Genomic DNA, 121,896 nt, shown 5'->3' on the forward strand with positions numbered 1-121,896 from the left:
CTGGCGGGCTCTACACGTGGAGTGTGTGAACACGCCCGAGCCCATCCCTACTATATAGTATAGTTGGTGTGTACAGTAGTCGGTGCTCTGGCTAATTAAGCTCACAAAAGATCCATAGAAAAGTACAGGCCAGCAACTCGACAGCTTCTCCACAGAAAATATTTATTTAAGCATTACAGCAATAACATCCTCCAAAAATGCTGACGCGTTTCGGCCTTAAGCCCTCATCAAAAGCAACTTCTATGGAGAAGCTGTTGAGTTCCTGGCCTGTACAACGGAGCTCAGGAGTCTCCATAGAAAGCGGCTTTCCATGGGGGAGGGGAACCTGTTCAAGAGGAGGGGGCCTGGAGCGCCGGCGGGGGCCACCCTGAGAAGAAGAGGATCGGGGCCGCTGTGTGCAAAACCACTGCACACAGCAGGTAAGTATAGGCACTCTATGCATTAAGGTAAAAAACCTCCTGTGCTGCAGTTGCCCCCCCCCCCCCCGAGCCCCCCCTTTTACTTACCTCAACCCGCTCTTTCCCAGGACGAGCACAGCAGCTCCATCCGCTATCTCGGGTCCTGATTGGATAGATTGGTAGCAGTGCAGCCATTGGCTCCCACTGCTGTCAATGAAATCCAATGATGTGGGGGGCGGGGCCGAGTCCTGCTGTCTGTGTCAATGGACGCAGCAGCAGGGATCAGGAGGGAGTTGGAGAAGGAGTTCCTGTTGGAGACTGCAACCCTTGTGAGGGGGATTCCTTGCCCAAGGACGGGTAAAGTCTGGCCACCTACAAGAGTTTAGTCTTGAAGAGGAGGCCAAGAAATCTAGGGGCTTGGAAGGAATCAAGCTTGGAGGTACTGTGCGTAAATTAAAGGCGCTATACAAGTACCTTAAAAAATAATATTATTAATAATATTATATTATTATTATTATTATTATTATCAGATGAACTGTCATGATCAGCTCTCGAAAGCTGTGCGCCAACTATCCAATTATCGTACGATCTAGGGTTGTCCCGATACCGATACTAGTATCAGGACCGACACCAAGCATTTGCATGAATACTTATACTTGCACAAATGCTCCCGATGCCTGATCCGATACCTGGGAAAGGCGATGTTTCATCAGGATTAGGTGACCCGGCGCAATTAGCAGGTGGAACGACGGAAGCGATGCTCCATGTCGACGTCAGCGTTTGGACATCCCGACGCCCACCTTGGTACACCCTGCACTCGGCCGCAGTAGGCCAGCAGCAGAAATCTTGTTACACCCAGCCCATAGAGTTGGGGCTGGGTGTAACAAGATGGCCACTGCTGCTTTTATGTGGCTGAGTGCAAGGAGTACCAAGATGGGCGTCGCAGGCAGCATTTCCTTTCATGGCATTTCAGTGCCTGCCCATCGGTGCCCAATGCCTGTAAGTGCTGCCTATCAGTGCCATCTATCAGTGCCCAATGCCCATAAGTGCCCCTATCAGTGCCAGCCACCTGTCAGTTCTATCTATCATTGCCAGCCACCTATCAATGCCATCTATCAGTGCCAGCCACCTATCAATGCCATCAGTGCCAGCCACCTGTCAGTGCCATCTATCAGTGCTCAATGCCCATAAGTGCTGGCCACCTGTCAGTGCCTTCTATCAGTGCCAACCACCTGCCAGTTCCAGCAGTGCCAGCCACCTATCAATGCCATCTATCAGTGCCAGTCACCTGTCAGTGCTCAATGCCCATAAGTGCCCATCAGTGCCAGCCACCTATCAGTGCCAGCCATCTGTCAGTGCTCAATGCCCATAAGTGCCCCTATCAGTGCCAGCCACCTGTCAGTTCCATCTATTGGTGCCAGCCGCCTATCAATGCCATCTATCAGTGCCACCCATCAGTGCCGGCCACCTGTCAGTGCCAGCCACCTGTCATTTCCATCCATCAGTGCCAGCCACCTGTCAGTTCCATCTATCAGTGCCAGCCACCTGTCAGTTCCATCCATCAGTGCCAGCCACCTGTCAGTTCCATCCATCAGTGCCAGCCACCTGTCAGTTCCATCTATCAGTGCCAGCCACCTATCAATGCCATCTATCAGTGCCAGCCACCTATCAATGCCATCTATCATTGCCAACCTTTTGTCAGTTCCAGCCATCAGCCAGTGCCACCTAATCTGTATTGTGCTCTGAAAACTGTCATGACATTAAAAGAAAAGTCTTGGTAATCGGGATCAGCGAGTACTTGAAAAGAAGTATCAGTACTTGTACTCGGTCTTAAAAAAAATAAAAAATTGGTATCGGGACAACCCTAGTACGATCGCTGCGAAAAGCGGTATTTTTTTTTTCGTAGAATTTTCGGATCGAGTGAACGGCCCATAAAGGCTTTAGAAATGCTTTCCCTTGGCGATGATGATCTGTGAACTAGGAGCGCACACAGGTGCACACGCCTGGCTCGGTGATGGAACGGGGTGACATTCTAGCGGCACACACCCGTGTTGGGTCAGGACATGGACAGGCCTGCTGTGGGGGAGGGGGGGGGGGGCACAATAACAAAACCAACCAGGGAGAGTCTCTAGAATCAAATGATTTGTTTTTAATGGGAAATCCAAATCAGGTGCAATCCCAGGGACTGAGCCACCCAGCCAGGGACTGTCACCAGGAACCAGAAGCCTCAGGAAGTGGTCAGTATATAGAGAGACAGATGATGTATACATACCATATGTGGAATAGTAAATAACCCCCCACCAATACTAATCACCCAGGAAGATCTACACCCCCCACATAGGAGCCCCCCTCCCCCCTCCACATCTTACCTGCTCCACTCTCAGCTGAACTGCCTGAAAACTTCACTTCCTGGTCTCGGACACATCAGCTCTGAGCCAGACAAGCTCAGCCAAACCCGATCGCTGGGCACGGCGATGGACAGGCACAATCCACCAATTACAGGCCGCTGTCAGTGTCAAAGCGTCCAATCTGAAAGGGTTGACACTCCCCCTAGCCCCGCGTCTGCCAAGCTTGAGTGAAGGTTGATCTGTTATCGTGACAGAGCGTCTCGGCCAATGGCATTGCAGGAAAGCGTGAAAGGGGGGGGCGGAGACGAGTCCTGCGGAATGCGCGTTCTGGCTGCCTTGTGAAGCGGCGCGGCCATGTTGACTCAGGGAGTGGGTAATGCGGAGGGGGGGGAGACTGATATGAGGGCGGAAGTGATGGCAGTGTTTACGGTGTTTCGTCAGATTAGGCGACCCGTCATAATGTGCAACGGAAGTGACGTTTAGTCACCGCCATCTTGCTACACTCTGCACTCCTTTACAGGATACACTGAGAAGAGGGAAAGCGGGCATGTTGTTACACCCACCGAAGTTTTGAATATGACACTTATTTCTAACAGTAAAGTGAGTTTATATAGTGAAACATAGTACATAGAAACATAGTTGAATTTTAAAAGCAGCGAACTTCTGTCAGATTAGCAAACCTATGAGATCAACAGGCTTACCACTGCTTTTTAAAATTCAACATCTACCGAGTCAGACAGAGTTCTAACTGTATTTTAATATATAAACTCACTGTACTGTTACAAAATAAGTGTAAAATGCAAAACTCTGGTGGGTGTAACAACATGTCCGCTTCCCCCCCCCCTCTCACTGTATCCTTACTGTGGGCGAGTGCGGGTTGTAGCAAGATGGCGACGACGTAACGTCACTTTTGTTACACATTCTGACGGGTCTCCAAATCTGGTGAAATGCAGCTGTTTCGTCAGATTCGGCGACCCGTCAGAATGTGTAACAGAAGTGACGTTACGTCTTTGCCATCTTGCTACACCCCGCACTCGCCCACAGTAAGGATAGAGTGTGGGAAGGGGGCAAGCAGACATCTTGTTCAAAAGAGAGCACTATTTGTGGGGGAAAAAAGGACATCAATTTTGTTTGTGTGCAACGTCGCACGCCCGCGCAATTGTCAGTTAAAGCGATGCAGTGCCAAATCGCAAAAAGTGCTCTGGTCAGGAAGGGGTTAAAATCTTCTGGGGCTGAAGCGGTTAAACCTTTACCGCGACCTATTGAAGGAAATAACTTAAACCCTGATATCATTTCCGCCCCCATACTACACTCGTCGTTGTTTCATCAGGTTTGGCGACCCGTCAGAATGTGTAACGGAAGTGACTTTTCGTCGCCACCATCTTGCTACACCCCACACTCCTCCACAGTAAGGATACACTGAGAAGGGGAAAGGGGACATCTTGGTACACCCACCGGAGGTTTGCATTTTACACGTATTTTTACTTTTTATTATTTCACTATATAACCTCAGTTTACAGTTAAAAATACGTGTAAAATTGCAAAACTCTGGTGGGTGTAACAAGATGTCTGCTTTCCTACTTCTCAGTGTATCCTTATTGTGTGGAGGAATGGGGGGTGTAGCAACATGGTGGCGACGAAACATCACTTCCATTATACATTCTAATGGGTCGCCAAATCTGTTGAAACAACGGCGAGCGTAGTATGAGGGCGGAAGTGATGTCAGGGTTTAAGTTATTTCCTTCAATAGGTCACAGTAAAGGTTTAACCACTTCAGCCCCGGAAGATTTTACCCCCTTCCTGACCAGAGCACTATTTGCGATTCGGCACTGCGTCGCTTTAACTAACAAATGTGCGGTCGTGCGAAGTTGCACCCAAACACAATTGATGTCCTTTTTCCCCCCCACAAATAGAGCTTTCTTTTGGTGGTACTTGATCACCTCTGCAGTTTTTATTTTTTTGCACTATAAACAAAAAAAGAGCGACTATTTTGAAAAAAACGCATTATTGTTTACTTTTTGCTATAATAAATATCGCTCAAAAATATATAAAAAACAAATTTTTACCTCAGTTTAGGCCGATATGTATTCTTCTACATATTTTTGGTAAAAAAAAATCGCAATAAGCGTATATTGATTGGTTTGCGCAAAAGTTATAGCGTCTACAAAATAGGAGGTTGTTTTATGGCCTTTTTATTATTATTTTTTTTTATTAGTAATGGCAGCAATCTGCGATTTTTATCAGAACTGCGACATTATGTTGGACACATCGGACACTTTTGACACCATTTTGGGACCTTTGGCAATTATACAGCGATCAATGCTATAAAAATGCACTGATTACTGTGTAAATGATACTGGCAGGGAAGGGGTTAAACACTAGGGGGGCAATGAAGTGGGTAAGTGCGTCATAGGGAGTGATTCTAATTGTGATGGGGATGGGCTTCCACTCACATGACAGAGATCACTGCTCCTGATGACACAAAGCAGTGATCTCTGTCATGTCACAGGCCAGAACGGGGGAAATGCCTTATTTATATAGGCATCTCCCTGTTCTGCGGCTCCATGACACGAGAGATGGGCATGGTCACGCTGTACGCGGCGGGCGCGCGCACCCGCTAGCTCCGCCATTTAACCACTTCAGCTCCGGACCAATAAACACCTTAAGGACCAGAGGTCTTTTTGCAATTTCGCACTGCGCTGCTTTAACTGGTAATTGCGCGGTCATGCAATATTGCACCCAAACGAAATTTGCGTCCTTTTCTTCCCACAAATAGAGCTTTCTTTTGATGGTATTTGATTGCCTCTGCGATTTTTTTTTTTTGCGATATAAATGGAAAAAGAGCGAAAATTTTGAAAAAAAAAGATATTTTCTTCTTTTTGTTATAAGAAAAATCGAATAAACTAAATTTTAGTCATACATTGAGGGCAAAATTTATTCAGCCACATGTCTTTAGTAAAAAAAATGTCAATAAGCGTATATTTTTTGGTTTGCGCAAAAGTTATAGCGTCTACAAACTAGAGTACATTTTCTGGAATTTACACAGCTTTTAATTTATGACTGCCGATCTCATTTCTTGAGGTGCTAAAATGGCAGGGCAGTACAAATCCCCCCCAAATGACCCCATTTTGGAAAGTAGACACCCCAAGGAAATTGCTGATGGGTATGTTGAGCCCATTGAATATTTATTTTTTTTGTCCTAAGGGATTGAATAATGACAAAAAAAAAAATAAAAAATTTTTTTTACAAAAAGTTGTCACTAAATGATATATTGCTCACACATGCCATGGTTATATGTGAAATGACACCCCAAAATACATTCTGCTGCTTCTCCCGAGTACGGGGATACCACATGTGTGGGACTTTTTGGGAGTCTAGTCGCGCACGGCACCCCGAAAACCAATCACCACCTTCAGGATTTCTAAGGGTGCAAATTTTTGATTTAACTCCTCACTACCTATCACAGTTTCGAAGGCCATAAAATGCCAAAATAGCACAAAACCCCCCCAAATGACCCCATTTTGGAAAGTAGACACCCCAAGCTATTTACTGAGAGGCATGTTGAGTCCATGGAATATTTTATATTTTGCCAAAAGTTGCGGGAATATTACAAACTTTTTTTTTTTTGCACAAAGTTGTCACTAAATGATATATTGCTCACACATGCTATGGGCAGAAGTCAAATTACACCCCAAAATAAATTCTGCTGCTTCTCCCGAGTACGGGGATACCACATGTGGGGGACTTTTTGGGAGCCTAGTTAACTAGCTACCTAGCGACACTAGCGACACTGATGCAGCGTTCAGAAAAATTATCGCTTAGTGACACTGGCAAAAGGGGGTGAAAGGGTTAACTAGCGGAAATCAGGGGGTTAAAACCATTATTGGGTAGTATATCGGGGTACCTAGCGCTATAAAAACCTGGCGGTGAACCTAAAAAAATAACTAGCTACCTAGCGACTGTAGCGACACTAATGCAGCGATCAGAAAAACGATCGCTTAGTGACACTGGCAAAAGGGGGTGAAAGGGTTAACTAGCGGCAATCAGGGGGTTAAAAACATTATTGGGTAGTATATCGGGGTACCTAGCGATATAAAAACCTGGCGGTGAACCTAAAAAAATAACTAGCTACCTAGCGACACATGCAGCGATCAGAAAAATGATCGCTTAGTGACACTGGCAAAAGGGGGTGAAAGGGTTAACTAGCGGCAATCAGGGGGTTAAAAACATTATTGGGTAGTATATCGGGGTACCTAGCTCTATAAAAACCTGGTGGTGAACCTAAAAAAATAACTAGCTACCTAGCGACTGTAGCGACACTAATGCAGCGATCAGAAAAACGATCGCTTAGTGACACTGGCAAAAGGGGGTGAAAGGGTTAACTAGCGGCAATCAGGGGGTTAAAAACATTATTGGGTAGTATATCGGGGTACCTAGCGATATAAAAACCTGGCGGTGAACCTAAAAAAATAACTAGCTACCTAGCGACACTAGCGACACATGCAGCGATCAGAAAAATGATCGCTTAGTGACACTGGCAAAAGGGGGTGAAAGGGTTAACTCTAGGGGCAATCAGGGGGTTAAATCTTTATTGGGGGGTGATAGGGGGCTACCCTGGACCTAACACTAACTGTCCTGACAGTTTTTACTGTCACAACTGACACTGAATGCATTGATCAGTAAAGAAATGATCAATGCAATCAGTGACACTGTGACTGGGGGGGGAGGGGGGGCGGGGGGGGGATCGGGGGGCGATCGGGGGGGGGATCGGGGGGGTTTGTGTGCCTGTGTGTACCTACATGTCAGTGTAGTGTTCGTGCAGACTTACTTTTACTCTTCTCCTCGTAGTCCGGTCAAAAAGACCGCCCCGAGGAGAATGACATCACTTCCTCCTTCCTGTGTAAACAATACACAGGGGAGGAAGCTTCTCATTGGCCAGGAGCGATCCAGAGGGGGTGGCCGAAAACGAACGGCCATCCCCTCATCACGGAGCGCTCCTGGACCGAATCGGACCGCCGTAACCAGCGGGAGGGGGTCCGATGGGACCCCCCACCCGCTGGAAGGCAATCACGTAGATGTACGTGATTATGCCTGCCTGTGCCATTGTGCTGACGTACAATGGCAATACGGCGGTCCTCAAGTGGTTAAAGGGGGCGTACAGGTACGCCCATTTGCCCACCGCTGCCACTGTGCCGACGTATATTGGCGTGCGGAGGTCGGCAAGTGGTTAAGCAGAGCTCCCAACTGTTCCTGATCTGGAACAAAGTCCCTCTGTCCCTCTTTCCTCCTCATTTGTCCCTCATTTTGGTCTGATCTATATAGTTGTATATAAAATGCACTATTTATTTTTCAAGAAATGCTTACCAGTGCTAAACCTTGAACCCTTAATGGTTTTTAGTTTAATTCTGACATTTCTCTCCTACATGTAAAAATCATCATTTTTTTTTTTGCTAGAAAATTGCACAGAACCCCCAAACATTATATGTTTTTTTTTACAGTTAGGGGGAAAGCACTGCGCTACAGTTTAGTATATGTGGAAGAAGGCCACAACAGCCAGAAACAGCAGCCAACACCAAAAACAAACAAAGTTCAACAAACAAAATAATAAAAACAGTGTAGCGCTTCAATGATAAATGTGGTCAGCATAAATTATAAAAATCAAGACAAAGATCATATAAATATGAATGCCTAAAGGAAAGTCCAACATTGGCCGCACATTCCACTATGTAGCAGGCATGAGGGTAACCGAACCGTCACAGAGGAGGGAAGTTGGGCTAGGCGAGTGTGTTCATATAAATCTGCTTGACTGAAAACATCAGGAAAAAGTGGATAAAATACTTCTTACCGACTTAGTTGGACTCATACAGTCGTATGACAGTTGAGTCTAGAAGGCTTTAGGTCACAATCTGGGACCAAGGAGTACAAAGAGGGAAGTCTGTTGAGCTGATGGATGAGCTCCAAACAATTGTAGGCTCTATGATGGATCCTTTCAAATGGAGCTTCAAAGTTGTTGGTAGTCAAGCTCAGACGTGGTCCGTTGTACTGATGCTCCAATCTCACCGGAATGGGGAGGGAGATGTTGTAGAGGTTTAAGCCGGAGAAACGGGAAAAAGGAAAAAAGAAAAAAGGCTCCACATGGTGTAGGTCAGACGGTATAAAAAGGGTTGGTTTATTGAAGTCAAAAAATAATTAATGACTTGGTGATCACATAAAAAGTCTAAAATAGAAAGTAAAAGCAATGTAGGGTGCCAACAGCTCGCCCAACGCGTTTCGACATATGTGTCTTCTACAGGGGCATGCCCCTGTAGAAGACACATATGTCGAAACGCGTTGGGCGAGCTGTTGGCACCCTACATTGCTTTTACTTTCTATTTTAGACTTTTTATGTGATCACCAAGTCATTAATTATTTTTTGACTTCAATAAACCAACCCTTTTTATACCGTCTGACCTACACCATGTGGAGCCTTTTTTCTTTTTTCCTTTTTCCCGTTTCTCCGGCTTAAACCTCTACAACATCTCCCTCCCCATTCCGGTGAGATTGGAGCATCAGTACAACGGACCACGTCTGAGCTTGACTACCAACAACTTTGAAGCTCCATTTGAAAGGATCCATCATAGAGCCTACAATTGTTTGGAGCTCATCCATCAGCTCAACAGACTTCCCTCTTTGTACTCCTTGGTCCCAGATTGTGACCTAAAGCCTTCTAGACTCAACTGTCATACGACTGTATGAGTCCAACTAAGTCGGTAAGAAGTATTTTATCCACTTTTTCCTGATGTTTTCAGTCAAGCAGATTTATATGAACACACTCGCCTAGCCCAACTTCCCTCCTCTGTGACGGTTCGGTTACCCTCATGCCTGCTACATAGTGGAATGTGCGGCCAATGTTGGACTTTCCTTTAGGCATTCATATTTATATGATCTTTGTCTTGATTTTTATAATTTATGCTGACCACATTTATCATTGAAGCGCTACACTGTTTTTATTATTATGTTTTTTTTTAGCAGAGACCCTAGGGAATAAAATGGTGGTCGCTGCAACTTTTTATCTCGCATTTGCACAGCAATTTTTCAAACGCGTTTTTTTTTTTGAAAAAAAAAAAAGTTTCATGCATAAAAAAAAACAAAAAAAAAACAGTTAAGTTAGCCCAATTACTTTGTATATTGTGAAAGATGACGTTACGCCAAGTTAATTGATACCTAACATTTCACACTTCAAAATTGCACACGCTCATGGAATGGCGCCAAACTTCGGTACTTGAAAATCTCCATAGGAAACGCTTTAAATTTTTTTTTTACTGGTTACCAGTTTTGAGTTACAGTGGAAATCTAGCACTACAATTATTGCTCTCGCTCGAATGTTTGTGGCGATACCTAGCATGGGTGGTTTTAACGCCGTTTACATATGTGGGTGTGATTTACGTATGCGTTCGCTTCTGCGAGCAGGGACAGGGGAGCTTTAACCCTTTGCCCCTCCCATGAACTTCCTTTAAATCGTGCCTTTGCACTACCTGTTTGCCAGAGTATTGTGCTCTCTCCAGCCAATTTATTGCTCTTGTCACGCCTGCTGCTGTCTATATCTTCATTACCACTCTACCAATCTTTGGCTTGATCCTTGGCTACGCTTCTGCTTGATCTCAGCCTGAAGCCATTTGATACTGACCTTTGGCTTGTTTACTGACTATGCATTTGCGTGATCCCTACCTATTATATATGCCACTGGACCCCAGCTTGCTCACTTCCTGGTGGGGCGATCCTGAGTACCGCCAACCACAGCAAAGCCCATCTCCACCATCAACAGCTCTGGTGAATATGGGTTAGTACTTAGAGCATTGAACCTGAGGTGAGCTCATGTTGTCAGCCAAGGTGACCTGCTTGTATACCTAATCTGCTGGTCGGTGAGGGTCTCTCTATTGCTATAGCTACCGATCTCCAAGCCTGACCCCTGAACAAGTCACCCTGTTCCTTCTTGCTTCAAACTGGCACCAGATTGCAGTCTTCAAGATTGTCACCCCAAAAGAGGGCTGGAACAAAAAAGGCTACAAGACTGTTCACACAGCTGCAGAAAAAAGAGTGGTCAGGTCAGGCAGGGGCAGGTGACAGCCAAGTAGTAATCAGCTCCAGACAGGGGTCCTAGCCGACGGCAAGCAAGGGAGTAGTCAGGTTATTCTGGGTTGGCAACAAACAGGCAACTAGTAGGCAGGTATTATAATGTTTCAACTCTCATGAATCAGGTCAATCTTGGTTGGCAACACAAAGGCACTTCCTGGTGGGGCAATCCTGAGGATCGAAATCCACAGCAAAACCCATCTCCACCATCAGGAGCTCTGGTTAGTACTTGGGCTCAACTCCGGTTCAATGCTCTATATCATCGGCCAAGGTGACCTACTTGTATACCTAATCTGCTGGTCGGTGGGGATCTCTCTATTGCAAGCAAGGGAGTAGTCAAGTTATTCTGGGTCAGCAACAAACAGGCAACTAGCAGGCAGGTATTATAATGTTTCATCTCTCAGGAATCAGGTCAATCTTGGTTGGCAACACAAAGGCAACTGGTAGATACTGTTAAGTATTATAGCACTTTAGCTCTCAGGTAGGTGGTGATAAGATACAGCACTAAACACTTCAATGGCTGATGCATAAATTCACTTCTGGTCAGAGGGCACATCCAGTAGACATGTGCGATTAGTTTCGTACAAATCGAAAATTCGTACGAATTTCCGGAAGTTCGTACATTCATACGAGTCCGAAATACAAATTTTTATGCATACGAATTTTGTATGAAATACGAAATTTTGCTTACGAACTTTGGATCCAAATTCCATCACAACAGAATCGGACAGATTGTTCGTTAACTACGATTATTCATTATGATAAAGTTAAAAAAAAAAAAAAACAGGAATCTCAGCACAGCACAGGGATGGTGGGAGCCCCTCATAATGATAAATTCATAAAGTTTACAAATCTAATGAAAATTCATATTTCGTACGAATCTGAATTGAATTTCGGGCACGAATTACGAATTAATTTTAATACGAAATGGAAGTAAACAAAAACAAATTTTTTGACAGCGCACATGTCTAATAGGCAGAGCCCTGTCCTGTGTGTTTTCAGAAGATCGTCAGGTGCCAGCGGTGATCTATTGGCCGGCACCAGCTGATCGACATATGCTATGTTTAATCACAGCACGGCCAGGTCACTGGTAGTGCGTGCGCGTGCCCCCTACCCAGAATTGCCAGGTACCTATACTAGGTATGTGATCTGCCACAGCATCGTATATCTAGCTTATACAGCCGGCAAGCATTTATACCGTCCTGTTGGGTCCCAAGCCCAACTCTTTAAAAGCCATGGTTTCCATGCACTGCAATGATGGTGGCCAAAAAAACAGAAAGAGATGTATGCAGTTTGGAATAAATGTCTTCATAATATTAGGCTAAGGCTTTGATATGTATCCACCCAATGGGGTGCTAAATAAATGATTTAATTGGCCCTGCTCACTGTGCTGAGATGATGAAAAATCCTCATATTTTTGGGATAGGTAAAGATAAATATAACATTTGAATCCCAGGTACTTCCTGGCAACCAAGAGCCTAGGAATCAGACATATCACGTGAGAATGATGTCATCTGGCTTTCTCCTCCTCCTGAGGAAGCCTGTACTGATGAAGTGTAGCGACTGGCATTCCTGACCTCTCCCTTTAAAAATACAAGTTCCCTGGTTGTCATACTGATCCAGTGTTTTCAGTACCTTCTGAGCCACTGCCCTCAAACAAGTACTGATTAGATGCTTTGACTTCCCTTCCGACTTTCATTATTTGCATGCTATTTTCGAGTCAGTGTCTCAGAAAGTACTGAAGTTAGAAAAAAACTAGCAGGTTTAGTAGGAGGTCATTAATGTAGCCAACCCCTGGGTCCTCTCAGTACAAGTTTTTTTTTTTTTTTTTTAAATAACATACATATACTTACCTCCACTGTGCAGTTTGTTTTGCACAGAGTGGCCCCGATCCTCGTCTTCTGGGGTCCCCCAACGGCACTCGAGGCTCCTCCCTGCATTTGTAAACCCCCTAGGAGAAGCACTCTCCCGGGGGGTTACCTTGCGGGCGCGCTCCCGAGTCCAGCATTTGTGTCCATAGAATCAGAATGCTGGTCTCGGTCCCACCCCCTGTATCATTGATTGACAGAAGTGGGAACCAATGGCTGCGCTGCTTCTCAATCTATCCAATCAAGAGCTGAGAACTCCGAGCAGAGAGGTAGAGTGCATCTAATGGCCAATTGTGCTCTCTCCAGCCAATTTATTGCTCTTGTCACACCTGCTGCTGTCTGTATCTTCGCTACCACTCTACCGATCTTTGGCTTGTTCCTTGACTATGCTTCTGCTTGAACCCAGCCTGCAACCATTTGTTACTGACCTTTGGCTTGTTTACTGACTATGGCATTTGCTTGATCCCTACCTATTATATATGCTACTGGACCCCGGCTTGCTCACCTCCTGGTGGGGCAATCCTGAGGACCGCAACCCGCAGAAAAACCCATCTCCACCATCAGGAGCTCTGGTGAATACTGGTTAGTACTTAGAGCAGTGATAGCGAACCATGGCACCCCAGTTTTTTTGGAACTACATTTCCCATGATGCTCATGCACTCTGCAGTGTAGTTGAGCATCATGGCAAATGTAGGTCCAAAACATCTGGGGTGCCAAGGTTCGCCATCACTGACTTGATGAACCTGAGCCCATGTCATCGGCCAAGGTGACCTGCTTTTATACCTAATCTGCTGGTCTGTGGGGGTCTCTCTATTTCTATAGCTACTGGTCTCCAGGCATAGGATGCATTGAGGTGAAAAAACAAATAAAAATTCATAAGGTCCCGTTCCCGCTACGTGATTTTCAAAGATTCTCATGCCATTCTGCGCATAGGGCCAGCTTATTCACTTTGTTTTTGGCCAGAAAGAAGCTCCTGCTCCTTTTCTTGTAAGCTTCATGCTATTTTTAAAGGCACGGTTTGTATCGACTGCCCCACTGATCCTGTTGCAAGATAATCTCAGATTCTGCTCGCGATTCCAAACTGCGTAGTGTGGATACAGCTGAAATTTTGCATCTCTGACTTCCTCCATTACAATGTTTCATGATGTTTGCCTTCTTTTTTTCTGCTGCTGGATTATAAGCAGAATAGAGAAAGCTAACAGCTAAATTATTAAGTACAGTGAACACCAGCCAGTCATATGCAATGCTGTCTCTGAGGACCACTACGATCATAAACGGGCCTACAAAGAACATTTTCATGTTTAAAACACTGATTATCAATAACCAGTATCATAGAAAGCTCACACACAGTGAAAAAAAGTGATTTACATGACTCTGTACACTATCCTGAAATGAGGAATAATCCTCTTATTTTCAGGCTATGTGATAGAATAAGTACTGTGAATAGCTTCTGTTTTAACCACTTGCTTACTGGGCACTTAAACCCCCCTCCTGCCCAGACCAATTTTCAGCTTTCGGCGCTGACGCACTTTAAATGACAATTGCGCGGGCATACAACACTGTACCCAAATGAAATTTTTATAATTTTTTTCCCACAAATTGAGCTTTCTTTTGGTGGTATTTAATCACAGCTGGGAGTTTTATTTTTTGCTAAACAAACAAAAAAAGATGGAAAATTTTGAAAAAAAATAAAATCATGTTTCATAGTTTGTTATACAATTTTGCAAACTGGTAATTTTTCTCCTTCATTGATATGTGCTGATGAGGCTGCACTGGTGGGCACTGATAGGTTGAACTGATAGGCACAGATAAGGCGGCACTGATGGCCACTGATGGGTGGCACTGATGGTTGGCACAGATGGGCACTGATAGGTACCACTGATAGATGGCACTGATGTGCAGCGCTATTGTTGAGGCACTGATAGGTGGCACTGTAGGCACTGATGGGTGGCACTGTGGGCACTGGTAGACAGCACTGTTGCCTACTGCTAGGGGGCACAGGTGGGCACTAAGGGTCTGCAGAAGCTCGCCGGGATCGGGGCTAATGCCCAGATCATGGCCACCAGTCAGCGCGATGAGAAAAAATAGGCGATTACCGGCTCTGTTTACATCACGTTATCAGATGTCATTGGCTGGCAGCTGATCACGTGGTAAGGGGTTCAATCTGTAATTCAGTGAGTCTGATCACAGAGCGTGCCGCGTGTGCCCTGCAGGGGGCACGCAGGCCGTTCGGGCAAAGCAGGTCCGCGCTGTAGCCGTCATTCGGTTATAGCGCGGATCTGTAGTGGTTAAGAAAGCTTCATTTGGAGGGTTTTTTGATTGCTTTAGTTCCTTCTCTCCGCAATTTGTATGGTTATACAGTCTTGTAATATTTATCTTCACATTGTTCCATTCTTCTCAAGCGTTCATAATATTTCAGGCTGTGGAGCCATTCTTTGTGCCTTGTTTAATTTTAGGCTATGTCTGCTGTAATTCAAATTGTAGAAGGAATACAAGTAGGTCTAGTTCTCTATAAAAGTCTACATAATTGTAGGTGGAAACCTCCACAGAAGAATAACCCTGTCATTTCTGGCAGCCATGCTGAATTATTACAAGTTGATAAACCAGTTCTTTTTTGTTATTTTTAAATATCAAATTGCTTTCCTCAAGTTATTATTACAGTCATCAGGAAAACATGTGTCACTTAACCGATTGTTAAAGATAAACACGCAGCAGTGTATATACAGGCTGACCTACCGTTATGCCAGCAGATTGCAAAAGCACTTCCTTTTAGTGACAGTCTTATTGATAAATGCTGAAATGACAGCACATCCATGCTCACTACTGAAGCCATGTCACAGGAGTTCTTATAAGAGGCGATTCAGTTCGCATTGTGCGCTATACAAGTATTTCATTCATTCGTTCATTCATAAGCCCTTGTACACACGGTCAGACATTCCGATGGAAAATGTCTGATCGGACCGTGTTGTCGGATAATCCGACTGTGTGTGGGCTCCATCGGACATTTTCTGTCGGAATGTCTGACCAACAAAGTTTGAGAGCTGGATATAAAATTTTTCCGACAACGTGATCCGATCGGACTTTGTCCGATCGTTTGTAGAGAATTCCGATCGGAACAAAGTGCCACGCATGCTCAGATCAAATTCCTAGACCAAAGCTATTGGCTACTAGCCTGATCGTAGTCCCGTCGTAACGAAATAACGTCATCACGTTCTGAACGATTGGATTTTCCGACAACTTTGTCCGACCGTGTGTATGCAACACCAGTTTCAGACAAAATCTGACTGATTGTGTTGTCGGAATGTCCAACCGTGTGTACAAGGGCTTACAGGTAGAAGACGTGCCCATCTTAGACTCTCTTAGAATGACTGTTAGATGGCCTCCTTTATATTGAGACCCCACTGTAAACTTTCTTGGCTCAGTCCCCAAGATAACCATTGCAAAATCTATACCTTGTGTTTGAATCCATTAGTATTAAATTAAACAATAAATGTATGTGTGTGCGTGTATATACCGTATATACTCGAGTATAAGCCGAGATTTTCAGCCTCTTTTTTGAGGCTGAAAGTGCCCCCTCGGCTTATACTCGAGTCACCGCTGTCTGACTGCTCGATCAGCGTATCGAGCAGACAGACGGCGGACATTAAAATTCAAAAGCCGCGCCTCCTTCTCCGCCTCCGCCTGTGATAGGCGGAACACTGAATTTCCCAGCAGTCAGTGTTCCGCCTATCACGGACATCCGTTCATTCTCATACTACGGACGAGTATGAGAGGATGTCCGTGATAGGCGGAACACAGGCTGCTGGGAAATTGAGTGTTCCGCCTATCACAGGCGGAGGACGGAGGCGCAGCTTTTGAATCGTAGAATGGCCGCCGAGAAGAGCGGCGATCCATCGGCACGACACGGGACGGAGGAGGCACGGGACAGAGGAGGCACGGGACAGAGGAGGCACGGGACAGAGGAGGCTCGGGACGACGGCGGCTCGGGACGGAGGCTTGGGACACAGGTAGGCTGGACACACACACAAGGCTGCACGGACACACACACACACACACACACACACACACACACACACAGGGATGGATGGATGGATGGATGGATACACACACACACACACACACACACACAGGGATGGATGGATGGATGAATACACACACACACACACACACACACACACACACACAGGGATGGATGGATACACACACAGGGATGGATGGACGGACACACAGGGATGGATGGACGGACACACACACAGGGATGGATGGACACACAGGGATGGACAGCCATGTCTCACCCTCGGCTTATACACGAGTCAATAAGTTTTCCAGTTTTTTGGGGGTAAATTGGGGGCCTCGGCTTATATTCGGGTCGGCCTATACTCGAGTATATACGGTATATATTGTGACAGAGCGAGGCTCTGTCCCTGTGAAATTGGAGGAAAGAGGGATCTCCAACCCTGTGTCCAGGTCTTGGTGATAACGAGCAGGGTGTGTGCCCAGCTGCAGACAGGCCATATAATGAAGGGCTGTTGGTGTAGGATGGTGGAGTGGAGTAGCTTGCTGCTGTGCATGTCCAAAGAGCCAAAAGCTGTGTGTGTTGAAGGGTTGAAGCTGTGTGCATCCAAGGAGCCTGAGGCCGCGTACACACGGGCGGATTGTCTGTCCAACTTAGTCCGCTGAACCGTGTTTCAGCGGACAATCCGCTCGTGTGTGGGCTTCAGCGGACTTTTTCAGCGGACTGTCTGACGAACAAAGTCTTACGGAATTTCCGTAATTTTGTCCGTTCAAACTTGGTTTTGTCCGTCCAAACTTGGTTTCAGCGGACAGTCCGCTCGTGTGTAGGCAAGTTGGACGGACTAAGTATGGCGCATGCTCAGAAAGGATTTACACGGCTGAAGGTTGCATTGCAGTGTATTGGACGTCGTTTTTCTAGTCCCGTCGTACGTGCTGTACACGTCATCACGCACGCTTTCAGCGGACTGTCTGCTCATCGTGTGTGGTCAAGTCCGTTCATTCAAATTTTGAACGGACTGTCTGTCGGATTGTCTGACGAACTTAGTTGGGCAGACAATCCGCCCGTGTGTACGCGGCCTTAGACTGTGTTTATCCAAGCAGCTCGTTTGAGGGGCAAGTACTTATAGCAGCACTACTGCTGAAGAGTAGCCAGGTGGGCTAGCATTTTCATTTGGATTGTGTGTATTGAATTTAAGCTTGGACCCCTGCGTGGGATTCCTGGATGGACTATTATTTTGTTTTTCCTTTTAATAAACGTGGGCTACCAGGCCCTAGAACCCCCAGAAAGCGAATCCCAGGATTACTGTGACAAACTGTCAGATTTTTTCATCGATAAAGTCAAAACCATCAGGGAAACAATTTGTCAGAAGAAAACATCCGACCTCAGCCAGCAAATACATAAAGAGGATGTCCGCACCAACATACCGCAACCGCCAAAATTTTCACTATCCCCAATTACCGTAGACACCGCAAAAAACATCATTAATAAACTGCGTGACAGTACCTCACCTATTGACATCATCCCCACAAAACTACTGAAAGAATGCTCCGACATCGTGGCTCCAACCATAACCCACCTCATAAACCGATCATTCCACGAAGGGATTGTTCCCAGCATCCTCAAACAAGGCATCGTCAAACCTCTACTCAAGAAACCAAACCTGGACCCTCAGGATCCAAACAACCGTAGGCCAATTACAAGCCTCAACACCATTTCTAAGATCATGGAGAAAGCTGTAGTACATCAGCTACAACTTCACCTGGATACTCACAAACTCCTGGACCCGCTGCAATCAGGCTTCCGCCTGGGTCATGGAACAGAAACAGCTCTCCTCAAGATTTGGGATGACGCCCTCGAAGCGGCAGATGACGGAGAGCCGTGTCTCCTCGTACTGCTAGACCTAAGTGCAGCGTTTGATACAGTAGATCACAATACTCTACTCGTCCGCCTCACAGAAGTAGCCGGAGTCCAAGACATAGATCTCCATTGGTTCGCGTCCTTCCTAGGAAATCGGTCACAGACAGTGAAACTAGGAAAATTCCTCTCCGAAACTCGGGCAGTCACCTGCGGAGTCCCTCAAGGCTCTCCGTTGTCACCCGTTCTCTTCAACATTTACATTCGCCCACTCCTTCAAATCATCAGATGCTCAGATCTCTGCTTCCACTCTTACGCTGACGACACGCAACTTTATTTCCGGATCAATGGGAAAAAAGATCACCAACAACAACTTGAAAACTGCCTCAAATCAATAGAGGACTGGATGACCACCAACTCCCTCCAGCTGAACCAATCAAAGACAGAGCTTCTTATCTTACACCCAAATCATAAGCCCGCAACCAAAACCTCCTGGTCTCCACCAACCGTCTTTGGGCAGACTATCTCCCCAAAGACCAAAGCGAAGAGTCTCGGGGTTATTTTAGACGCACAAATGTCAATGGATGCGCAAATAGGAGCAGTAGTCAGTCGATCTCACCATCTGCTGCGCATGCTTCGCAGACTCATCCCTTTTATCCCAAAGAATGACAAAGCAGTGGTAGTTGGAACAATCATTAATTCACGACTGGACTACGCAAACTCGCTTTACATAGGATTACCACAATATCAACTTGCGCGATTACAACTGATCCAAAACACGGCGGCAAGGCTGATAACAGGAAAAAACCCCTGGGAATCCATTTCTCCTTCACTGAGGAGCTTACATTGGCTAACCGTAAAAAATCGGATCACGTTCAAGACCCTTTGCCTCACCCACAAATGCGTGCATAGAGAAGCTCCGCAATACCTAATGGAGAAAATAAATCATTACACACCAAACCGCAGTCTTCGATCAGCCAACAAAAACCTCCTCCTCGTGCCCAAAGCCCGGTATAAATCCAAGGGGGATCGGAGATTCGCTGTCCAAGGGCCTCGGCTATGGAATGCTCTACCAATAAACATCCGCCTGGAAGAAAATCACCTGGCTTTTAGGAAAAAACTCAAGACCTTCCTCTTTTAGCAGATGATCAAAGCTCGCCACAGCGCCTAGAGGCGATTCAGTTCGCATTGTGCGCTATATAAGTATTTCATTCATTCATTCATTCATAAATGCCTGCCTGATGTGGACTGAAAAATGCCTCTAACCACTTGAGCTAAACACCCCAATGTTACTATATATATGTGTATGTATGTATGTATGTATGTATGTATGTGTGTGTGTGTATCTAGTTACATAGTTAGTCAGATTGAAAAATACAACCACAAAAAATAAATAATATCATACAATCCCATATACCCACAGTTGATCCCCAGAGAAAGGCAGAAAACCCCAGCAGAGCATGATCCAATTTACTAAAGCAGGGGAAAAAATTCCTTCCTGATCCCCCGAGAGGCAATTGGATTTTCCCCAGATCAACTGTACCTATAAATGTTAGTACCCAGTTATATTATGTGTGTGTGTGTGTGTGTGTGTGTGTGTGTGTATATATATATATATATATATATATATATATATATACACAGTGGGGCAAAAGAGTATTTAGTCTGCCACCAATTGTGCAAGTCCTCCCACTTAAAAAGATGAGAGGCCTGTAATTGTCTTCATGGGTATACCTCAGCTATAAGAGACAAAATGTGGAAACAAATCCAGACAATCACATCGTCTGTCTGATTTTTGAAAGAATTTATTTGCAAATTTTGGTGGGAAATAAGTATTTTGTAAATATCAAAAGTTCATCTCAATACTTTGTTATATATCCTTTGTTGGCAATGACAGAGGTCAAATGTTTTCTGTAGGTCTTCACAAGGTTGTCACACAGTGTTGCTGGTATGTTGGCCCATTCCTCCATGAAGAGCTCCTCCAGAGTGGTGATGTTTTGGGGCTGTCGCTGGGCAACACGGACTGTCAACTCCCTCCAAAGGTTTTCTATGGGGTTGAGATCTAGAGACTGGCTAGGCCACTCCAGGACCTTGATATATATATATATATATACACACACACATATATATATATATATATATATATATATATATGTATATGTATGTATATGTATATGTATGTATATATATATATATATGTGTACGTACGGTGTGTGTGTGTGACTGTATATGTATGTACTGTGTGTGTGTGTGTGTGTGTGTGTGTATATTATCTACTTTCAGAAGATGGTGTAAAACGTATTCCTTGAACCTGATCACTTGAGTTTGGCAGCTGTCCAAAAAAAAGGGAGTAGTTGGCCAAGCCGTGTCACCCCACTGGGAAATCCATGTGTAATTGAACCAATAGGAGCACTAAACAAATGTCTTAAAAATCCAAATCTTTAAAAAAAAAAAAAAAATTGTGATGGTAAAGACGAAAGGGCAGCTGATGCATTTCAGGGGCCAGAAACAACCCCCATTTTGAGGGTCCCCTATGCTTTGGCTAATGAGAGGTACTCTATATGGAGACATCAGGGGTTTATTAGACCCTGAGTGTCTCCCCTGCCCTCCAAAGCAGCTATCAAAGCACACATAGTGCTTGATAAGTGCTTATTTGACTGTAATGCCCTGTACACGCGGTCGGACATTCCGACCACAAAATCCGTCAGATTTTTTCAGACGGATTTTGTTTGAAACTGTTGTTGCATACACACGGTCAGACAAAGCTGTCGGCAAATCCAATAGTTTGGAACATGGTGACGTTCGCTGTGTACGACGAGACTACGTAGAGGCTAATAGCCAATAGCTTTGGTTTCGTAATTTGATCTGAGCATGCGTGGCACTTTGTCCGTCGGAATTTTCTACAAACGATCTAAAAAGTCTGATCGGATTTTTTTGTCAGAAACTTTTAGCTCCCGCTCTCAAATTTTTTCTATCTGAATTTCCAATGGAAGAAGTCCAATAGAGCCCACACACGATCGGATTTTCCGACAATATGATTGGACCTTTTTTCCGCCGGAATTTCCGACTGTGTGTACAGGGCATTACAGATAGAAAGTGACAGCTTTGAAGCCAGAATTGACAAAAATGTTTTTTGCTTCCCGGCTGCATTTGTGACAGAGGAGATCGGGAAATATATGTTCCTCCATCTATTATGTGTGAAGGGGTCCCAGCAATATACCGCGGTCCCATGGGAGGTGGCAGAGCTACACCCAGGTCATGCTATCCATGAAGGTAAAAAAACTTCAGCCTTTACAACCACTTTAAATAAGTCTAGTGTAGACTGTACAACAAGGAATCCATTGGCCCAGCAGTTAGCGATCACTTTCTACTCTTCTGCTACTAATCACGTTTTTGTTTTTTCAAGTTTTTTTTTTTTGTTTATTTTTTAGTAGCACGATTGAATAACTGCAATTTTTCCATGTAGACTAGGCCTGGAATAGTTCTGTTATTGGAATGACACCACACAAAAATGCTGCAGTCATTATATTTATTACTCTAATGTAAACACACAATCAATTCATGTTTTAAACATCTCTTCAGTCTAACTTGTTAATATATTATGTATGGAAACAAGAGCATTCTGGAACAAGTCTGTTCAACACTACTGTTCAAGGTCCATATACGTAAGAGCAGGATATTAGTGCATAAAAATTATTCTTAGTTAACGAATCCTTTTCATTTAAACTGAAACATTAGCTGGCGGCCCTCCAGCTGTTGCGAAACTACAAGTCCCATCATGCCTCTGCCTGGGGGAGTCATGCTTGTAACGGTCAGCCTTGCAATGCCTCCTGGGACTTGCAGTTTCGCAACAGCTGGAGAGCCGCCAGTTTGAGACCCCCAAGCTAAACAATAAAAATGCAATCAAGAAGGGTACAAAATATAAACAGCACACTTGCCTTTTCTTATTATTTAGTACATTTTGAAAAATTGGCAATAAATGACATCATTGGTGATTGGAAATTGGTTACTCTGACATCAGTGCTGTCACATGAAGCAAGGGGGAGAGCCCTCACCCCTGCGCAGCTTCCAACTAAGATTGGCTTTAAGCCTAAACGGGGCTTTTTTTTTTTTTCCCCTGCCGAAAAACTGAATGGTTGAGTACCAAAGGGAAAGTAAGATTTCCACTTCACTGCACTGCAAAGCAATCTTGTTGCTAAGAAACTCAAATTCAAACAACCTTGTAAAAGGAGATTACTAATACTTAAGCTGGCCATAGATGGTTGGAATCTCGGCTGGTTCAGCAGGAACAGGCTGAGATTCGAATCATGTATGGGCAGGCGGATTGTACCCAAGTTGTTTGATTGATCAACTTGGGCACAACTAGCCTGTCGGTTTTGTCATGCGATTATTGCCATTGCCAAGCTACTGGCAATAATTACTGGTCGGGACGGCTCCCTGTGACCCCCTCGCCAGAAGAACACAATGGGGGTTGCTTACGAAAGGCAAATCCACTTTGCACTGCAAGTGCACTTGGAAGTGCAGTCGCTCTAAATCTAAGGGGTAGATCTGAAATGAGTGGAATGTCAGCTGATTTTATCATCCAATCATGTGCAAGCTAAAATGCTGTTTTTTATTTTCCTTGCATGTCCCCCTCGAATCTACAGCGACTTTACTTCCAAGTGCACTTTCAGTGCAAAGTGGGTTTGCCTTTTGTAAATAACCTCCAATGGCTCCGTGAGAGGGATTACCCCATCAACACTGACTGTGTTCTTTCCAATTTTGGAGATCCTGGTGTGCTGGTGGCACTTCGTTCTCATGAACAGACACGCACTGGATACCAGGTATGAACCCGCAGCCGTATATGTGTGAACCCGGCCTCAAGGTGCATATTTCCAAATCAGGAGCATTGGAGGTAATTGTATTTTTAAATTCATCCCACCCTCCAATGTATGAACTTTGTGCCTAAACTCGTAACTTAATAAAAAATTAAAGAGGGAAACCTAACATTTCTTTTTAGGGCTGAGGTGGAGAAACTGTTTCAGAAGAGCATTGAAATGGTAAAGTGATTTAAATGGGATCTTCTGGTTCGCTGAACTTCCTTTTCTTTGTTCCTGTAGAACCTTCTTGGCTACTGGAGACATCAAAAGGTTGGCTCTGTTAAAGAAAAGCATTGTAAACGGTGTAAGATATTATGTGGGACATGTGACATTATACAGCTGTGTTTGATGAGTAAATATTTACCCTATTCTTTTTTATTCTTTTTTTTTTCATTGCTATTTTTGTAACACGCCCAAATAAAATGAACACTGCTGACTGCATTTGGTGTCCCAATGTTAGCTTCAGCAATATTACTTACAGTATTTACTCTGCCCTGCTATTGTTTTAGAGAATACAGCATTGAGAACAATCCTCGCCTGGCCTGCTTGAACTGGATATTTGTTATGGGAATGGTTTGGTGGGCTTCGATGGCAAAATGCAGCTTTTTACAACTTTGCAAAGCATCTGCGACCATTCATATTTCACTGCAGGTGCATTTGTCCCACATTTCTATTCCTAAAGACTTGTATGGAGAGATAAGCAGTTCTTAAGTGAACAAAAGCCATCGACACTGGCTCTTATAGTGGTTCCCAGGGGCGTAACTATAGGGGTGCAGCAGTCGCGACCGCAACTGGTCCCTGTGCTGCAGGGGGCCCATGCAGCCCCCTCTACATATGGCCGGCAGCAGCATAGGCAGCTAGGGGTACCAGTGCACCATGCACACGGGTGGCTGGAGGTGGAGGGTGACTAGCAGAGCTCCATGCTCGACTATCGCACTGGCTGCTCTTTAGTTGTGCATTCCTCGCATGACCTGTGTCCTCAGCCGGCTCCTCAGAGTACCCCTCTCCTGCTCCATGCATTGCCGCTCAGTCCGATGTCTGTTCTCCCCAGCCAGAGTCCCGCCCCCCCTGAGTCCGGCCCATACTGCACTGCATACTTCTACCTGGTAAACAAACTTTAAGCACACAGATGCAGTGCAGCCCTATGAGAGCCTCCCGGAGGACACTGCAGGCTTGTTTGCCAGCCCCCCTCCTCCCCCATCATACACAGATGATGAAAGGTCTTTCTGGGAGATATGCTGATCACCCGTCCAGCACACTGGATGGAGCCCAGGCCAACATTGATGAGTGCGCGGCCAGCAGCTTGGTCATGGTGAGTGAGAGGACCCCATCCCCCACACACCATTACATACCCCCTCCATCTCCCCCTGGGGACAGGGGCCCCTTCTCACGTGGGGACAGGGACCCCCATCTCCCCTGGGGAGAGGGACCCCTTCTCACCTGGGGCCATTAACTTCATCTGCCCTGGAGTAAAGGACCTCATCTCTTCTGGGGACGGGGACCCCATCCTGCCTAGGGACAGTCCCCAATGGGGCACCTAAAAATAAAAATAAAAACTAATAAAAAAAAACTACTGATACCAGTGGTGGAACTACAGGGCTCACAAAGGTCATACCTGTGACCACGCCCTGGAGTTCCACCGCTGGACTTGGAGGGAAGGGCCCTGGCTGGGGTTCAGGGGGGCCCTTCATGGTTTCTTGCATTGGGGCCCTGAAGGTTCTAGTTACGCCACTGGTGGTTCCTTTCTAGGGTTGCCAACTTTTCTTCAAGTCAAACCCAAACATTTCAGCTTTGCAAAGCATGCGCGGGAGTGACGTCATCGCTGCTCCGGCCACTCACAGTGCCGGAGCAGCGACACCCGGAAGAAGATGGACGATTCGTGCTACAGGGGACATCGGTGACATAGTAGCCCATTATGTTTTACCTTTGCAGAGAGACAAAGAGGAAGTTAACCCATCAGGGTTTACTTCCTCTTTAATGGATATATTTCAATGAAAGTTGTTGTGCCTGGAGTTTAGCTTTAAAACAATAATAATAACAACAATACCTGTTTGCTAGCTTGTCTCTTCTTGCCTGCTCTGGAGTTACTGGCCTGGATTTTCTCACCCGGTGGTGGATTCTAAAAACAAACAAAATCAATAGCATCCAATGGATACCTGGAAGTAAAGTCTTTTATATACCAACAGACATGTGAATGTGATTAGTTAATAATCTTGTAATGTTTCAAAAAAAAAAAAAAAACTATGGAGGAGTTTTACCAAAACTAGAGAATGCATAATCTGGTGCAGCTCTGCAAAGAACCAATCAACCAAAATAAAAATAAGCTGCGCATTGTTAAAAAAATAGTTGTGGTGACATATAAAACATGAGTATAGATCAGAATAAAAAGAAATATAAACCCCCCAAGTGTCCAATTGCCTCTTATATGTCTCTGGAGAAAGAGAGTTCCTTAGTATAGCCAATCCGAACAACAATCTGTAGGAGAGTTTTTTCAACAGTTTTATCCATGGTGACATACGATCAAGACACCCAAGAAGAAGTGAGAGGGTAGGATAGGAAAGGTCCTCCGTCATCTGTGACGAAACGGCATAGGGAGGAGCGGCGTCCTGACGTCACCGAGTTAATGCAAAATCCCAGAAGTAATGCGCAGCTATCGAGAGCCGGCCTGACTATTTTTTGACACGCTATTTTATCTACGGCAAATTGTAAGTGCAATCTTGTCTTTTAAATAAACATTTTAGGGATTTACACTATGGAAGCATTTTTATCCTTACATGGGGACTAACAGACCGTTGGTACACACAGGGGCTATCCAGCGAGGAGGAACCTGAGATACTTGCTGCCAAGCACGGAGACCCGGGGGTAAGGAATTAACCACAGGCGTTTTTGATCTACCTAACAAGAGATCTATCTAGCTGGTAAGCGGCAGTGATTTTAAAGGTGGAGGACCTTTCCTATCCTACCCTCTCACTTCTTCTTGGGTGTCTTGATCATATGACATCGTGGATGAAACTGTTGAAAAAACCCTCCTACAGATTGTTGTTCTGGTTGGTTATGCTAAAGAACTCTCTTTCTCCAGAGACATATAAGAGCCAATTGGGGGTTTATATTTCTCTTTATTTTGATCTATACTCATGTTTTATATGACACCACAACTATTTTTATTTTTTTTAACAATACGCAGCTTATTTTTATTTTAGTTCATTGATTGTGTGTGTCTCACATAAAGTTGCAGCAGTTTATTTCATCACTGATATCATCTTGGTAATCATCACTGAGTGGTTTACAGATTTGACGTTAAAGAAACCAATCAGCTTCCAGGTTTTAGGGTACGTTTACACTGAACGCGGGTATGAAATTGTGCGAGTTTAGCTGAGTTTGGGGGCGATCTGCATCTATTGAAATTGCAAAATGTTTTGCAGGAACTACTTTTGGAAATCGGTGCGGCGGCACAAAGCCGGCGTCACACCGTGATTGCGACAGTGTCAGGAAAGTGTTTATTGATATACCTAAAAAGCTTTACAGTCCAAGACAATACAAAACAATAAAGAATGATGTAACCAACAAAAGTTGTGGCATTATTAACATAATCCACTCCAATTCTACGTTGACCCAGTATGACAGTGTAACCAATCCACGTAGACCGAGGCCAATTCATTCTACAGGCCCGTATAACACGACCTAAAAATAATACGATAATTGGATCGTTAGTACACAGCTTTTGAGAGCCAATCACGAAAATCCATCTGATATTTTCCGATCAGACAAGCAGGAAAAAGTTTCTCGTATGATACCATATCGTCTAATTTTCATTCAACCGCTTCAGCCCCGGAAGATTTTACCCACTTCCTGACCAGAGCACTTTTTGCGATTCGGCACTGCGTCAATTAAACTGACAATTGCGCAGTTGTGCGATGTTGCACCCAAACAAAATTGACATCCCTTTTTTCCCCCACAAATAGTGCTTTCTTTTGGTGGTATTTGATCACCTCTGCAGTTTTTATTTGTTGCGCTAAAAACAAAAAAAGAGCGACAATTTTGAAAAAAAATACAATATTTTTTACTTTTTGCTATAATTATCCGAAAAAAATCAAAAACAAAATTTCTTCATCAGTTTAGACCAATATGTATTCTTCTACATATTTTTTGTAAAAATAAATAAATAATCAAAATAAGCGTATATTGATTGGTTTGAGCAAAAGTTATAGCGTTTACAAAATAGAGAATAGATGAATAGATCTATGGCATTTATTTATTTATTTTTTACTAGTAATGGTGGTGATCAGTGATTTTTAGCGAGACTGCGACATTGCGGCAGACAGATCAGACACTTTTTTGGGACCAGTGATATTTACAGAGTGATCACTGCTATAAAAATGCACTGATTACTGTATAAATGACACTAGCAGGGAAGGGATTAGCACTAGTGGTGATAAATGTGTTCCCCAGGGAGTTGTTTCTAACTGTGGGGAGATGAGACTGACTGGAGGAGGAGAGAGATCGCTGTTCCTGATTACTAGGAACAGACAATCTGTCTCTACTCCCCTGTCAGAATGGAAATCTGTTTGTGTACATTGACAGATTCCTCGTTCTGGCTCTCTGTGGAGCGATCGCGGGTGGCCGGCGGACACTGAAGTCGCCGACCACGTGCATCGGCTCAGCCATGCCATGTGCACGCCCACTGTATCTATTGCACGAAGCAACGTACGGCTTCGGCAATTCATGCAATAGATCCAACCTGCCATTGTATAACTGCGGCGGCTGGTCTTAAAGTGGTTAAGGGAGCATGTTGTCACAGCCTGAAATGTTTCTTCCCATTGGTTACCAGTTAGCGGTCCAAAATCTCTCTCCCAGAGCGATGCCACCTTACTGGGGTGCCCTTTATGGAATTCTGACAATAACATAATATAGCACTGTGAAATTAAAGGGGTTGTAAAGGTAAATGTTTTTTCACCTTAATGCATTCTATGCATTAAGGTGAAAAAACATCTGACACTGCCGGCACTCCCAGTCCCCCAGTTTTACTTACCTGACCCCTCGAAAATCCCGCGCTCGCCCCCGCCGTCCTCTTCGCCGCTCAGCCTGGCCGCTGATTGGCTGGAGTGGATGGATTGAAAGCAGCGCAGCCATTGGCTCGCGCTGCTGTCAATCACATCCAATGACGCAGCGCGCCGGGGGGCGGGGCCTTGTGATACAGCGAGCGGCTATAGCCGCCGGCTGTATCACGGGAGCGCGCCCGCAGTGCTTCTCACCAATGCGAGGGAGCTCGCATTAACGTGAGAAGCACCTGCGGGAGGAAGCTGAGACAGCCGCCGAGGGACCCCAGAAGAGCAGGTTCGGGGCCACTCTGTGCAAAACGAGCTGCACAGTGGAGGTAAGTATGACATGTTTGTTATTTTAAAAAAATAAACATTTTTACTTTACAACCCCTTTAAACCTAGAGCAGGGATATGCAATTAGTGGACCTCCAGCTGTTGCAGAACTTCAAGTCCCATGAGGCATAGCAAGACTCTGACAGCAATAAGCATGACACCCAGAGGCAGAGTCATGATGGGACTTGTAGTTTTGCAACAGCTGGAGGTCCGCTAATTGCAGATCCCTGCTTTAGAGCTATCAGCCATTTGAATAAGGTTGAACAAGGTGACGTTAGAAGCTGATTGGCTACCATGCACAGCTGCACCATATTCTGAGTGCTCCACTTTTAGTAAATCCCCCCCTAAGTTTGACCCTTATAGCATCACATCTTCCCTTCCATGTTAAATACCCAAGCTGGTAGGCCTTTAAATATATTGTAGCTAAAAGATTCTGTTAGATGCAGAAATATTTTCTGTAAAGCTCATCATTTCCAGAGGAGACGCTATAACAGTCTGGCCAAAAGATACTACTGAGTACTTACAGTTCCCAATAAAGCTAGGATCTGCCAGTTATTATTCACTGCATACCTGTGTTTATCACGTATGAAAGGTCATCTTAACTCTACCTGGGTGTGCATGCATTGTTGTGAAGGACAGGAAGCAATGACAACGCCTTCTACATAATAAGACTTATGTTACTATAGCTCAGATGTACCAAGCAGGAAACAAAGTCAGGACAGTACTGGGACACAATGGAAGAAATGCAAATTAACAAGACAAACCTGCTTTCATGTCCAAGGCTATAAACTAAAACTGTCCATGCCTGGGCAGATCTTTGACCAGTTAGGAAAGGCACATATCAGCCCACCAAAACCATCAGCTGTCTAAAGTTAGGATGTTTTTATGATTTGAAGCATACACAGTGATACTGTAGAATGGGGGTCGGCTATCAATTGATTGTGATCTACCCATCCACCCCCAGCAACGTAATGGCACTCACATGTAGTTAAAACCTATGTACCTGCCATATGGATTAAAGCTGTCATTTGTAAGACAGCTTTAGTCCATATGACAGGTGCATATCATTTAACTATAGGTTAGTTGCCATTTTTCTCCCCACTTTTCTATTTATTTTACCCCTCGTGTCACTTTTATGTATTTTTTTGTTTGAAGTGTTTTGTGAACACCTCAACAGTAGCGTCTTCTGATGAGAAGGGTTGAAGAAAATCACCATGCAAGTTCACTGCAGTTAGCTAAAGAAGTAGAAAGCCAAACTGGGATGATTGTTTCCCGTGACACCATACGCCGCACGCTGCAAAGGAATGGCATGCATGGGTGTCGTCCACGAAAGAAGCCTTTCCTAAAGCTCATGCACAAAAAAGCCTGCCTAGATTTTGGCAGGGCCCATGCTGAAAAATAGGACTGCTGGGACTCTGTACTCTGGAGTGATAAATATTTTTGGAACTGATGGCTTCAAAACTGTATGGCGTTGCAAAGGTGAGGAGTACAAAGAAAATTGCATGGTGCCTACAGTGAAACATGGTGGTGGAAGTGTCCTTCTGTGGGGCTGCAGGGTGTCGGGGAGCTGAATTTCATTCATGGTATCGTGAATTCACAGATGTACTGCTCTTTATTGAGAGAAGATGCTACCATCACTCTTTGCCCTTGTCCGCTGTGCACTTTTCCAACATGACAGTGACCAAAACACACATCTAAGACCACTGTTGCATTTCTGAAGAAGAACAAGGTGAAAATGATTCAGTCAGCAAGCATGTCTCCTGATTGAACACAATCGAACACCTATGGGGAATTCTGAAGAGACAAGTTGAGTATCACTCTCCGTCCAGCATCCAGGCTCTAAAAGAGGTCATTCATGAAGAATGGAAAAAGATAGATGTTGCAATATGTTGCCAACTTGTTCATTCCATGCCTAGAAAACTTGGTCCTTACAAATTACACGGGAGGTCATACAAAATATTAGATTTAGTCATTCTTGTTGATCATATAGGGCTTTATATATATATATATATATATATATATATATATATATAACAGAAAATTTCAGTTAAAAGTAGTAAAAGTGGAGGAATCATCAAGGGGGACAACTGGGACTCTGCGAGTGTGTGTGTGTGTGTGTGTGTGTGTGTGTGTGTGTGTGTGGGGGGGGGGGGGCGCGAATGCAGACATGATACAGGAGATGGTCAGATACTGCAGACATGGTACAGGAGATCAATGCAGCCTCAACAGAGCCCATCAATGCAGCCTCACTGTGCCCCCATCTATACAGCCTCACTGTGCCCATCAATGCAGCCTCACTGTGCCCGTCAATGCAGCCTCACTGTGCCCATCAATGCAGCCTCACTGTGCCCATCAATGCAGCCTCACTGTGCTCATCATTGCCACCTTACCATGCCAATCATTTCCATCTCACCATGCCCATCATTGCCGCTTCACCGTGTCAATAAATGTAGCCTCACTTTGCCCATAATTGCCACCTTACCATGCCAATCAATGTAGCATCACTGTGCCCATCATTGCAGCATCACCGTGGCCATCATTGCAGCCTTACTGTGCCCATCATTGGCGCCTCACCATGCCCATCATTGCAGCCTTGCTGTGCCCATCATTGGCGCCTCACCATGCCAATCTTTGTCGCCTCACCATGCCCATCATTGCAGCCTTACTGTGCCCCTCATTGCCTTCTCACCATGCCAATCAATGTAGCCTCACCATGCCCATTATTGCAGCCTTGCTTTGCCCTTCATTGTCACCTTACCGTGCCAATCATTGCTATCTCACCATGACAATCAATGTAGCATCCCCGTGCCCATCATTGCCGCATCCCCGTGCCCATCATTGCAGCATCACCGCGGCCATAATTGCAGCGTTATTTTTCCCATCATTGGCGCCTCACCATGCCCATAATTGCAGCCTTACTATGCCTATCATTGGCGCCTCACCATGCCAATCATTGGCCCCTCACCATATCCATCATTGCAGCCTTACTGTGCCCCTCATAGCCGGCTCACCATGACAATCAATGCCGCCTCACCGTGCCCATCATTGCAGCCTCACTGTGCCCATCATTGCAGCCTCACCGTGCCAATCAATGTAGCCTCACCGTGCCCATCATTGTAACCTTACCATACCAATCATTGCCGTCTCACCGTGCCAATCAATGCAGCCTCACCATGCTCATCATTGCCGCCTCACCGTGCCAATCAATGTAGCCTCACCATGCTCATCATTGCAGCCTTACTTTGCCCATCATTGCCACCCTACCATGCCAACCATTGCCGCCTCACCTTACCAATCATTGTAGCATCACCATGCCCATCATTGCCGCATCAACATGCCAATCATTACAGCTTTACTGTGCCCATCATTGCTGTCTTACCATGCTAAACATTGCCGCCTCACAGTTAGTGCCAGGGGATTATGTACATCTCACGCTGTGTCACGGAGCTCAGTGTGAAAGGTTCAGTCTCGCTGTATCGCGTAGCTCAGTGTGAAGTCTCGCTGTGACAAAAGTCCCACCGCCCTCCTAGACCAGCTCGTGTGATAAACAGAACACTGCGTGTAACACACAAGCTGGTCTAGGAGGAGGGCGGGACTTTTGTCACAGCGAGACTTCACACTGAGCTCCGTGATACAGCAGCACTCTGCTTTGAGCTACGCTGCAGCCACAGTGTAGCTCAAAGCGGCCCCAGGGCAGGCAGCCTACCGGGAAATGTCTCAGTATCCCGGTAGGCCAGTCCGGCCCTGGGCTGAATGCAGGACTCGGCTCCACCCCCTAGCGCTTGCGTCATTGGATTTGATTGACAGCAGTGGGAGCCAATGGCTGCGCTGCTATCCAATCAAGAGCCGAAAACCCCAGGCAGAGAGACAACATGTCCCCGTGGGTCAAGTTTGAGGGTTCAGGTAAGTAAAACGGGGGGGGGGGGGAGGGGGGGTGAGGGCTGGGGGGGCGGTCACTGACAGGTATTTTTTCACCTTAATGCATAGGATGCATGCATTAAGGTGAAAAAACACGAAGATTTACAACCCCTTTAACCTTAATTTCATGTAAGGAGCTAATCAAATGTTCTATAGTACTCAGCTGTGTCAAATTTTGGAAATTGTGTTCATTGCAATAATGATTAAAATCTTACTTTTCAAAAAGGGGTGTACTAACTAGCACACTAGAATGTGTGTCCCCATAGCACACGGCTTTCTATGGGGGGCACATGCAGGAGAGGAAGAGTGGAAAGTGCCGCCAGGGGACTCCAGAAGAGGAGGTATTGGGCAGCTCTGTGCAATACCAAGCAAGTATAACATGTTTATTATTTTAATTTGAAAAAATATCCTTTACAACTGCTTTAAGATAAAATGTATACTATCAAAAGGGATAAATGATCAATTATCAGGTGATGAACACTATCTTGGCATTAATAGTGGAGGATACAGTATGATGTAAAAAATATCAATCAATGAAAGCTTCAGCTCCTGCTTACACAGCGCCAAAAAAATACTTGACCTGTACAACAAAATGTAGATTCTATAATCTTAATTATAATCTTAATATAAGATTATATATTAATTATATAATCTTAATAATAATAATCTTATAATTCTTTCCAATTAGAGCTTGTTTAACCAATCCTACGTGTCCGCCATCAGGGGAATAATGGGTCCTCCTGTCTGCATCCTGTTTCTATTATGAGGGTGAGCTGATCTCCTTATTTTCATTAAAATTTATGTATATTGTAAATTAACTTTTTTGATGATTTTGTGCTTCGTTTTTTGTATGATTTATTTAATGTTACATTTATTTCATAGATCATCCTCCTCCTGATGAAGCGGGCTCCCTGGCGAAACTAGTAGAGGGGAAACTCCGTGCACCTCCTTTTTCCTCTGAAATTTTCTCGGGATTGACCCGTTAGGAATTCATGAATTGTGGTGCACATTTGAGTGTATTTTAATGAACTCTTGTTTGTAATTGTTCTTTTTTGTCTTTATTAAATTGTATTTATTTTAATTAGTTTGTTAATTACCTAGTACTGGTATAGTCCAAATTTGTCGCCTTGTTGGTCAAAAGTGTTTGAGGGTCAGTGTGAGCAGCTGCCCGGGCATTTCTATACCAACCAACCCCTCTCCATTATGAACCCTGGATGATGGTACCTGTAATCTATTTCTAATTTCTGTTAACTTAGGCTATACTCACCTGTTGCTACTTAAAAACATCTTAGAAATGAATTTACCAAACACAACGGCATCGTTTATAGCAATTACAAATAATTGGAAATACTTTGCATTGATAATGTCTTAATATAGCTGGCTGAACAAACCTTTGCTGAAATGATCCGTCCACTTCTGGTTCTGCGCTCAGTGGTAATTGAGCTACTATTGGCAAGCTACAAGTTAAAAAAGGGATCAATTCAGAGTAAAAAAAAAAGAACAATGATAATTAAATTTACCTTAATTGTTATCTTTATTGTTCATTGATTTATATTTTAGGCAAAATGGACCTTATTAATTGTTTTTTTCCCAGGAGAAAAACAATACAGATTATATACTGAAGCATTCGATGCATTTACCTGTGCAGGTGTCCCCTTATTATAATTATACATCCAGCACCACTTACAGAGCCTCTTTAACCACTTGACCACTGGGCACTTAAACACCCTTAATAACCAGACCAATTTTCAGCTTTCGGTGCTCTCACATTTTGAATGACAATTACTCAGTCATGCAACACTGGACCTATATGAAATTTTTGTCCTTTTTTTCACACAAATAGAGCTTTCTTTTGGTGGTATTTAATCATTGCTGGGTTTTTTATTTTTTGTGCTATAAAAGAAAAAAGACTGAAAATTCTGTAAAAAAATTATTTTTTCTTTGTTTCTGTTTATAAAATTTAGCAGATTAGTAATTTTTTCTTCATACATTTTGGCCAAAATTTATACTACTACATATCTTTGGTAAAAATAAGTACAAATTGGTGGATATTATTTGGTCTTTGTGAAAGTTATAGAATCCACAAGCTATGGTGCCAATATCTGAAAATTGATCACACCTGAAGTACTGATGGCCTATTTCAATTCTTGAGACCCTAACATGCCAGAAAAGTACAAATACCCCCCAAATGACCCCTTTTTGGAAAGAAGACACTCCAAGGTTTTTTAATAAGAGGCATGATGGTTTTTTGAAGTTGTCATTTTTTCCCACAATTCTTTGCAAAATCAAGATTTTTTTTACTTTTTTTTTTTTCACAAAATTGTCATATTATCAGTTTATTTCTCACACACAGCATATGCATACCACAAATTACACCCCAAAACACATTCTGCTATTACTCCCGAGTACGACGATACCACATGTGTGAGACTTTTACACAGCGTGGCCACATACAGAGGCCCAACATGCAGGGAGCGCCATCAGGCGTTCTGGAGCACCCAGGACAATTCTGACATTTCTCTCCTACATGTAAAAATCATCATTTATTTGCTAGAAAATTACAGAGAACCCCAAAACATTATATATTTTTTTTAGCAAAGACCCTAGAGAATACAATGGTGGTCGTTACAACTTTTTATCTCACACGGTATTTGCGCAGCAATTTTTCGAACGCGTTTAAAAAAAAAAAAAACAGTTTTGTGCTTAAAAAAAAAAAAAACAGTTAAGTTAGCCCAATGTTTGCATAATGTGAAAGATGAAGTTATGCTGAGTAAATAGATACCTAACATGTCACTCTTCAAAATTGCACATGCTTGTGGAATGGCGCTAAAAGTCACTACTTAAAAATCCCCATAGGCGACGCTTTAAATTTTTTTACTGGTTACATGTTTTGAGTTACAGAGGAGGTCTAGGGCTAGAATTATTGCTCTCGCTCTAACGTTCACGGTGATACCTCACATGTGTGGTTTGAACACCATTTTCATATGTGGGAGGGACTTACATATGCGTTCGCTTCTGCATGTGAGCACATGGGGACAGGGGCACTTTAAATTATTTTATTTTTTTTATTGTTCATTTTACTTTATTTATTTTAGTTTGACTTTTTTCCCCAAAAATATTTTTTTTGATCACTTTTGTTCCTATTACAAGGAATGTAAACATCCCTTGTAATAGGAATATGGATGACAGGTCCTCTTTACAGTGAGATGTGGGGTCAATAAGACCCCACATCTCACCTCTAGGCTGGGAAGCCTGAAATAAAAATAAAAAAAGATTCTGGCTTTGATCGTATTGGCGAGTCAGTAGAAGCACCGGAGGGCGGCGTCTATGGCTGGGTATTGCAGGGTATCACCGAGTATGGCTGGGTATTGCAGGGTATCTTCGAGTATGGCTGGGTATGGCAATTTATGGCAGGGTATTGCAGAGTATTGCAGAGTATTGGCTGGGTATTGCAGAGTATTGGCTGGGTATTGCAGAGTATTGGCAGGTATTGCAGAGTATTGGCAGGGTATTGCAGAGTATTGGCAGGGTATTGCAGAGTATTGCCAGGGTATTGCAGAGTATTGCCAGGGTATTGCAGAGTATTGCCAGGGTATTGAGGGGTTAAATTCGGTGAGCAGCGATGTGGGAACTGCAGATGCAGCCACAGCGCTGCTGACACCGATCTCTTCCCCCTCCGCTGTACCGATCGGTACAGAGAGGGGAGGGAGGAACCAGCGTCATAACATGATGCCGGTTTGTTTACAAGTGATCACTCCGGCATTTGACGGAGCGATCACGTGGTAAACGCCCGCGATGAGCGGAATTCTGGGAGGCCGTTAATTAATGGCCCCTCAGAGTTAAACAACCGCCCTGAAGCCGTTAATTGTCTATGGGCCGGTTGTTAAGTGGTTAAAGTCTACTTACTCACTTATACTCATCTTCACAGCCCTTCCCAGTAGGGCTGTGGAAATTAAATATTAATTCCTCGATTAATCGATTCATTTTTTTAATCGATCAAAATTCTTTTGATCGGTACTCACCTCCCCGCCGGCTTCCGGGTCTTCAGGGAGTTCCGTCGGAGATCCGGTGACGTCACAGACATCGACGTCACTGGACTCCTCCCCCTTCCCCAACAGCCTCCTCAAATTATCCAGTCTAAACCCTTTATGGGAGCTTACACAGATGGAGTGCTGTCACCTGTACCTCGCATGACAGTGTTTGGCCCTGGCTTTAGGTTGTTAGGCCTGAGCATATCATCATTAGGAGATCACATGCTCCCCCATGCCAGCAGAATGATCCTTCCCTGCCACAATCCTTCCCTGCTGGCAGAACACAATGATCACTAGTTGGTGACTATAGCTGCTGGCAGTAATCATGTGCAAAAAAATCTGACAGGCTGGTTGAATTGAAGTCGATTGATGGATCAACTTCCGTACAACCAGCCTGCCAATAGATGGATCAAATCTCAGCCAGTCCCTGCGGAACCGGCTCATTTTTGATGCATCTATGGCTGGCTTAATAGGAGAAGTGACCTTTTAAAGTGAGCCTATCACTAGAATGATGCTTTGTGTAAATCAATACACTATTCCAAATCACAATAAAAAGGCACATCTTTCTTTCCATGTATTACTGATCCACAGTTTCCAGGCTAGACCACAATAGCTTTGGCTACTAATTACAGCACAGGCTAGGCTTTTCAATCAGAAGAGATCAGAGACTAGATACATTTTCCCCTCCTTATTTTAATATAAGCATTGAGCAGAATTCCTTATTACATAGTTACATAGTAGATGAGGTTGAAAAAAGACACAAGTCCAACCCATGTGTGTGATTATATGTCAGTATTACATTGTATATCCCTGTATGTTGTGGTAGTTCAAGTGCTTATCTAATAGTTTCTTGAAACTATCAATGCTCCCCGCTGAGACCACCGTTTGTGGAAGGGAATTCCACATCTTTGCTGCTCTTACAGTAAAGAACCCTCTATGTAGTTTAAGGTTAAACCTCTTTTCTTCTAATTTTAATGAGTGGCCACGAGTCTTGTTAAACTCCCTTCTGCGAAATAGTTTTATCCCTATTGTGGGGTCACCAGTACGTTATTTGTATATTGAAATCATATCCCCTCTCAAGTGTCTTCTCCAGAGAGAATAAGTTCAGTGCTCACAACCTTTCCTCATAACCAATATCCTCCACACCCTTTATTAGCTTTATTTCCCTTTGTAGTCGCTCCATTTCCAGTACATGCTTCCTGAGGACTGTTGCCCAGAACTGGACAGTATACTCCAGGTGCGGCCAGACCAGAGTCTTGTAGAGTGGGAGAATTATCGTTTTATCTCTGGAGTCGATCCCCTTTTTAATACATGCCAATATTCTGTTTGCTTTGTTAGCAGCAGCTTGGCATTGCATGCCATTGCTGAGCCTATCATCTACTAGGACCCCCAGGTCTTTTTCCATCCTAGATTTCCCCCAGAGGTTCTCCCCCCAGTGTATAGATTGCATTCATATTTTTGCTTTAGGTAGAACTATAGCCTCCCATTAAAAATATGTCCTGCAACACTTAATTATAATTGCTTCTGCACCTAAAGTTTTCTTTTAGTCCCCTTGCAAAGTCCCTCAAATGCCTCTTTATCTTGCAAGTAATGTCCACCTCATACAGCTTTCTGTGATGGTATGGCAATGAAGCTGCATAGCTTCTGAATTTAGAACATATTTTCCACCCTCACGTAGGCTGTGTCGGTGTCCTGTCGGATAGTGTCCCCCGTCGGATAGTGTCCGCTGTGTACTGCGCATGCGCTTTTCCGATTTTCCAAATCTCCTTTTGCTCCGTACTGTGCAAGCGCTGCGCCTGCGCATTACGGGGCGGACATTTTTCGATGGCCGGACTGTATATGTCACAACACCGGCTTCTACTACAGTGGGATAACAAAAATCAGGTGGTGTGGCTATCAGCTATGTCACTGCTAATTCATAAGCCTGTAGCTTGTCAATCAGCACCTGTCCACTCCTAGTCCTGCCCTCTGCTTTCTGGATGAGCAGCACTGCCTCTGCTGATGACACCATCCCACTGTAAGCTGCAGTCTCTGGGAAGAAGAGCGTGTGAGACACAAATGAAGTAGTATTTGTGTTAGGGAAGAATTTAAGGCTTATTTAGTTACATAAAAGCCTTTTGTAAATCAAAAGGTCAGACCTCACAGAGCTGACATTGCAGCTAAGGGTACAGTCTAATACAATCATCATCTCCTTGAAGAAGTTCTAAAGCCTAAGCATTTTTTATCCTACAACCAAGTGGTTGTAAAGTCAGAAGGTTTTTTATCTTAATGCGTATGCATTAAGATAAAAAAACCTTCTGTGTGTAGCAACCCCCCCCCCCCCCCAATACTTATCTGAGCCCCATTTCTGTCCAGCGACTTTCAGGAGTGCCTCGGCTGTTGGCTCCTGCTGCTCTCAATCAAAGTCAGTTAACCAACCAGGAAAGAGAGGGGGTAGCTTGGGTGCCCCTATAGCAATCTGCTTGCTGTGGCGGTCCTCCAACAGGAGGGAGGGGCCCGAGAAGAGGAGGAACTGGGCTGCTCTGTGCAAATCCACTGCAAAAGAGCAGGTAAGTATAACAGGTCTGTTATTTTTATAGAAAAAAAAACAAGACTCTACAATCACTTGAATGCCTTCCATGCATTAAGGGAAAAAAAAGACCCACTACCTGTTTCCACGCCCACTGTCACTACTTACCTGCCTCCCTGTACTGATCCAGCACTGGCCCCGACTGCATCACTGCTGTCACGGGACACACTGAGAGCAGGGGGAGCCATATGTTCCTGCTGCTGTCAGTAAAAACCTGTGAGGAGGGAGAGGGAATGGCCGAGCAGTGCTGTGAGTGTCTATTTGGAGCATGATCGCACAGGTGTCCCCTCAGCACATGGCTTGCAAAATGGACAGCGCCAGTGGGGAACTAGAGAAAGAACCGCTGCTCCAGGTGTATAAGATAGAGGTGTCCATATATGAAGCAGTGAAATCTATTCACTGTTTCATTCTCCGGCATTCTCAGAGATTGTTCTCCTCTATGTGCCAGTTTATGAAACGGAGTAGATCTCTTCACTGTTGGAGGAGTGAAGTGATCTACAAATGCTTCAAACACTGGAGAATGGCCCCTGATACTGGAATCTCGTGAGACTTTACGAGATGACAGTACCAGAAATTCACTGAAACACCGAGAGGTCTGTTTATTAAGCAGTGATAATTTATCACCGCTCAGTACACTGACAGACGGCCTGGTTAATGTTAATAAAATGAGTCCTCCTACATTATATATACATGTATACACACACACACATTATATAATATATATATATATATATATATATATATATATATATATATATATACATACACATAAATATGACAGGGGGACATGGTTACAGTGTTGGGGAGTCTGAACGAGGCATAAGTTAAAAATCTTCCTCTTTCCCCCTCAGATCCAACCAGATTCCCTCCCCAACCCCCCCCCCCCCCCCCACCACCACCACCGATGATCCACCTCTGAGCTGGAGAATCGGGGAGGAGAATTCTGACTCAGATCGCCAGTGAAGCGCTCAGATCGCAGCTTCATAAACTGCCCGTTACTGGGTCAGTCTATGAGGATTCTCTGTGTGCGGAGCTCATCAGTGGGAGAACATGTTCAAACACTTCTCCCCCCCCCCCCCCCCCCCATTATCTCTGTTTCATAAACCGTTTATGGGCTGTGATCAGCGGCGATCCTCGGGATCACCGCGGTTCACTGCTTCATAAACGGACACCAGACCTAGTTGGAGTATCTCATGGAGTGCCAGCCCCGTCCCGGCCTCTGTGGGAAACTTGGAAAGAAGAAAGAAATGGCTGCACATCCAGAACTTCTGATTGCCTTTTATATTTCATCTTGTGCTTAATCAATGATTAAGCACAAGATGTATGTGTGAAAAGCATCTACGTGACCACAGTTTGGTGTCTTTGGTTTTATCTTTATGAACAATAAAAGGCCATCAGAAGTTCCGGATGTGCAGCCATTTCTTTCTTCTTTCCAAGTTTCCCACGGAGGCGGGCCGTGGCTAGCACTCCATGAGATATTAAAACTAGTTCTATCTTATACACCTGGAGCAGCGGTTCTTTCTCTAGTTCCTTGCTGGCGCTGTCCATTTTGCAAGCCATGTGCTGGATGTGCAGCCATTTCTTTCTTCTTGCCAGCGGGGAGCTGCAGAGGAAAAGGTAGGCAACCACTCTGTGCAATACCATTGCATTAAATAAAATAAAAAAATTTGCCTTTACAATCACTTTAAAGAGGGCCTATACCAGTGATGGTGAACCTTGGCACCCCAGATGTTTTGGAACTACATTTCCCATGATGCTCAACTACACTGCAGAGTGCAAGAGCATCATGGGAAATGTAGTTCCAAAACATCTGGGGTGCCAAGGTTCACCATCACTGGCCTATACTGTGAAAGTCGAGCCTAAAAAAATAAAAAAATAAATAAATAAAAATCAAGAAGAGGTCAAAGAATTATTCACTAGTATAACCTGTAGGCTAGTCTTTTCTGCAAGAACCCACATATTATGGCTCTTTCTGAACCGTCTTTCTGTGTTGTGGCAGCTACTTTGGTTAGAGGTGCAGTGCTTTACTTCCTTATATTAGACCCACCCAGTGAATTGATCTGTGTGCTGCTGCTATGCAACCTAAATCATGTTTGCTGAATGATATACAGTCAGTACGTTCCCGCGTGTGATGTCCAAAGGTCCCACCTTGTTTAATTCACAGCTATTTCCATGGGATGTGGTAAGAACCAGTCACTGTAAATTGTAGATAAGCAACAGAGGTGGAAACCTTTGTCACATCAAAGGTCGGATATTCCAGGATGCATTTTACCGCCTCAATTGTCAGAAATGTAAGTACCGCTCATGAGGCTGTTCACGTGGAAAATACAAGTCCGAAAATACATGTGTCTTTATCCCTCTCCCTAAAAAAAAAAAAATCTACAGACATCTATTCATTTACCAACAAGCCTCTGTGCTTGTCATGAGTGCACATAAATACAACATGTTTTATAGAGCAGAGAATATTGTCGGACAGTACCTGCAAGGGCTGATTAATACAATGATCAGTTTTCATCATATCATCCTCTTGAGAACCGAGACTGAAATCTGAAAAATGAGATCAGCAATAATAAACATCACAATAACATCTGCAAGGAGACTCACTGGCTTCTGTTTTTTTTTCTGTTAGCCCTTGTACACACGGTCGGACATTCCGATGGACAATGTTCGATAGGACCGTATTGTCGGATAATCCGACTGTGTGTGGGCTCCATCGGACTGTTTTCATCGGAGTATCCGACGGACCAAGTTTTCCAGCTGGGCTATAAAATTTTCCGACAACATGATCCGATCGGACTTTGTCCGATCATGTGTAGAGAATTCCGATCGGACAAAGTGCCACGCATGCTCAGATCAAATCAGATCCTAGACCAAAGCTATTGGCTACTAGCCTGAACGTAGTCCCATCCTAACGAAATAAGGTCATCACGTTAAGTACGATCGGATTTTCTGACAACTTTGTCCGACCGTGTGTATGCAACAGTTTTGGACAAAATCCGTCGGACAAAATCCACCGTGTGTACAAGGGCTAAAAGAACAAAAACTGACAACTATTACCATAGAAAGGCCAGTGTTTGAATATATAGAGGTAATTTACAAAGAGGAAAATGACACACAATTATTTTACAGGTTAACCACTTGACCTCCTGAAAATTTTACCCCTTTCATGACCAGAGCATTTTTTGTTTTTTTAAACTGGGAATTTGCAACTCTGTACACAAATTACAATTTTTTTTCTCACAAATAGTTTTACTTTAGTGGTATTTGAACACCACTGTTTTTTTTTTATTTTTTTAATACAAAAAAAAAAAAAAAAGACAGACAATTTTGAAAGAAAAACAAGATTTTCTACTTTCTGTTAAAAAACACATAAAAAAAAAAAAAAAATCTAATTTCTTCATAAATTTAGGCCAATATGAATTCTGCTACACGTCTTTGGTAAATAAAAAAAAATCCCACTAATAAAAGAGGAGTATGTTTTTTTTTTTTTTCCTAAATTCATACTTATCTAGAATCAGAACGATCTGTTCCCCGCTGTCTCTGCACTGAGAACCGAGCCACCAAACACCACCGATGGCTCGGTTCTCACCGATCCCCGGGAGGAGAGCTGCTGCCTGTCAATCAGCATCTCTCCTCTCTGCTCCTCCACGCTCTTAGGAGCGCTGAGCTGTGGAGGGGCGGGGAGCGGCTCGCTGAGACGCTGAGACTTCCATCAGTCAAAGCAGCTGGTGGATTCAGACTTGGGAAGTCGGGATGACGCGGTGCCTCGACTGATTGCATTGACGTCAGCAGAGAGTGGACTTCAGACCACTCTGCGCTGAAAACGGGTCACAAAACAAACTGCACTCCTGAGACCCAGAGGAGAAGCCCAGACAAACAAACTCAGGCTGGACTTCTCCTGTCACCAGTTCCCTACCAGCTCACATTTATTTACTGGGGCAGAATGGCGAAACCCCGTACGGGTTTCATTTAGAGCTGACAGGGGGCGCGTGCGCCCACTGCATGGCGGGGGACCCAATGAATGTGGTCGTCAGTTGCAATCACGTGCACGAGCACCAGCATGGGGATTTGTGTGTGTAAACACACAAATCCTTGTGCTGTCAGAGGAGAGGACACATGTTGTTTGTTCCTGGTAAATAAGAACAGCGATATGTCTCCTCTCCTACTCAGTCCTATCCTATTAGAACACACTGAGGGAACACACATTTAACCCCTTGATCGCCCCCTAGTGTTAACCCCTTCCCCGCCAGTGTCATTTACACAGTAATCAGTGCATTTTTATAGCACTGATCGCTGTATAAATGTCAATGGTCCTAAAAATGTGTCAAAAGTGTCCGCTAAAAATCTGATCATCTCCATTACTAGTAAAAAAATAAAATAATAAAAATGCCATAAATCTATCCCCTATTTTGTAGACGCTATAACTTTTGCGCAAACCAATCAATATACGCTTATTGTGTTTTTTTATTTTTTTATAAAAAAAAATATGTAGAAAAATATATATTGGCCTAAACTGATGAAGAAAATAGTTTTTTTTAAAAACATTTTTGGGGATATTTATTATAGCAAAAAGTATAGTTTTTTTTCCCAAAATTTTCGCTCTTTTTTGTGTATAGCGCAAAAAAAATAAAATGCAGAGGTGATCAAATAACACTTGGTTTTACTGGGTAGAATACACATGCTCTCCAGAATATAGATCTTTCCTCGAACATGGAGTCTTAGCACGCTTACATTTTTTTTCTTGTCCCCAGATTATAATCATTTCATATACCAAAGTAGACATACCCCCCTTTTTTTTCTTCCCTCTTTCCCTTCTCTCCCTCCCTTTTTCTACCCTGATCTGTATTTCCTGCTATTCCCCCCTGACCATCTGCCTTACAAAGAAAGGACTGGACATTTCACTGGCTGTACATGTAGACGATCCCCAAAGTCCTGTAATCTACATCAACATCGTATACTCAGTCTGTGATATTTCGAAGACATACTGGGGGAAGTTTATTAAAATGTTTTGCAGAAGAACAATGAAAATAATAAAGCATGTGTAAGTCAACAGAATATTAGAACATACATGTAAAAAAGGATGGCATAATAGAGAATGCATGCAATAAAATAGTTATGGGTATTTACTAAAACTGGTGCACACAGAATCCAGTGCAGCTGTGCATAATAGCCCAGGTTCATACTGAGAGCGGGATTGAAATTTCATACCCGCATGTCAGCCCCGACTTCGGGGGCAATTTTAAAGACATCTGTGCGGGTTGCTGCACAGATGTCCATACAAATCACACCCCAAAGTTGACAAAAGTAGTACAGAAACTACGTTTGGGAATTGGTGTCGCACCGATTTGGACGATGCCATTGCTGGCAATAGGTGCTGATTTGATCGCTGCAATGTGAACCTAGGCTCAAACCTAGAAGCCGACCTGTTCTAATATTACGCATACACGTGCTTTATTTTTGTCACTGTCCTTCTGCAAAAAATTAAAATAAAGACTATTAAAAAAAAAAAGTTATTGTTGGGTAAGCCGTTGCATAACCAAACTTCAAAATTTGGCCTGGTCACAAAGGTTTCAGCTGCCCCTGGATCTAAATGGTTTAACTTTCCTGGCGGTAATCCCGAGTGTGGTTCGGGGTTAATTTTCAGTACCAAAAGCGATAACTCCGAGCCACACTTGGGATTACACTGTTGTGATACTTACCTTGTTCCTGCGATCCCCGATGTCCTCCCGATGTGTCCTCCGGCCGGCGTTCCCTGAGATTAGGCGGCCCGTCACATCTTGTAACGGAAGGGATGCTCAGTCGCCGCCATCTTGCTACACCTGTGGATCTGACAGAACACTGCTGCTTTTATAATTCAACATCGAAACAGTCTGATGGATTTAAAATTACTGTACTTCACTATATAAGCTCTGTTTACTGTTCCAAGCAAAACAATGTACCGCTTTGCCAGGGAGATTAAGCTAAGTGAACACTCACTTTACCAAGGAAGCAGTCTCTGTTTCTTTAGTAAATCCACATTAGCACTCTTATTCTCTATTGTATCTCTTTATACCAGTGGTTGTCAACCTGGGGGTTGGGACCCCCTCAGGGGTCAAATTATGATTTGCCAGGGGTCACCGTATACTGGGCAGTTCCTGAAACCCGCACCGCTCTCCCAGCCTTTTTGCAACCGCCAAGCAGGGCTGTCCCTGGAGCCTGTGGCCGCCCAGTTGGGCTGTTCCTGGAGCCTGTGGCTGCCCACTCAGCCTCTTCGCAGCCACCCATTCAGTTCACGGCATGGGGGGCAGAGACTAGAGGTCAGCTGACTGGTGAGGAATATGAAGTCAGAGGGACTGGAGGAGACCCTATCTCCTGATTTCGCCATGGGTGTCACTACTACAAGACACCACAAAGTCGTAGACACAGTGAGTACCACTACCTGTGATTATAGTTGCCATTAAAAGTCTACACTACAGTTCTCAGATGACCTTGCTCAAGATCACCTAAGTTGGCTGATCAGAACTCCCCCCAGCACTGCCACTGATCCCAACTCCCCATCAGCACTGCCACTCATCCCATCCCCCCCCACTCCCCAAGCCAAGGAGTAAGAGAAGGAATAAAAATAGAGAATACATGTAAGGGAGAGGAAAAGAGGGGGAGGAACAAAGAAAAAGGCAGAGAAAGAACAACAGAAAACAAGAAAGATGGCTAGAGAGAGGGATAGGGGAAAAAAAGAAATTAGGATAGAGAGGGGGGGAAAGGGAAAGAAAGGAGAACAAAGAGAAAGAGTGGTACATCCTAAAATGTACCATAAGGGGTTTTAATACTGTACGAGTGGAAGGGACTCAAGGAGCGCTAAATGTTCGTGGGTTTGGTGGCGCAAATTACTTGTCTTGCCTTGGGTGCTGACAACCCATGCTATGAAAATTTTACTGTTAGGGGTCCCCACAACTTGGGAAATTTTCTCAAGGGGGCATGGCATTAGGAAGGTTGAGTCAAAAAGCAAGCAACTCTGTTACAAATAGGGTTGCCTCCTGGGCTATATTTTACTGGTCCAGCCACTAAAATGAGGAAAGAGATGATCAGGCTGGTGGCATCTTTAGTTAGAGATAAAGAACAAATTTACAATGCACAAAGTGGGTCCAGGTTCAGCTTTGCTCTAATTTCACATGCCCTGTCTATGTCTTTACAAATAAGATACCCTTTGAAACAGGAGTGAGGAGATACAACTAGATTTACTAATAACAGTTTAGCAGGGAAAGCCCGTATTTCTAACCTGTGCTGCATTTCTTACCTTCCACACGCAAAGATGAAACGTCCTTCTTCAGTACATCAGCTTGGTAATCACGCAGCTGCTCATCCTTCATAAAGGTAAATAGAAAAGAGAGCCGTTTATTCTTCCTGCAACAGATTTCATTTCTGCCTATTGATTTTGCTTTTTTGTGTAGTAGAACGGAATGAGCTTCAGAAATCTAATTTCCAGACAGCACCAGGAAGATAATAACTAGGTTTCAGCATTTACGAGGTAAATCATAGAAATGCAGCTTTCAATAAATGTGCCACTCAGTTAAGATACAATGGATAAATTCAGTACATTATTAAACATAAGACTGCATAGAAAGGCTGAATAAATTAAATAAGCAGCAAAAAAAAAAAAAGGAATGGTAATTGTTCATCTTAGTGCAATGCAAGAATAAGTGAACAGCAGCATTTAGCATCAAGTTTATTGTTGTATAGATTATGCTCTTTTTATACTAAGAATAGATTATACCAGTAATACAACATTCATAATGTCTGAGGGATGTTCGCTTTTAATGATTTCCTTGCATAAAGTGCAGCTACAGCTTTATATTACCCACTTTCACCCAGTCTTCTAGCCATTCCATTCCTTGAAATCAGCCAAACCTAACTCCAACCAAAACTTTTTTCCCTACTTTCTGTCCCGCAGAAGTGACAGTTACAGAGTTTGGGACAAACCATATATCACTATCAGGGGTGCTTACAACGATTAGCGTTTATTTATATAAATATATATATATATATATACCGTATTTATCGGCGTATAACACGCACTTTTTTCCCATTAAAATCAGGGGAAAATCGCGGGTGCGTGTTATACGCCGATCCCCCACCATTTGGGCCGAAGGGGCCGAAGGGAAGGGCCGAAGGCGGCCGAAAGCAAACGAGAGCGGCCGAAGGCGGCAGAGAACTACCGAGCGCCACCGAGATACACAGGACATCTCGGTGGCACCATTTTTAAAAATAAAAGCTAAAAATACAACAGACAAGGCTGAAAATGACACAGACAAGGGGACAAGGCTGCATTGATGGACATGGCTGCAATAGTGGACAAGGCTGCATGACAAAGCTGCATATGACACTGACAAGGCTGCAATGATGGACAAGCTGCATGACAAGGCTGAAAATGACACTGACAAGGCTTCAGATGGACACTGATAAGGCTGCATTGATGGGCATTTAAATGTAAGTTTTTTTTTCCTTAAACTTCCCTCCTAAAAGTTTTTTTCCTTAAAATTCCCTCCTAAACTTGGGGTGTGTGTTATATGCCGGAGCGTGTTATACGCCGATAAATACGGTATATATATTGTAATGGACGCCGTGGCTGGGTCCTGGAAGGACGCTATATTTCCCCTCTGTTTGGGTTGTGCTCTCTTTAGGGAATGAAAATTGATTAACCCACCTGTTAGAGGAAGTGTCTTTAAAAGGCAAGACAGGAAGTTGTAGAGTGGTGTGGAGGAGTGGAGAACACATGGTGGATGGTGTTTGGCGTTTGTTTTGGGTTGCAGCAAATGAAGTGGACAGCAGTGTCCTGTTTGGAAGGCTCCTGGTAGGAGAAGCTACCTGCCATCAAGACCAAGCTCTGTTTCTGATAAGGACAGCTGTTCTGGACTTTGCAAGTCGGTGAGACTACAAATCTTTTTCCTTTTGTTTTTGGCTGCTGTAAAGCTATTTAAGTTAATAAACCCTTTGTTGTATGAAAAGCCTGTGTCCTGCGGTCTACCTGGTCCCCCGAACATTACAATATATATATATATATATATATATATATATATATATATATATATACCCTTTTCCCGAACGAAAAAAAACAAAACCCGCCACTGTAACTGCTTAAAGCTCAACTCCAAACTCCAAGCAAAACAAAAGCATTCCATGCAGTGGGGCTGTGCGTGCACTGCATGGGTACACTGCTCGTTTTGTCCAGGGGAGAGGAAAAAGCTGTATACTCACCTAGTCCTCCGCTCCCCCATTGAAGTAATTGGTACAATAAATATTATTCAAGGGTGGTTGCAGACTCCATCTATTTATTGCATATATGTAGTAACTTGTATGTATTAACTTGTCTATTCCCCTAGTTAGCTAATAAACACTGATCACATGCTACTGTTGATATCACTATAATACAAGATTAGCTATGAAACCAAGCACACAGCTTAATAAAACAAAGTCTTATTTATTTCCCAATAAAGTAGGAAAACGCTAACATGAAAATACTAAAGAAAGATATTACAAAGCATATAACACCAGAACATATAATGCAAGAATATCAGATACTTATCACAATGCTTCCCTCAAGGTTTTGTTTCGTCAGCTGGGCTCAGATGGCAAAAGAGGGATAGCCATGAGGCTCAGAACCATCAGGGAAGAGCCATTAGCAAAAAAGGGTAGAGAGAAGATGCTCTCTGACTCGTTCAGTCCTTTTATACTTCAATCATACACCATCCAGACCCAACCCCATTGCCATCCCATCTAGACTTTTGACAAATCACAGTACTTGTGGGGTAGCCCTCAATATATTATATTACTGTCCGCCCTGCTGTATTGGCCTCTAGGGGCAGCATTGTCCATGTCTATGTTTCTTGTTCAGTCTTCAATGCTTTTGATCTTTTGATCTTCTGTAGCAGGACATTCATTAATCATCTTATCAGCTACGGTCCCTTTCAAGCTTGCTTGCATCAGACGATCCGGATCCAAGTGCTGTTCAGCCTGGATGGAGGCCTGATATGCTACAAAGCTTTGATGTGCAACTTGTTACATTCATGACCCGGTATCAACCAGGAAGAACGCCAGACCTTTGCCCTTTAAAGCCATGGAACTGCAAGTATCAGCATTGCTGATCTTTGGGAATAGGAAAAAGATATGTAACGGATCTATGAGAGATCCAATTCAAACTCTGGATAATACCAAAACACTGTTACCAATAAACGCAGTAACATTGACAGAGAAACTCTAGAAATATGACATTAGACCATGTTGCCTTAAATACCCATGATCCAGCAGTGGAGTGTTCCTGACATTCCCGTGTCCAGAGTAGGTCTGTGGGCATGAGGACGTCAGGAGTACTCTACCACACAAGACCGCAGAGAGGCAGAAGCCACAGGGACCAGTCTTGTGCTGAGTATCAGAGGATTAGGTAAGTATATCTCCGTTCTCCTATCCCCTAGACAAAAACAAGTATTTGCCCCGTGTATGGGAAAACTTTTTTTTTTGCCCAGAGTTGGGCTTTAGAATGTATTTGCTAGATTAGGGGTTTAATTAGTTTGTCTGTTACTGAAAGTCTAATGGAGTTAGACTTAACAAGAAAGGGGGGAACTCTGATTCTTGATATCATAAAACTGCATGATGATCTGTTTAATTCACTCAGATGGTGGGAAAAAAAAGCCAGGGCACCTTTCTGAGGCCCATCTGAAACACCAGCTAAAACACAGACTTAAACAGCCCAAACCACATTCAAGCACTAGAGGGTCATTTCTTTTTGATGGACCAGTTAAGGTAAATTTCAAAGGCTATTTTAGGATTTATTTTTAAGTCCTGAGCTTCAACACCATCTTGTAGAGTAGAGAAATGAATGTCTCTATCAGGTTCAAACACCAGCTTCTGATATCAGAGAGAACCAGATTCAGATTCCACAGAGTGAAAGGGAATAGACATGGGGAAACCATATTGGAGATTTCCTGCACAAAAGTCTTAATTGAAGAGTGAGAGGCCAACAGTCTCTGAAACAGAATGTAAACTGTAGACACCTGATCTTTAGCGGTGCTGAGACCAAAACATTTGCCAAGACCCAACTGTAGGAAGAAGGTGGTTTTCTCCAATGCAGAAACTCCTTGAGTGAAAGCTCCTAGACTCACAAAAAGTGAAAAAAAAAAGTCTTCTACATTCAATTATAAATCATCCAGGAAGTGGATTTCCTAGCCTTAAGCATGGAGGGAATCATAGATCTAGAGGCTGCCCCTGTTCCTTAGAATCTGAGCTTCAATGGCCATGCCTTTCAAGTCAAGAACTGAGGAGCAGGATGTTGAATTGGCCCTTGGGACAATAAATATGGACATTCTGGCAGGACCCACAGTGCTCCACTAGAAGTTTTACTACACATGCCTGGGCCAATACTAGGCAATTAAGATCACTAGAATGCCCTCAATCATCATACTGCAAAGCAGATGAGGAAGGAGTTTCAGGGGAAGAAAGTCATAGTTCTAGATGTACTGATCCCAATAAACCACCAGTGCATCCACTGCTTCCACCAAGGGATCCCTGTACCTAGATACATATCTGTCCAGTTTTTTGTTGAATCTGGAGGCCAATAAGTCCAAATCCCTCACCTGTGACACAGATACTGAAATATCTCTGGATGTAGAGATCACCATCCTTGGGCTAGACACTGCCACCTGGGGAAATTTGTCTGCTAATTGTCTATGTCTGCAAGACTTGTTGTTCCTAACTGATGTATGCAAACAGCATGGCATTGTCCAACTGAATTTGGATTGGATGACAGTCCAATAGGTTGGTCAAACACAGAAGGTCCAACCAATTTGTCCAAAGCTCCAAGATGTTTATTAGGAGATGGGATTCCTCTGACAACTAAGTCCCCTGTACCGACAAGGTGCCAAGCACTTCCTCCCAGCTCAAGAGGCTAACGTACATCATGAAAATATCACAAAAGACTTAAAGTAGGACTTCCCTGGCTCCATTGCTATATTCTTGAGACACCAAGCCAGGGATAGCCTCATCCTTGACTTTGGCCTATCCAAAAAAAGTGAAAATGGAAAAAAAGAGAACACTACGAAGGAGGCTACATTCAGTCCCAATTCTCTCATGCAGAATCGAAAAGTCAGACAGCTTCTGGACTGAAAAGTTCCAGCTTCAGATCGGAGAGTCTGAAACTTTTTCTGAAGAAAGAATACTCTGGTTGTTCCCAGGAACAGATCCAGATATTCCAAGCAATGAGTCGGTTCCAGTAACAATGTCTATAGTGTCAGGACTCTCTGTATTATCAGGACAAGAGATGTATCTGACAGAGCCTTTGCCAACTGTTCCCATGACAGGAGGTCGTCCCACAATGATGACACAGCAAGGTCAACACAGGAGTCAGCACCTTGGCGAACACTGGAGGTGCATAGCAGAAGCCAAAGGGCAGAGCCATACATTCATATACTGAAGTGAATACACAACAAAGTGCAGAAAGATTTAGTGTGAAAATTAATACATGTAATTCCACAGAAGCCAGAAAGAATTTCTGGTGAAGGAAAGGGACGACAGATCTGGTATATTTCATCCGAAACATTTTGACCCAAATGTGAACATTCAGTACCTTGATGTTCAACGTTGGGCATCTGCATCCATTCGATTTGGGAACAGTGAACAGGTCAGAGTAAAACCCCTGGAACCGTTCTGCCGCAAGGCATGGGACAATGACACGCTGATCCAGAAGACTAGAGGGGGCCCGATCGAGATCTGTTAAAGTTTGGAAGTGAGATAACAGAAATGTAGAAATTAGAAAGTGCTGAAATGAAAAACGACACTTCTTTATGGGCAGAGAGGAAGATGACTTCACAGTGTGCTTCTTAGGTTTCTTCAACTGGGAAAGATGGGTGCTCCTGCCACCAGTAGCATCCTTAGTGATATTATTAGGATCCGGTCCTAGGAGGCTTTGTTCCTCAAGGCCATGCAGATCAAATGCCTCTTATAAAAGAGTTCCTCAGTCCAGCACATAAGCCAAAGTGCCTTACGCATTAAACTGAAGGCACATGCAAGATAAAAAGATGGGAGGCTTCCAGAAAACCCCAGTCAGAGTAATAGTTAAAAAAAGGGGATGCAAAGGAAAAGTATTTACAGCCTTAGGAACCCAATACAACCCAACGTATGGAGACAGGTGGACCTCTCCAGGATCCTAACAGGCTGACACGTTTCGAAAGGTATACTTTCTTGATAAGAGCTGAGGTAGAAGGTTAAACCTTTGATGAAGAAGGTATACCCTTCAAACCACATCAGCCAGTTAGGATCCCAGAGAGGTCTTCATGTCCTGTGGATACACATATACATATACACACACACACACTGATCAGTGACCATAACATGACCATCCACCTAATATTGAGTAAGTCCCTCTTTTGCCACCAAAGCAGCCCTGACACGTTAAGGCATGGACTCTACTAGACCTCTGCAGGTATGCTGTGATATCTTGCACTAAGCTGTCGGTAAAAGATTGCTGCCTCCACCGGCTTACCTTCTTTCCATAATGCATCCTTGTACCATCTCTTTCACAGGCAAGGGATGGACATGTACCTGACCATCCACATGATGTAAAAGTTTCTTGCACATGATGTAAAAGAAAACATGATTCATAAGAGCAGGCCAAATTCTTCCATTGCTTGGTCAATTTGTAGGCATTTTTGGCTGTGGACACAGGTTGGCATGGGCACCCTGACCGTTTTTTGGCTACGCAGCCTCATATGCAAGAAACTGTGATGCACTGTGTGTTCCAACAACTTTCTATCAGAACCAGCAATAATTTTTTCAGCAACTTGAGCTCAGGTAGCTCTTCTATTGAATCAGACGACACAGCCTGGCCTTCACAACCTGCATGCATCAATAGACCTTGGCCGCCTATGATCCTGTCCCTGCTTTGCTGGTTTTCCTTTCTTGGGCCACTTCTGTTAAGATCCTGACCACTGCAGACCTGGAAGTTTGGAGATGCTCCTTATGGACCTTGCTTTGTGCACTGGTCCAAATCATTTGGTGGAGGGGGATTATGGTGTGGGGTTGTTTTTCAGGGGTTGGGCTTGGCCCCTTAGTTCCAGTGAAGGGAACTCTTAAGGCAAGGGGCATACCAAGACATTTTGGGCAATTTCATGCTCCCAACTTTGTGGGAACAGTTTGGGGATGGCCCCTTCCTGTTCCAACAGGACTGCACACCATTGCACAAGCAAGGTCCGTAAAGACATGGATGAGCAAGTTTGGGGTGGAGGAACTTGACTGGCCTGCACAGAGAGTCCTGACTTCAACCCAATAGGACACCTTTCGGATTAATTAGAGCCAGGTCTTCTTGTTCATATCAGTGCCTGACCTCACAAATGCACTTCTGGAAGAATGGTCAAACAGTCCCATAGACACACTCCTAAACCTTGTGGACGGCCTTCCCAGAAGAGTTGAAGCTGTTATAGCTGCATAAGGTGGGCCAACTCACTATTAAACCCTACGGACTAAGACTGGGATTCCATTAAAATTAATTTAAAGGCAGGTGTCCCAATACTTTTAGTAATATAGTGTGAAAACTCATGTGTGGAGACCATGTAGTTTAGGTCCCCTAATGATATAAGTATCCAATGCTGTGGATCCCTCCCAATCCTGGTATTGTTTTTAAGTGACCAACCCTGCTGATCAAACAGATTTATGGATCTTACACTGAGAGTACAGTCAGGGAGCTGTGCTTCATCAATATCCAGCTTGATAGCTTGTGTAGGCGTTTTACTCTCTGACTCCTTCAATATGCTTTTTCCAACGTTCTCCATTCTTTCTTTTTCTGTTGTGACCCTGACTTTTAGAGCATGAAAAGGCGTGGCCACCTCACCAACACTTAGGTACATGGGTTCCCCTTCAAACAGCATGCCATCGCAGCTTCCTTCTTTGAAGCCTGGAGGCTGGTATTCCACAGGAGTAACTGCAATAAACAAAAAAAAGACAAAGATCAAACGTTGTATGTCTGAAAACAGTTGTCATGAAAACAATCAAGTGTATTTCCCACAGAAAAATAACATTTCATTTTGAAAAGAGTGGGGAAGAACATTTATATAATATTGAAAAAAAAAAATCACAATATGAACGTAGCGAGACATTGGAATGACATACTCCAAAAAGAGATGATTTGGTCATCCAAGCGGTGGAAAGAATTTTGACGCCAGTAGGAGGGGGAGATAAATGTAAAATGCTCTGTAGAAGAGAAGTCTATTGGATATTTTTTCTTAATGCTAGAAAGCCAGCGTCCATGAACTTCGAATGGGGCTTGTCCCATTTTTTATGAATGAATATTCGTATATGTAAATATAATTTACTATACGCAGATGTGTATAGTTGTAGAAAACATCAGTGTGGAGTATTATAAATAGTACAGCTTAGCTAGAAAGAATTGTATTCATTATAACATAATAGGTCTAGCCAAGTAAAAATGATTGAACATATGCATATACACACATTTCTTTGCAAAGTGATGGTGCAGGGGTGTATATTATTGTTATTATTTTTAGCTTGCTTTAAATTCAATTTGTTATACAGCAGAACCTTGGTTAACGAGTAACGCAGTTAACGAGCATTTTAACCGCATGCCAACCAGCTGCCGCAGTTATACTGCAGCAACATGGCTCGGCTGCGCGAATCGCCGTCATGGTACGTCGGTACCATAGACGGGCACTAAGGGGCGCAATGCGCGCCTCCAGAGAGCGCACGCACCCCTGAGCCGATGCGAGTGCCTGGCGGTCTCGATCACTGCCGGGCTCTCGCGATCGCTCAGGGCACATGGGGAATCCGGAACACAGTTTCCGGTTCTCTGATGGGAGAACTGACAGATCCTCTGTTCATACAGAGTATGAACAGAGGATCTGTTATCTTCCCTGCACAGTCCCCACCCCCCCTTCAGTTAGAACACAAACTAGGACACACGTAACTCCTTCACTGCCCTCTAGTGTTAACCCCTTCACTGCCAATGACGTTTTTACAGTAATCAGTGCATTTTTAATGGCACTGATCGATGTATTAATGCCAATGGTCCCAAAAACATGTCAAAATTGTCCGACGTGTCCGCCATAATGTTGCAGTCCTGATAAAAATCGCAGCCATTACTAGTAAAAAAAAAAAATTTTATAATAAAAATGCCATAAACTATCCCCTATTTTGTAGACGCAAAAAATTTTTTGGAAACCAATCAATATACGCTTATTGCGATTTTTTTTTAACCAAAAATATGTAGTAAAATGCATATCAGCCTAAACTGAGGGAAAAAATAATAATTTAATATGTTTTTTGGGGATATTACAGCAAAAAGTAAAAAATTAAGCGTTTCCAAAATTGTCGCTCTTTTTTTTTTATAGTGCAAGAAATAAAAACCGCAGAGGTGATCAAATACCACCAAAAGAAAGCTCTATTTGTGGTGAAAAAGGACGTTGATTTTGTTTGGGCACCACGTCGCATGACCGCGCAATTGTCAGTTAAAGCGACGCAGTACCGAATCGCAAAAAGTGCTCAAATGGTCCGGGGCTTCAGGCTGGTTTCACACCTATGCAGATTTAGTGCTTTTTGCCCTTTTCCAGATTTGCACTATAGTTCATTTAACACGGTTTCCTATGGAAACACGTTCTGCAGTGAAAATCTGCAAAAAGGCAAAAAGCACTAAAACTGCACAGGTGTGAATCCAGCCTTAGTGGACGAGCAACTTTTTTTTTTTTTTTTTTTTAATTCTGACTCGGTTTGCGAACCTTTCCGAGTTCAGCTGAGCTGTCCCCGAGTATTTCCGAGGCTCTCCACCTCTGGCCACATGCGGTATTGCATGTAATAGAAGTCAATACGTTTCCATTGACTTCTATGGGGAAACTCGCTTTGCTATGCGAGTGCTTTGGATTACAAGCGTTCTCCTGGAACGGATTATGCTCGTAATCCAAGGTTCCACTGTATATAAATCATTTAACTACATTATAATATTGGATAAAAAGTGGCTTTATGTTCTGACTGTGAGTGGTTCACTTAAACCAGCTGAGTTTAAACTTAGCCGATCGATTGATTATTCCTGCGCTATTTTTAATGTTTTGAACAAACTGAAATGTTTATATCGATATCATGCAATCTAGGCTAGTAACTCCTCAAACTTGCAAACAAATGCATCGATTTATGGTATAGTTTTATTTTTCATTTTTGTTTTTCGTTTTTTTTTTTAGACTATGTGGAATGTGTCTTTCATCCATATAAAAATCTTTTTTCAATCATGAAATTCATCATGAAGGTCTGATATGTCCATGCATAAAGGGTTAATATACTACTCATAGAGTTGTATCATCAGCTGCTTCATCAACCTAATTGAAGATGGATCTTTGCATGTGAATGAGGGCGTCAGCTTGCCCCCCGATTGGATCTTCATTTTTTGTATGTGTACACCATGTCATTTTATCTTTGCATTTGTTTTGATTAAGCACCAGTGAGAGTGGTGTGAAACGCGTTAGTAGTTTGCAATTTTGATTCATTTTTGTATAGACTGTATATTTAATAAAGGAAACTACTAGTTTTGGAGTGCGGCTATCTGGATCTTTATTTGCTTATATAGAGTGGGGAAGAGTTAGAAACCCTGTCAGGTTCTTACTGCAACCCAGTGCTCTGCTTATTGTCATGATGACAGCGGTTTCACAGACAGAAATTGAAAAAGAAAAATCTCCAACACCAACACAGACAAAAGCAAGGATGCTTTTTTTCAGTAGAGTGGAAGAAGGGACAAAAAAAATCCCCTATGTAATATAATATATTTAAGACAGGTTCTCTTTAACCACTAGCTGACCAGCGCACGACGATGTACGTCGGCACAATGGCATGGCTGGGCAAATGGGCGTACAGGTAAGTCCCCTTTAAATCGCGGCATTGTCGGCGCGTCTTCACCACCACATGCTCCGTGACCGTGGACTCGATGTCCACCAGGGGCCGCGATCGTGTCACGGAGATGCTTTTGTAAACAAGGCATTTCCCCCCGTTCTGCCTAGTGACATGACAGGGATCTACTGCTCTGTCATCGGGAGCAGTGATTGCTGTCATGTCAGTGGAAGCCCACCCCCCCTACAGTTAGAACACCTCCATAGGACACACTTAACCCCTTGATCGCCCCCTAGCGTTTAACCCCTTCCCTGCCAGTGTCATTTATACAGTAATCAGTGCATTTTTATAGCACTGATCGCTGTATAAATGCCAATGGTCCCAAAATGGTGTCAAAAGTATCCGATGTGTCCGCCATAATGTTGCAGTCATGATAAAAAACGAAAGATCACCGCCATTACTATTAAAAAAAAAAATAATAATAAAAAATCAGGATCAGGACTGCGACATTATGGCGGACACATCGGACACTTTTGACACCATTTTGGGACTACTGTCATTTATACAGCGATCAGTGCTATAAAAATGCATTGATTACTGTGTAAATGACACTGGCAGGGAAGGGGTTAAACACTAGGGGGCGATCTGGGGGTTAAGTGTGTCCTATGGAGTGATTCTAACTGTGGGGGAGATGGGCTTCCACTGATACCACAGCAATCACTGCTCCCAATGACAGTAGATCTCTGCATCTCCCTGTTCTTCCACTCCATGACACGATCGCGGCCCCCGGCAGACATCGAGTCACAATGCCGCGTCTTAAAGGGGACGTACCTGTACTCCTATTTGTCCAGCCCTGCCATTGTGCCAATGTAAATCGTCGCGTGCTGGTCGGCTAGTGGTTAAATCAATCTTATGAATTTTTATCAAATTTATTTTATTAAAATGCTTTTGGAGTCTATCTAAAGATAGTTTTCTATTTAAGATACATTAATAATTTAGTTTATTCAGCATGAAATGGAGCTTAGTTGTGTAGCATGAGGCTGTATATTCTGCAATATTAAAAATGTTGGTAAACTCATTCAATGAATCCAAGCTCTGCAAGCTGAGATGACATGCACTGCATTGATGCATTCACACAATTGCACAGTAATCATGAGATAAAACAAAGTTCAGGAATATTCCTTTATCCCATTGTTTTGCAAATCCATGTACACTACAAACTGTATGATTGAATCAGTTCTGATATCGCTGTTTTACTACCCTGACAGCTTATTATTCTAAATAGGAAACCTACATTTTGTTTGCAAATGTTAAAGATTGTAACTACCAGCAAGAAGGAGTCCTTACATTCAAAGAGCACCTGTCATTTCAGATACATCATGACAGTGCCTGTTAGCGGGCATCCATTCACTTGCTGCCGCCATGTCCCTCACATTGTTGTGTCATTGCCGCATCCCCAGCCATCCCATTAAAGTGAATGGGACTGTCGGTGAGCCAACAGCGGGTCAGAGAAGGAGCCAACAGCAGGTCAGAGGCGGAGCCAACAGAGGGTCAGGGGAGGAGCCAACAATGGGTCAGAGAAGGAGCCAACAGCAGATCAGATGAGGAGCCAACAGAGGGTCAGAGGAGGAGCCAACACAGGGTCAGAGGAGGAGCCAACAGAGGGTCAGAGGAGGAGCTAACAGCAGGTCAGAGACGGAGCAACAAAGGGTCAGGGGAGGAGCCAACAATGGGTCAGAGGAGGAGCCAACAGCAGGTCAGAGGAGGAGCCAACAGAGGGTCAGAGGAGGAGCCAACACAGGGTCAGAGGAGGAGCCAACAGAGGGTCAGAGGAGGAGCTAACAGCAGGTCAGAGACGGAGCCAACAAAGGGTCAGGGGAGGAGCCAACAATGGGTCAGAGGAGGAGCCAACAGCAGGTCAGATGAGGAGCCAACAGAGGGTCAGAGGAGGAGCCAACACAGGGTCAGAGGAGGAGCCAACAGGGGGTCAGAGGAGGAGCTAACAGCAGGTCAGAGGCGGAGCCAACAGAGGGTCAGGGGAGGAGCCAACAATGGGTCAGAGGAGGAGACAGCAGCAGGTCAGAGGAGGAGCCAACAGAGGGTCAGAGGAGGAGCCAACAGAGGGTCAGAGGAGGAGCCAACAGAGGGTCAGAGGAGGAGCCAACAGAGGGTCAGAGGAGGAGCCGCTGCGGGACAGAGATGACAGTTGCTATTTAAAAACGATGAATTCAATCAAATCCACCCTGCTAGGACTTCTCTCAGCTTATTATGGGATGTGGTGATTGTGGAGGCCATTGGAGTACAGGGACCTCATTGTCCAGTGGTGAGATGATTGGAGCTTTGTGACATGGTGCATTATCCTGCTGGAAGGAGCCATCAGAAGATGGGTACACTGTAGTCATAAAGGGATGGACATTTAAATGATGCTCAAGTCTTACTAAAGGGCCTAAAATGTGCCAAGAAAATACCCCCCGCACCATTACACCACCACCAGCCTGAACCGTTGGTACAAGACAGGATGGATCCATGCTTTCATGTTGTTTATGCCAATTTATGACCCTACCATCTGAATGCTGCAGCTGAAATTAAGACTCATCAGACCAGGCAACATTTCTCCAATCTTCAATTTTCCAGTTTTGGTGATCCTGTGTGAATTGTAGCCTCCGTTTCCTGTTCTTAGTTGACAGGAGTGGCATCCGGTGTGGTCCTCTGCTGCTGTAGCCCATCTGCTCTGATCTCAACACGGCCTTTTCCTCCACACAACTGCCACTCACTGGATATTTTCTCTTTTTCGGACCATTCTCTGTAAACCCGAGAGATGGTTGTTTGTGAAAAACCCAGTAGATCATGTCAGGGCTGGGCTCAGCCCTTCCTTCTCAGAGCTGGCCGCTCAGCTGTCGGCTAATTGCCAGCTTCTATCTCTCCACAGTTACTCAGCTGTTGATGATATCCTGCTTGTCAGTCCTGCCTACTTAAGCCGTCCGGCCCAGAGGATCTCTGCCTTTGCCTTGGTCAACATCACAAGTAACTATCTCCTGCATTCCTGTTTAAAGACTGGCTTTGCTGACATCCCTTCTGGCTCCAGACCCTGCTTGCTGTTCCACTACATTGATTCCTGACTTCTGGCTTGGCTGACTATTAGGGGTGCAACGAATCAAAAAACTCACAGATCGGATCGTTCCTCGAGTCACGAGTCGGATCATTTTTTGGATCAGAAAATAATTGAATTTGCAAAAACCTGTGAAAATTCCACCACCATAAAGTCCCCACTGTAATATCCACATCATCTCCCCCACTGCAATATTGGCTGAGTATGGCTGGGTATCGCCGAACATGGCTGGGTATTACCGAGTAATTCAGAGTATGGCTGGGTATGGCAGGGTATTGGCAGAGTAATGCAGAGTATTGGCAGAGTATGGCAGGGTGTTGCAAAGTATTGGCAGGGTATGGCAGAGTATTGGCAGGGTATTGCAGAGTATTACAGAGTATTGGCAGGGTATGGCAGAGTATTGGCAGGGTATGGCAGAGTATTGGCAGGGTATGGCAGAGTATTGGCAGGGTATGGAGGGATGGCTGTGACTGCAATTGTCACAGAGCAGTGCTGTGGGCACTACAGATCCAGCCCACATCGCTGCTGCCATCCGATCTCTCCCCTCAACTGTACAGATCAGTACACAGAGGGGAGCGAGGAACTGTAATGACATGACGCCGGTTTGTTTACGAGTGATCGCTCCATCACTTGACGTTGCGATCACATTGTAAACGGCTGGGTGTACAAAGATGGGTGCCGCTTCGGAGCTAGGCCGAAGCCGCGGCCTTTCCTAAGGCCGCGGATCACGGCGCGTGCCGTTCCGAACAGGGTGACCCATTTGGATCGCAGATCGGTGACGATCCGTTGCACCCCTACTGACTATCCTTCCCGGTTACTGAACTTTGGCTATGTTTTGACTACGTTACTTCAGCAAGACGTCTTCACCACATCTAGATGCCTAAATGCATTGAGTTGCTGCCATGTGATTGGATGAATAGTAATTTGTGTTACCAAGCAATTGAACGGGTGTACCTAATAAAGTGACCGGTGAATGTATATATAAAAACATACACGCAAGTTGACATTTGGAAAATATGAAAACATGCTACAGATCCCATTTTTGGGAATGAATATGTCACTGTAGGCTGTTAACACTTCATATCAGTAAATACTGTATATCTAACATATTGAATGATTTCATACAAGTTGAACTGCAGTCATCAACATACCTTCATCGTAATAAAACAGCTTCATGGTTAAACAGACATCATTTGGCAGGGGGCCCAGATTCTGCATAAGGACATAGAGTTTACGGATGAGCAGGACACTGGCTTTCTTCACATCTGAGCTGGCAGATATAGAACTTCCTTTGCCGCTGCAAATGAAAAATTGTGGATTAATCTAAGGAAGACGGGAAACTACTGAAAAGACGTGCCGAGAGATTGCTAAAATACATCATTCACAACTTAACCACATAAGGACCGAACCTCTTTCTGAGATTTGTTGTTTACAAGTTAAAAACAGTTTTTTTTTTCTAGAAAATTACTTAGAACCCCCAAACATTATAATTTTTTTTTTAACAACCTAGAGAGTAAGATGGCGGTCATTGCAATACTTTCTGTCACACCGTATTCGCGCAGTGGTCTTTTTTTTTTGGAAAAAATACACGTTTTTTAATTAAAAAATAAGACAACAGTAAAGTTAGCCCAATTTCTTTTTTATATTGTGAAAGATAATGTTACGCCAAGTAAATTGATACCCAACATGTCACTCTTCAAAACTGCGCCCGCTCGCGGAATGGCGTCAAAGATTTACCCTTAAAAATCTCCATAGGCGATGTTTAAAAAAATTGTACAGGTTGCATGTTTTGAGATGCAGAGATTGACGATACCGATTGCCGATCACGGCGATACCTCACATGTGTGGCTTGAACACCGTTTTCATATGCGGGTGATACTCACGTATGTGTTCGCTTCTGCACGCGAGCTCGGCAAGACGGAGCATTTTAATTTTTTTTATTTTTCTATTTATTTTTACACTGTTCTTTTAAAAAAAAATTGTGTTACTTTTATTCCTATTACAAGGAATGTAAACATCCCTTGTAATAGAAAAAAAGCACGACAGGACCTCTTTGATGTGAGATCTGGAGTCAAAGAGACCGCAGATCTCATATTTACACTAAAATGCAATAATAATAAAAAAAAAAAAGTTGTCATTTAAAAAATAAAAAAAAAGGCCATTTGAGAGCTATGGGTGGAAGCGACGTTTTGACGTCGCTTCCCCCCTGCAATGGTGAGATGGGTGGGGGCCATCTTCCCCTCACTCGTCTCCATACCCAGCCAGGAGACGGACCCGATCACCTTCGCCACTAGCTCCACCGCAGAGACCACTATTATCGCAAACCGGACCGCCGGCCGAAGAAGAGGATACCAGGGTTATGGCAGCTAGCTTCTGCCATAACAAAGATATCCCTCTTCAAAGTTAGAACGTATATTGGCGTGCGGCGGTCCGGAAGTGGTTACATTTCTTTTTCCTATAATTTTTTATTTCCTCTGGTCACGTCGAGGTAGAAAAAAAAGAGCGTAGCTAAAGAGATGGAGGTTTGATGCTACAGTGTTCTTACATGAGCTGTCATTTTAGGTATGTGTATAGGTGGTAAAAGTGAAGGCCCGTGTCGTCTGGCTTTTGTGTGCATAAAAAAATACTTTTCTCCCTCCACAAGTATATGGCATTGCAAAAATAGCTCGAAGCAAGTCAAAAGATCAACTGCAGGTCATAGGCATCTGCCTGTGAATTCTGAGTAATTTCAGAAGCATCTCAAAAACGAGCTGCATTTGCCCATTGACAAAAGCCTTTGTTTCTCTATAAGGGTATATTATTTACTCTTTGTTTGAAGATGATTGACTGCAAATTTAGTTTTAGGGTCGTATCCTCATGCTGGTGAAAACTCACCAATTACAGGATCACCAAACTTCTCTTACGGAGTCTCTCACTTGCCTCATTTTGTGTCAGGACCTAGATCACCTGCTGGTGGCACTGTGGTTCCCAGAGCAGAAGATCGTAGTTCTGGTGTCCTCCAGCAGGTGTCTCCCTCAGATCCCAGTAATCAGCCTCCACCGATACTTAAGCGGGAGTCCACCGGGACTCCGCGTTTTTTTTTTTTTTTTTTAAAAGCCAGCAGCTACAAATACTGCAGCTGCTGACTTTTAAATAGTGACACTTACCTGTCCAGCGCGCCCGCGATGTCGGCACCCGAAGCCGATCGCTCGCTCGGCTGCCGGGTCCCGCCGCCATCTTGGGTATGGGAATCAGGAAATGGAGCCTTTCGGCTTCATTTCCCGGTTCCCTACTGCGCATGCGAGAGCCGCGCGGCGCAATCCGGACGGTCCCCGCTGCCTCTGGGAGCTGTGTGTTTCCCAGCAGGCAGCGGGGCACTTGCTGAAGGGGGCGGGCGCTTGCGGAACGGGGGCGTAACCTACGCTCGTTCCGCAGAGAGCTAGCCCGGAAGTGGGTGCAGTTACCTGGATTATCCAGGTAACTGCACCCCCCTCCCCCCTGAAAGGTGCCGATTGTGGCGCCGGAGGGGGGGGGGATTCCGATGAGCGGAGGTCCATTTTAGGGTGGACCTCCGCTTTACTGCTTGGACAGCATTTAGTTCCTCCTCTGCTATTCCCTGATGTTTCAGTGTTTTGCCCTAGCAGCCAGATCCTGAGCCTATGTCCTGTCGGATAGTGTCCCCGGTCGGATAGTGTTCGCTGTGTACTGCGCATGCACAGTACACAGGACAAGCAGATTCCGAAAATAGACGAAGATGAACGGCGCTTGCGCCGTGAGTCCAGGTTCTAGCCCCACCATCCAAGTGGACATAGAGTTAGAATAAAAAGAGCCGAGCTAATTGAGGCCGTGCCCGAAGCGTGGCGAGCACAGCGAGCCGGCGAGGGGCCCTCTAATATGTGCAGCCCTATGTCTGCTTGGATGGTGGGGCTTGCACCTCGACTCACGGCACAGGCGCCGTTCATCTTCAGAGATTTTCCGAATCTCCTTCTGCTCCGTACCGTGCAATCGCTGCGCCTGCGCAGTACAGGGCGGACACTTTTCGATGGCCGGACTGAATATGTCACAACACCGGATTCCTGCCTTGTACTTATACTCTGTACCCTGCTGCCTTGTACTTAGTTCTCTCTTCCTCACTGTTCCTTACATCTCCAGTTTTACCCTGTTGATCTGTGTTCTTCATTTTCTATATACTGTATTATTAGTTGTTAAGGTTGTTAGTTTGTCACTTGGTAGTTGCTTCACTTATATCTATCTTTATAATTGCTGTGTTATCTGTTTGCTGGTTTGTCAATAGATTTTGTTACACTGTAAATAAATCTTACTTGAAGAGGAAGTAAACCCTGATGAGTTTACTTCCTCTTTGATTCCCTGCAAAGGTAAAACATAATGGACTACTATGCATCGCATAATAGTCCATTATGTGTCACTTACCTGACACAGGAGCCAGCGAAGTCACCGCTGTCCCCTGTAGTCCGGAGCCTCCATATTCTTGGTAGGTCTCGCTGCTCCGGCGCTGTCATTCGTCAGAGCCACGATGACATCACTTGCGGCATATCGCCGTTAACTGCGGCGCGTTCAGTGCTCCTGCGCGCCGCTGTCTACGGCACATGCGCCGTAGACAGCGGTGCCTGTCTTTCGGCAAATATCTCCTAAACCGTGTAGGTTTAGGAGATCTTTCTTGGACCTACAGGTAAGCCTTAATCTAGGCTTACCTGTAGGTCAAAGTGGTTTGTAAGGGTTTACAACCACTTTAAAGGGGTTGTAAAGGTTCATGTTTGTGCATCCTCTGCATAAAGGTGAAAAAAACACCTGTCAGTGACTGGCCCCCCAGTCCCCCCATTTTACTTACCTGACCCCTCGAACTTGACCCACGAGGATGTGCTGCCTCTCTGCCCAAGGTTCTCGGCTGTTGATTGGATAGATTGATAGCCAGAGCAGCCATTGGCTCCCGCTGCTGTCGATCAAATCCAATGACGCAAGCGCCGGGGGGGACGCGAGTCCTGCATTCGGCCTCTATGCACGCCGAATGCTGGACTCGGGAGCACGCCCGCAAGGTAACCCCGCCAGGAGAGCGCTTCTCCCAGGGGGTTATCTGAGGGACCCCAGAAGAGAAGGTTCGGGGCCACTCTGTGCAAAACAAGCTGCACAGTGGAGGTAAGTATGATATGTTTGTTATTTAAAAAGAAAAAACAACCTTTGTGCGTACACGCAACCAGACTTTCCGGCAGAAAAGGTCAGACGGAATCATTTCATCGGATAATCATTCAATCATGTGTGGGCTTCATCTGACTTTTTTTTTCAAAAATTCTGATGGACCTAGAAATAGAACATGTTTTAAATCTTTCCAACGGAATCAATTCCTATCAGGAAAACCATTCCTCTGTGTGCTGGTTCGATGGACCAAAAAACGACGCAAGGGCAGCTATTGGCTATTTATTGGACTTCCTCTTTCTAGTCCCATCGCACGTCATCGCGTTCTAAATGAACAGACTTTAGTGTGATCGTGTCTAGGCAAGTCCGTTTGAGCGGAACTCCGTCGGAAAGACCGTCAGAGTTTATTCTGACGGAAAAAAATGGTTGTGTGTACACGGCATTAGTGTCACTTTAAAGCATAGTATAGTCGGGTTTCAGTCTCCCAATTGTAGCTACGCAGATCTAGCTATCCCTGCTGCTGGGTGCCTGCAGTCCAAGACATTTTGCTCCTTTGCTGCTCCCTCACTATCTAGTGAAACTCTACAAGATCCAGGCCAGCAAGGTAGTGATTCCATTAGGTAAAGTGGTACATTTGCATGTGTAATTCTGTTGATGGCAATAGCCATTACTGAGCCCCCCTCCTCTCTTGCTTCTTTTTTGTATTGTGCTCCATTACCTGTAACCCAGCTGCTCCGAGGCTTTTGCTATGCGGGCCTGCTCAGTGCCACAAAGCCTCTTCTACATCTTCCTGGCCTAGATTGGCATTGTACAGACTTTCCACTGCAATAGATGGAGCCTGCAGTGCTTACCTGTGGGAGGTGATCTGATTGACTGGGAAGAATTTGCAGAGTGACATTACAGGTAAGTGCAATAGCATAAAAAGCTAAGGGGTTGAGGGGGAAGGTCCTCTAATGCCGCGTACACACGATCGAATTGTCTGGCGTACCTAGTCCGACATACAATCCGACGGACTTTCTACCGAACGGACTTGGCCACACACGGACACACAGAAAGTCCGGCGTTTGCTAGCGCGATGAAGTACAGCACGTACGACGGGACTAGAAAAAGGAAGTTCAATAGCCAGTAGCCAATAGCTTCCTTTTTCGTACTTGCTTCTGAGCATGCGTCATTCTTAGTCCGCCGTTCTAGCATACTGACGAACGTATTGTCCGCTGAAACCCAAGTCCGGCGGAAAGATTGGAGTGCAAAAATACTTTCTTAGTCCGCCGGACTTCACGCTGGAAAAGTCCACTGAAGCCCACACACGATCGAATTGTCCGCTGAAATGCGTTTCGGCGGACTAAGTACGCCTGACAATCTGATCGTGTGTCTACGCGGTATAACGGTAGAGGCACTTTAAGTGAATTCACAATTTCATCTTAATACTGAAAGCATGTGCAGTGTGGTCTGGCACTAAGATTTTACCCATTCTTCTTGTTACCATGTATTGCACCATAGAGTTTTTCTAGCAACTTGTTACAAGCTTTATACCAATATAATGCTGCGCTAGTCAAATGTAACCGTACTAAATCATAATTTTACTGATTGAGGTTAAATAGTGGTGGTGAGATATTCTATTCCTATGTAAAAAATCGAATTATCATAATAATGCAACCTTATGCGATTATAACTTGCGATCATAAACAATTAAAAATTGCAATTGTATACTCCCAATTTTTTAAATTTTTAATTGTTTATGATCACAACTTATAATTGCACAAGATTGCATTATTATACATACTAGATTTTTTTTTTTACATAGGAATACAATATCTCACCACCACATGGTAGCTCACAATTTGTTACAAGCTTGTCACTATCTTTGGTGATGTGTATTGTGGTAATGTGATTAGCCAGGGCAAGAGCAGACATTTGGACTATTGCATGACAATGATTCTATACTGACGGCTTCACAACAGAACTGAGAATAAAGGAAATTTGAAAGAAGGAACCATACAGTAATGCAGCACTGGAGTGCCTAAATTATTTTCTATCGTAATTTAACTGAATATATTTCAGTATATGACATTACAATATTACTGATAATGAGAAAGATCATACAGTAAGGTGCTGACCAATCACAAGTTACAATAACAATACAAGTGATGTGGACAGAAAAAGTCTTTTAAAGGAAAGCAGTTCTAAGAGAAATGTATATCATTGTTGACCTGGCTTTCTCTCACTTAAATCGTAAATCTTTTTTGGTGTATCTCTGGGTCCAATAATACACTTTCAGTATAAGAATTTAGCATTGTCAGCCTCTGTATTACTCTTAGTACAGGTTTTCTGTAACTGTTTACTTGTCATGTACAACTTCATTGGTTTCTACATTATATAAGCTGCTAAAAACAAAAAAACACTCCTGTCAGTGTGGCAATGTTCCTGGTTCTACATATCCCACATTATGCAGTACCTAGCAATCACCACAAGATGGTGCAATAGTAAAGCTACGTGGGTACCATATACAGCATATACTAGGTTTAACCATAAGTTTAACACAATGAATACAATCTTATTAGCAAGATACACCTTTAAATGTGACGTAATGCTATTCCTTTCTTTTTTTACCATTTCAATAATTTTTATTACTTTTTCAAGAATAAAACGAACAGTAATGTCTATGCAGGGGCAATGGATTGACACACAAAGATAACATAAGAATCAAGAGTAGGCAATAATGAAATACAATAATACGTTGACAAGAAGATACATATGGCTGATCAGACTGTCTCCCATAGGGACAGCATGATATGGATCTGTATGAGTGGTAGGGTTGCCATATGTCAGGGATTCACCCGGACAGTTTGGGTTTTGAATTGTGTGTCCGGGTTGCAGACCTCCTGAAAACCGGACACAATATTCATAATGGACTGTGGCTCCCCAAGTAACTGAGTACCACAACCGCCGAGTGCATTGGGCTGCGCATTGACCCATTCCCATACATGAACAGGAGAGGAGAGAGGGCTTGATCTGCTCCTCCTTCTCCCACCCCTACTCCCTCTGACTGCCCACCCACACTCCAATCCCCCAGTGTTCTGGTCCTTAGGAAAGGGATGTGTGGGCTGGAAATCTGAAGTTCAGGAACTGGCAGACACATCGTAAATGAAAGGTGTCAATGCCTGAGCCTCCATCCTTGGGTGAATGAGCTCGCCATCCAATGTCCTTGATTGAAGTCTCCCCCCTCCCTCCCTTCTCTCTCCTGCTTCCAAATGAGTGAATACACTAAGGTAAGAGGCACTCGGTATGGGATAGATGGTTGGAGAATGCTTCTACCTGCAATGCCGTGACTTAGCTGTCCTCTGTACTGTATGTCTTTATGTCTTTTCAAGGGACTATTCCCTACACTGTATACCCTTTAGGTTCCTCTGCTGATCACTGTATCACACATTTTTTGTTGCAAAACATTTTCGTATATTTACTGTACCTGTCTGTAAAATGCACAAGTTTGTTTGCGTAGTGCCTGTTGCATTGCGTTTTCGTGATTATATCCTGTTCATTATGCTCAATAAAATTGTCCTTTGAACCAAAAGAGGCACTCGGATGTAAGGTGTGCCCTGTGGACTCTTAATTAAAGGGGGTATTCGATATGAGTGGGAGGTTTGGTGAGCAGAAACCCCCTTGCTTCAGAGTTCCCATTTACACCACAGCATTCCCTCTTACAAAAAAAAAAATTGCTCTGAGCTGCCAAAGTTTCCGGGTTTGGCTTGAAGAAAAGGTGGCAACCCTAATGAGTGGTCCTCTGACAAGGGTACATGGAGAAACCCATCCAAGAAGAAAGAGGAAACAAAAAGGGGGGGGGGGGGGATTGGGAATGGCAAAGAAAAGTTGGGAGAGGGGAGGAGGGGAAGATGAAAAGAGAACGTCAGCAGGCAAAGACATCAATGATCTCTCTATGATCGATCCCAGCAATCCCAAATTACAGGCCGGTTCATACTGGCTCTGTACACAATGAACCAAGCTGTCAGAGGAGGTTCACCAACATTACTCTGTGTACTTGGCACCAATGTGGTTCTCACTGGTCTGGCTGTCCCCCCCCCAGTGGTTGGACACAGTAACCTTTCAGGAAGATGCTGATAACATCACATAAACTACAAACAAAATATAATCTAAAAGTAAATCATGTACCAATTAACCACTTAAGGACCAGGCCTCTTTTTCAGATTTGGTGTTTTCATGTTTAAAACTGTTTTTTTTGCTAGAAAATTACTTAGAACTCCCAAACATTTTATATTGTTTTTTTTCTAACACCCTAGAGAATAAAATGGCGGTCATTGAAATACTTTTTTTTACACCGTATTTGCGCAGCGGTCTTACAAGCGCACTTTTTTTTGAAAAAATGCACTTTTTTGAATAAAAAAATAAGACAACAGTAAAATTAGCCCAATTTTTTTTTATATTGTGAAAGATAATGGTATGCCAAGTAAATTGATACCCAACATGTCACGCTTCAAAATTGCGCCCGCTCGTGGAATGGCGTCAAACTTTTAGCCTCAAAAATCTCCATAAGTGACATTTAAAAAATTCTACAGGTTGCATTTTTTGCGTTACAAAGGAGGTCTAGGGCTAGAATTATTGCTCTCGCTCTACCGATCGCGGCGATACCTCACATGTGTGGTTTGACCACCGTTTTCATATGCGGGCGCTACTCACGTATGCGCCCGCTTCTGTGCGCAAGCTCGTCGTGACGGGGTGTTTTTAAAAAATTTTTTTTTTTTTCTTCTTATTTATTTTAATTGATTTTATTTATTTTTACACTGTTTTAAAAAAATAAATAAAATGGATCACTTTTATTCCTATTACAAGGAATGTAAACATCCCTTGTAATAGAAAAAAGCATGACAGGTCCTCTTATATATGAGATCTGGGGTCAAAAAGTCCTCAGATCTCATATTTGGGCTAAAATGCAAAAAAAAAAAAAAAAAAAAAAAAAACTGACATTTAAAAAAAAAAATATACCTTTAAGAGGTATGGGCGGAAGTGACGTTTTGACGTCGCTTCCGCCCTGCTATGGTATAGAGACGAGTGGGGGCCATCTTAGCCTCACTTGTCTCTATGCCCAGCTAGGAAGAGGACCCGATCACCTCCGCCGCTACCGACGGCTCCGGTATGCGGCGGAAGGTGCGGGAGGGCGGCGGGAGGGGGGGGAGCACCTCTCCCGTCGCTGATAGCGGTGATCTCGCGGCGAATCCGCCGCGGAGACCACCGTTATCGTACAGAGGACCGCCGCCTGAAGAGATGGACATCTCGGTTGTGGCAGCAGCTGCTGCCGTTACCGAGATATCCCTCTTCAAAAAAATCACGTACATCCCCGGTGGGCGGTCCCCAAGTGGTTAAGGACCGAGCTTCTTTCTGAGATTTGTTGTTTATAAGACAAAAACAGTTTTTTTTATTCTAGAAAATTACTTTATACATTTTTTTTCTAACACCCTAGAGAATAAAATGGTGGTCGTTGCAATACTTTCTGGCACACCGTATTTGCACAGCGGTCTTACAAGCGCACTTTTTTTTTGGAAAAAAAAAACACTTTTTTGAATAAAAAAAATAAATAAGGCAACAGTGAAGTTAGCCCAAATATTGTGAAAGATAATGTTACGCCGAGTAAATGGATACCCAACATGCCAGTCTTCAAAATTGCGCCCGCTCGTGGAATGATAACAAACTTTTATCCTTAAGACCCCTTTCACACCACACCGCCCATAGCGTGGGCGGTAAAACGCCGCTATTCGGCCGCTAGCGGGCCGCTTTTACCCCCTGCTAGTGCCCGAGAAAGGGTTAAAACCGCCGGCAATACGCTGCAATAGCGAAGTTTTGCCGGCGGTATTACATCGCTGCCCCATTGATTTCAATGGGGAGCAGCGGTGGAGGAGTGGTAAACACACCGCTCCTTCACCGCTCCAAAGAAGCTACAGGCAGGACTTTTCCCTGACGTCCTGCCAGTGCACCACTGTAGTGTGAAAGCCCTCGGGGCTTTCACACTACAGACAATGGTGCAGCTTCTTTAGGGCGGATTGCAGGCGATATTTCTAAAGCTATAGCGCCAGCAAAACGCCCTGGTGTGAAAGGGGTCTAAAGAGGAGGTGCACCTTTAAAAAAAATATTAAAAGCCAGCAGCTGCAGTATTTGTGTACTTTTAATAAATTAACACTTACCTGTCCCAGGGTCCAGCGATGTCGGCGGCAGATGACGAGCAATCGCTTGTCTCTCTGCTGCCCCCGCCGCCATCCTCTGTCAGGGAATCGGGAAGTGAAACATTGCGGCTTCACTGCCTGGTTCCTTACTGCGCATGCGCGAGTCGTGCTGCGCGTCTCCACTGGTCCCCGCTGTGTCCTGGGAACTGTGTGTTTCCCAGAACCCAAGGAGGGGGCTGGGCATCTGCGGCTAGCTGCGGCTAGCTTGTCCCAGAAGTGGGTGCAGATACCTGGATTATCCAGGTATCTGCACCCCCCTCCCCTCCCCCTGAAAGGTGCCAATTGTGGCACCGGAGGGGGGGAGGGATCAGATGAGCGGAACTTCCACTTCAGGGTGGAGGTCCGTTTTAAAAATCTCCATAGACAATATTTAAAAAATTCTAGCGTTGCATTTTTAGAGTTACAGAGGAGATCTAGGGCTAGAATTATTGCCCTGGGGGCGTGGCTACATGTGACACATCACTGATTTCTGCTCCCGATCACAGGACTCGCTCTACCGATTGCAGCGATACCTCACATGTGTGGTTTGAACACCGTATGCAGGCGCTACTCACATATGCGTTCGCTACTGCACGTGTGCTCGGCGGGACGGGGCGTGTTTTTAAAAAAATGAATTTTTTCTTATTTTACCTTTTATTTTTTCATTTTGCACTGTTTTAAAAAAAAAACAACAGTCACTTTTATTCCTATTACAAGGAATGTAAACATATGTTAAAAAAAAGCATGACAGGACCTCTTAAATGTGAGATCAGGGTCAAAGAGACCTCACATTTCATATTTACACTAAAATGCAATAAAAAAAAAACTTGTCATTAAAAAAAAAAATAAAAAAAATAGCCCTTTAAGAGCTATGGGCGGAAGTGACATTTTGACGTCGCTTCTGCCCTGCAATGATATAGAGACGGGTGGGGGTCATCTTCCCCTCACTCATCCCCATGTCACACAAGGAGCAACATCCGATCGCCTCCGCCGCTGCCGACGGCTCTGGTTAGCGGCAGAGGGCACCAGAGCGCAGCGGGAGGGACCAATAAAAGTGATCTTGCGGCGAATCCGCCACAGAGACCACTTTTATCTTGAACCGGACTGCCACGCTGAAGAAGAGGATACCGGGGTTATGGCAGCTAGCTAACAACAACATTCCTCTTCAAAGTACCGACGTATAACGACAGTAGGCGGTCCGGAAGTGGTTAAAATGATAAAAGTGTTTTATTGGGCATTGGGAGGGCAGCCAAGAGTTAAACATGGATGGGATCCTAGAATTCAGCTTGAGGACAGAGTATGCATCTTGTTTACTGTATAGAAATCTTATTGTAATAATTCATATGCTTACCTTTTGCATGCGTTATGGCGGTTATATGTATATTTTCATTATATTTACTTTAATTTTAAAAAGAATGAAACATCAGTTTGTCAAGAAATTTTAGTAGCTACTAAGTCTTCTTCAGATATAAATTGTATACATGTACAATGTCAATAACATTGGTATCTGGCAGCACTGGGGCCAAAGTACACTGTAATTCTGAGAAGAAAAACGATTGCATGTAGAATACACTCACCAGCCACTTTCTTAGGTACACCTTGCTAGTACCGGGTCGGACCCCCTTTTGCCTTCATTCTTGGTGGCATAGATTCAACAAGATGTTGGAAACATTCCTCAGAGATTTTGGTCCATAGTGACATGATAACATCACACAGTTGCTGCAGATTTGTCGGCTGCACATCCATGATGGGAATCTCCTGTTCCACCACATCACAAAGGTGTTCTATTGGATGAGATGTGGTGAGTGTGGAGGCCATTGGATGAGATGTGGTGAGTGTGGAGGCCATTGGATGAGATGTGGTGAGTGTGGAGGCCATTGGATGAGATCTGGTGAGTGTGGAGGCCATTGGATGAGATCTGGTGAGTGTGGAGGCCATTGGATGAGATCTAGTGAGTGTGGAGGCCATTGGATGAGATCTAGTGAGTGTGGAGGCCATTGGATGAGATGTGGTGAGTGTGGAGGCCATGGGATGAGATGTGGTGAGTGTGGAGGCCATTGAATGAGATCTGGTGACTGTGGAGGCCATTGGAGTACAGTGACCTCATTGTCCAGTGATAAGATGATTTGAGCTTTGTGACATGGTGCATTATCTTGCTGGAAGGAGCCATCAGTAGATGGGTACACTATAGTCATAAAGGGATGGACATGGTCAGCAACAATACTCAGGTAGGCCGTGGGGTTTAAACGATGTCCAATTGGTACTAAGGGGCCTAAAGTGTGCCAAGAAAATACCCCCCACACCATTACACCACCACCAACAGCCTGAACCGGTGATACAAGGCAGGATGGATCCATGCTTTCATGTTTACATCAAATTCTGATCCTACCATCTCAATGTCGCAGATGAAGTCGAGACTTATCAGACCAGACAATGTTTTTCCGATCTTCTATTGTCCAATTTTGTTGAGCTTGTGCGAATTGTAGCCTCAGTTTCCTGTTCTTAGCTGAGGGGTGTGGCGCCCGGTGTGGTCTTCTGCTGCATTGTGCATTCAGAGATGGTATTCTGCATACCTGGGTTGTAACGAGTGGTTATTTGAGTTACTGTTGCCTTTCTATCATCTGCAACCAGTCTGCCCATTCTCCTCTGACATCAACAAGGCATTTTCCTGCACACAGCTGCCGCTCACTGGATATTTTCTCTTTTTTCGGACCATTCTCTGTAAACCCCGAGAGATGGTTGTGCTTGAAAATCCCAGTAGATCAGCAGTTTTTGAAATACTCAGACTAGCCCGTCTGGCACCAACAACCATGTTCAAAGTCACTTAAATCCCCTTTCTTCTCCATTCCGATGCTCGATTTGAACTTCAGCAAGTCGTCTTCACTGCATCTAGATGCCTAAATGCATTGAGTTGCTGCCATATGATTAGCTATTTGTGTTACCAAGCAATTGAATGCATGTACCTAATAAAGTGGCCGGTGAGCGTACTGTCTTCTTCTGTCCCCATGTTTCTCCCAGATCTTCTTGTTCTCTCCCTGAAATATATAGGCAGGGTACCTGGATCACCCCTGAACGGGCTCCATTGTGTGTATGTCTATATGACTGGGGTTGGGGCACAGGGCTATATACACCTTTGGCATACTGATATGAATGGATCTGGGTACAGTGCTGAAAAACTTGCTGATAATACATACATACTGTATATCGTCTCAAAAATACTGTCATCAAACAGAAAAAGAGATACTTGCCTTGAAAAATCCATAATGGCCCCACTAGGAGTATATTTAAACTTAAACTGGTAGCATTCTGTAATAGTCTTAGAAAAGAGAAAAAGGTTTTTAACACATGTGTATTGAAGGCTGAAAATTGTATACTTTCATTAGACAAAAAAGCGTTTTCGTTTTCATTTTTTGCTTTTTTCGGAAATTCGAATTTTCAAATTTCCTTTTTTTTAATTTTCCAAACTCTGAATTTACGAATTCAGAATTTTCAAATTTCAAATTCCAAATTTCCGAATTTTTGAATTCAGAAATTCGAAAAAAAGAAAGAAATTCAGTAAAATTTGAAATAACTAACTAATAATAACTAACTATTAAAATATAAGTATTGGAATTTCCTTTCAAATTTGGCTGTTAGTGAAAGTAACAAATACACATTTATCTGAAGTTACGAATTAACCGAAATAACGAATGCGGCATCTAAACAAATGGAATGGAACAAATTAATAATAATAATAAAAAGGTTTTATTATTATTATTATTAATTATTAGATTGTTACATTCCATTCGTTTAGATGCGGCATTCGTTATTTCGGATAATTCATAACTTTGGATAAATTTGTACTCGTTACGTTCACAAACAGCCAAATTTGAAAGGAAATTCCAATACCTATAATTTAAATATTCTTTTGAATGTTCAGATTTTCATTCTTATTTTTGTATTTTCAAATTTCCAAATTTTTGAATTGTCAAATTTCCAAAATTTCAAATTTCCAAACTTCCGATTTTTCCAATTTCTGAAATTTCGAATTTCTGAATATTCAATATCCGCAGAGGTGAAATCATAACTTTCTGATTTGCATTCATGTTCTGAGATGAGCAGTTTGGAGCAGATAATAGGCTTTTGCGTTCAGAGTCAGCTAAATGACGCCTCTGGATACAGCCGCACTTGGGGCGGCTCCGTTCATTAAGGGCACATGGGCGCCGCGCCCCCTATCCATGCCGCCGCCTCCCCTATCCATGCACCTGGCCCCTTGCAGGATGTCCGGCGCATGAATTTCAAGGCCGGGTTTTTTTTTTTTAAGCACTGATTAGAGCCAAAGGCTCTAATAGGCTTCAAAATATTGTGGACTCGGGTCACAGAGAATGCCCTCACAGCCCACCAATGTGTGTTACAAGAGCAAATATTCGCTATTATAACACTGATTCTCCACCTGGCTAATCAGAAAGCGGGTCCGAGACCCATCACCTGGTTGGCTGAAGGTATAGGCGATCCTATTGGACGCATAGGAGGAGGGGAGGAGACGCACAGCTGCCGCGATGAAGGAAAGGAACACAGGAGCCGCTGCTCAATGCCGGCTGCCCACTGCTCGCTGCCCACTGCTCGCTGCCCAATGCCTGATGTCCGATGATGATCACACGCTGCCTAGATGTGGTAAGTGTCGGACCGACCGGCAGAAGGTGGGGGGGGGGGGTGATTGTTTGTTTGCTGCCCCCCCCCCAAAATAAAACACACCATCTGCCACTGAGCAGCACACTGTGCTATTGGCACATACAAACTGGCTATTTAGTGATGCCCATAAGTGCTGGCCCTGGGCAGAAACTGTCTGCATCCAGGACTAGTCAGAGTCCCTAATTGCACATAACCTCTCATATAAACAGTTACATGCAAACTGCAACAGCGCCTGTCAGCCTGTCACTGATTTCTACAGGGTGCTGCCCACAGCTGTGCATGCCCACCAGAAGCTGCCCCAGATTGCCCGTGTGAATGAGGCCTAAGCAACTTATAAATAATTGAAAACTGCAGAAACAACAGGACAGCCAGGAAACCATATTTCTCTCCTATAGGCAGTTTCACAGTGATTCTGTCATGAGCAGGGCTCGTGCAAGGATTTTTGACACCCTAGGCGAAAACCTAATTTTGCCGCTCCCATTGGCTCCACTCCAGACTCCACCCCCTTAGCCCTGCCCATGTGACAGGGGGTGGCGCTATACCGGAAGCATCGGCTTTGCTTCCTCTAGCACTGACTCGAGTGCTGCTCCTCTAGTTACACTACCTGTTGGATGGAGCAGCTGTCTGAGACTGAGTTAGTTACATGCTGCAGCCTGCAGAGCATGCAAATGCGGAGGGAAAACAGCGGCCGGGCGCCCCTAGGCAGCAGTGCGCCCTAGACGGCTGCCTAGTTTGCCTAGTGGTAGCACCGGCCCTGGTCATGAGAGAAGTACGGTAGATTGCCATTCCAAGCCTTCTCAAAAGGTTAGATGCCTGGCATTTCTGACTTTAGCATATTTCAATTACAGTTCTGGAACGAGCATGATGTAAATGAATGTCAGGAAAATGTCTGATCTACTTGTTTCAGGTCAGCGACTTAGACAGCAGGGAAGTCAAAGTAACAGAATGACAGCCAGAGAAATAGCATTCTAGAAAGGAAAGATCAGTAATGTCAGACTCTGCTAAGTGTCCCTTAAATATCACAAAAAGCTGACATTACATAAATGTCCAGTAGATGGCAGCACAGCACCAAACATACCTGAGGATCATCAATATTGGTGTATATCTATGGAGAAAATGTAAAATGTAGGATTTGTTAAACTTGCTAAAATTTAAATATAAAGGCAATATGATAATGGTGAATGTAGGAATCTCATCACAAATTGAGAAGTGTCAATTATTAAGGCAGTTAAAGAAGCCATGACAAGTGGTGAAAATGAATCACTCTCTAACGGATGACAACAGACAAACACACCCACTCTGAATATATGGTAAGAAAAGGTCACTCGGTGGATTCTATATATATATTTTTTTTAATCTCTGCCTTCTACAACTTGTATAGATGATCAGTTAACCACTTCGCACCCAGGCCAATTCTGACATTTCTCTTTATCATGTAAAATTCTTAATTTTTTTGCTAGAAAATTACATAGAACCCCCAAACATTATATATAGTTTTTTTTAGCAAAGACCCTAGAGAATACAATGGCGGTTGTTGCAACTTTTTATCTCGCACGGTATTTGCGCAGCAATTTTTCAAACATGTTATTTTTCAGAAAAAAAAACGGTTTCATGCTTTAAAAAAAAAAGTTAGCCCAATTTTTTTGCATAATGTGAAAGAGGAAGATACGCAGAGTAAATACATACCCACCCTGTCATGCTTCAAAATTGCACGCGCTTGTGGAATGGCGCCAAACTTTGGTATTTAAAAATCCCCATAGTCGACGCTTTAAAGTTTTTTTACTGGTTATATGTTTTGAGTTACAGAGGAGGTATAGGGCTAGAATTATTGCTCTCGCTCTAACGTTCACAGCGATACCTCACATGTGTGGTTTGCACACCGTTTTCATATGTGGGCGGGACTTATGTATGCTCACGGGGACAGGGGCACTTTAAATTTATTTTTATTTTTTATTGTTAATTTTACTTTTATTTTTACACTTTAAAAAAAAATTGATGACTTTTATTCCTATTACAAGGAATGTAAACATCCCTTGTAATAGGAATATGGCACGATCGGACCTATTTACGGTGAGTTATGGGGTCAATAAGACCCCACATCTCATCTCTAGGCTGGGAAGCCTTCCCGGCCGAGCAGGCGCCGTTATTTAAATGCAGAGGCCGGGCGTGACGTCATAACATCGCGCCCGAACCTCCGAACGATCATAGAGACTCCGGCGACCATCTGGTCCGCCGGAAATCTCTATGATCACCATCCGGGGGCCGGCGGATCCTGTGTCCGACTCAGCGATGGAAGCGGTGAGTCAGTAGAATCACCGGAGGGCGGAACAGCCGCTATGATCGTTCTTATGGTGCAGGGAATCGCCGGCTGGAAATGCCGATATCTGAATGATGTCTGTAGCCTCAGGCATCATTCAGCTATAACCCCGGAAAGTCGAGGCCGTCCCAGGATGTCCACCCCCCGCAAAGTGGTTAAAGAAAGTAAATAGACTGTACAAATTAAAGAATGGCTCATAAATAGGTGTATTTATAAAACATTTGCAGGGCTATTCATCCTATGAAAAATAAGTGTTACTTGTACAATTCGAGGCCGGGGCTAGTCTTTTGATATCTATTTTTTGTCCCCCTCATTTCTGGGGAGGCAACCCCCACATGTTCCATCTCCTGGCCCTGGATATATGCTGCACATTTCCCTGAGGTCATGACAAAGTCTGTTTTTCTGTCCTTATGTGTCATTACTTAGATATATTTATTTTGCCTTCCATGTTAGAGCTGGATCTTTGTGGTGGTCCCATACTATCCCCTGAGGAAGCCATCACTGGCAAAACACGTTGGGATTCAACTTCCATCTGTGACCACCTTTTCTTTTTCTCGTGGCTTACCAGCAGCCCAATATATATATTATGTATATGCTCTACCATTGATTTTAACTATTTTAACTATTTTGATATTTCTACTTATCTTTTTGTACTAAGAAAGAAAGTATTTTTTTTTATCTTACTTGTCATGAACCATTAGTCAGTAGCATCGTTATAATCCCATTCCTCCATATTTTCAATTTCACTAAGCGGGATGAGGTGCAGGTTATTATAGAGCCACTCAGATTAAACTTTATATAAGTGTTACTAGACTATTCTCACTCCAGGCTGGATATTCTTCAGTCTAAAGAACAGCGTGAATCAGGAAAATACAGCATTATGGCCACTAGATGGAGCTGACAATCATAGTAAACAAGTATTTATTTTCTATTTTTAGGGAGAGCAGCTCACCTCCACTCTTGAGTCAGCGTTAGGCAATTCAAGAAAAATGGAATGCACAGCACTGCACACATTTGGGTTGACAGATTATTTATTAAATCAATGGATCATGAACTGTTTCATAACCTGAAGTGCCACGATACAATATGCTAATGCAGATTATTGAGACAATCCCCGCATTGCACTGTGGGACAGCAGCATTTGCTGAATCAGGGATTGGTATACTACAGATAACAACAAGGCCTGTGGAATGCCCAGGAAAAACCCAAGCCTACTTACCGCCAGCTCGCAGACAACCAAATTAACCTGTCTAAGAGTACGTTAAAAACAGTCTGCGTCTTAACGTACTGTTAGACAGGTTAATTTGGTTGTCTGCGAGCTGGCGGTAAGTAGGCTTGGGTTTTTCCTGGCCATTCCCCAGGCCTTGTTGTTATCTGTTTTAGCCTTCCAATGCCGCTTACTGCGATAGCCAGCTATAGATGAGGGCGGTGGCGGTATACTACAGAGGGTCTCAGGTTTCAGGGGATTCTCTGGCATTGGGCAGAGATAGATTTTTTTTTTTTTACAAAGCTCTACCCAAAAGTACCTGGCGGTGCCTAGTGTATCACACCGAACTAGAAAGTTATATAATACAAATAAAGCAGAAATCATGTACTTACTGCTAACACCACCATCCTGAGCTGTGCAAGAAACAAAGAGATAAGGCAAAAAAATTCAACTTTCTTCGATTATTAGCAAGCACTCAATTGACTTCTTGTTTTCAATTAAGTTTAAAGCTAAATTCCAGGGTGATCTAAAAACCGAATACAATAAATAACATCATAGGTGTGCGCAGCCTATTGCATTAGGGTGTGTACCCCAAAGCACAAACACACACACCTTTCTCTGCAGACTTAGCTGCACAGGGCAGTGAATGAATGGGTAGTGCTCTGTGCTGAGCGGCTTCCTCCTTGTTCACAAACTGAAGCATAGTTAATACAGTTTACTATGATTCAGCTATGAATGAACACAGTGAGTGTGTTCACTGTGTTCATTTAGAAAAGGAATGGGCCGGAAAATTACATATTTACTAGCCCCTTCCCCCACTCTCCATCCTGAAACATCTGGGGGGAGATGAAAGCAGCATTGCGGGGTGGGGGGGGGGGGCAAAATGGGGGAAGCCTGGGCAGTCAATAGTGGGAATCGGCACTGCACATAGTGATTAGGGTGTGCCCAGGAACACTTGGCACACCCCTTACGCACTGGCCTACGCCTATGAATAACATATTAAACAAATACAAATAAAGACAGAACTTGGCTGTGTTGCCTGGAAAAAAAAAAGGTTTGCTTGTATGCATTTTAATTCTGTGTTTATCTGTTGGTCAGGTGTTCAGCTTTACCAGTTATCTATATTTTAAAAAAGTAGTGTCCCCCCCCCCATCAAAGATGCACCCACCCAGACCTCAGATCAAACAATCACCCTGTCTGAGAGTCTGCTGCCTATACAGTATATGCCTGGCTTCTAAAGCCTCGTAGACCCGATCGGATTTTCCGACGGGAAATGTTGGCAGACATTGACAGGATGTCAGGCTGTTGGCGGAAAATTCGACCGTGTGTACGCTCCATCGGACAATTGTTGTCGGATTTTCCACGGATAAATATTCGCTAGTAGGTTTTAAAATTTTCTGCAGACAAATGTCTGTTGTCGGATTTTCCGAGCGTGTGTACACAAGTCCGTCAGACAGAGTCCAAAGTGCAAACAGGCATGCTCAGAAGCAGAAGCGGTCGGTCTTGTAATCTAGCGTTCGTAATGGAGAATTAACATTTGTGACGTGGCAAATTATGAAATCTCCAAATGCAGCGCACAATTCTCTTCTTCTTTAATGGGAAGATAATGAAGCTGCTTTGCTGGTGATACTGATGGAGTTATTGCCAACAAATCTTCAAAGGCTTTTTTTTCTAGTGATAAAGAATAATATTATTATGCTTTTTTTTTTCTTTTTGGGCAAGTTACCACAACCCCATTATCCCGTAGTTTTAAGATCAAAGATACAACTATGTTGGTGTCCCTTGTCAATTTTACATTGTATTTCTTTAAATGTAACTGCCTTCTACCAAACTGTCATTTGGAGTAAAACACATAGCCAAGTTTTTGTTATCTGTTCTTTGTAAATGTTACAAAAGTAGTAGAGGAATGTGTGTACAGGTGTAAGGTTTTGATTTACAATTAGCATTTCAGATTGAGATTGTTAGCTTCCGCTTTATATATGCTTTATCCGAGGAAGGACCATGAACGGTTTAAAACTGACAACTGACAACTGTTGTACATACTTCATTGATGAATCACACAGGAAGCTTGTGGATTTTGCAAACAGTTAAATAAATCACTGGAAGTGCTGCAGAACTACTATCGTGGACTGTTTTAAAGTGGAAGTAAACCCTCCTATCGGTTTCAGCCAAGGAAGCTGCCATCTTGTTCTCTATTTAATCTTCAACTGCCCTGAAGTTGCACATGTGATCAGTTATGGCACCAGCCATTGGATGGTTTGATAGTTTGGTCATGAGCACAAGAAAATGTGACAGCTAGCATTCCCGCCATGCCATTAATTTTTTTTGAAACGATCAAATCAATGGGTTTACGTCCGCTTTAAATTCAAGGGAGCTATGGAGGGTATAGCTCTCATCAGCATAGAATTTGAGGTTTGAGTTCCCTGATTAATATATAATAATAATATATATAGGGCTGTGGAAATTTAAAAGATTAATTCCTTGATTAATCTATTCATTTTTTTGATCGATCAAAATTATTTTGATCTGTACTCACCTCTCCGTCGGCTTTCGGGTCTTCAGGGAGTTCTGTCGGAGATCCGGTGATGTCACGGACATCAATGTCACTGGACTCCTCCCCCTTCCCCAAGTGCCTCCGTCTGCTAACGAAGGGAAGGGGGGAGGAGTCCAGTGACGTTGAAGTTCTGATTGAATGTAACGCGTACGGGGGAGGAGCTACGCGTGACCTCACCCGCTGCTGCCCTACGGAACCAACACGATTGTCGGCTTTACATGCTGTGTTTTTATCATCTTTATGTGAGTCGTTTGTGTTTGAACACAAAAATGAAATCTTATATTTAAGCGGTGATCACTTAGATGTTTTCTTTCTACCCATGACCTGGCATCCTTGCTGAGATCTAAGGAGACGTCAGAGAAGTTTATGGTCCGTGTTAACCCTTTTGACACCCGCTTGCATGACCACCTGTTTGCACAGGGGTCCATGCCATAAGGTGAGAGTGATTAGTTAGACCGGAGATGGAGGGATTGTCACGCTACTGTGGAAAAAAAAAACTTACGTCAGTGCTACAGTTTGAATTTAAAACGTATTTGTGTGAACTGTGAAGTTAAGTCATGGATTGTGGAAACTAACTAGTGTCGGGTGATTGTATACAGTGTATACCACATTTACCACTGACTAATGCAGAGTTGCAATGCAAGGAGATCAGCTACAAGTAGTTGGATTAAAAAAAAGAATCGATTAATCGAACATGAAATTTTTATTTAGTAACAGCCCTAATATATATATATATATATTTAAATATTTATATACTGATCAGCCAACTTTATGATTGACAGGTTAGGTAAAAGAAAAATTGATTATCTCATTATAATTGGATCTGAAAGTGGGTGGGATATTTTAGGCAACAAGTAAACATGACCCTTAAGTTGATGTGTTGAAAGCTGAAAAAATGAGCATCGCAGTTTGTTGTGTATGGGGCTGTAAAGCCGTGGATCTGTCAAGGTGCCCATGCTGACCCATATCCACAGCCAAAAGTGACTACAATGGGCACTTAAGCATCAGAACTGGACCACAGAGCAATGAAAGGAGGCATGGTCTGATGAATCACATTTTCTTTTACATCATGTGCATGGCTGGGAGCGTCACTTACCTGGGGGAAGAGCTGGAACCAGGGTCCAATCAGGGAAGAAGGCAAGCAGGGGGAGGCAGCATGATGCTTGGGGCAATGTTCTGCTGGTATACAAGAAAAAGAACTCCAGGTGTATATAGATATGGCTGATTGGAGTATCTTGCAGATCCGTCTCCGTGGAAAACTTGGAAAGAAGAAAGAAATGGCTGCACATAGAGGAAATTCTGATTGGTGTTATTTATGTGAAAAAATAAAAGACAAAGACACCAAACTGGTCACGTAGACATGTTTAACACATATCTTGTGCTTAATCCTTAATGATTAAGCACAAGATGTATGTGAGAAATGCATCTATGTGACCACAGTTTGGTGTCTTTGGTGTTATCTGTGTGAAACAAATAAAAGACAATCAGAAGTTCTGGATGTGCAGCCATTTCTTTCTTCTTTCCAATGTTCTGCTGGGAAACCTTGGTTTCTGCCATTCATTTGGACGCTAATAGACATGTGCCGCCTACCTAAACACTGTTGCTACCAAAGTACACCCCTTTATGGATGCAGTATTCCCTGATGGTAGTGGCCTCTTTCAGCAGGATAATGCACCCTGCAAAAGTGGTTGAAGAATGGTTGGTTTGAGGAACACAACGACGAGTTTGAGGTGTTGACCTGACCTCCAAATTCTTCAGATCTCAATCTAACCGAGCATCTGTGGGATGTGCTGGAAAAGCAAGTCCAATCCATGGAGGCCGCACTTTGCAGCGTAGAGGACTTAAAAATTTTGTAAAGGCAGAAGGTTTTTATTTTTTTTTTATCTTAACCACTTTCAGCCCCGGACCATTTTGCTGGCCAAAGACCAGACCACTTTTTGCGATTCGGCACTGCGTCACTTTTGCGATTCGGCACTGCGGCACTTTTGCGATTTGGCAATTGTGCGTTCATGCGATGTGGCTCCCAAACAAAATTGACGTCCTTTTTTTCCCACAAATGGAGCTTTCTTTTGGTGGTATTTGATCACCCCTGCGGTTTTTATTTTTTGCGCTATAAACAAAAATAGGGCGACAATTTTGAAAAAAACGCATTATTTTTTACTTTTTGTTATAATAAATATCCCCCAAAAATATATAAAAAAACATTTTTTTCCCTCAGTTTAGGCCGATACGTATTCTATTGATTGGTTTGCGCAAAAGTTATAGCGTTTACAAAATAGGGGATAGTTTTATGGTATTTTTGTTAATCATTTTTTTTTTTACTAATAATGGCGGTGATCAGCGATTTTTATTGTGACTGCGACATTATGGCGGACACATCGGACATTTTTGATACATTTTTGGTACCATTGTCATTTATACAGCAATCACTGCTATATAAATACAGTGATTTCTGTGTAAATGACACTGGCAGTGAAGGGGTTAACCAGTGGATGGCAGTGTAGGGGTTAAGTGTTCCTAGGGGTGTGTTACTAACTGTTGGGGGGTTGGGCTTTCATTTAGTGAACACTGATCTCTGCTCCAATCACATGGAGCAGAGATCAGCGTCACTAGTTGCTAGGCAGAACGGGGAGATGCTGTTTACAACGGCATCTCTCTGTTCAGCCGCCCCGTGAGACAATCGCGGGTATGCCCGCGGCGATCGAGTCCGCGGGACCCGCGACCGGACTCACTGGGGTCCCGACCAGCATGCCGGCGGCGCACTTGCGATGGCAGGGCGGCATTAAAGATTGGACGTACCTGTACGCCAATATGCCTGCCCATGCCATTCTGCCGACGTACATCGGCGTGCACTGGTCGGGAACCGGTTAAAGCAGCATTCTATGCATTTTTTTTCTTTTTTGTGACTACCTGGGGGGGGGGGGGGGTGGGATGGGGTCGCAACTGCTTACACAAAGTTTGTCCTGGTGCATCTCGTTGTCGGATGTCCAGAGGTAGCCAGCACCTCTCTCTCCTCTACCGTCACCTTCTTTCCCACCGCCAGCTCAACCCACACAAGTCAGCACAGCCCCTACTCTACCAACACTGGTTGCAGCCACCCTGCTATCTGAGCCATGCCGCCATTCTCATTGGCCCTTTGCGCTGTCCAGCTACCATCAGGCTGCTGCTGATTGGGCAGGCAGGGTCAGCACAGGCTCAAGGGGAAGCTGCTTCGGCCCCATAACAGTGACTGGGGCAGCTACCCCTTTTGCGCCAAGACCACCCTGGCTGTGCTCACAATTAGCTGAATAATCAATATACCTTTCTAATGTTACATTTTTTGTCTTAGTAATAAATATTTTAGAAAGAAATCACCTACAAAACATTACACATTTGCTTTAAGGAACACTAAGAATTTGCTGCTATAACTAGTTACAGTATCTCACAAAAGTGAGTGCACCCCTCACATTTTTGTAAATATTCTATTCTATCTTTTCATGTGACAACACTGAAGAAATGACACTTTGCTACAATGTAAAGTAGTGAGTGTACAGCTTGTATAACAGTGTACATTTGCTGTCCCCTAAAAATAACTCAACACACAGTCATTAATGTCTAAACCGCTGGCAACAAAAGTGAGTTCACTCCTAAGTGAAAAATGTCCAAATTGGGCCCAAAGTGTCAATATTTTGTGTGGCCACCATTATTTTCCAGCACCGCCTTAACCCTCCTGGGCATGGAGGTCCCCAGAGCTTCACAGGTTGCCACTGGAGTCATCTTCCACTCCTCCATGATGACATCACAGAGCTGGTGGATGTTAGAGACCTTGCACTCCTCCACCTTCCGTTTGTATTTCTTAGTTTTTTTTCATGTGAATACACATGACTTGTACAATACAAGCACTGCTTCTCTGAACATCTCTGAAAAATATGTAACATCAAGCTAAGAAAACAATGATTACAACTGATGAGGATGGTCTGTTTGTGAGGGTACAAGCTTCAGGGGAGTCATCATTACTTATAGTCCACTACTTGGTGAGACACTTACCTGACACAAATATTCAGATCAGCAGTTTTAAATTCATTGACCGTATACGTGCTTTTGGCCAGTGATGTATACGGTGAAATAAGGTTAAGTATAAAAAGGTGATTGTAAAGACATGTTTTTTTTTTCAATGCATTAAGATAAAAACCCTTCTGAGTGTAGCAGCCCCCCTTAGCCCCCCCTAATACTTACCTGAGCCCCATCTCTATCCAGCGATGTGCACGAATGCCCCCCCCCCCCTCCTGATTGGCTGCGACACAGCAGCAGCACCATTGGCTCCTGCAGCTGTTAATCAAAGTCAGTTAGCCAATCAGGAGAGAGAGAGAGATGGGGCGGGGCTGAATCACGGCTCTGTGTCTGAATGGACACACAGAGCTGAGGCTCAGCTTGGGTGCCCACATGGCAAGTTGCTTGCTGTGGGAGCAATTGGCAGGTGGGAGGGGCCAGGAGCACGGGCGAGGGACCCGAGAAGAGGAGGATCTGGGCTGCTGTGTGCAAAACCATTGCACAGAGCAGGTAATTATAACATGTTTGTTATTTTTAAACAAAAACAAGATTTTAGTATCAGGATAATAGTAAATAGTTATTCCTGCGCTGCTCCTAGTAAAGGTTATTTATGTGAATAGCTGCATACACCGATATGGACCAAGCCGTGTCCACTGATGAAGTCACGAGTTGTGACGCCACGTGTAGGGACAGGGAAGGACGCTGTATGCCGATTCACACTGCACGAGTTCGCTGCTCGTCAGATATAAGTTTTTAAAGAGACCTCTCTTGTGAGTACCCTATGTTTATTGCTAATAAAAATTGGATATATTTTAAAAGACCTACTACACTGTGGTTTGCTTTCTCTGATTAAACTGGGCTCTATGGAGATAAACTAAAGGAGAAGAGTGGAGCTGGAGAGAGGAGTCTTAAAGTGACCTGCATCTGTGTTGTGACCATTTTCTTGCCAAATGTGCTTTTGTGGAAAGAGTGAAGGGGAGATGCAGATCCAGAAAGAGGAGCCTTAAAGGGACCCTCACTTATACGCTTTTGTCTCCTTGCCTTGAGGTAAGGGGCCATTACTCACTTAAGTGTGTTGACACAGTGAAGAGAACACTGGGAAGTGGTTACCGGATTCACATTGCACATTGGTTATCACAGAAAAGCACGTGCACTTTAGAGACTTTTTTTCTCTTCCTTGTTGAACTTTGGTGTCTTTTTTTTAATTATATATATATATATTTTTTTTTTTACATACCCTGCTTTCCATTAGCTCTGTAGGGTGTTTATCAAAATATTTTTGTTCATTTATTTATTGTTCACTACAAATTACTATTGTTTGTACTCTTAGAGATATTTTTTATAATTTTTTTTTAGATTCTTTGCAGTCTTTGAGGTTAGTGCATGGGACCAGTTTACACTCGTCACTGAACATCCACACGCATAATTTGTTCTTAAAATCATTCACTTTACTCTTATTTTCTTTTTTGGATATACAAATTTTACGCACCCATGCACCTTATATGACTTCACGTCTGAGTGTCATACCCATTTCTCCACATTAATACAATTTCTTTTGGATCATCTATACTTTTGGTTGTTAACACCACTGTAGGGTGTTTACATTTCTGTCACTTTGCACTTTATATTTATTAATGTTTCTAGGACTTCAAATCTGAGTGTGATACCCATTATCCCACATTAATACATTTTTTTTTTTTTTTTTGGGATCATTTATACTTTAGTGTGTTAGCACCGCTGTAGGGTGTTTACATTTTGTCACTTTTGCACTTTATATTTATTTTGACACTTCACATATCTTACTATATTTAACATTGTTATTTCTACCTTTACAATACCAGCCAACACTAGGCAATATATGAGTGAATCAGAGGGTTTTTAGTTCTGTTTAGCATATTTGAAGTAGTTGCACTTACCTGATGAGCACATGGCACTTTTGTTCACGCAATATTGATGTCATTTAAACACATATAGGTTAAGAGGTGATAAGTTCTATGTATACAATAGTTGCCTCTGTAGGGTGTTTATTTATTTTTTAATATATATATATTTTTTTATAATGCGGTAACATCCAACACTAACACACTTCCAATAGTTTTATATACACCCAACATCACTGGGTGTTAGTACCTCTGCAAGTGTGTTTATGGTTTTTTAAGAGTGCAACGTTTAGAATTTAGTCCTTTTCTTGGCACCTTATTCTATAGTTCTTTCTATAAAATACCTACACCATAATGAATTTCTAATCATATAGAACCATCTAGAAGATATCATATATTCAAATATATATGTTCTGAGAGTCATTTATATGTTACTAGATAGAGTGGAAGGTGTAACAGCCCCCTACCCAGAATAGGGTAAGAATAGCGCGACATCAACTTTCCTTACAAGATTTTAGTAGCACTTTAATCTGTTGCTGCCCTTGTAACACATATGTGCAGTGGCAAAAGAGGTAGGCTTTAACACCACATGCCCCACATATGCGTCCACGGACGGCAGAGCTTTCTGTACTGAGATCATTCTCACTGCATGCTCCCAGCACAGTGACGGAGCTGTAAAGACAGCTCTTAGTCTCTACTAATATTCTGGAGGCAGCAAGAGATGGTTTCTGGTCATAATTATTATTTATTATTAATGTGACTGGCTGGTCCTTCACGTCCTCTGAGGGTGAAAAGCCTGTTGAAGGGATACTATGACTGAACAGCAAAGGGATAAGGAAGATAGCCCTGAACCTGTACCTTTAAAGACAAGTCTGTAATTACAAATTCCATTTTTCTATCGACAATCTGTCCTCTGATGCCTCGTACACACGATCAGATTGTTGGCCAACAAAACCATGGAATTTTGTCCGAAGGTTGTTGGCTCAAACTTGTCTAGCATACACACGGTCATACAAATGTTGGCCAACAATTCCAAACATAGTGACGCACTACGTGGTTTTTCAGCTCTTTAGCGCCACCCTTTGGGCTCCTTCTGCTAATTTTGCGTTAGTAGATGAGATGGTGAGTGTTGATTCGCGCTTTTCTTTTCATGTTTTTCATTTACCGCTTTTCATTTCGTGCTTTTCAGTTAGTTTCTGAACGACCGTTCGTCAACCAGACATGTTGAGGAATCGGAGGAGATAACGTGTTATTTATTATTGGCCTTTGTGTTATTGTGTTGACATTATTTTTTGGTTGAATAAATGATTTGATTTGGTATATTTTCTATATTTTTGGATGCATAGAATGCACTTTTTGGTTAAGTTCTATTGGCAGATAGAATGTCAAATTTTTTTTTTTAATGCACAATAAAAAAATAGTGTAGAATAATACTTGGCTATGTGTTTTACTTCAAATGACAGTTTGGGAGTAGACAGTTACATTTAAAGAAATACAATGTAAAATTGACAAGGGACGCCAACATAGTTGTATCTTTGATCTTAAAAACTACAGGATAATGGTGTTGTGGTAACTTGCCCAAATAAAAAAATAAATAAAAAAAAGCATAATAATATTATTCTTGATATCACTAGAAAAAAAAGCCTTTTAAAATTTGTTTGCAATAACTCCATCAGTATCACCAGCAAAACAGCTTCATTATTATCCCATTAAAGAGGAAGAGAATTGTGCGCTGCATTTGGAGATTTCATAATTTGCCACGTCACGTATGTTAATTCTCCATTACGAACGCTAGTTTACAAGACCAACAGCTTCTGCTTCTGAGCATGCCTGTTTGTACTTTGGACTTTTGTCAGACAGACTTGTGTACACACGATTGGAAAATCCAACAACACACATTTGTTGGCGGAAAATTTGAAGAAATGCTAGCCAACATTTGTTGGCGGAAACTCCGACAACAATTGTCCAATGGAGCGTACACACGGTCGGATTTTTCGCCAACAGCCTGACATCGAACATTTCCCGTCGGAAAGTCCGATCGTGTGTACGGGGCTTTAGAAAGCACACATGTGAACGTTTATCTGCCAAAAGATTTGTAATTCTGTCCAGCCACCTTTGTGATTTAGCTTTAAGCCCACCATACATATTTTCTTATAAAAACCAGACCGTTTATGTCTTAAAGGGGAGCTCCACCCTAAAGTGGACCTTCCGCTCATTGGAACCCTCCCCCCCTCCGGCGCCACAATTGGCACCTTTCAGGGGGGAGGGGGGGTGCAGGTACTTGTACAGTACAGGTATCTGCACCCACTTCCGGCGTAGATTCTGCAGAAGGTACGCCCCTTTCCGCAGAATCTACGCCCCTTTCCGAAGGTCCCCCACTGCCTGCTGGGAAACACACGGATCCCAGCGACAGCGGGGACCATCCTTATTGCACAGCGCGACTCGCGCATGCGCAGTAGGGAACTGGGAAATGAAGCCGAAAGGCTCCACTTCCTGATTCCCATACCCAAGATGGCGGCGGCAGCACCCGAGAGACGATCGAGAGATCGGCTTCGGGTGCCGACATCGCGGGCGTGCTGGGCGGGTAAGTGTCACTATTTTAAAAGTCAGCAGCTGCAGTATTTGTAGCTGCTGGCTTTTTAAAAAAAAAAAACGGCGGACTCCCGGCGGACTCCCGCTTTAATGCACTGGGTTACAGAATTGCAATATAAATGATTTTTTTATTATTTAGATGGCAACGCTTAAATCTTTAATAGATGGCAAGAGGTGAACCTGAAAGATAGGAGGACTACTGCAGGAGGGGTGAATAAAGTCTTCCTTTCTTTCTTTCAGATTGCACCCTACAGCATGCAACCTATAGACTCTAAGCCCTTGTACACACGGCCGGACATTCCGACAACAAAATCCGACGGATTTTATCCGACAGATTTTGTCCGAAACTCGTGTTGCATACACACGGTCGGACAAAGTTGTTGGAAAATCCGATCGTACGTAACGTGATGATGTTATTTCGTTAGGACGGGACTACGTTCAGGCTAGTAGCCAATAGCTTTGGTCTAGGAATTTGATCTGAATTTGATCTGAGCATGCGTGGCACTTTGTCCGATCGGAATTCTCATCACACAATCGGACAAAGTCCGATCGGATCATGTTGTCGGAAAGCTTAATAGCCCAGCTCTAAAACTCAGATATTCCGACGGAAACAGTCCGATGGAGCCCACACACTTCGGAATGTCCGACCGTGTGTACAAGGGCTAAGAAGGATATTTTCACTCACTTAAAACTATAAACTGGGATACTCACATATTTTCTTTGCAATGCATCGTAACATCCTAACATCCTAGAACAGATATGTGACGTCAGTACAGGATAAATAATGAACAAACAATAAATTACAATAAATTGAATAAAAGCAAAGACTGAAGTGGGTAAAAAAAAAAAACATCTAGGAATTTTGATTGACAGTGAAGGTATACGTATGTCAGCTGAGTGGCTCCTACAATCATCCAGTTGGTTTGAAGGCTACATTGATGTCCACTCCTTATAAAAGTAAACGTAATATGGAAAGCCAAAATTTATATTTATATTCCATTTTTTTTCGCATTAGAGGGCAGTCAGGTGTAAAGGGACAGCCAGTCTGTTTACATCAGACTGCCCATAGACCAAAATGGGCTGTGTCCATATCTCCACTGCATGGACCACTCATCGGGCCGCTCTGGATCCAGCCCATGTACGGGGGGGGGGGGGTATATTATTATATATATTATTATAAATCAGGGTTTCTCAATCAGTGTTCAGTGAAACCCTAGGGATTCCTCCAGAGTTTGCTAGGGGTTCCTATAAATTAGCAATATCTGCCTCAGATCTGAGATACGTTCCCACTGACCCCATTGATCTTTTTTAGCTGTCAGGGTGGATTCTTCCCAATGTCCACAAATGTAAGCAGCATTCTTCACAGCAACCATCACACTAATGTACTGTGAGCTGTAAGTATAATAATTATTAGAAGGGGATTCCTGAAGCCAAAAATGGACCGTATTTATCGGTGTATAACATGCACCCTAATCTTAAGAGGGATGTTTCCGGAAAAAAAAAAGTTTAAATAACGGACTTTGAAGCAAAATAAGGGTCAGTGCCCATTAATACAGCCCGATTAGTGCCCATCTGCAGCCTTATCATTGCCCATTAATGAAGCCTGATCAGTGCCAATTTGCAGCCCCGCCATTGCTCATCTGCAGCCTTGCCATTGTCCATCATTGTAGTCTGATAAGTGCCCATTTGCAGCCTCAGCTGTGTCCATCATTGCAGCCTGCTCAGTGCCCATCTGCAGCCTTGCCATTGCCCATCATTGCAGCCTGCTCTGTCCCCATCTGCAGCCTTGCCATTGCCCATCATTGCAGTCTGATCAGTGCCCATCGCCATCGTTGCCATTGCCCATCATTGCAGCCTGATCAGTGCCCATCTCCATCGTTGCCATTGCCCATCATTGCAGCCTGCTCAGTGCCCATCTGCAGCCTCGCCAGTGCCTGTTAACGCAGCCAATGCGGATGTAAACAGAACCAGATCTCCTGTGTACTCGGCTCAGCTCGGCACTCGGCTCGCAATGCGGGGCATGTGACATGCTTGGAGCCGTCCAGGAGGCGGGACTGGGCGTGACTGCGAGCCGAGCTGAGCCGAGATGAGCTGAGTACACAGGAGATCCCGGCTCTGTCTAATCTGGCTGCGCTCGTCCCCTCCAAGGCAGCGCAATGTCGGCGTATAACACGCACACGCGATTTCCCCCTATTTTCAGGAGGAAAGGGTGTGTGTTATATGCCGATACATACGGTGCTTATTTCAAGGGTTCCTCCATGTTTAAAAGGTTGAAAAAGGCTGGTCTAGATAAATCATTGGGTTATGTTGAGGGCCACAGGAGCAGAAGGATGTTCATGCTTGTCCAAATTTCCATTACATATTTGGGCTATACTATACTCCCTTAATAATAAGAAATATTATCAGGACTGACATTTTTACTATCTGCATTAAGTTTATATATTCTACTGTTTATGTATGTTTCTTCTGGATTCTCTGGGTTTCCACCAAATAACTGCTGGCCAATCTAGTGTATGTCTACAAGGACATGTGGCAATGGGCTTTTTTAAGTTTAGATGGATTTTGCATCATCATACAAGTCTATGGGAATGCTTTGAAGACGGTAAAACACAGGTTAAAAGAGGTGTCAAATGCACCTGTCGATGACTACGTTCAGGCTAGTAGCCAATAGCTTTGGTCTAGGAATTTGATCTGAGCATGCGTGGCACTTTGTCAGTCGGAGTAGGCTACACATGATCGGAGTATGTCCGATCGGAGCATTTTGTGGGAAAATTTTACCGGCAAGTTGGAAAAGTTGGTCCGTCGGATATTCTGACGGAAACAGTCCGATGGAGACCACATACAGTCGGAATATCCTACAAAACGGTCCGATAGGACACATTCCGTCGGAATCTCCGACCGTATGTACAAGGGCTAATATCCCAGTGTATTCATTGCCTTTGCTTGGACACACCTAAAGCTGGATACACACTATACAATTCTCTGTAGATTTTTTCCTTTAGATTTACCAAAACCATATAATATGAGGTCAAACCTAAACACTTTCAATTTGTATGCACTCAGGCAGGCCCTTGTACTACATGGTTTTGGTAAATCTAAAGGAAATCAGACAACAAAAGTTGTGTAATATGTATGGAGTCTAACTCCTTAGATATCACAGACAGCATAGTATGAGTTTGCTTATTGTGTACATTAACTATTATTAATACTCAGGTTCTAAACGGGGCTCTTCTACTCACGCCATCTTCTCATGCTAGTAAATGACTTAGAATTGTACAATCGATGACCTTAGATAAAATAATCGCTGGCACATCATTTACCATTTCACAAGCTGAGTCGAGCCAGGACAGCTTTTATCTTCCCGCAGAATTTTCACACATATATCTAGGAGCAAAGATAAACTAGAATTTCAAAAGACATAGAAAATGTATGGAAATACAATGCCAACATTTTTCTTAAATAAAAATATAACAGTGAAGAATAATTTTCTGAATATTTTGACACCTTAGACCAGGTGAGGTATGTCAGGGGTGTCCAATCTGTAGCCCGGAACAACTACCGTAAACTTACTTGAAAATGTTGATTTTTAAAACATTTTGGGGAAAAAATACGTTTACACTTAGCAATCAGATGCGCTGCAGCGGCCGAAGAAAAATTTGATGGTAGGGGAGATTTACTAAAACCAGAGCACTCAGAATCTGGTGCAGCTGTGCATGGTAGCCAATTCGTTTCTAACAGCAGCTTGTTCAATTAAGCTTTGACAATAAAATCTGGAAGCTGATTGGTTTCTATATAGAGTTGCACCAGATTTTGTAAGCTCCAGTTTTAGTTAACCTACCTCAGCGTCTCCTTACTAAACCATTATAAGTTTTAAGAAACGTCTCCCACTCTTCACAGTCACAGTTTTTGGCAGCACCGATATTTGTGAGCAACTATTTTCATAGATGAAGCACACACAGGGCAAAATTAGAACTGAAATATCCAGTCCAGGAACAAGAGGAGAAGGATTTCTTGGACCAAAAATTGGTTGCTTTATTAATGGTGACCAATTATGTCATAAGCCTTTGCTGCGGGAGCTCCAGGAGAATAATCTGGATGATTTTCGGAATTATCTCCCCGCATGACGGACCCCTGCTTTCACCAACTCTTGGCATTGGTGACCCCCTAATATTAAGAAGGGGGACACATGCATGAGGCTTTTATTTTATTTTATAGTTCAATAAGAATGATTTGATTTGGTATATTTTCTATATTTTTGGATGCATAGAATGCACTTTTTGGTTAAGTTCTATTGGCAGATAGCATGTCTAATTTTATTTGCTTTCTTTTTTTAATGCACAATAAAAAAAATTGTGTAGAATAATACTTGGCTGTGTGTTTTACTTCAAATGAAATTTTGGGAGTAGGCAGCTACATTTAAAAAAATACAATGTAAAATTGACAAGGGACACCAACATAGTTGTATATTTGTTCTTAAAAACTCCGGGATAATGGTGTTGTGGTAACTTGCCCAAATAAAAAAAAAAATAAAAAAAAAAAAGCATAATAATATTATTCTTGATATCACTAGAAAAAAAAAAAAGCCTGTGAAAATTAGTTTGCAATAACTCCATCAGTATTACTAGCAAAGCAGCTTCATTATTATCCCATTAGAGAAGAAGAGAATGTACGCTGCACTTCGATATTTCATAATTTTCCACGTCGCGATCATTAATTCTCCATTACGAACGCTGATTTACAAGACCGACCGCTTCTGGCTCGTCCTTGCTTCCGAGCATATGTGTTTGTAGTTTGGACTTGTAGAGCTTGAGACCTGTATGCACATGCTCGGAAAATCCGACAACAACTGTCCGATGGAGCGTACAAACGGTTGGATTTTCCGCCAACAGCCTGACATCACACAATTCTCATTGGAAAATCCGATCGTGTGTAAGAGGCTTAAGGCTTAGTTCACACGTAGGCAATCCGAATCATGGGTGGACTTGCCTCGATTCTGCCCACGCTTCCGGAATTGCAGCAAAATGTGGGAAATGATTGCAATGCCATTATTTCTTAATGGCACCCTAAACGGGTGCGATTTTGCTGCGGTTGTCATGTGATATATCACGGTGCAATCGTATGACACATTTCGGCCAAAAGAAGTTCCAGAATTTGTTTGTGCGATTGGAGTGTGATTTGTCACGTGTCAAAATTGCACGCGTTTAGGTTGCCATTAAGAAATAATGGCATTACAAATGTGTCCTGTGTTTTGCCGCGATTCTGGAATCACGGGGAGAATTTCAGCAATTTCACCAGTGATTCGGATCGCCTATGTGTGAACGCAGCATTATGCCCCGTACACACGGTCAGAAATTTCTGACGGAAAAGGTCCGATCGGATTATATTTTCGGAAAATCCGATCGTGTGTGGGCTCTATCGGATTTTTTCCGTCGGAAATTCCAACGGAAAAAATTTGAGAGCAGGATCTCAAATTTTCCAACAACAAAATCCGATAGGACTTCATCCGATCGTTTGTAGAGAATTCCGATCGGACAAAATGGCACGCATGCTCAGATCAAATTACGAGACCAAAGCTATTGGCTACTAGCCTGAATGTAGTCCCGTCGCAACGAACAAACGTCATCACGTTCCGGACTATCGTATTTTCCGACAACTTTGTCCGACTGTGTGTATGCAACACCAGTTTCGGACAAAATCCGTCTGAAAAAATCCAACGGATTTTGTGGTTGGAATTTCCAACCGTGTGTACAGGGGCTTAGCCCTTGTACACACGGTCGGAGATTCCGACGGAATGTGTCCGATCGGACCGTTTTGGCGCATATTCCGACTGCGTGTGGTCTCCATCGGACTGTTTCCGTCGGAGTACCCGACGGACCAAGTTTTCCAACTTGTTGGTAAAATTTTCCGACAAAATGCTCCGATCGGACATACTCCAATCATGTGTAGAGAATTCCGATCGGACAAAGTGCCACGCATGCTCAGATCAAATTCCTACATCAAAGCTATTGGCTACTAGCCTGAACGTAGTCCCGTCGTAACGAAATAACATCATCACATCGGATTTTCCGACAACTTTGTCCGCCCGTGTGTATGCAACAGTTTTGGACAAAATCCGTCGGATAAAATCCGACGGACAATATCCGACGGATTTGGTTTCGGAATCTCCGACCGCGTGTACAAGGGCTTAGGCTTGATTCACACCTATGCAGGTTGCAGTTTGCATATTCCAGGTGCATTTTGCATTTCTCAATACATGATTTTGATCCATTGAAGTCTATGGAACCAAAAACCACAAAAAAGTCCCTGGCCCTTTCCATAAAATGCACAGATATGAACTACATCCATAGGAAACCATGTTAAATGGACCGTAGTATGTTTCTGCAAAACCACTTCTTCATACCACTTGCAGTCCAATGCATTTTTTTCTGCATAAAAAAAAAAAAGCATGGAAAGTGGGTTATATGGTCCAATGGCATAGTTCACACCAGTGTGTTCAGTTCCAGGGTGTTCCAGTTCCAGAAAAAAAAAAAAAGTAGAACATACTGCATTTTTCCTGCACTAGCCTGGACTGGAACGCAGTAAAACGCATCAAAAAGAAAAAAAAAAAACACCGGACCCAAGTACAGTGAAAAAAAAAGAAAAGTAAAGAAGTATCTGGAATGCTCCTGGAAACGCATCAAAAATACACGAAACATGTAAAAATTGTGTTAAAAAGTACATGTAGAAATGCATCCGGAATGGATCTGGAGTGCGTTTTTGTGGTGTGAACTGGCCCTTACACATACCTGATTTAAGCCCAGTCGCCAGCTACTGACATACATCAGGCGGTGGTATAAAAAGAAATGTGTAATTCACTTGATTGAATCTTGTTTCCAAAAATGAGAGTGCAGCCATTGGACATGCATGTCTGTGCTCAGCAGACATCTTCATTCCAGCTTTGGGGAGCAATAGATTCTCCACTTTTTTATTACCAGCGTTGTTTATGTAGGGATTTAGGTTGGATACACTTAATGCATGCTAGCAACTTTATTTTGTTTTTAAACTGACATCACTTTCTAAGTGCATCCATGACATTTATTTTACAAAGCATGCTGGACATTTACTACCTCCATACTTGCTTTAAGGCTCAGCAAGATGACTAAATAAAACAAGTAAAAAGTGGGGGTGTCTCTACTCTAAATACAGCAAAACTCATTTTAGTATTATAAAAAAAATGAGTACACCAGCCACTCCTGGCTGACGCAGGAAGCTCATATCTATAAGACATCCGCAGACATTATTTAGCCTTTTTAGATAAACTACATATTGAGTGCATTATAAACATTCACAGTATGAATGTTGAGCTGACACGAATAGCATTAAAAATTTGGGATGGGGTGTACAAAAAATTAAATGGGCACTTTAATTCACCGTTTATAGCACTGAAGGAAAATTAGTTCTTCCCCCCGGGAAAAAGGAAATAGGAGGTAATTGGATAAAAAAAGAAAAAATACAAATAAAAGATATTATGAAAGAAGGGAAACTTATAACACTAAGGGAATTAGCACATAAGGGCTTAATGGTAATGTGCGAATGGCGGTATCTCCAGCTGGCCCATTTTATTGGAAGCTTACCTCAACCAATAAGATCTGGAGAGGAGCTGACCATGTTGGAGCGACTCTGTACAACAGACAACTCTAAAGGAATCGTATCCAGGATGTATGGACTTTTGATGTCGGTGGGAGAGCTGGAGACCCCGCCATATATCAAAAAGTGGGAAAAGGAAATAGGAACACAGAGGGATAAAGACACAATAAGCAAAATATTAAGATTAACACATTGCTCGGCAATAGACAGTAAAACAGCCGAAATGAACTATAAGTGCCTAACTAGATGGTACAACACGCCGGATAAGACTGCAAAATACCAACAGGGAAGATCGGCAAAATGTTGGAGGGGCTGTAAAACCACAGGCACAATGGCACATCTATGGTGGGGATGCCCAAAAATCAAAATCTATTGGGGAAAGATCTTGCAAAAGATAAGAGAAATAACCAAAATAAGCGTGAAGGCGGATCCTTGGATTGTACTTCTCCACGGAACAAAGAGTAACGAAAAACAATATCAAGAAACTATCATCCCACACCTCCTTAACGCAGCGAAGAAATTGATCCCTAAAAAGTGTCAGGAGGTGGAAAGTCCAACAATGTGGGAGTGGGTAGATGCAGTTGAAGAGGTATATAAGATGGAAAAGTTGAGTAGTGGGGAAGATAATAAAAGAGAAGCAGTAATAAAAAAATGGGAATGTTGGAAAGATTTTAAGAAGGATTGGAGTTACGCAGAATATTTAAGACCATATTAGACCAATATGGGAGGAGGATAGGAGGAGATGGGAAAACGCTGACATTTAGCTTGGGAAAGGAGGGGGGGGGATGGGTAATGGGAAGGGAAATAATAAAGAGGTGTACGATGAATAAAAGATATGAATTTAATAAGGGAAAAATATCTAATTTAATTGTTATTGATAATTTCTGATATATAATGAGATGCTACAATGATGTGAAGACGAAAGGAGACAGTGATGAACGAAAAGTTGATTTACGTCCCTCTAGAGAATTCGCTGACGTGGCAAAAAAAATTAAAAAAAATTAAAAAAAATAAAAAATAAAAAAATAAACATTCACAGTAGTACTTGAAACTGTACTAATCTCAACACCAGAAAATGCATCCAACTTTAACAACATAGCAGCTACACAACCCTGTTTATTCAGTAAAATAGTACATCAAATTTAGTGCAAAGTACAATAAAAACAGAACCCATCTTGTACTAGATTGCCTTCTGTGAGTTGTGTGTTTTAAAGCTTTCATCTTTTATAAAAAATAAAAATAAAACTTTGTTTTGCAATGCTCATTTTTTATGTTTTCTATAATGAATATAGTTACATAGTAAACGAGGTTGAAAAAAAGACACAAGTCCAACCTATATGTGTGATTATACATCAGTATTACATTGTATTTCCTTGTATGTTGCGGTTGTTCAGGTGCTTATCTAATAGTTTTTTTAAACTATCAACGCTCCCCTCTAAGACCACCACCTGTGGAAGGGAATTCCACATCCTTGCCGCTCTTAAAGAACCCTCTACGTAGTTTAAGGCTAAACCTCTTTTCTTCTAATTTTAATGAGTGGCCACGAGTCTTGTTAAACTCTCTTCCACAAAAAAGATTTATCCCTATTGTGAGGTCACCAGTACGGTATTTATAATTGAAATCATATCCCTTCTCAAGTGTCTCTTCTCCAGAGAGAATAAGTTCAGAGCTCGCAACCTTTCCTCATAACTAATGTCCTCCAGACCCTTTATTAGCTTTGTTGCCCTTCTTTGTATTCACTCCATTTCCAGTACATCCTTCCTGAGGACTGGTGCCCAGAACTGGACAGCATAGTCCAGAGTCTTGTAGAGCGGGAGAATTATCATTTTATCTCTGGAGTTGATCCCCTTTTTAATGCCAATATTCTGTTTGCTTTGCTAGCAGCAGCTTGGCATTGCATGCCATTGCTGAGCCTATCATCTACTAGGACCCCCCAGGTCCTTTTCCATCCTAGATTCCCCCAGAGGTTCTTCCCCCAGTATATAGATTTCATTCATATTTTTGCCACCCAAATGCATTAATTTATATTTTTCTACATTGAACCTCCTTTGCCATGTAGTTGCCCACCCCATTCATTTGTTCAGATCTTTTTGCAAGGTTTCCACATCCTGTGGAGAAGTTATTGCCCTGCTTAGCTTAGTATTATCTGCAAATATTGAACTGTTTACCCCATCCTCCTATGAACAAAATAAATAGGATTGGTCCCAGGGCAGAACCCTATGGGACCCCACTTTACACCCGGACCATTACAAGTACTTCCCATTTATCACCACCATCTGAACTCGCCCTTGTAGCCAGTTTTCAATCCATGTACTCACCCTATGGTCCATGCCAATGGACCTTAATTTGTACAGTAAATGTTTATGGGGAACTGTGTCCAATACTTTTGCAAAACCCAGATACGCCACTTCTACAGGCCTTCCTTTATCTAGCTGGCAGCTCACCTCCTCATAGAAGGTTAATAGATTGGTTTGGCAAGAACGATTCTTCATAATTCCATGCTGATTACTGCCAATGATACCGTTCTCATTACTAAAATCTTGTATATAGTCCCTTATCAACCCCTCCAAGAGCTTACATACTATTTATGTTAGGCTAACCGGTCTGTAATTCCCAGGGATGTATTTTTGGCCCTTTTTAAATATTGGTGCTACATTGGCTTTTTTCCATTCAACTGGTACCATTCTAGTCAGTAGACTGTTAGAAAAAATTAGGAACAATGGTCTGCCAATTACTTGACTGAGTTCCCCAAGTACCCTTGGATGCAAGCCATCTGGTCTCGGTGAGTTATTAATGTTACGTTTCCCAAGTCTAATTTAATTCTGTCCTCTGTTAACCATAGAGGTGCTTCCTGCAATGTGTCATAAGGATAAACACTGCAGTTTTGGTTACTGAAGCTCCCCAATTCCCTCATGAAGAGTGAGGAGCATAAATTCAATACCTTCGCTATCTTCTTATCCTTTGTAACCAGATGCCCTTTCTCATTCTTTATGGGGCCAATATGGTCTGTCCTCCTTTTTTACTGTTAACATATTTCAAGAATTTCTTGCAAATTTTTTTTTTGCTCTCCTCCGCTATGTGTCTTTCGTGTTCTATCTTAGCCGCCCTAATTGTACCCTTACATTTCTTGTTACATTCTTTCAAAAGTTTGCATGCTGATGATGATCCCTCAACCTTCTGTTTTTTGATGGCCTTCTCCTTTGCATTTATATGCATTTTTACATTGGATTTAAGCCATCCAGGACTTTTGTTCACTCTTTTAACCAGTAGAGACCCGCGCTATAGCCAAATGATGGCTACAGCACGGACCCCCTTTGCCGGGACTATGTCTATTGACGTCGTCCCGTGCACGAGCGGCCTACGTGCCCCCTCAGGGGCGCGCGCGGTGCGCTCTGTGATCGGCGAGTCTATGAGACTCGCCTGATCACGGATCCGAGCAAGGGGTCCATCCCGACCCCTTACCACGTGATCAGCTGTCAGCCAATGACAGCTGATCATGTGATACAACAGAGCCGGTAATCGGCTATTATTCCTCCTCGCACTGACAGCGCAAGGAGAAAAAAAAAAGAGCCGATCACCAGCGGCCATGATCGGGACATCAGTCCCGATCATGGCCAGCCCTGCCAGTGCCCATCTGCCCCTTGCCAGTGCCACCTCATTAAAAAATAAATGCCCCCCATCAGTGCCACCCAGCAGTGCCCACAGTGCCACCCAGAAGTGCCCACAGTGCCACCCAGCAGTGCCCACAATCTGCCTCAACAACGGTGCTGCACCCCAGTGTCACATATCCGTGTCCCATCAGTGTCATCTACCAGTGCCCATCAGTGCCGCCCATCAGTGCCGCCCATCAGTGCCACCTATCAGAGCCACCTATCAGTGCCCATCAGTCCCATCTACCAGTGGTACCTATCAGTACCCCTTAGTGCCACCCATCCGTGCCATCTTATCTGTGCCCATCTTTGCCCATCAGTGCCGCCTTATCTGTGCCCATCAGTACTGCCTTATCTGTGCCTATCGGTGCCTATTAGTGCCGCCTTAACTATACCTATCAGTGCCCACCAGTGCAGCCTATCAGTGCCCACCAATGCAGCCTATCAGTGCAGCCTATCAGTGCCGCCTCATCAGCGCATTTCAATGAAGGAGAAAAATGACCTGTTTGCAAAATTTTATAACAAACTATTAAACATGATTTTTTATTTTTTTTTGCATCTTTTTTTGTTTGTTTAGCAAAAAATAAAACTCCGAGCTGTAATTAAATACCACCAAAAGAAAGCTCTATTTGTGGGAAAAAAATGATAAAAATTTAATTTGGGTACAGTGTTGTATGCCCGCGCAATTGTCATTCAAAGTGCATTAGCGCTGAAAGCTGAAAATTGGTCGGGGCAGGAGGGGGGGTTTAAGTGCCCAGTAAGCAAGTGGTTAAATTTATTACCCGATGGGATGCATTGGCTAATGCCCTTATTTAATATGCTCTTAAAGCAAACCCATCTCTCCTCCGTGTTCTTTGTTCCTAAGATTTTATCCCAATTTATGCCTTCTAGTACGGTTTGTAGTTTAGGGAAGTTGGCTCTTTTGAAATTCAGTGTCTTTGTATTGCCCTTATGTTTCCTATTTGTGTAATTTATACTGAAGCCAATTGACCTATGATCGCTGTTACCTAAATTGCCCCGTATTTCCACATCCATAATCAGGTCTGTATTGTTGGTAATCAGTAGATCCAGTAACGCTTTATTTCTACTTGGTGTGTCTATCATCTGACCCATGAAATTGTCCTGCAAGACATTTAGGAACTGGCGAACCTTAGAGGAATGTGTGGTTCCCTCTGCCTAGTCTATGTCTGGATAATTAAATTCCCCCATTATGATAACACTTCCCATCCTTGCTGCTAATTCAACTTGTGATAGGAGATCCGTCTCCCCCTCCTCCCTCAGGTTAGGGGGCCTATTGCATACTCCCAGTATTATTTTACCCTTAGCTTCATCTCTTTGGAGCTCTACCCATAAGGATTCCACCTCCTCCCTAGCTCCCTTAGTGATGTCATCTCTCACATTCACTTGTACATTATTCTTGATATATAGGTATACCCCTCCCCCTTTTTTACCCTCTCTATCCCTGCGATAAAGGGTACACCCTTGAATGGTTGCTAGCCGATCATGAGAGCTGTTGAACCAAGTCTCTGAAATTCCAACAAAATCCAAATCCTCCTCGTAACAGAATCTCTAGTTCACCCATTTTGTCTGCCAGGCTCCTGGCATTGGTGAACATGCCACGTAGTTTAGATCGGTCGCATACTACCCTCTTATTGGGTGTTCCAAGATTGCAACTAGGACTTGTTAATATACTTACCTTGGGTTTATGTGCTTTAGTCAACCTACCACTAATGCCCCCAATACCACCCTCTGGAAAATGTTCGCTATCTCTACCTCTGGGCCTTCCCCCCCATCGCCTATTTTAAAAACCCCTTTTTGGCCATCTTTACTCCCAGCTGATCTGCACCCTCCTCATTTAGGTGCACTTCGTCTCTTCTATAGTACTGGTGATCGACTGAGAAGTCAGCCAAGTCCACCAGGAACCCAAACCCCTCCTTACTACACCAGCTCTTCAGCCACTTGTTTACTTCCCTAATCTCCCTCTGCCTTTCTGGTGTCGCTTGATCTACCGATGGTATTCCTGAGAATACTACCTTGGGAGGTCCTTTTCCTCAATTTAGCTCCCAAGTCCCTAAAATCGTTCTTTAGGACATTCCATCTGCATCTGTCTTTGTCATTGGTGCCAATGTGCACCATGACAGCCGGGTCTTTCCCAGCCCTTCCCAGTAATCTGTCCACCAGATCCGTGATGTGCCAAACCTAAGCGCCCGGTAGACAACATGCAGTTCAGCGCTTCAGGTCTTTGTTACAGATTGCACTCTCTGTCATTCTAAGAATTGAGTCCCCTACCACCAGAATCTGTCTTTCCGTTCCCTTCACCTCCCCCCCACTCTCACTGGAGGGGTTCTTCCCCTGGCAGCTAGGAGAGTCCCTCAGCTCCAGCAGTGCTGGTCCCTGACTGGTTTCACCAATGTCACTGAATGGAGCGTACTTATTGGAATGCTCCAGCCTTGGATCGGCATCCCTGGCACTTAACCTTCTACCCTTCCTGACTGTCACCCATCTACTCTTTCCTTGTGCCTGCACCTCTTTGTCTCCACCTGCCTCTGTGCTGGCCCCTGCCGGCACCAGCCGTGTACGTTCCTGGCTCTCCTTTAACATGGAGAGACTTATCAGTGCTGACAGTTGCTTCCCCAGATCCAGGACCTGGGCTTCCAGGGAAACTATGTGCTAACATTTTTCACAGCAATATTTACCCTCGATCAGATGATCAAGGAACGCATACATGCCGCAAGATGTCCACCGAGTCACATCTCAACACTCACTGGGCATCGTACCTACTAATTTAATGAAGATTGGGGATTATACCCTGTCCAAATTACCTAACAACTAGCTTCTTGACACTAATACTCAACAAGACAATACACAGGTGCTTAACAAGACAATACACAGGTGCTTAACAAGACAATACACAGGTGCTTAACAAGACAATACACAGGTGCTTAACAAGACAATACACAGGTACTCAACAAGACAATACACAGGTACTCAACAAGACAATACACATGTACTCACTGACCAACACACACACAATACACAAGTACTAACGATCCACACACACACACTGCTCAGACAACACTCAGGTACTCACAATACACAGGTACTACCTGACACTAATACTCAATACAGGCCACCTGTACTTACAATACACAGGTACACACTCACCCTACACAGGTACTTGACCCCTGTTACAACCTCTTGTTTTCCACTTTGGTTTTTTAACTCACTACTTAGTCCAGTTCCACTTGGTCTAAGTTCCAGCAAGCTCGAAGATGAGCAGGCTCACAATGAGTTCTACAGATTACAGAAAGTTATATAGGCCTCAAGTACCTGTGACCAATTAACCACTTTCCTTAATTAGTTTGCTGAAGGAAGCAAAGAAAAAAAAAAAGCTGTTTAAAAAGTGACAGAAGAAGGTGTTAAAAATCTACAAGGAAAAGCCCCAAAAAGAATGTAAAAATGCAACCCAGCAATCACCAGCAGTCAAAAGCAAAACTTGTTCACACTCTCCACTCAAAGTCCACACTATTTAGCTTCCAACCAGCAGTCTGGTTAGCACAGTAGAAATGATTAGGAGATGAATACACACTATTTCAATTTAAAAAACTTAGAGGAGAACCACTACTATACAATGCTATACAGAAAGGAAGCAGTGGTTTTGCGTGACCTTTGAAAAAAAAGAGCATTCAACTAACAAGTCAGACACCAGAGGCTGACATTTCCAATGCTCTGATAAAGCCTTAAAGCGGTAGTAAAGTAAAAAAAAAATAATAATTTTCTCCCCTGCAAGGCAATATCATAATGTGTTAGTATTCACCACATACTAGCACATTATGAGAAACTTACCTTGAAACAAAGCCCTCCAGAAGCGCACTGTCATCGCTGCAAGTGCTTCAATCTTCACCTGGTCTTCCTTTCCGGGGATCACGGGCTCCGGTCGCCTGATTGGACGAGTCACGATGACATCACTCCCATGCATGCACACAGGAGACTCGGTCACAGGTAGCATTATAGCACATTCACTGAATAGAATGCCTCACAACACAATACACCACAATGCATGAAAATGCGCTGCTAGTGTGTAGTCCTCTGGATGTGTAGGGGGGGCCGCCCTTTTGGGCGCTTTATAATTTTCAAATTTAAAACCACTAGTCTAACCTATCTTTGCTATATCCAAAACTAAAAAACAAAAGAAAAAAGAAAATGCTTTAACTCACACCTTAAAAAACACATGGACAATGGTGTACAGATATAAGTTTTAGGCCCCAAGTCGCATGACAAATCGTTCCCCATGTTTTCCAATGGTAGCCATTCATATATGTGCGACTTAAAGTTGCAGCGACTTCAAGGTAGTTCATGCACTATTTTGGTCCGACTTTTGTGCAACTTGAGGGCCATAGACTTCAATGTTAACCCTCAAAAGTTAGATGAAAGTCGCACCTGAATGTTATACAATGTAACAGTCGTTGATTATCACTGTTCAAAGCCAAAGTCATATCCAAGTTGCACCCATCCAAAGTTGCACCATTGTTGCACTTTAAAGTCAGTGCAGCTTTGGAGTCCCAGACTGTAGAACTAGTGATAACAGTAAGTTACAAACTCATTGGATTTCTGGCAGGATCAACAGGTATTTTCTGCACTCATGGAATAGATATAAAAACACTTCTAACTGTATACTTAAAGTAGTTGTTAAGCCAACAGTATAAAAACCTCCCATTCCCTCTGTACCATAAGGATATGTACCCCTCTGTCTGTTTTATATAAAAAATATGCTGATCTGTACCTATATCAGATTGTCTCCCGGCACGCATGTAACTCCTGGCTGACAGCTATAGAGGGCCGAGCACTGCCACTAACGTCAGCTGAGGAGGACAGAGAGCCGAGGAGTCATGGGAGTGCTGGTAGACGCTCTGATATACCGTAGGTACAGATTGGCATCTTTTGTACTTTTATATTCTCTTTTGCTCATGCAGTGACCAGCCAGCTTTGGCTGACTGTGGTATTCTGATAGACATGAGGACTTTTTTCTCAGTACCCTTACCATTCCCCTCTGTCTCCTATTTACCTCTAAAGATACAAATATCATCACCTCCTGCTATACGGTATTACCCAGTGGCTGGTAAGCTTGGGTGCGAGTTCATTACTCCCACTAGCTGGGTGCTCTTGCAGTTGGGTCAGTTGCTGCCCCCCCCCCCCCCTGTGTCCTGCTTTCCGTGGTTGGTCTGGTTATATGGTCGTTGCTAGCTTGATCCTTCCTTGGCCTCTTTTTGTGATCCCAGGACGGTCTAGCCAATTCCATCTCCCCTGCTTACATTAGTGACTTGCTCGCCCCGTGTAAGTACAGATTTTACTCTTATGCCATGTACACACGACCGGACTTTTCGACGGACTAGGTCCGACGGTCTTCCCGACGGACTTTCGGCGGAGTTCCGACGGACTTTCCGAACGAACGGACTTGGACACACACAATCACACCAAAGTCCGACAGATTCGAACGCGATGACGTATGACCGGACTAGAATAAGGAAGTTCATAGCCAGTAGCCAATAGCTGCCTTAGCGTCGGTTTTCATCCGTCGGACCAGCATACAGACGAACGGATTTTTTGAGTCCGTTGGAAAGATTTGAATGAAACATGTTTTATTTCTAGGTCCCTCTGACTTTTGGGGAAAAAAAAAGTCCGCTGGAGCCCACACACGACGGTTTCATTCCGTCGAAAAGTCCGGTCGCGTGTACGCGGCATTGCTCAATTGTTATCTATTTAGACATGCAGTTTTTCGATTTGAAAGTATGATATTAATTAAAAATCTATAGAGAGTTTCTATTCCTACTAATGTTTACTACATTTATATCTATAGAACACCACACGATTATTCTCAATGACATTAAGCCTTTGAAGAAGGACAACACAGTCCGAAACACGTCAGGCGTAATTTTTCAGCATGTATTCTTGTTAGCCTACCTACGTTCTTGAGGCAGCTAAGTTTCATGACTATGTTTTCTTGTACTGAGCGTATTTGTTATTTATACTGCAATTTTTATATGCTATTTCTTGTTACTTGGATTTTATTATATGTTACCAATAAATATATTTTTTACTCATCACCTGGTCTGCCTTCTAAAATCCAGAGGGGTCATACCGTGCCTTGAGCACTAGGTTTTTTTTCTCTTGTTTGCTATATTGGATTTGACAGACCAAGCTATATCTCACACACCGCCAATCCCTGCCTCATTATATTGTTCAATCCATGTATGGGCACTTTCGCTATACGGAAGTCAATCACGCAATTGACTTCTCTACAACCACCCCGTCGGGTTTTCTCCAGCAGTGCCACAGGCTATTGCCAGCAGCTCTGATCATTTTATTCTGAACAGCGGAGAAGTCTCCTTGTTGTCAGAATAGAAAAGGCTCAGCGAGGAGGATCCGAGTCATTCAAGTTCAACCCGCTGGTTGAATGAGCATATGAAGAGCTATAAAGCTGTAGACATGGGAGTGCCTGGGTCACATTCCAGGAAGTGCACTGCTATTTATCAGGGAAGTTCCAGACAAGAGATTTTTTTCAAAGTCATGTTTAAGTGCAATTAACATTTTTAGATATTTCTTATTGCACAGGGTCTGCCCTGAGGAAAGAAAAACAAACGTATTGACCTGACAACCAATCAGATATAAGCCCCCCAAAAAAGGTGGGATGTAACTGAGTTTTGCAGACTTTTTTTTCCGTTGGATAACCTAGGTCAGCGATGGCAAACCTGGGCACTGCAGATGTTTGGAAACGACATTTCCCATGATGCTCACCTACACTGCAGAGTGCATGAGCATCATGGGAAATGTAGTTCCAAAACATCTGGGGTACCCAGGATTTGCCATCACTGACCTAGGTGCATTGTATCAATCAGGCTATGGCAATGCTAACAGGGAACTCTGGCAGGAACTCCTGTTATGTTTTCTTACCTTCTAGATATCTGGTTCCATAGGCATATTCTGGAAACAACCCCCTCAGGTAAGTAATACAGGAAACAGAAACAGCCAGCAGCCTCTTCATCAGAACCAACGACTGCTGCTCGGTGGCTACGCGGTTGGGTAGAGTCACTGCATTCTGTAAAATGTTTTCAATCAATAACATTGTAATGTTACGTAAACAGCCATCATTAATTCCTAGTAGATATGATGAGAAAATCAGACCAAAAAAAAAAAAAATGCTGCTTTCGGAGCGAACGTCCAATAATCTGATCGTTAGTACACAGCTTTTCAAGAGACACTCATTTTATCCAAAGGGACAAACAAAAAAAGTTTCTCGTACAATAACAACAACATGAACGGTTTTCGTTTAATCAATACAGTATACCTCCATAAAATACCGAGTGACCAAGGCCTGGCATGCTCGGACTCGAAAGAATACATTACAACAAAATACAATATTACATTACATCATCACAGGAAAGTTGTATTGTGTCTTCTGAGAATTTTCATAACGCTAGTAACCTATTGGTTTTCAATATTATTAAACTAGCGTGCAAAAAAAAAACAAAAACGCTCATTCATCCGATATTCTCATTGTGTGTTCGAGGCTTAACTGCTTGCGGACCAGCCGCCGCAGTTTTACTGTGGCAGGTTGGCTCCATTGGGCAAAATCACATTATTGTACGTGATCTCACGAGGCTTGGATAGCAGGCGCGCGAGCGTGCCCACCGTGAGCTCCGTGAATCCGACCGCGGGTCCCGCGGGCTCGATGTCCACGGGCATAACCGCGATCCTCTCACGGAGAGGAAGAACGGGGAAATGCTAATGTGAACAAGCATTTCCGTGTTCTGCCTAGTGACAGTGTCACTGATCACAGCTCTCTGTGATCGGGAGTGGTGATCAGTGCCGTGTCACACTCAGCCCCTCCCCCCCCACAGTTAGAATCACTCCCTAGGACACACTTAACTCCTACAGCACCCCCTCCTGGTTAACCCCTTCACTGCCAGTCACATTTACACAGTAATCAGTGCATTTTTAATCGCACTGATCGCTGTATAAATGTGAATGGTCCCAAAATAGCTCCAAAAGTGTCCAATGTGTCTGCCATAATGTTGCAGTCACCATAAAAAAAAATCACTGATCGCCGCCATTACTAGTAAATAAAAAAATAATAAAAATGCCATAAAACGATCACCGATTTTGTAGACGCTATAACTTTTACGCAAACCAATCAATAAACGTTTATTGCGCTTTTTTTTTACCAAAAATATGTAGAAGAATTTTTATCGGCCTGAACTGAGGAAAAAAAATGTTTTTTTATATATTTTTTGGGGATATTTGGGAAAAATGTAACAAATAATGCGTTTTTTTTTTTCAAAATTGTCGCTCTTTTGTTGTTTATAGCGCAAAAAATAAAAACCGCAGAGGTGATCAAATACCACCAAAAGAAAGCTCTATTTGTGGGGAAAGAAGGACGTCAGTTTTGTTTGGGTACACCGCACTGCATCATGCTGTCACGTATACAGTTGAATAAAGTGTAAGTTTTAGGGCAGGTTCACGCCACAAAAACGCACTCCAGATCTATTCCCGGTGCGTTTTTGATGAGTTTCCAGACCATTCCAGGTGCTTTTTTTTTTTTTTTCCTGTTTTTTTTTTCACTGTACTGGGGTGCAGAGCATTTTTTTATGCATTTTTAATGTGTTCCAGTGCATTTTTTATGTGTTTTACCGTATGCCAGTGCAGGAAAAAGCATGTTCTACTCTTTTTTCTGGAACTGGAAAGCCCTGGAACTGCAAGCACTGGTGTGAACTATGTCATTGGAAACAATATACAGGCATACCCCACTTTTAAGTACACAATGGGGTTTATTTACTAAAGCTGGAAAGTGCAAAATCAGGCTCACTTCTCATAGAAACCAATGAGCTTCTAACCCCAGCTTGTTCAATTAAGCTTTGGTAATAAAAACCTGGCAGCTGATTGGTTTATATGCAGAAGTGAACCTGATTTTGTACTTTCCAGCTTTAGTAAATAAACCCCATTGTGTACTTAAAAGTGGGGTACGCCTGTAACCTACTTCCCATGCTTTTTTGACGCAGAAAAAAAAACGCACTGGACTGCATGTGGTGCGAACTGGCCCTTCAGGCTGGGTTCACACCGTTGGGAATTGGATGCGGCGTTCGTTCCCCGCATCCAATTCGCAATAGCAGGAGATTTTGACCGGCTCTCTATGGAGCCGGTTCACATATCTCCGCAGCGAGTCTGGTGCGTTTTGCGTAAGGGCCGGTTCACACTGCATGCGCGGCGAGGCGTCTCCGACTTGCCTCGCCGCGACCTGCGGCGGCCTCAGCGGCGACTTGCAGAGGACTTCTGTATAGAAGTCAATGCAAGTCGCCCCCGAAGTCGCCCAGAAGTAGTACAGGAACCTTTTTTCTGAGTCGGAGCGACTCCTCTCCTCTCAGAACGGTTCCATTGTACAGAACGGGGGCGACTTGCGGGAGCGAGGCGAGGCGAGTCGTGTCGCCTCGCATCGCCCGCTGTGTGAACCGGCCCTAAAAACACGTCTTTTGGTCAGTTTTAGGTTCGAATTAAGCCCAAAATTCTGGACGTCAGACCACGGAAGGAAAGATAAGTATCATGAAGTTTATGAAAAAAAAGGAAGATTGGTCGCACACCATGGAAAGCGAAGAAAAATGTTTTTGCTGTGAACCCGAGCACGAGTTATTCGCGTGAAATCGGTCTACCAATGTTCCTGTAACGTCCTGTTTATGTCCTTTGGCGCTCTGAAAATAAAGCAAGCATTACACTGAAGTTCTTCTTTCCATGGTGTGCGACCAATCTTTCTTTTTCTTCAATTACTATAGACGGTGGTGAGCCGGGGGCCAGCACCCGCGAGGAATTCTCTATCCACAGAGCCGTGTTACGATTTCCGTATCATGAAGTTTAGTCCCACTTAACCACATCACTTCCTCCCTCACCTGTGCTCCTGGGAAATGCGAGTCATCATTTCCCAGGAGTCAGTGGGCAGGAGTGTGTAAAAAAAAACAAAAAAAAAACGCATTATTTCCCCTCCAGGAAATGACGTGATTTAAGGTGGATCTATTTATCTAGGTAGCCATAACAACGGGCGGGACCTTCCTCCGTCGCCTCCCGTTGTTATGGCAACTTGATAAACAATCGGCATCCTGCATGTTACCCAGCACGCACCTCTTGATAGGTTAGGGCTAATGAGAGCTGCAGAGCCGGAGGCGTGCCTCTGTGTGTGTGTCTGTGTAAATCCAGGAAGTGAACAGGCAGCAGCTTCAGCTGCCCACAGGTAAAATGGCTGTAGCCAGGCTCAGCAGAGGGCGATTTCTGCAGCATATTTGGCAAGTACAGAATCGCAGTATATATAAAGTAATATGCAAAGTGGTTGGAGGGAAGCTTCAGAATGGCAAAGATGTCTTAATCACAAATTATGTGAGCAGACTGCAGTTCCTTTTTAAGGCTCTCAGGAGCCATTCTGTGTTCCTTTTCCAACACAATAAACCTAAATTATAACAAAGAGAAACTGGTGACTGAAAATCAGCGTGTATACCTTTACCTTCACATTACTTCGCTGGATCTGAGCGGTCGCCATCGCCAATTTATCTTCTCAACCTGAAATTCAAAACACCTCATTTACAATGTCCTCCAAAGTCAAACAAAAAGCTGAACATGTTAGTAAGGTTTAGGGCCGATTCACACTTTTGTGCGATGGCAGACAATCGCATGTCATTCGCAGAGCACTGCTGTGCACATTGCATGCGATGTCTGTGCGGCGCGATGTCAGCCATACAGACAGTATGGCCGACATCGCACCGCATTCGGTGCAGACGCGCACATGACCCTTTTTTTTTCTGTTTGGACCAGAATCGGATCGCATGTGGTGTTCAGACGTATGCGATCCGATTCATGTCCGAACTGTCAGTTTTGTAGTGCGATATGCGAGCTGAAATGGGGGTGTCGTTGACATATAATGACACTCCGCAGCAGTTTGCATATGGCAGTGTGAACTGCCACGGGTGTCGGGTGCAATGCGGGAACCTGCAGTTGATTCGCAGGGTCCTCGCATCGCAATAGTGTGAACCGGCCCTTAGTCCACTATGTAGGGATTGATTGTCGCACCGTATATTTGCTGCCGGTGAATCTTCCTCCTTTGTGTGTGTTTTAAGTGACAATAAAATGATTCCCCACAAGTGAATGTTTGATGAAAGTCACTTTCACTGCTTTATAAATACGCTCAAATTTCATTTAAAATATAGGCACAGCCCAAACTTTTTTTTAGTATTGGAGAGAGTGGTGAGGAGTTAAATCCCCTGTGTGTCTCACTGCCGGGGATGTTCCGCTCTCTGTTTCCTCGGGTCTCCATTATCTCCGGGACACAACGTCTTGGAAAATCCAACCGATACGACCTCCAAACACACTGCCGCTGCCGCTGCTTTATCCGCACACATTAGAGGAGAAGTACAGACAAAGCTTAGGTTCTAAATGTGGAGATTTGGATGTTCTGTGTATGGAGAGTAGGGATGAGCTCAGGCGCTGAGCTCGCCAGGAAGTCGGCGCATCGCTGCTCTAATCACAGGCAGTGAGACATGGGGGGAGGGGCAATGGATTCCCTTAATTTGCATAGATTTTCTCTCACTTCCTGTTTAGCTATGGGGCAGGAAGTGAAGGGAAATCTCTGTAATGGGACAGGGATGGTAAAAAATAAACTGGCAGGGATTACAACCCTCCCTTACTCTATCCAAAATTAAAAAACAAAAAAGTGTTACCTATAGTTCTACTTTACGCACATGTAGCGAGGGGCTCCTGAAGAGCACTATGCGTTTTTTCAAAGTTAAACTTTACCCAAACTACAGTCTGGTTTGGGTCTATATTGGACTTCTGTGTCAGTCTGACTGGTCTATGATATGTTCAGCCTGGCCACAGGGGGCGCTGTCTCTTGTGGCGGGCGGGGAACTATGGTCTGGTCAGGTGCTTAAGTTACTCTCTCTCTGAGCCAGATCAGTGGGAGTGGCCCTCTGGCTGTGCCTTCTGGGAGAGGGTATTTAAGATGCGGATGTCACGTGGTTCGGGGTTCCGGTCCAGTATGATGTGCTGACTACTTGGTCCTGGTCCTCCTGACCAGCCCCCAGGAAGGCTATGGCCTGGGGTGCGGATCCACCCAACTCGGGGGCTGGCTAGCCCAGGGCAAGGAAACTAAAGGAGGATTCTGAGGTGGTTGGGTGCCGTCTCCGGTTCGGGAGAGACCTAGAGTACTTTGAGCATTCCAGGGGAGGACTCTTTAGAAGAACACCACGTACGGGTTGGTTTTCTTAACCTCCCTGGCGGTACGATTATTTCAGATTTTAGGTGCTGAAAGCGGTACAATTATTTTGCATGAAAATTTGGTGTTTTATATCGTAGTCCTGTAATCCTTAGCCCTTGTACACACGGTCGGAGATTTCGACAACCAAATCCGTCGGATTTTGTCCGTCGGATCTTGTCCGAAACTGTTGCATACACACGGTCGGACAAAGTTGTCGAAAATCCGATCATTCAGAACGTGATGACGTAATTTTGTTACGATGGGACTACGTTCAGGCTAGTAGCCAATAGCTTTGATGTAGGAATTTGATCTGAGCATGCGTGGCACTTTGTCCAATCAATTCTCTACACATGATCGGAGTATGTCCGATCGGACCAGTTGGTCGGAAAATATTTCCAACAAGTTGGAAAATTGGGTCCGACGGATATTCCGACGGAATCAGTCCGATGCATACCACACACAGTCGGATTATCCGACAAAATGGTCCGATAGGACACATTCCGACGGATTCTCCGACCGTGTGTACAAGGGCTAAGGAATAACTCACTTAAATCTGTCCAAACCAGAGTCTATCAGACATCCCGGGTATGATAAAGTTTGAAAAATGAAATCATAAATTATAATATAATAAATAACTATAAATAATTATACCAAATAATAATATAACAATAATAAAAATTATTTAATAATGTAATCAAATCAAAAACACTGAAATTTGCTCAGTTGCAGAATTGTCACTGTCATTACTTTTCAGTATTTGATGACGGATCTCCCCACAAATCGCTATCGCTCAATTCTGCGAGTGATTCCAATTTATTATCGCTGTTTTCTAGCTGGTCTAAAATCATTTTTGATGTAAAGGGACAGTTTTGGTTGCTATGGACAATCTCCAGTTTCCAGGCATAAAAAAACTGTTTTTATAATATAAAACTACATGCAGGACACTGGGCAGACCACTGGGGACAAAGGGGATGTGAAATAATTACATACAGCAATGTAATCTGTAAGATTACATTACACTGTATGTATACTGTGTGTTTCACTTTTTGAATTTGGCGCCGTTCTCCATCCCCGTGTGACGCAACGCTCACAGGGAACAGAGATCGGCTCCGTGATAGATCGAACGGAGCACGGCTCGCTCGTACAGCGGGGGGACATCGCTGGATCCAGGGGAGAAGGTACCGTATTTATCGGCGTATAACATGCACTTTTTTTCCCCTTAAAATCAGGGGAAAATCACGGGTGTGTGTTATACGCCGATCCTCTGCGATTTCTGAGCAATTTTTTGGCTCTGGGCAGCCTTCGGCCCTTCTCGCGGCTTTCGGCCCTTCTCGCGGCTTTCGGCCACCTTCGGCCCTTCTCGGCGGCCGAAAACCTCCCAGAAGGGCCGAGAGCGGCCGAAAGCCGCCGAGTACGTCCGAAGGCGGCCGAGAACTACCAGGCGCCGCCGAGATACACAGAACATCTCGGCGGCGCCATTTTTAAAAATAAAAGCTGACATTATCACGAAAAGCTGACAACGATGCACAAGGCTGCAATGATAGACAGGCTGACGCCAGACTCGGGAACACCGCCAGGGGGGTTAACAAGAGCCTGGAAGAGCTGAAGTTACTAAAAGAATCCGGTCTTGTGAATATCGCCAAGCAGGCTGAGAGATCCAGGTATCCTACAAGTGTTCTACAGCTTAGTTTCCATATGTGTTGCAACGTCTGTGACAAAGACTTTGTTCCTGAGTAAGCACCTTGTTGGCTGCTAGGCCTTGTGAGAGAAGGATTGTCTAACTTGAGTGTTCATCCAGCTGCGAATGGCTATTCTCTGGATGCAGTCAAAGTAAGCAAGTTCTTTAACGTTTTTTGGACTTTGACATTAAGGCTGCATTCACACCTGAGCGTAGCGTGTTTGAACGTTTTTACCGGAGTTTTGTCGCACGACAACGAGCGTTTTGTCACACTACAACGCGCGACAACGAGCGTTTTTTAACTTCGGCGTTTTTTTTCAGCCAATAGGAAAAATATTTTTTATCTGCTCATTTTTTCTTGAGCAGATACAGCGTCAAAACGCCCGTAGAAACGCTCGTTGTCGCGCTAAACGCTCGAATCGAGCGTTTCCATTAGTTTCTATGGGAATGAAAACGCCCAAATCAGCCCAATTCGCGCGACAAAAAAGGGTCCGGAACTTGTTTGAGCTTCAGGCGTATGGCTTCAGGCGACTTGGAGTGGAGATGTGAACCATCTCCATTGAGAATAATGGATTTTTTCCCCTCCAGCGTTTTGTAGCTTCAGGCGTAGGGCTACAAAACGTTCAGGTGTGAACGGGCTGTAAGAGTACTTGAATTTCCTTTCCAACCCTCTGATCCCAAGTTGAAAGACTGTTCAATGGTTGGAGTTTTGCAAATAAAATCCATTCAGGTGGATCTATTGTCACTCAGTCTCAAGTTACTGGGTCATCTACCACGGGACATCCTCTAGACGTGTCACATGGAGAACTGAAGGTAACGGTAAGCCCAAAAATAACCAGCAGCTTCTTCGGGGGTTAGTGCTACGCACACATTTCTGATAATTTTATGGAGAGGACTAAGAAGATAGAACCATGCCAATGGTGCATCAGAAAAACATATAGCACAGTGAGGAAGGTTTGTGGTCCAGGAACAAAGGACAGTCAAAATTAGAAGCGGCGACCCCCCCCCCCCCCCCCACAGTTGTGGAATTCCGGCCGCCCATGTACCGGAAGCAGTGCGGTCGCTTTATGGGGGGAGCTTGACTAATTTGCCTCTCAGCCCAGTCCGCCCCATAAGACTTATGGTACACTAACAGTGTAACGCAAGCTGGCGGGGACTCTTTCAGTGCTGCCCCCCTGCAAAGTGCTGCCCTAGTCCTGGGCCTTGACGGCCTAGGCCAGGATACAGCGTTGGCTGTCTGTCAATAGACGCAGCAGCAGGACTCGGGGAGCGCGCCCGCACGAGCGCCCTGAGGGAGAGAGTGGCTCACCATGGGGACACTCGAGAAGAGGAGGAGCAAGGAGCGCCGCCAAGGGAACAGAGAAGAGGAGGATGGGGGCCACTCTGTGCAAAACCAACTGCACAGAGCAGAAATTTTACATACTTTACTTCTTGTTTATATACCACCAATTTATTTTTAAAGGGGTTGTAAAGGTAAATGTTTTTTTTATTATATACACACACATTTTATATATAGTGTGTGTGTGTGTGTGTGTGTGTGTGTGTGTGTGTATATATATATATATATATATATATATATATATATATATATATATATATATATATATATATATATATATATATATAATGTGTATATGTTATGTAGGGGGACTCTTTATTTTATTAGCATTAACCATGCTGTCTGTCCATGTACTGTCCATTTATCACCATTAATAAACTGACATCTGGGTGTTCTGATGAATTTCTTGCACTGTAATCTCGTAAAGTCTCACCAGATTCCCGTATCGGGGGCCGTTCTCCACTAAAGCGATCTACAAAGCTTCATAAACAGGCAGACAGAGGAGAAAGATCTCCTCAGAGAATGAAGCGGTGACATTCTTTCGCCGCTTCATAAACTGGTCTGACAGGATCTCCAAACTACGGCCCTCAAACTGTTGTGGAACTACATGTCCCATGAGGCATTGCAAAACTCTGACATTCACAGACATGACGAGGCATGATGGGAAATGTAGTTCCTGAACCACTGGAGGGCCGTAGTGTGGAGACCCTACTATAGATAGACAAGTGTGCTGCTCAGGAGATATCTGTCAGGTGTGATCTCCCCCTCCCCCATACACACACAATCTTCTCTGATTCTCCTGTCACCTCAACCCTTCATCACATCACCTGCAATACAAATACTCCTCAACCCTTCTCCACATCACCTGCAATACAAATACTCCTCAACCCTTCACCTCATCACCTGCAATACAAATACTCCTCAACTTTGCAGCTTTCCTTCCTAGGAGACTTTTCTCAGAAAATAAAACCTCAGCTCACCTCCTCCCTCATGTAATGTGAGCAGCGGCCAGCCTGACAGGAGCTACAGAGAGCTCTGCCTCCCCATTCTCTCAGCACTCCACACTGGTGATTGGAGGAGGGGGAAGTTCAGTCAGAGAGACCAGAGACTGGAGGGAGGAGAGAGACAGAGGAGCTTTGGGGGAGGGGAGGGACACCTCTCTGTGTCTGACTCTCTTATGGCTCCAACAAGACAATAGCGGTCAGGTAACCCAGCCGAATGTGATAACTGTATATATATATATATATATATATATATATATATATACATACTACAGCATTCTAAGTAATCCCCCCTCACAGTCTCAGGTTGGGGTCATTATAGGGGGGAGAAGGCCTCGTGCCCTCCAATTACCTCACACAATTCAAAATGGCTTCCACCACCGTCTGACAAGGCGACCCCTGTGTCACGTGACTTTCCTCCACCCCCCCCCCCTGTAGCAGAACTAGCGACACCATGTGACTCCCCCCAACCCCGCAAATAGATTCTGCCATGTGACCTCACCTCTCTCTTCGCCCCGCCCTCCTTTATTCCTCACATGACCGTTTTCTCTTGCAGTGATGGCGGGAATGTGATTCCCTCAGGTGAGGAGGAGGTGTGCTGTATGGCTACTTCTCCTGCCCCCACCTGTGTGTCAGCGGTGCCGAACATTCCCCTCAGTGTGAGCGCCGCCCTAGTGGCAGTATGCTGCTGAATAATGTCATTACACAGAATATGAAGCTGTTCTGTTATCACACTGCCAGGACTACATGATAGTATAAAAAAAAGTAATAATTCACCTCATGACTTCCGTTGTTAGGCCCACAGTTACCCCCTCTGATTGCCTCCTCGATGTTATCCCCTTCCCAGTCAGTGTCAGTGTATTAAGGTCACTAGCGATGTCAGTAAGACCCCCTTTCACACTGGGACGGTGCGGGCGTTAGCGGTAAAGCAGCACCACTGTTATAGCGGCGTTATTCAGTCGCTAGCGGGGCACTTTTAACCCCCCCCCTCCCGCTAGCAGCCGAAGAAAGTCCTGCAAGCGCACCGCCCCAGTGTGACATCACTCGGCCTTTCACACTGGGAGGGGGGCTTGATAGGTGCTTTTCATGCGATATTTTTAGCACTAAAATGCCTGAAAAGCGCCTCAGTGTGAAAGGGGTCTTAGTGACTCTCCCAGATAGCGTCAGTTAGTGCCAGATTGCCCGCCATACTACCACAGTCCCACTATAAGGCTTAATGTACACGGGACGCTTTTTAACCTCTCAGCAGTAGTGCAGCAGTACTATTCACAGTATACACTGTACATATATGTTTGTGGTTGAATAACATTTCTAATCATATGGAGCGACTTAACTTGACAGCTAGTAACCAACGTTTAAAAACATCCGTTGTGCCGTGTTTACATGCCGCATTTAGCCACGTTTGCATCTAGAAGCGTTTTTACATAGAAAATTAGACATGTGCAATCCGTTTCATAACGAATCGGCACGCTTGACACCATCTGAACCAAATACAGTGGTGTGAAAAAGTGTTTGCCCCCTTCCTCATTTCCTGTTCCTTTGCATGTTTGTCACACTTAAGTGTTTCGGAACATCAAACCAATTTAAACAATAGTCAAGGACAACACAAGTAAACACAAAATGCAATTTGTAAATGAAGGTGTTTATTATTAAAGGTGAAAAAAAATCCAAACCATCATGGCCCTGTGTGAAAAAGTGATTGCCCCCCTTGTTAAAACATACTATAACTGTGGTTGTCCACACCTGAGTTCAATTTCTCTAGCCACACCCAGGCCTGATTATTGCCACACCTGTTCACAATCAAGGCATCACTTAAATAGGAGCTGCTTGACACAGTAAGGTCCACCAGAAGATCCTTAAAAGCTACACATCATGCCGAGACCCAAAGAAATTCAGGAACAATTGAGAAAGAAAGTAATTGAGATCTATCAGTCTGGAAAGGGTTATAAAACCATTTCCAAAGCTTTGGGAATCCAGCGAACCACAGTGAGAGCCATTATCCACAAATGGCGAAGACATGGAACAGTGGTGAACCTTCCCAGGAGTGGCCGGCCGCCCAAAATTACCCCAAGAGCGCAGCGACAACTCATCCAAGAGGTCACAAAAGACCCCACAACAACGTCCAAGGAACTGCAGGCCTCACTTGCCTCAGTTAAGGTCAGCGTTCATGCCTCCACCATCAGGAAAAGACTGGGCAAAAATGGCCTGCATGGCAGAGTTCCAAGGAGAAAACCACTGCTGAGCAAAAAGAACATCAAAGCTCGTCTCAATTTCTCCACAACACATCTTGATGATCCCCAAGACTTTTGGGACAACATTCTGTGGACCGATGAGACAAAAGTGGAACTCTTTGGAAGGTGTGTGTCCAAGTATATCTGGCGTAGAAGGAACACTGCATTTCATAAAAAGAACATTATACCAACAGTAAAATATGGTGGTGGTAGTGTGATGGTCTGGGGCTGTTTTGCTGCTTCAGGACCTGGAAGACTTGCCGTGATAAAAGGAACTATGAATTCTGCTGTCTACCAAGAGATCCTGAAGGAGAATGTCCGACCATCTGTTCGTGTACTCAAGCTGAAACGAACTTGGGTTCTGCAGCAGGACAATGATCCTAAACACACCAGCAAGTCCACCACCGAATGGCTGAAGAAAAACAAAATGAAGGCTTTGGAGTGGCCTAGCCAAAGTCCTGACCTGAATCCTATTGAGATGTTGTGGTATGACCTTAAAAAGGTCGTTCATGCTCGAAAACCCTCTAATGTAACTGAATTAGGACAATTCTGCAAAGATGAGTGGGCCAAAATTCCTCCAGGACGCTGTAAAAGCCTCATTGCACGTTATCGCAAACGCTTGGTTGCAGTTGTTTCTGCTAAGGGTGGCCCAACCAGTTATTAGGTTTAGGGGGCAATCACTTTTTCACACAGGGCCATGATGGTTTGGATTTTTTTTCACCTTTAATAATAAACACCTTCATTTACAAATTGCATTTTGTGTTTACTTGTGTTGTCCTTGACTATTGTTTAAATTGGTTTGATGTTCCGAAACACTTAAGTGTGACAAACATGCAAAGGAACAGGAAATGAGGAAGGGGGCAAACACTTTTTCACACCACTGTATGTTTATCTTGGTCTCATCAGACCACAGGACCCTGGTTCCAGTAATCCATGTCCTTAGTCTGCTTGTCTTCAGCAAACTGTTTGCGGGCTTTCTTGTGCATCATCTTTAGAAGAGGCTTCCTTCTGGGATGACAGCCATGCAGACCAATTTGATGCAGTGTGCGGCATATGGTCTGAGCGTTGACAGGCTGAACCCCTACCCCTTCAACATGTGCAGCAATGCTGGCAGCACTCAAACGTCTATTTCCCAAAGACAACCTCTGGATATGACGCTGAGCACTCAACTTCTTTGGACGACCATGGCGAGGCCTGTT

The 121,896-nt window shown here is 43.7% G+C and overlaps 2 protein-coding genes across 2 annotated transcripts in view; both read right to left on the minus strand.

Annotated features, from left to right (window-relative positions):
* The window catches only part of GOLPH3L (golgi phosphoprotein 3 like), an 89,839-nt gene extending 86,877 nt beyond the window's left edge, over nt 1-2,962 (minus strand). The window contains exon 1 of the mRNA XM_077464228.1: nt 2,768-2,962. The gene's annotated coding sequence lies outside the window, so the exon portion shown is untranslated. The remainder of the gene's footprint in view (nt 1-2,767) is intronic.
* A 19,121-nt stretch (nt 2,963-22,083) lies between these two features.
* Nucleotides 22,084-118,552, minus strand: HORMAD1 (HORMA domain containing 1). Its single transcript, XM_077464229.1, has 15 exons — nt 118,446-118,552; nt 112,703-112,758; nt 109,114-109,258; nt 94,207-94,270; nt 91,598-91,634; nt 80,224-80,244; nt 77,386-77,412; nt 74,885-74,952; nt 61,449-61,594; nt 54,029-54,285; nt 46,618-46,684; nt 41,824-41,891; nt 34,136-34,201; nt 25,502-25,573; nt 22,084-23,731 (listed from the first exon to the last, which is right to left on the minus strand). Exons 2-15 carry the CDS (start codon nt 112,736-112,738, stop codon nt 23,645-23,647), a joined length of 1,161 nt encoding a protein of 386 aa, XP_077320355.1. The 5' UTR covers nt 112,739-112,758; nt 118,446-118,552; the 3' UTR covers nt 22,084-23,644.
* Nucleotides 118,553-121,896: the final 3,344 nt, after the last annotated feature.

The sequence above is a fragment of the Lithobates pipiens genome, unplaced genomic scaffold (genome assembly GCF_037356315.1).
Source record: "Lithobates pipiens isolate NorthernLeopardFrog02 unplaced genomic scaffold, aLitPip1_a1.2 Scaffold_30, whole genome shotgun sequence".
NCBI classification, from domain to species: Eukaryota; Metazoa; Chordata; class Amphibia; order Anura; family Ranidae; genus Lithobates; species Lithobates pipiens.

Excerpts from the sequence above, each read along its gene's own strand:
- HORMAD1 (XM_077464229.1), bottom strand. The coding sequence starts at position 112,738 with ATGGCGACCGCTCAGATCCAGCGAAGTAATGTGAAG. Across the intron at positions 94,271-109,113 it reads TGGAACCAGATATCTAGAAG|ATATATGTGTGAAAATTCTG; the intron begins GTAAGAAAACAT and ends CTTTGCTCCTAG. Across the intron at positions 54,286-61,448 it reads GCTGTTTTATTACGATGAAG|TTACTCCTGTGGAATACCAG; the intron begins GTATGTTGATGA and ends TGTTTATTGCAG.